This window comes from Mixophyes fleayi, chromosome 8 (genome assembly GCF_038048845.1).
Source record: "Mixophyes fleayi isolate aMixFle1 chromosome 8, aMixFle1.hap1, whole genome shotgun sequence".
NCBI lineage: Eukaryota > Metazoa > Chordata > Amphibia > Anura > Limnodynastidae > Mixophyes > Mixophyes fleayi.
In genome coordinates, this window is record NC_134409.1 from 142,954,149 (window position 1) to 143,076,044 (window position 121,896).

General features: G+C 43.3%; 2 protein-coding genes across 2 annotated transcripts; both read right to left on the reverse strand.

Annotated features, from left to right (window-relative positions):
• Positions 1–325: 325 nt before the first annotated feature.
• On the reverse strand, positions 326–11,118 carry LOC142099951 (galectin-1-like). The gene is made up of 4 exons (XM_075183958.1): positions 11,012–11,118; positions 10,128–10,207; positions 1,272–1,443; positions 326–759 (listed from the first exon to the last, which is right to left on the reverse strand). The coding sequence occupies exons 1-4, from the start codon at positions 11,021–11,023 to the stop codon at positions 616–618; spliced, it is 408 nt and encodes a 135-aa protein (XP_075040059.1). The 5' UTR covers positions 11,024–11,118; the 3' UTR covers positions 326–615.
• Positions 11,119–52,583: 41,465 nt separating this feature from the next.
• Positions 52,584–121,033, reverse strand: SH3BP1 (SH3 domain binding protein 1). Its single transcript, XM_075183959.1, has 18 exons — positions 120,682–121,033; positions 107,044–107,086; positions 101,135–101,239; positions 100,957–101,033; positions 95,895–96,006; positions 94,069–94,145; positions 91,430–91,553; positions 88,079–88,147; positions 87,821–87,911; positions 71,548–71,687; positions 70,124–70,235; positions 69,812–69,893; positions 69,649–69,729; positions 60,619–60,732; positions 60,436–60,533; positions 57,464–57,587; positions 57,134–57,255; positions 52,584–53,040 (listed from the first exon to the last, which is right to left on the reverse strand). The coding sequence occupies exons 1-18, from the start codon at positions 120,735–120,737 to the stop codon at positions 52,775–52,777; spliced, it is 1,893 nt and encodes a 630-aa protein (XP_075040060.1). The 5' UTR covers positions 120,738–121,033; the 3' UTR covers positions 52,584–52,774.
• Between the last annotated feature and the right edge of the window lie 863 nt (positions 121,034–121,896).

Below are 121,896 nucleotides of genomic sequence, written 5' to 3' on the forward strand. Positions count from 1 at the left end.
CAGGGAGGATAAAGTCCTTAAGCATATTCACTACTCCCTTCATAGATGCACAGATAGGTCACTAATGGCAACAGCTTGAACCATCAATGCTCTCATCTTTGCTAGCACAGCCCCAGTCCGATGTCTCAGGTGAACTGCATGTACTTGGACTTACACCAGAGTCCAGGTCAGGAGATCTGTTCAATTCCTATGGTCTTAGGGACCCTTCCTCACCCTCTAAAACCTTCTAAAAGGGTTAATCTGGCAAGATATTTATTTACATCCCACCCCAACCCCAGAGGAGCACGTTACATGTTCTCAGGAATAAACATGCTTCCACAACACATTTTGCAAGATTAAAAATAAGCGATTTTATTTTTCAACACCCAACACAAACAATAAATCACAATGCAGACCAAGGCACAAGACTGCTGGACATCCTGTAAATGTTAGTAACATGAGGAATTTATTCTCCATCAAATCAGCCAATGAGAAGACATTTTGAATATTAAAGGCAACATCACAACCTCATTTGGCAGCATTTTGTTGTAAAACAAATGAAGAATGTCCTTTTTCTGTAATTAGCATTTCAGTAATCTTTGGTGTAGGGGTCTGAGAAATACTGTGGCAGAGGAATTACTCCATTGTAATAGACTTCATCTGAATACCTTCCAAGGAGAGGAAAGAGATTGAATCCAGGGTCATACGCACAGGAAAAGAGAACTGCTCTCCGGAAGACAACTTCACAGTTAACTTGTCTGCCTGGTATTCGAAGCAGACCTGGAACACAAGAGAAAAGTCAATACATTGATTAATAGCTTGTAGTACAAGGATATTTATTTCCCATACAGATGGTGCACATCCACATTAAAGATGTAGACAGGGGAGAGCTGGTAAATTTTAGCCCAGGGGGCAAGACTCTACTCAGCAGAGTATTGGGAACATTTTAAAGAAAAAAACATGCAGGTGGCCCAGTGGTTCAGCCCAAGGTAGCCCACGATGGGATCGGCCCAAGGGCAGATGCCCCCCTGCCCCTGGACGTAGATATAGGTTAATCTGGTCATATCAAGCCCAGGACAAACTTTAGCAGGCATTACATATAGCGTTTGATGTGCTGTTGATTAAATCTTCACTTTAAAGCAGAATGTACAGTCCGATCTCTTGCACCAATCTATGATTAATATGGACTGAATCACACAAGCAGATCAGAGATGAAGCTTGAAGCAGATATGGACATTCTACTGGCTGCAGAATTAAAGCTTTCAACATCTACCATCCAAAGCCGCGCTTACCATGGTCTCTGCCCCCTGCTGGAAGGGAAATACATCTTCTCTCTGTTCTGTTCCCCAGGCATCAGCCTCCTTCGAGTTGCAGACTATTTTCTGGGTATCTCCATGAAGGAGAAAGCGAGCGTTGAAATGCAACAGAAAGTTTGAAGCATCTTTGCCCAAGTTTATGGCAAAACTAAAAATAGAAGTGACAGGATATGTTAGTTTAATTCATCAGCAGCTATTTATATAGAGCTACTATTTCTGCAGCGCTATATAGAGAACTCACATCATACATCTGTTAATTAAGTGGAGTCTGTATAACAGTGCATAATGTATTTACATGTCACAAGTGAAAGAATTCTGTCATTGTAAAATATACACATGCATAAGGGACAGAAAGGGTAACCGCAGAATGATTAGTTACAGCGATGCATGATTTTGTACATAAAATTTGACTGTGAAACTGAAGGGCATACCTGCGGGTCGGGGGTCCGATGGGTTCCTCCGATCCCATGGCTCCGCTTTCTTCTTGGCCGGGGTGGTGAGCCAGTCATGGCCCACCTCCTGGCCGTTTAAACGTTTGGCGCCTCTGCAGGATGTTGGTGCGCAACCGGCTATTTTCAGTTCGACGGCGGAGAGAAGCAGAAGGACAGCAGAAGAGGAAGGTGCCGGACAGAAGACTGCATGGACAAGCACAGAAGGAGGAAGACTGTGCGGAAGAGGAAACTGAATCAGAGCCCTTGTCAGGGCTAAGAGCTACTCTGCTTTCTGAAGACCCAGCGGTATCAAGACCCAAGGACGGCAGCAGAGCATTGAGGTGGCAGCAGATGGGGAAATCCCTGGAGAAGATCTTCGAAGACTTGGGAGCCAGACAGGGCCCTTCTGGGCACCATTATCCTCCCAGGCCCACGCCCGCACTCCTCACATCAAAGGGCACAAGGCCCTGCTGCAATTCGACATTAGGCCTGTGAGCCAGATAGGGGGGTACAAGGCCCTTTAGTTAGGAAGTTGAGGCACAAGGTCTAGTAGTGATCGGTATATAAGTCCCCAGATAGGTGGGCACCAGGCCCATGGTGTAGAGAGGTGCTAGGCACACTTCAGAGTTGAGGGGGCCTTAGCACTAGGCTCTGAGTAAAATAGCAGGGTGTTCGGTTCTATGTAGTTAAGGATTAAGGGAAGAGTGTCATAAATCCCTTTTGTCTAAAAGGGCAACTGAGCCCCAAGACAAGACGGGCTTAATAGCCGGGGTTCAGGCCGCGGGCGGAGGCCTATGGAGTGGCTGAGTTTCAGCAGACCTGGGTGACCTAGAAGGTGTGAAGAGGTGTGAGGGGTGGTTCCTGTTCATGGAAGAGAAGGGATGGTGTGTTGCATAGTGGTCCCTCTGAATTGGGTGATCGTAAAGGGGTGTTGGTAAAGGAATTGCAGTTTGTGTGACTGTCTTTCTTAGCACCAGTTACATTTTGGCATCGTCGGCAGGATACAGCGTACGACGATGGACCCCAACAGCAGTACGCCCCTCTCCCCGAGTGCTCGACCTATGGTGATGGCCGTGGGAGCTGTGTTGACCCATCTACCCAAGCTAGATAAAAGAAATCTCATTAGGTGACTGGCAGGAACAGTTACATCGCACAGCCCATTTATTCCAGATTACCAGCACCATGAAAGTGGATCTCGCTCTGAATACCCTAGAAGGTGATGCCAGGAGGACTTTTCCTCTGGCCGGAGAGAAACAGGGATACTCTGGAGGCAATCTTCAAGATCCTGGGTGAATTGTATGGCGATACCTCATTGATAGCGGTGCTGAGAAAAAAAGTTCTTTGCTCGAGTACAGAGAAGATGAAAGTTTGACAACACCCTCCTGGAACTGGTGAGCGAACTATGGAAGAAAGATCCACGGGGATTGGGTGCCCTGGGGGATGCTAATCACCTGATCAGGGATCCGTTTACTATGGGACTCCGGAACGTGTCCTTCCGACACATCCTACTGGATAAGGTGTGGGATAATGAAGACATGACCTTTCATGAAGTACAGGTGGAGGCAGTGTCCCAGGATCAGAACAGTCATTATGGAAATTATGCTGTAGCCCCTCAGCAAGTTCTTCCAGTTGGTAACCTGTCTGGATCAGAGGCACACCCGCTGGAGAGCTGCGTAATAGCTGAAAGAAACCCTGCTGTCGAACTAGTCTTGCAGTAACGGCAGAAAGTCTACCGGCCCCGGGACCATCGGTGGAGGCTGGAGGAGCGCCACCTGGGTCACAAAGAGGGCCAAGGCCAAGTGTCCGCTGCTGTAGATATCAATGTTTGGGGCATTATGCACGTAGTTCTCAAGCCAACTGTTCCAGATCTGTTAAACTAGAGTCCTTTGCGGTGATGGGGCCTCCCGTGGGAGAAGAGGGAGAGAATTCTCGGATTACCATCTCTGCTGACTTGATTGGCGAGTGCCCCACGGTGGTGGCTACATTTGGGGGAAAGAAACAGCAGTGTCTGCTGGACACCAGATCTCAGGTGACTACCATGTCAAAACGATGTTTCCTGGAAAATTAGGCTCACTTGCAGGAGACTCAGGTCCAGACATGGATCAAACTGACAGCAGCCAATAACCTTCCTATCCCTGTTGGAGTGGTCTGGATGGACGAAATCTGTGGGCAAGCATTGGGAAAGAAAGGTATTCTGGTGGTGGGCGGAACAGAGCTCTCACACGGCCCAGTCATATTGGGGATGAATGCCCTCCAGAATCTGGATCTTGCTCACGCATTCTAAAGGCCCTCGATACTGGAGAGAATTGGACGTTCCCAAACCAGTGCAGCAGGCCCTCCAAGGATGGTGCGGCAGTGCGAAGCAGAGGTGTGTGGGTAGGAGGTGGAGATCCCAGGTTACCTATGTACGAATTACCGACAAGTTGTGGAGGTACCTCCTCCCCAGGAGGTACTGAAGTACATGGAGGTACAGACCAAGCGAAGATTAGAAGGGAAGTGGTGTGGGTGGAGCCAGCTAAACATGAGCTCCTGACGGAAAGACCCTTAGTGGCCCACGCCTTGGTGACTATGGAAAGAGTACCAGTGCGACTGTGTAACATACAAGACTGTATCCAGAAGATTGGCCCAGGCACCACCGTTGCCCAGGTCGTCCCATTGAAGCAGACATCTGAGGGATTCGACAAATACTTCTCAAGCCAGAACCGAAACAGCCGGGGGTCATGGTGGTCCAGGTGGAGATGGACGATCGCCCTTCTTGGAAACTAAGTGGGCATGCCATTCTAAAACAAATGGATGCCCCCTTGGAAGGAATTGCATCCCAAGATGTTGTCCATTTAGAACAAATGCTATGGGCCAGACAAAAGTTTTTTTTATGCAATGAGGAAGACAACACATACTGATCAGATGGAACATGAGATCCATACAGGAGACAATGCGCTCATGCAAGAGAGCTACTGGCCAATCCCCCCAAAGTTATATCAAGAGGTTAAGCCGTTATGCTAATATGTTGAAGCAGCTGCTGAATAATCAGCTGCTTCAACACCCATTGTGTTGGAACAAAAAAAAAAAAAAAGTACCATTTTTTTCTGTGTGGATTATTGGTGGCTCAACAGCTGCACTGTCCGCGATGCTTATCCTGTGCCGCGGATTGAAGAATCGCTGGCTGCACTGGGAAAGGCGAAATACTTCTCTATGCTGGACTTAGCCAGTGGATATTGGCAAGTAACAGTGGTGGAAGAGGATCGACAGAAGACGGCCTTCATTACACCAGTGGGCCTATTTGAGTTTTGCCAGATGCCTTTCGGGTATCACGCATCTTACTGTCCCATTCTGATCCTTGTGTACGTGGGTTTCCCGTGGTTACTCCTATCTGTTGTACAGGCTGGCGTTCCTCTATTTTCAGACGCCAACGTGCCTAGTATTCCGCACACGAGCAACCTGGGAACCTTTTAAAACTTCTGCTCCACGGTGATAGGACAATCACTAGCCAGTTCCCTTTTAAAAGGGTCCTCATCCTTTCGATAAGTGTCAGATCTTCTGACTCCTATTTGAGCTCATACTTACCCTGCTCCAGTCTTCGCAAGATAGGCCGTTCATTCTTCGGCTGCAGCTTCATTCATCGGTCCTGTTCCAGAGTTATAACACCTGTGTGGATCTCAGTGCTTTTGCTCCCCACAGTTCATCACTCACAGCAATACCTGTTCAGATTACTCCGCAGCAAAGTCATGTGACTATAGTGCTTTGCTCAGTATCAGTCTTGTTCCTGAATTACTGCACTAGCGTATACCTCAGTCCTTCCGAGTCCTGCAGCTCATCGCGTCACAGCATCATCGTCATTTTATTCTGCTGTTAATACCAGTGAATACCCTTCATTGCACAGCATCCATCTTGTTCTTGAATGCCCATACACCGGAGGCTACATTTCATTCTGCCTTGGTTACTTTGTGGTTCTCTGAATTATCTGCTCTGCGCCCCCTGGAGGACTGCGACCTGGGGGGAATCCCTGTTGAATACCTCTTCCATTAGACTCTGCATCTCTGGGGGTAAGCTGTCACTCAAGCAGAGATCAAGACCATTCCAACTATCTGGTTTTCGTGACATCGGGCTTACCAATGCTCCTACAACTTTCAAAATGCTTATGGAGAGATGTCTGGGAAACCTGAACTTTGACGCTCTCCTGATTTACTTGGCTGACAATCGTTTTCGCCCCCCCAATGTGGAAGAGCATCTGAAATCAACTAGACATGGTACTGCAGCACCTTGAGAAGTTTGGATTCAAACTAAAGCCTCCCAATTGTCATCTCTTGAATCCCAGTCTAGAGTATCTGGGGCATGTGGTGTCCCAAAATAGAGTAAGACACTCAGGATAAAGTGTCCGCTGTGTTGGAGTGGAAAATGCCTTGCAATGCAACAGAGTTGAGAGCTTTCCCGAGTCTGGTCAGATATTACAGAAGGCTTCAGCAAGGATTTGCGAAAGTTGCTGGTCCTCTGCACGAGCTGCGAGGAGTTTCTGCTACTGCCAAGAATCAAGCTGTGGCCTTGGGTGCCGCTCAGGAGACGGCATTTGTATAGCTCAAGGAGGATCTGACCACAGCTCTGGTGTTGGCTTATGCAGACTTTGAGAGGCAGTTCATTTATACTGATGGAAGCTTGAAGGGACTAGGAGCCGTACTATCCCAAGTCCAAGAGGACTGGGAAAAGGTTATCGCTTATAGAAGTTGGAGTCTAAATGACCAAGAGGAACTCCGAGAATTATAGTTCCTTCGAGCTGGAGTTATTGGCTGTCATCTGGGCAGTCACCGAAGATCGGAGTACTTGACCGTTGGTGAGTTTGAGATAGTTACAGACAATAACCCGTTAACCTACCTAGAAACAGCCAAGCTCAGGGCGCTGGAACAGCATGTGATGGCTCAGCTGGCCAAGTTCCACTTCAAGATTTGATATCAGCCTGGTAGGGCCAACGGTAACCCCGATGCCTTATCCTGATAGTAACTGGGTCCTCCAGGTACTTCCAAAGGCTAGCATAGAGAAGGAAAAAAGTGGAGTCCAGATCTGTCCTGGGTTGCTACGAGCCTTATATGTAGCTGGTGGCAGTTGCCGAGAGGTGTGAAGCGTGCGTATGTATTGGGAAAAGGACCAGCAAAATCTGTAACCTTAGAGGAAAAGGAGAGTGTGAGATTTGGGCTGGAATCCTGTGTGTTCCCTTACAGTAAGTCACGAGTGAGCAGAGGGTAGGTTGTGACTGATAAAGGGGTTCAGGAGCAGTTTCCTGACAAAAAGGAAGCAATATATTGTATGACTGTTGAAGTATATAAGATATCTAATCAGGGAGTAGCTAGATAGTCTTATCCCCGACACTCTGGTTGTGCCCACCAGGGATCAAACTGCGGCCACTACTGCCATTGTGGAACACTTCATTTGGAGATATGGGTTCCCGAACAGATTCATTCGGACCAAGGGGCTTGTTTCCATGGTCGTCTCATGGAAGGTTTGTGCCGTACCTATGGGGTTCAGAAGTTCTGTACCACACCCTATCCAGGGCAATGGAGCATGAGAGAGGTTCAATAGAACTCTGCTGCAGATGCTGAGGGCTCTGGAAGAACAGAAGAGCATTGGCTGGAGTTTGTGCAAGACGTGGTATGGGTGTATAAAAACTGGGTACACAGTACTACTGGTTATTCCATATTTCTTGTTGTTTGGGTGACCTGAAAGTGGCGTGATTTAGAGCTCCTGAAGACGAGAAGTGTTGGACCTCCAATGGCTGGGTGACAGAGCAAAGCAGACGACTGAAGGTTGCAGGAGACGTAGCCCGGGGGCAGATACAGTCCAAGATTCATCATGGGCCGACAAACAGTACTGCTACTTCCCTCACTGTGGGACAGAGTATTGGTCAGGGTGAAGCAGCCAGGTAATAACTCACCCTATGTAAAGCAGAGACAAGGGGCTCCTGAGGAAGGAACTCGCCGTACTAGTGTACTGCATCGCAACATGTTGCATCCCTGTGGTTTTTCAGATCAGACCCTGGAGACCCCCATGAGGAACAAATCTTACCTGGTACCAGAGGCATTGGTGGGTACCGGCGTCCCCAGACGCTTTTTTCTGTCCCGGATTCTACTGTGCCTGAAGCAGAAATTCGTCCGCTGGCACTTTTGCCTCAGAGGTCTCAGCAGCAGAACTTGGGTCTCCCGGGAGGGTGCTATACTGACCCCCAACTTTGTGTGGACCCATTCTTTTGGCGAGGCACAAGGTCTCAGTAGTGATCAGGATATAAGTCCCCAGATAGATGGGCACCAGGCCCATGGTGTATAAAGGTGCTAGGCACACCTCAGTTGTTTAGGATAGACATTAGGTCCTGATGGTTAGTAGGACCTTATCAAAAATAGCAGGGTGCTAGGCTCTGGGTAGAATAGCAGTGCGTTAGGTCATGTGTAGTTAAGGGTTAAGGGATGGGGGGGGGGAGGAGAGTGGCATATAAAGCCCTTCTTTTGTCTGGAAAGGCAACTGAGCCCCAAGACAAGGCAGGCTTAATAGCCAGGGTTCAGGCTGTGGGCGGAGGCCTGCGGAGCGACTGAGTTCCAGTGGACCCTGGGTGACCTAGAATGTGTGAGCAGGCATGAGGGGTGGGTTCTGTTCATGGAAGAGAAGGGACGATGTGTTGCATAGTGGTCCCACCGAATCAGGCGAGTACCTGTGGTGTTGGGAAGGGGATTGCAATTTGTGTGTGCCCGAGTAATTAAGAACAAAGCATAAGAAAAGGAATTAATTGGAGGGGAAGGTAAATTTAAAATGTGGGGACAGATTTATAGCTGGGATAGGGCATGTCCTAGATCAACTTTACATTTCAGTATAAAAATAAAGCTCTCAAGTATTTGTGTGCTAGATGAAAAGACAGCCAGTATTTAGCTTGTGTGCAAAATAAACTAATTTGTACCCCTCGTATTGTAACATTGTTCTTCCCAAAGAACATTTACTCCTTTTTTGCTTTACTTTCCTTAATGACTCAGGCCGTCTGTATATAATTAGTGACCCCCAGCTGAATGCAGCCCTCTAAAGCTTTAGCATCTCTAAGATAACCCCATTTATGGACTAGTGTTCAGCCACATAGAAATTAATGGACAGCTCTTATAGAACATTATCCTGGGGTATGTATATTACTAGGATCAACAACATAAAGACAGATTAACTGATGTGAGTTTTCTGTACATCACTGCGGAATTAGTAGCGCTATATAAATAGCCGACGATGATAAGGGGGTGTGATTACCGCCATTATAAATAGCAGAGCTCAAAGTTTTTCACATTAATGTTTTTTATTCTGGAAAACCAGCAGTATGATATGTGAAGATAGAATGATGCTTTGTGCTCACTCTACCCTGTCTCGTGAGTCGCAGTCCTGTGATACCCTGGCACATTGCCCATCACAGTGAGGGTAGGATGCCAGCATTAAGCATAAAACAATGACAAGACATTTTAAAAGGATTACATTTCTTTAAAGAATATTCTAGGAGTGGTCTGCAAGCATCATTAGGTTATTAAATTGTTTTCTGCAAATATAATTTCTTGAAGCACAGCATCTTAAATGTTTACAATTGCCTTGTTGATAAACTAATCATGGGAATAAGGTTTTCACATGACAGCTTTAAAAAAAAAAAAAAAAATGAATAAAATTGATACAATCTGAGTTTTTGGGGAAACAAATACTATTAACCAATCTAGTCACTTGTTAAGAGTAGAAAAACTAGCCACAATAATGTGTTCCTATGTGGCAAATCGATCATACATTGACAGGTATTTTAGGTATTGTGTTTAACTTGAGGAAGATCAATACTTCAGTTTAATAAAATTAAACAGCCTTATTTCTAAATATTTTATTATTTCCACTTTTAATCATGGGCAGTTTTTCATTACAGCAGAATAGTACTGTTATAAATGCCTCATTGTCCACCACATTATACTAAACCCCACTCAGAGGTTCTCCACTTTAAGAATTTTACCAAATCCCCTCCCTCACCAGTGAGGCTACATGAGACCCACCCATCTGCTCATTTCAGCAGCTGCTTCTACCCATCACCCTCAAGACTGCTCTGTTCTCTGAAGCAGGAACAATCCCATGCAGCAGTTACAGCTGCTGTATCAGACTTTTTCTGTAATCTGGAAGCTGTACAATCCCAACAGTGTTAAAGGAGACTTCGATAGATCTTCAGTCTCCTGGATCAACTATTTATTGGACTGTAATTGTTATACAGAACACAGTATAAGAGACCTGCACATGGACTTTACTATCTGAAGTGATTTGATGCTTCAGATTCACTCCATAGAACCCTCTTAAGTCACTTGAATAGAATACATCTATATGACAGCGAGAACGGCTTTATTTTCCATAATAACCCATCATAGTTTACCCGTTACAGTCTGCAGGAATAAATGCCTTGACTTCCACACAGTGGCCAGGTTGCAGATTGAGATTGGTCAAGACCACACCCTGTATATGGGCAGAAAGAACACATATGAGAAGTCACATAATGTGGCTAAATATAGAACAAGTCATGTACACTTAGAGCTCAAACACCACTGGACAAATGAAACCAGTGCAGATCTCACTCAACCAAAAGCCAGCAGAGTTACATCATTTCTTTTGTCTGTTCCACTCAGCCCATTAACCCTAGAAACAATCTTTTCACAATTTAGAAATACCACCTAACATTGTGGTTTGTTTAACAGGATAGAGTGAGTGTCAGTTTATGGAGATAAAGTTCCTACCAAATACCACATGATTCACAGAAACCATGCCAGATATCTTTATACAGGACATTGATCAGATCTAATAAAGGGACAACAGCTTTAATGATGTAAAAGGGTTAATCACTGCCAATAAACAAGCAGCTAAAGTATATTAACTCCTGATTGTCACATTATATAAATATCAGCCTCAGGTGACAATTCCCTGTCCGGAACACAACATGGGACCAGTAAGACATAATGACCTAGAAGTGCATTTAACCCATTGCAGACTCAGATCTCCTGGGTGTGGCATCTCCCAGGAACCAGGGAGAACGGTTAGAATATTACACCACCAAATATGGTTTCTCCAACTATCTATTTATATAGAATGGAAAATATGAGTCAGAGAATCACAGATGGAAGAGAACAGAGAACAAGGGGAAACAGTTGAAAAACTGAGCAGACACAGATGAAGATTAGTAGACAAATACTGCACTGCAGGTACTGCCATAAACCCACTGTCCACATCCAGCCCCAATGTCATAAATCCACTACCCACACTTACATCAGCTGCCATTGTTCTTCTATCCCAGAACCAAATGTCAGAGCAGCTGCTGTACCTCCAAAGCTTTATATATATAATAAGTGGTTCTCGCACAGGCCAATCAAAATAGAGGGGCGTGGCTAACCACACCCAAAACTTACTGATCTTGGAGAAGAAATTGAATTTGAAGATAATATATTCCAGATGTGATTTTCAGAAGAATAGCTAAAAAAAAGGAAAATAATGTAAAGACACAAATTACAGAAGCGTTAGACAGAGAAGCAAAATAACAGCATGAAGTCATTCCAGTCCACGGATTGCTATTTATATAAACAAATTAATGAAGGTGACTGATAATTAAATACTGCTCATATTTTGTCTCATTTACAGATTATATGCCTCTTCTGGGTAGGAGTTAACTCCTGAAATCAATATAAATTAGCCCTGTTTTTTGCAACCTATAATACGGTTTACCCAATATAAATCAAGAAAAGTCTTTGTATGTTCCATTGTAAACTTCTTTGCATTAATGTTTTTCTTTTCGGTTTGTTTTTTGTTAAGTGAAGGATTTAAGTTTTGCTAAATTATAGTCTGTTTAATCTAATATTGTATACTTTAAGAATGGATAACAAGCTGCTTAATCTGTTTAGGACACAGTTTATCATTAATAAAAATACCATTTGTTCAGAGTGCAATCACATGTATAACATGCTCTCAATTTTGTTATCAACAACAAATACAGACTTTTTTGTTATGTATTGAAAAAAATAATAAATTATATATATTGTTTGTTGTGCCAACTGTGTCTCTGCTATCTCCACATAGAAGTCCCATCACTACCTAAAGCTAAGCATGTCCAAAACAGATCTTCCTCCCAGAGTCACCACCTCCCCTCAATCCTCCCTCACCATCATTAACACTACAATTTCCTCCCAACACCGCTGCCTTGGTTTCACCCAATATTGCAATAATGAAAAATTGCTAGAATACATCCTTTTATTACCCAAGATGCAGCCAAAACTCTTATCTTATTTTCTCATCATCATTATCTTCTGTCCTGACTACCGCCACCTCCTCCTGTCTAGTATCCTCTCTCATCTGTTCATACTTCAATGTGTCCTAAAGGCAGCAACAAGACTGATCGCTGCTCTATATACGCTGTAGTATTCTGCAAATTTAAATTATGCATCTTCTCCAACAAAGCCCTCAATAACACCACCCTTTCATAGGTCTCAAACCTTATCTAGAAATATGTTCTCTCATGCCCTCTTAGATCTGTCTCTGACCTGTGCCTTGCCTCCTTTTAAATCACCCCTCACTTCTGCCTCGAAGACTTCTCCCGTGCTGCTCCCCTCCACCCCACCTGATCAGACTCTCACCCACCCTTTAAGTTCAAATGACCTCTTCAGTGTAACCTATCCTACTGCCTCTGGTCACTTCAAGCTCCCATCCTGTCCTATCCCTATCTCAGCATTACCCTCTCCCTCTAGAGTGTAAGCTCTCTTGACCAAAACCCTCTCTGCAGAGTTTTTGAATTTATAAGTAAACAATCATGATCAGTGGTCGAAGTGGGAATTTAGTGATTTGCTGGTATGAAAACTTGAAGTAAATGGCTGGTGCCTGGGGACCAGCTAGTCCACCCTAAGCTTTAGGAATTTTGAGTGTAAAAATAATTTTAAGTGCATTTTAACCCTATATAGTAAAATATAAAACATATTACATGATGCCATGCACCACTATTCTTGTGTAACAGTCCAGAGACCGAATTAGAGTCCAGTGGCAAGAAGGACAACAGGCCACTAGAGGATAGTATAATAAAGAATGGTCAACACCGGCTGGATTCGGTACATAGGCAACAGGTTCAGGAGGAGGCGTAGTTGAGGACAATCCGAGGTCGGTACACGAATAGTGGATGACTGGAGGCAGGATGCAGCAGCTGGAACTAGATTACTGGCAGGAGCACAATAATCTGGCAAGGAGACAGAAACAGGCAAGGTTTTTATAGTAAGTCAGGGGGTGGAGCTAGAACATGCTGGAACATCAGGAGAATAGTAAAATTGTGCTAGAACACAGAGTAAAGGCAGGAAGCTGTTCTGCAGCCAATATAGCTCAGTCACCAGAGCAGCAGACTCCAGAGGCAGAAGTTCCAAACTGAAATGCCATCAGGTGTCCAATTACCTCCCTGCATCCCTCCGGCTCATACCCCATGTCTCCTGCGTTACCTCAACTTCCCCTCATGTCTTGTATGTGTCCTTTCCCTTATCTGTCTACTCTCCCCATGTGCTCCCATCTTCATTGTAGGTAACCCCTTTCTCCTTACCCACGAGCTCTCACCTGAGGTGTTCCCTGGGCCCCCGGCCCTTTACTTCACATTTCCATACCAGCACTATATAAAAAAATATGACAGAAACGCTGGCAAAGTCATTTATTTCTGACCTATGGGTTTTAAACTCCAGAGAAAATGGTTAAGTTTTGTATTGACAGTTTTCCAAAAGCTTTGGGCTTAAGCAAAGGCAGATCAAAGGATTCCCTGTAGTCAATGGAGAGTGAGGGAGGGCCTCCATTTAATAGGTCCATTTCGGGTCTTCTGACATGCCAGTCAGACAGTAGGCTAATTCATAGTTACACCTACAAGGTGTAGTGTAAAAGACTGTCAGTCTCTCTCATCACCTGGAGAAGGCTGGACACACTTAGACAGGGATTGAATAAAGCAGGGGTTAGCAGCTCCCTGCATTCCGGCACGCCGGCCGGCTGTCAAAATAACCTATCTCTCCGACAACGAAGTTCAGTTCATCGCGGCAACACTGAATTTCCACACAGTTCCTGCCAAGCTCTATTGCGGAACGGATCCATGCTGTTACTGTTACATTTTTCTACTGTTACATGAAATTAATTGTGTGCATTTATGTGTGGGGCTTATGTGTGGCTTATCAATAATTGGGGCAAATATGTGTGGCATATTGTGAACTGGGGGCACTTATATGTGGTATAATGTGAATTGGGGTATTACTGTGGCATAATGTGAACAGGAGGCACAACTATTTGGCATAATATTAACTATGGTTCTACTATGAGGCATAAGATTAACTCAGGGCTCTACTAACTGGCATAATATGAACTGGGTGCACTACTATGGCATAATTTGAATTCAGGGTACTGCTGTGTGCCATGATTTGAATGTTTATTTGTTGGTCACATGTACATATGCATGTATGTGTGTGTGTGTGTGTGTGTGTGTGTATATATATATATATATACACACACACACACACACACACACACATAACTGGCACACCTGGGCTTGACTAGATTTTTTCCGGCACACCGATAGAAAAAGGTTGCCAACCCCTGGTCTAAAGTATTAGAGCTGGGCAAGCTAGAATTTCTTTTGTTGTGTTATATTTTTCCATCTTTGATAAAAGTAACTGAGGTTAGTTGTGACTTTTTATGGTTGCTATGTGAAAAACTGCCTGTATACTCCAGGAGACAGCGAATGTACCCTGATCTCATGAAATATACAGTCAAGTCATAAATATTGGGACATCGACAAGATTCTCATATTTTGGTCTCTATACACCACCCCAATGGATCTGAAATGAAACAAACAAGATGTGCTTTAACTGCAGACTTTCAGCTTTAATTTGAGGGTATTTACATCCAAATCAGGGGAACGGTGTAGGAATTACAACGGTTTCTATATGTGCCCCCCATTTTTTAAGGGACCAAAAGTAATGGGACAAACTAAACAATCCTACATCAATCTTTAATTTTTTAATACTTTGTTGCAAATCCTTTGCAGTCAATTACAGCCTGAAGTCTGCAAGGCATAGACATCACCAGACGCTGGATTTCATCCCTGGTGATGCTCTGCCAGGCCTCTACTGTAAATGTCTTCAGTTCCTGCTTGTTCTTGGGGCATTTTCCCTTCAGTTTTGTCTTCAACAAGTGAAATGCAGCTCAATCGGATTCAGGTCAGGTGATTGACTTGGCCATTGCATAACATTCCACTTGTTAGCCTTAAAAAACTCTTTGGTTGCTTTTGCAGTATGCTTCGGGTCATTGTCCATCTGCACTGTGAAGCGCCGTCCAATAAGTTCTGAAGCATTTGACTGAATATGAGCAGATAATATTGCCCGAAACACTTCAGAAATCATCCTGCTGCTTTTGTCAGCAGTCACATCATCAATAAATACAAGGGAACCAGTACCATTGGCAGCCATACATGCCCACGCCATGACACTACCACCACCATGCTTCACTGATGAGGTGTTATGTTTTGGATCATGAGCAGTTCCTTTCCTTCTCCACACTCTTCTCTTCCCATCACTCTGGTACAAGTTGATCTTTGTCTCATCTGTCCATAGGATGTTGTTCCAGAACTGTAATGGCTTTTTTAGATGTTGTTTGCCAAACTCTAATCTGGTCTTCCTGTTTTTATGGCTCACAAATGGTTTACATCTTGTGGTGAACCCTCTATATTCACTCTTGTGAAGTCTTTTATTGATTGTTGACTTTGGCACATATACACCTACCTCCTGGAGAGTGTTCTTGATGTGGCTAACTGTTGTGAAGGGGTTTTTCTTTACCAGGGAAAAAATTATTCTGTCATCCACCACAGTTGTTTTCCGTGGTCTTCTGGGTCTTTTGGTGTTGCTGAGCTCTCCAGTGTGTTCTTTCTTTTTAAGAATGTTCCAAACAGTTGATTTGGCCACACCTAATGTTTTTGCTATCTCTCTGATGGGTTTGTTTTGATTTTTCAGCCTAATGGTGGCTTGCTTCACTGATAGTGACAACTCTTTTGATCTCATATTGAGAATCGACAGCAACAGATTCCAAATGCAAATGTCACACCTAGAATCAACTCCAGACCTTTTACCTGCTTAATTGATGATGAAATAACGAGGGAATAGCCCACACATGTCCATGAAATAGGTTTTAAATCATTTGTCCCATTACTTTTGATCCCTTAAAAAGTGGAAGGCACATATAGAAATTGTTGTAATTCCTACACCGTTCACCTGATTTGGATGTAAATTCCCTCAAATTAAAGCTGATAGTCTGCAGTTAAAGCACATCTTGTTAGTTTTATTTCAAATCCATTGTGGTGTTGAGCCCAAAATATGAGAATTGTGTCGATGTTCCAATATTTATGGACTTGACTGTATATATATATATATATATATTAATTTCTGTTTAAGGAAATATTTTTTCTGGGTTTTATTATTTCTAAGACTGACTTTCACATGGATCCTGTCCATTATGTCTATTATTAACTGGGATTAACCCATAAATTTCAAGGCCATAGAAAGATTTTAGGGGTTTGTCAGTTAAATAGGTGATGTATTAAGGGATTTTCCACCATCGTAGTCCTCCTTATAGCCTTGACTAAGAAAGGTTCTATGAGGCCTTTCTGCATTTGTGACTCTGAAGATAGTCACTTTACATCCTCGACAATTTATTACAGTAGATTGTGAAAAGAAAGTGGAAAATTTCCAGGACATGAAATTTATGGATGATTTTCTCTGCAAAATGATAGTTGGGAGTGGGCGTAGCCTGGTTATCTAAGATAACAGTCGCACGAGGGAGCACTGTCTGAAAACGAACTCAATGCCTCCCCATTTCACCCATACCCCTCTCCCCTACTTTCAAACTCTTACTATTGGATCCCTCAAACCTCACCTAAGGCCCCTCACAGAGCTGATCAAGTGGCCATCGACTGTTCTCCCCTATCAGCAGGAACTCTGTCTCTGAACCAGCAGCATGTTCTGGGCCTCTGTGACACCGAAGACATCGGACCTGCCTATTATTGGACTCTCGCTTCTGCTACTGTGGATCCTACAGCCTCAAGACACTCTCCCTGAGCGATCCCGTCACCCCCAGGTTCCCCTGCACCTATCTGCTCATTGGGGAGAACGAACACCGCTTTGGCCCTGAAAAGAACATCCTCCGGTGCTCGGAACTCAGGTGCACAGAATATGGCCTTACTGCTCATCAACTGTGCTTTCAGACATCTTAGGCTACACTAGCTGTGTTTCGTTTTCCACCACGGTCATCTTAAAACCAGCCATCTTGGACTCGCGAGTACTTCCATCACTCACCCGTAAGGAGCAACCCAGCAGCACCACCCTCCGGATCCCTGGTCGCTACATATCCTGTCTGGGTGAGTCCCTTATTATTGCATCCAGACACCTCACCTGCTGTAGCGCTGCACTCGCAAACCCCACCCCTGATTCCAATACAGCAGTCCTCACATTGATCCCCCCCAAGGCTAGTCTCACTCAGGGGTCCCTACCAGCACATCAGTGTATCAGGCACCCTCACCACAATCCTAATTCTGAGACAGCAGCCATAGGATTTATTCAGAAGCCTAAATTGGATTTGCAGGAGCAACTCCTCTGCTTCCAAATATCACAGTGGAGACCTTTACACCGAAATTTAATCAGGATCAAACTTCCCTTTACAGTCATTCAAACAGCCGTATTATTCAGTTGCTCTGTTTTACCAAGGCTTATACAACAATACAACCATTGCCCTCTAGTGTCATCCATTTTAATTCTTTTTATTTTCCACAACAATAATAAAAATGAGAGTACAAAACAGAAAAAGGGATTAATTACATTACATTGCATTTGAGGTTTTATATACATACAGTAACAGAGTATCAACCGATCAAGTATATAACTATAAGAGTACAGACAGAAGCAAAAAAGATATTATTAATCAAAATTTGTAAAATTTGTAACTTGTACGTTCCAAGAATATCCATGACAACGTGGGAAATCCCCATAGACTATAAATAGACCTTGCGGCAGGATTCTATTCAGTAGCGTCGGTCTGATTGTACAATGCAAGCAGGGCCATCTTAACAAGATTATGGACCCCCGGGCAAAGCAGTGCATCGGGGCCCCTTGATATAGATATAGATATATAGAGATAGAGATAGATAGATGTATTTGCTCAGTGACCCTTGTAGGTTTTTTTTTGCAGAATTTTTCCTTTTGCAGAATTATTTATTCTCATTAAGAGCCCTGCCTATGGGGCCTCCTTGCCCGTGGGGCCCCCGGGCAGCTGCCCATCCTGCCCAATGGAAAAGATGGCCCTGAATACAAGCAGAAGTTGCTTCGTCTGTAAACTGGGTTTATTATTGTTCTCAAGCATGTTCCGGATTTGGATTACAAATATGGGCCCCTCCTGGGTTGAAGAAAAGAAAACTGAAAGCAACAAGGGGGCTTTTTTGGCCAAGAAGCACAGAAGATATTTACAAGCAGGGACTTTGGAATTACAAATTATTTGGACTTGGTTTTCAAGCATTTTTGGATTAAAAGCTGCTGACGAAAGAAAAACAATGCTGATTGGTAAGTATTTTGGGGTTTTCTTATTTTTAATAAATATATGTGGTATTAATGAGGGTGTGTATTGTTTTTATTGTGATTTTATTATTTTTATTAAAATGTTGTGGTTTAAAACAGGGTGTGGTGGTTTTTGAACATTTTTTTATTGTGGAACTACAGGTCTCAGCCAGCCCTGGGTGACAGGGCATGTTGGCACTTTTGGTTCTCCAAGTGCTAGCATGCCCTGGCTGCCATGGGTATGCTGGTGCTTGTAGTTACTGTTTATGGCAGCCTGGGCTGCCTGAGACTTCTAGTTCCACAAAACTAAATGGCGTACGTTTATTTTTTACATTATTTTCGGTGTTATTACTCTACTACCCACAGCCCACGGGGGTAGGAAGAGCCCTAGTGCTTTCAGCACTGGGTTGGTTATTCCTAGAGGGGGGCCCAGCGCTGAGCCTGTGGTTGGTTTGTCATTATGGTGGGAGGACCCCACGCTTTTTTTTTTTTTTAAGTTTTATCTATTTTTAAACTTTTGACAGCTGCCAGGACCTCCGGCTGTATAGACAGACAGTGTAACAGTGATGTGTTTAGTAATCATGCTGCTAGTAAGCAGCATGTTGTATCTGGCGATTTTTAAAGCAAGCTCAGGAGAGTTTGCTTAATCGAAGCTTCATACATTTGAGACTTGTATAGCTAGAGTGGCAAACAGTCAGGACTTTGATCACTATCGAGTTTGGAAATAGCGATTTTGACAGAAACACATCTCTGGTGATTTTACATGAAATCTCAGCATCATATATCAGCGAGTTTCAACTCTCCCAAGAAAATCGCTGGATTTTCAAAATCGGAGCTTGATATATTTACCCCCAGGTGGGTTTTGTTCCGGGACGGCAATGTTTGGCCAATACTAGACGAACGATAGATGTAATATTGTATATAAATAAACATAAACTTCCCTCTGTAATCTTAGCATTAGATGCTGAGAAAGCTTTTCACAGGCTGTCCTGGCCTTTTTTGTTTAGCACTCTCCACCACTTCGGGTTTAATGGGTCCTTTCTCACAGGTATCCAGGAGTTATATCATCGCCCCTCCTTGTCGGTGCTCTCAAACGGGATGACATCCTCTAGTTTTTACTTGAATAATGGAACGGGACAATGCTGCCCTTTGTCGGCACTATTGTATCAAACCCCTTGCTGCAGCTATTCGGTGTCATACTGATATAAATGGGATCCGGATTGGCCCACGGCATTTTAAGATATCGCTATTCGCGGATGATGTCCTATTATTAACTCTCTCTAATCCCTTAATTTCACCCCTCAGCCTACTTAGAGAATTGGCGGATTGTGGAAAGGTCTCAGACTACAAAATCAATAACACCAAATCAGAGGCCCTGGCCCTCCAGGTCACTGTTTCCATAAAACGCCACTCTTGAATGCCAATTTCCCTTTCAATGGCACCCAAAGTCCCTGCAGTACCTGAGGGTCCACATAACTAAGGCATATAAGCATCTCTTCCAGGCAAATTACACTCCCCTCATTGACTCAATCAAACAAGACCTCATCAAATGGGTCCCACTCTTTATCTCATGTTATGGGAGGGTTAGTGTGCTCAAGATGAATGTACTGCCTTGGGTCTTATACTTATTTCAAACACTCCCCATAGCGGGGCCGTTCTTAGCCTCTCTCCATACAATATGTGGCAGATTTATTTGGCAAGGGAAGAAGTCACGCCTAAAAAGATCTTTTTTAGCTAAACCCACTATGCCAGGGGCATTTGGTCTCCCATTGTTTGAACGTTATTAACAGGCGGTAAACCTCAGTCATATTATTTTTGGGAAACCGCCCCCGGACTGAAGCGGTGGGTAGATCTTGAAAACGCACTAACCCCTCAACACAATTTGCCATATCTTCCATGGCTCCCAAGAAATCAAAGACCAGCCTCGGTTTACTCTCATTCCACTTTGCAACTCACATTGGACATATGGGACAAACGCCTCTGTACCAGTGTCATCCATTTTAAGCAACAGCACTCTTCTCTTCCATTAATTTCCAGTTGTGTAGCATGAGATAGCCCTCCCTGTTATGCGTACTCACCACTAATATACTTCAGTGCCCAGATCCAGATGCAGACTTTACTCTATCCCAACAGAAGGACCTGGCTCTTCTCGTTCCTCACATACTCCAGATTCTGACACTGATGAGGTACCTACCCCAGGGGTTATTTCCTCCTGAACCTACAAAACTTATCCAAACTACATTACCATCAAAAATACATGCTGTTATACAAGACCTCAAAATGGAACTTTTATCTCTGGAAACCCACACAGACGGCCTTCAGTAAATGGGAGACAACATATGTAACTACCAGGACTTGGTAGACTGAGCAGTCTGTCTGGAACTTAAGAGCATGGAAGAGCACCTGGAGAACGTCAAAAACTACACAAGAAGAAATAACATGCGTTTTAGGAACATCGCAGAGTAAGTCGATTTGAACACTCTTCTGAAATATTTATAAGGCTTTTTTCAACAGTGTCCCCCAGATATGCCAACTGAGGACTTTCACTTAGAGCTCATAATGTTCGGAGATCTAAATCCTCTCCTGACCAACCACCAAGACGTAGTGGTCCAGTTTCATTACATGAGGGTAAAAGAACAATTGCTAGCCTCAGTCCATAATACTCAAGCAGTCCCTTAATGTGGACATAAGCTGCAAATATACCAAGACATTGCACCCTCTACTCTGCAGAAATGGAGAAACCTGGTGAACATAACTAAAACAATATGGAATCAAAACACCGGAGGACAGCCTTTCTGTATTTGTAGACCTTGTAATCCTGCTGACCCCTCATCACCAGTAACTCTTTGCCATGAAGCCCCCATGGCAGAATGGTTCAAATCCTGAAGACCTCTTCACCAGTTTCTCCAGTCATCCACAATGCACATTTATCTCTCTTTCTTCTCTCCTTCCACAGGTATCACAGGATCTCACGTTGATTCAAGCAACTCCTCAGACTGAATTGTTGAACCTCATCTCTCAGGTTTTTCCTTGTGGTTAATGTCAGTAAATGTTTTCCTTCAGCACCTCCTCTTTCCCTTCACCTGGCCTCCATAGCTAACCACTACGCTTTCACTTTATTGGAGGTGGGATGTGGCATTGGTGATGCTGGGAGTTCCTATCTAACCCTGTTTTGAACTGTCCCTGTATTGATGACAATAAATGTTTTTCCTCTCATAGCTATCCCTGTTGCACTTAATAGTATACTTTCCTGTTTCCTGTTGATATTAGAGACCCTAAGTACTGCTACAACTTTCATGTACAGATATCGTTCTTGTCTCTGTTTGATATGTTAAACGTTAAGAGCTGTTTTTGCTATTTGTCTCTCTACATGTAGAGTAAATGATTATGCAATGTGTTTTCCAATCTTCCATCCCATCCCCAGAGTAACCCCTAGAACACAATAATGTCCTCTTGCTCCCCCTGGCCACACATGCCTCCTCCTGCTACTCAGTGCCTCTCTCCTTCCCCGCTCACTGCTACCTAGGACTCACCCCTCAGAATCTCTCCCTCCTGCTGCCATCTCATTCTAATCTGGGCAATAGTCCTATGGTCCCCATCAGCCCCCCCCCCTCGACACACAGGATATGCCACCGAGTTCAACACAAAGCTGGTTCCTGCTTCTCCCTCCTCCCTTGCCCTCAATTCCTCCCCCGCCCCCCACCCTCCAGCACCTTTCCCTTCAGACTGGACTCAATGTTCTATACTTTGGAGATATAGCCAAAGCTTCCTATTATTTATTACTTACTATGGCTCTTCAGATAATTTTGATAAATGTTAATGGGCTGAACCAACCACAAAAGTGGACCATGACGATCCAACACTCTAAGCGCCTTAAAGCCCAAATAGTACTCCTCCAGGAAACACATGTCACTCACTCCCACTCTAATCTCAGTAGCAGACACTGCGTGGTAATCATATTTCCTATGCACAAAATACCGACACAACGAATACTGACTCTAAAATGCTGACACTTAAAATACTGACAAGTAGGAAATATCTAATGTTGTAAACACTGACAAGCAAGAAATGCCGACAGCCTAAATATGTCATATCCAAATCTTCCCTAGTCTGTGCACCTTCAAACGGGCACTGAAAACTCACCTATTCTTAAAATCCTACCAACTATATGTCTAACCATCTCTCTATGCTTTCTCAACTCACCCTCTCTCATCCCCAGTCCCTCCTATGCGCTCCCTCTGCCCTTGATCCCCTCCACTGATTCCCACTTGTGTGTGTTGTCTGTTTTCCCTCCTTTTAGGTTGTAAGCTTTTACAAGCAGGGCCCGCTGTTCCTTCATCGATCCGGCGCCATCTTGGTCCCGCTCTGTGCATGCGCAGTAAAACCTTTTGACAGCTCCCATTCACTTCCTTTGGTAGACGCCCTCTATTGGTCACACTATATAAAACACCTCTTTTTTTTCTATTTATTTCCAGTTCTTTAAGTCTCTCCTAGTGTGTGGATGTTAATCTTGGCTCCTGTCTACTTAGACAACTGCTTCCGTGTTTCCATCCAGTTGTATTTGGAGAATTTACCTGTGCTGCTCCACGCTGTACCACACCTGATCCAGCCTCAGTGCTCAATATGCAAATCCATAATCATCGCCAGTACTTGTACTGCTATACTTATTCTGTGAATTCCTGTTGCAAACTCTGTACCTCTCCTGGTCCAGCTTCCTTGCCTCTAAGCAGGCCTGGACCTAGTATCCACTTGATCAAGATTCCAGACCTCTTTTCTCCTACTCTCAGCAACTGTAACAATCCTGACCAGGTTTTGTTACTTTCCCTGTCTGCTCTGTTTTTCTGTGCATCACATGACTCACCCTCAGGGCGTGGTCACTTTACCTGCTCTATTTAAACTCAGCACTGACATCTGCTCACTGTCAGTGCAACTTGTTGCTAGCCTGATTCCTTGGACTCCTGTTTATCCTGTGTCTTCCTGTGTATGCGTTTCAGTTCTCTACCTAGTGCTGGAGCACTTTTACTGGGATTTCCCTGCTGCAATTATCATCTTGTGCATATTACCAAGACTTTGTTTTCTCTCTATTGTGCCTCTACTGATTCACAGCCTGCTGCAAGTCTGTATATGTGCATATAACAAGACTGTTATTGTGTTTATCCTTGTCATGCTCCGCCGTGGCTATTGGACACCTGCATATTATCATCTGTGCTGTGAATAGACTGCTATTGTGGTTATCACCTTGTCACACTCCGCCGTGGCTATTGGACACCTGCATATTATCATCTGTGCTGTGAATAGACTGCTATTGTGGTTACCACCTTGTCACGCTCTGCCGTGGCTAATTGACATCTGCATATCATCATCTGCATATTTATATATATATGTTTTTCATTGAAGTATTGAAGAACTACATTGTGTCTTGCCTCCTTATTCTGAACCTAGTAGACTCAGCATCTGGTCGTGTACAGGCCTGCTCTGACTATCAGACCTGTAACTACCAGCACCATAACAGCAACAAATTATTGTCTACCTTTTAAGGTCTCCACTAGATCTTGCCTGACACCAACCAGGGGGGCTGCGACCTGGGGCTCAAAAGCAGCCAAGCCCATATTCCTTTGTGGGGGTCACTGGTGAAAACCTTTCGAGTCGTTAGACTCCGCTCCTCCTGGGTGGTAAAGCTAAGTGAGGCAGATCTCAAGGGTCCTAATCTATTCCAAAACTGTGACAGTCTGACACCACAGGAGTGTCAGAGTGGAATTTATATAGAGAACCCTGTTTGAATGAGCCGCCCTGAATTGCGGTCAGATGATACCCGGAAGTGTCATGGCTGCATTGAGGAGACACAACGCTAGAGCCGAGACAGGTAATAATCGGGAAAAAAGGCTTGGCAAAACAAGAAACCAATAACAAACAAATGGACTTTGATCTTATATGGAAGAACATGTGACACTGAATGTGAAATAAACAGATGCAAGGTCTATTTTTACTGTAGGGGGTTTCCCATAACAGTGTGGTAAATCGGGGGGACCCTATGCTTCCCCCACCCCCCCCATTTCACGGAAACCGGCGGTAGGCTGGCAGCACTAGGGTTAATAGTGTTTGTAGGGGTGGCCCATGCTTTTTTAATTGTTCTATTTTTAACAGTATACAGCCGGCATATCCGGCGACTGTATAATCGGTGGACCTGCTTGCATTGCCGTCGCAAAACCAATGGCACAGCTTGCACAATTCTGCCCCTTTCACTGTAAACAAATCTTTCTCAGATGACTAGTGCAGATATATAATTCTCACAGGGACTATTTGTCAATTGCTACTTACCATAGCATTAGTGTACATCCCCAACACGGGATAGGGTACCTTCTTTGACGAGTTCTTTCTAAAACTCTCACAAATCTCTGTAGGGCATGTCATAATAGAAGGTGACTTTAATGCAAATTCTTGACCAGAAGCAAGACCATTCTCCCCCTCTGTGCATGTCGCATACCCGCCAGAGAGTCTTGCAAACTTGAAGCATTATTGAGGTTGCATAACCCCTATGATTCGTGGCGAGTTCTCTGCTCCTCAGACAAAACCTTCACTCATTTTTCAGCCCTTCACCAAAATTATTCACTGATAGATTTGTTACTTGTAGACCGTTCCTCTACTGAGCTACTCCAATCTTCAGACACTATCCCAGTTTCCTGGTCAGGTCACTGAGTAATGATTCTGGAGGTGGACTTTCAGGATCCTTACCCTATGTGATCCCACTGGAGATTGCAAGAATACTTTCTCTACAAGAGGTACAAGAGAGATTGTGGAGTTTACTGAACAGAACTTCACTATGGAGGTTTCTCCTCCCATAGGAAGCCCACAAGGTCACCATTAGGGGTACCCTCATAAGCCTGCCTGCGATAAGAAAAAAACCCGATTGCGAGTTGCCGAACTTGAAAATTCAATTGCTTTGCTCACAGTAAAACATCAACATTTCACAAAACAAAAAAACATAGCTTTGTTACGAGCCGCGGCGCTAAGCCGCATCCTGGCGTGAGGTAGCAGCCGAGCACGTGCATTAGTTTCAATGCACTGTTATATTTGTAGAGGTTGTAGGGACATCCTCCAACTCCAGGGGGAGCTTTTGCATGATTATATTGTCATTCATACATGTTCCTGGTTGTAATATGTCCTATGCTAGTTCCCAGGTAATAATTAATCAGTAGCCTCCTGAGGCTGATTATCAGCCTGTGCTCCTCCTTTCTGATTTGCCCATCATAGTATTTAAGGCAGTGAGGACTGGGCCTCACTGCCGGTTATAGTTCCTGCTCCAGTGCTGCAGCCTGCTCCCTCTCTGTACCTGCTTATCCTTGATCCTGTTTACCGTTGCCGAACCTTGCTTGAATATTTGACTACGCTTGTCTGCCTGTGCCCCTTGATTTATTGCCTGGACTCTGATGCTGCCATTTCGCCTGTGACCTCTGACCTCAGCTAGTCTACTGGATACTCTGTTTGCTGCCGTCCCTCGACCCTTGCTTGGACTTCACTCTGCTGGTTACTCCTATACTCTATCGCTGGGTTCTCCCCAGTCAGTGCACAACTCACGATCCTCTGCTGTCTGCGGCCAAGTCTGTCCCCACCACTAGGGGCTCCAGCGAACACCAGACTTCAGAGAAGACTCCGGGTGTTGATGTACTGGCTGGAGGGGTTCCTAACATTATAACCGGCCTAAAAAAATAAAAAAAAATAAAAAAATACTGATGGAGCCTAGTCCAGCCCAAGTCCTTGCAAGGCCGATCCAGACTATTTCGCAGGTAGTCCAAGACCTCTCAATCAGATTGGCTGCCCAAGAGGAAGCCGCCAAGGCCTCTCAAGCAAACCTGTCACCTGCCATAGAACCTAAACTGAATCTTCCGGATCGGTTCTCCGGAGACAGAATCCAATTCTGGAACTTTAAAGAAAGCTGTAAGCTTTATTTCCGCCTAAGGCCCTGCTCCTCAGGTTCGGAGCAGCAGAGGGTGGGCATAATAATTTCCCTGCTCCAAGGTGATCCACAGTCCTGGGCCTTTAGCCTGGCCCCAGTCAGCCCTGCACTGCAGTCCGTGGATGTCTTTCAACGCCCTTGGTCTCCTCTATGACGACCCAGACCGAGTGGCTTCAGCAGAGTCGCACCTAAGGGCACTTAGACAAGGGCGGCGTACCGCCGAAGAATACTGTGCCGAATTTAGGCGCTGGTCCGTTGATAGTCAGTGGAACGACCCTGCGCTGAAAAGTCAATTCCGCATGGGCCTCTCGGAGCACATAAAGGACTCCTTAGTCCAGTACCCCTCATCTCCAACCTTGGAGACACTTATGCAACTTGCTATCAAAATTGACCGCAGAATAAAGGAAAGGAAAGCAGAGAAAGACACGCCTGTACCATCATGCCCTCCTCCGGTCTTTTTCCCTGTTTCTCAAGACCCATCTGAACCCATGCAGCTAGGAGCCTATCGCCTTTCTCCAGAAGAAAGATCTAGGCGGCGTTCCTTGGGGCTTTGCCTGTATTGTGGAAACAAGGGACATCTTCTGCGCACCTGCCCTAACAAGACGGGAAAAGATCTGGCCTAGGTGTATGTGAAGAGGTATGCCTAGGCCTCCAAATGGTCTCTTCTAAGAATTTGGTCCTGATTCCTGCCCGGGTTGCCTTTGAGAATAACTCTGTTTCAGTGTCTGCCTTTCTGGATAGCGGTGCTGCAGGTAATTTCCTTGACGTGGAATTTGCCAAGTCCCTCAGCATTCCTGCAGTGAAACTGGAATCTAGCATCACCGTCTGTGGATTAGACGGAAGACCCTTGATCGGAGGCAGGATCCACTCCAGAACCCCACTGTTGCAACTCAGTGTGGGAGCCCTTCACTCCGAAGTTCTTTCATTTTTTCTTATTCCTTGTTCCTCCGTGCCTTTGATCCTAGGGCATCCCTGGCTCCAACATCACAACCCTCATATTGATTGGAATAAGGGGGAGATCTTACGTTGGGGTACAGCCTGCTCTTCAACCTGCCTGACTCTTCCTCTCCGGGTTGTTCAGCCCTGTTCCGAAAAGCTTCCTTCAGCCTACAGGGAGTTCCAGGATGTGTTCTCCAAGAAGGAAGCAGACTCTCTTCCCCCTCATCGGGACTATGATTGCTCTATTGAACTTATATCTGGTTCTAAGTTCCCCAAGGGGAGATTGTATGCCTTATCCATTCCTGAGACCAAGGCTATGGAGGAATACATAGAAGAAAACCTTCGGAGGGGATTCATCTGGCCTTCTAAATCACCGGTGGGAGCCGGTTTCTTTTTTGTGTCTAAAAAGGACGAAAGTCTTAGGCCATGCATAGATTACCGTGGCCTAAATCAAATAATGGTAAAAAACACTTACCCTTTACCACTCATCTCTGTTTTTTTTGATCAGCTTAAACAAGCTGCTGTTTACTCCAAAATTGATCTGCGAGGAGCATATAACCTGGTTCGGATCAAACAGGGGGACGAGTGGAAGACGGCCTTCAACACCCATTCAGGTCATTACGAGTATCTGGTCATGCCCTTCGGCCTATGTAATGCCCCTGCCGTGTTCCAAGATTTTATTAATGATTTGCTGTGAGATTTTCTGGGCAAGTTCGTTGTGGTCTACCTCGATGACATTCTAATCTACTCCAATTCTCTGGAACTTCACCGATTACACGTCAGGGAGGTACTTCTCAAATTACGTCAGCACCATCTCTTCGCTAAATTGGAGAAATGTGAGTTCGAGGTTACCCAAGTCACATTCCTGGGATATGTCATCTCCCCTGATGGCTTTTCGATGGACCCCAGTAAGGTCCAAGCAATCCTTGACTGGGTACAGCCTACCAATCTGAAGGCCATTCAGAGATTCTTAGGGTTCGCCAACTACTACAGGCGATTCATTTGTTCCTTCTCGGTATTGGTGGCTCCCATTACAGCCCTTACTCGCAAAGGGGCCGACGCCACTAAGTGGTCTCCCTCAGCATTGGATTCCTTCCAGACACTCAAGAATGCATTCATTTCTGCACCGGTCCTTCGACATCCAAATCCAGAACTGCCGTTCATAGTTGAAGTTGACGCCTCCGATATTGGAGCTGGCGCTATCCTTTCGCAAAAGGATCCCTGCGACCATAAATTGCACCCTTGTGCATTTCTCTCTCGAAAATTTTCTTCTGCCGAAACCCACTATGATGTCGGTAATCGGGAGTTATTGGCAGTAAAGTGAGCATTTGAAGAATGGCGCCACTGGCTTGAGGGAGCAGCTCATGTGATTACGGTATATACTGACCACAAGAATCTTCAGTTCATTCAATCCGCTAAGGTCATAAATTCCAGACAAGCCCGGTGGGTCCTGTTTTTCTCTCGTTTCAAGTTCTTCATCACGTTCCGACCAGGATCCAAAAACACCAAGGCTGATGCCTTGTCTCGCAGCTTTATCTCCACACATCTTCCTCCCACTGAACCATCTTCTATCATCCCTGCCTCTGACATTGTTCTAGGTCTGACCCAGGATTTAGGCACGATCCTTCAGGACTTCCAGCATTTGGCACCACCAGCAACTCCCACAGGTAGATTATTTGTACCTGACCACCTGAGGAAGACTGTCCTCACCGAATGTCATGACAACAAGACCTCGGGTCATTCTGGAGTGTCTAAGACCATTGAACAGCTATCCCGTTCGGTGTGGTGGCCTTTCATATCCGCTGATACCAGAGAATTTGTGCTCTCCTGTGAAAGTTGTGCTAGGAATAAGTCCTCTTGCAGTCTTCCTACTGGTCCTCTCATGCCGCTATCTGTTCCAGCTAAACCATGGACACATATATCTATGGACTTTATTGTGGAATTACCTCGCTCATCTGGCTTTAACACAATCTGGGTAGTCGTTGACCGTTTTAGTAAGATGACTCACTTCATTCCACTTACAGGGTTGCCATGTGCCAGAACACTGGCTTCCTTGTTCATCCAACACATCTTCCGACGCCATGGACTCCCTGTCAATATTGTCTCGGACCGTGGCTCTCAATTTATCGCCACCTTTTGGAAAGCCTTTTGTACACGGCTGGGAATCAAACTCTGTTTTTCTTCAGGATATCACCCACAGTCCAACGGACAAACCGAGAGGGTCAACCAATCCCTTGAGCAATTTCTTCGTTTATATGTATCCAAATGCCATAACGACTGGTTCTCACTGCTTCCATGGGTGGAGTTTGCTTACAACAATGCATGCCACTCTTCTACTCAGGTGTCTCCATTCTTCTGTAACCTGGGATTCCATCTATGGTCAAACTCCTTGTCCATTCTGGCATCCTCCAATATCCCGGATTCTCATCGCTCTGCTGGCCGTCTCTCACGGATATGGAAAAAAGTCCATATGGCCCTTAAACAAGCCTCTTTTAAGTCCAAACTTTATGCAGACTGTCATGTGCAAGCTAATGTTTAGGCATAAATCTGCAAATATATGTTTGTGTATTACTTCCTAGAAATAGTGTGACCTGGTTCTCTTAGAAGCTGTTAGATCAATGGGTTTTGTGGATGTTAAACCACCCAGGGGGGCTGGTAGATAAGGATAGCACCTTATACCATTTATGGCAGGATGGCAAAGGTGAATGCCTTTGAGGAGATCTCTTGCAAGACAATGAAATCTCACACATGTTTGGGAGGCCCCAGACAGGCCGACTGCAGAGACTGGGTTGTATGTTAATGACAGATTCAAGCTGAATAAGGGCACAGGAAAAGATCATATCATTTTCTCCAATATCATACATACCAGAGGCATGTGTGGTATGCAGATGAAGGGAAACTTAGGACCTGTTGTGTGAAGGTAAAATCATGTTCGTAAACCATACTGTTGAAAAGTTAGGACGGTGTAAAGAAAACTTGACTTAGAGGTATTCAAACAGCAAAGTCATAAGACCCTAATTTGCATTCTCCCCTCCTGTTGGTTCTGACCTCACAGGGAAGGGGGGCTGGGGGGCCCTGTAGCTTGACTTTAAAACTGTATTGAAAATGTAACCCTGGGTTCTTCTTCTGAGGGAGTTTAATTGAAGAGGTTCCATTTTTTCCTGCTCCTCCCGGCACCACAAACTTGATTCTAAGTGAGGTATCAATTCTGTGTTTTATCCTTTTTATTTTATAAGAAACAATTGCACTCTATTTGTATGTCATTTTATTATCTTTTTATCTTAAGCATTGTGGATGTATTTTCCATATTAAATTACACTTAATAAGTTCTAGTCTCTGTGTTCTTATGAATTCACGCGACAGTTTGGTCCAGACGCTACCTAATTGAAACTGTGCAAACCTTGTGGTTTAAGTGAACTCTGATTAAAGTAAATTGTGTTGGATTAATGCTAGGGAGAACCGAAGGCTTCCTAAATAAGAGTGTCAGCTCTTATCCGAAACAACCTTGGTGGTGGTAATTAGTATCGCAAAGCTAGTGTGTGGCATAGATAGGGAAGGATTTAATCATTTTAGACAGACCAGGTGGTTGTCTTTGTGGTTGACCCTGTGTCACGTAAGCGTCACGCAGACTCAGGTGAGTGCTGTTCGTGACAAATTGGTGGCAAGCTTGTGGGATATATTTTTAATTTTTTTTTAAGAACTTAAGTGAATTAGGGTTGTGTGATCCCTGAGAGAGGAAATACAGACTAATTCACCAGAGACTGAACTCAATGCTTAAAACATTATAAGACATACAGCAATTGTTTCTTTCCCTCCCCTTCTTTTTTTTTCTTATCTTTTTTTATTTGGCATTAAGCGGAGGAGATGGCGGCTGCATATAAACGCTTGACAAAGGAGGCGCTGATTTCAGACTGTGAGGATGGAGGAATTCCCACCAGTGGCAAAAGCAAGGAGCAATTGATTGAAGCTCTTGTGCAGAGGGATCAGCAACTCACAGCTGTGTCCGAGGAAGAGAATAGCCAGAACTCAGAAGTGGACCTGACTGTGGGTATTCCTCAAAACCAGGGACTGTTAATTTCGGATGATTCTAATGGTTCATGGGTGGACACTGCTATGGATGTTTATTTGCAAACTGCCCTAAAATATTTGGGCCCAGCGGACATTACAACTAAAATGCAACTCATACAGCAGTTCCAGGAGAAGGAAGCTGCTGACCGTCAGGAGAGGCGTGCTGCTATGGAGGCAGCAGAGAGGCGCGCTGCTATGGAGGCAGCGGAGCGCCAAGCAGAGCGACAGGCAGAAAGAGAATCTGCCGAGCGAGAGGCAGAGAGGAGATATGAGCTGGAGCTTGCGAAGCTCAAACGCCAGCCAGAGACCAGAGATGCTGGTATTAGCAGACCCCGTCCTGAGAATTTCCCTGTATTGGAAAAAGATGGGGATTTGGATACTTTTTTGCGAGGTTTTGAAAAGACATGCAGACAGTATGGACTGGCCAAAGATCAGTGGGCACAATATTTAACCCCTGGTTTGCGAGGTAAAGCATTAGAAGCCTTTGCAGATCTTCCACCTGAGATGGACGGAAATTATGAGGCAATCAAAAGTGCCCTGTTGCAACGCTTTAACATCACCCCAGAGGCGCATAGGCAGAAATTCAGAGATTTAAAACGCAGTGCCTCTGACACATATTCAGGACTTGTGGCCCAGCTGTGTGCTTCATTCAAACAGTGGGTTGGAGGGCTACAGATCACCACCTTTGATGCTCTGCAAGATTTGATGATCCAGGAGCAGTTTCTGACTTTGTGCCCAGCTGATGTGAAGGAATGGGTAGTGGATCGTGATCCTACATCATCTGCGGAAGCAGCTAGACTGGCTGACAAGTACACTGTCACCCGGGCACCTGCAGCTAAAAGAGGAACTTTTGTGCCAGGGCAGTCGGCCTGGAAAGGGGGCCGGCCAGGAGGATCAACGCCACCCCCCTCAACGCCATCACCCACTGTTTCTTCATCTTTTGGGAGGGTTGGGGCAAAGCCTGCTGTGGGAGACACCCGCAGGTGTTTTGTGTGCAACCAGGTGGGGCACATTAGTACCGCTTGTCCAGAGAAGAAGACCAGTTCACCCTCCGCTGGGGGGGTACCTTCCCTGCAATCTTCACCAGCTGTCCTGTGTGTTGCGGGACCAGAAGGGGGCCGGAAGGACAACATACAAACAGTCACTGTGGGTGACAAGGTAACTGTGGGGTTAAGAGACACTGGTGCGGATGTTACATTAGTTCATTCAGAACTGGTAGGGTTAGATGACTTCATTCCAGGAAAATGTATTTCTGTGAAAGGGGTTGGTGGAATTCACCTAACTGTACCTGTAGCCAAAGTTTACCTTGATTGGGGTGCTGGAAGAGGTATAAGGGATGTCGGGGTCTCAGATAATATGCCTATAGATGTGTTACTGGGGACAGATTTAGGAAGAATGTTGTCTCAGTATGTCTGTAATGACGATGTCAATGCCACCCCTGTTACTGTGTCAGAATCAACTGAAAGTACCAAAGTTTGTTCCCAGGTAGCAGGAGGTGACAAGGAAAAGGTCTGTTCAATTGCACCTGAAATGTGTAAACCAGGATGTGACAGGGACAGGGAATGTCTTATTATATCTGATGTAGGTAATGATGCTAAGGTCACTGTGTTAGAATCAGCTGAGAATACCAACGTTTGTTCCCAGGCAGCAGGGTGTGACAGGGAACGGAAATGCCATATTATACCTGAAGTGTGTAATGATTTTAATGCCGCCCATGTTACAGTACCAGAACCTGCTGAGAGTAACCATGTTTTGTCCCAGGCACCAGGAGGTGACAAGGAAAGAGAATGTATTATTGTACCTAATGCGAATAATGAGGATAATGCCAATAACAGTATTGGGTTAGAATCCAAACCTGTCTTCACACTGACATCTTGTCATGGGATAGGGACAGCGGACATTGTTATTGCAGATATTGGCATTAATACTGGTGTAAATATTATGCTTACTAGAAATGGGACCGATGCCCATGTGATTACTTCTGTTGTGCTAGAGAAAGACAATGTTTCTACCCAGGTAATATGCCCAGAGGATGCTGTACAAGGTAACTGGGAGGGCGGGCAGGGTGAAGATGTATATTCTGTGCCTGAACCAGCTGCACACAGAGCTGGTGAGCATGGGGGGGAGACACCTAGTCCTGACCAACGGGAAATAGCGAGTGACAGCAATCCTTACCTTGCTGCTGGGACCTGTAGTTCGAATGTTCACCACTCAGATCTACATCTGAGTTCTGACCATTCACTTGAGTTTTCTATAGAGACAGGGGGGTCAGTGGCTAGCCCACTCTCACTTAGCCAGCCGTCTAACAGCTTAGAGGAGGTAGATGAGGGGCCCAAACTCCCTGTTACTCTACACCCCCAGATAGATGAGTCCAAGAGGGAGGGGAGCATCCTGTTCCGTAGCCCCCAAGATAAGAATTGCATAGTGTGTCCCCACCTAGAAGTGCAGTGTCAGGAATCCCAGGCCATTGTTCCCTTAGGCTTTAACTTAGAGGACATGAGAATTAGAGACAAAGTGCACACTGCAACAGGGTTGGTACATGAGAACATGACGCAGGCCCAGACAAGCCAGAAGCAGTGGTATGATCCCCCTGCCAGGATGATAGAGAGAAATTTTCATGATAATCTGTTGAAGGCTCCTAATGACAGTGATGCGTGTGCCCTGACAGTCTGTAGATTGCCAGATGAGGGGAAGAAGGACTTGCCATTGGATCTAGTAGCTGCAGCGCAAGGGATAGGACCCTTTAAGAATACAGAGGTTAGCCCACAGATATTGCCAGACCAGAAGTCCCAGCTGTCTGAGATATGTAACCCCTTTTTAACCCTTCTCCCCAGAGAACCTATTGAGACCCGGCTAACAGCTATTCCATTTGAACCAGGTGGGATCTGTGGGAGATGGCTTGGGCAATGACCTGTCAGTCAATCCCCATGCCATCTCTTAAAAAGGGAAGGTGTCATGTGCAAGCTAATGTTTAGGCATAAATCTGCAAATATATGTTTGTGTATTACTTCCTAGAAATAGTGTGACCTGGTTCTCTTAGAAGCTGTTAGATCAATGGGTTTTGTGGATGTTAAACCACCCAGGGGGGCTGGTAGATAAGGATAGCACCTTATACCATTTATGGCAGGATGGCAAAGGTGAATGCCTTTGAGGAGATCTCTTGCAAGACAATGAAATCTCACACATGTTTGGGAGGCCCCAGACAGGCCGACTGCAGAGACTGGGTTGTATGTTAATGACAGATTCAAGCTGAATAAGGGCACAGGAAAAGATCATATCATTTTCTCCAATATCATACATACCAGAGGCATGTGTGGTATGCAGATGAAGGGAAACTTAGGACCTGTTGTGTGAAGGTAAAATCATGTTCGTAAACCATACTGTTGAAAAGTTAGGACGGTGTAAAGAAAACTTGACTTAGAGGTATTCAAACAGCAAAGTCATAAGACCCTAATTTGCATTCTCCCCTCCTGTTGGTTCTGACCTCACAGGGAAGGGGGGCTGGGGGGCCCTGTAGCTTGACTTTAAAACTGTATTGAAAATGTAACCCTGGGTTCTTCTTCTGAGGGAGTTTAATTGAAGAGGTTCCATTTTTTCCTGCTCCTCCCGGCACCACAAACTTGATTCTAAGTGAGGTATCAATTCTGTGTTTTATCCTTTTTATTTTATAAGAAACAATTGCACTCTATTTGTATGTCATTTTATTATCTTTTTATCTTAAGCATTGTGGATGTATTTTCCATATTAAATTACACTTAATAAGTTCTAGTCTCTGTGTTCTTATGAATTCACGCGACAGTTTGGTCCAGACGCTACCTAATTGAAACTGTGCAAACCTTGTGGTTTAAGTGAACTCTGATTAAAGTAAATTGTGTTGGATTAATGCTAGGGAGAACCGAAGGCTTCCTAAATAAGAGTGTCAGCTCTTATCCGAAACAACCTTGGTGGTGGTAATTAGTATCGCAAAGCTAGTGTGTGGCATAGATAGGGAAGGATTTAATCATTTTAGACAGACCAGGTGGTTGTCTTTGTGGTTGACCCTGTGTCACGTAAGCGTCACGCAGACTCAGGTGAGTGCTGTTCGTGACACAGACCTACATCGCAGACCATGTTTTTTCAAAGTTGGTGATAAGGTCTGGCTGTCTACACGCAACCTCAGACTCAAGCAGCCCTGCAAAAAGTTAGGTCCCAGATTCATTGGACTCTTTGTTATTACTAAGCAGATTAATCCAGTGGCTTTTAGACTGAATCTTCCTTCTTCTCTCAGGATTCCCAGGACATTTAATTGTTCGTTACTCAAACCCGTTACTTGGTCTCAAAAATTTAAGCCGCATCAAGCCCACAAGCCTCATTCTGTTACAGTCAGGGGACACCAGGAATTCATAATCGAAAAAATTCTCGACTCCAAAAAGGTCCAAGGACAAATTCACTTTCTGGTCCATTGGAAGGGCTATGGCCCAGAGGAACGTTCTTGGGTGCCACAAAGACATCTACATGCTGACAAATTACTCAAGGAATTTTTCAAACGGTTCCCTGGGAAACCAGGTTGTCGGGGCTCCTTGACCCCTCCTCAAGGGGGGGGTACTGTTACGAGCCGCGGCGCTAAGCCGCATCCTGGCGTGAGGTAGCAGCCGAGCACGTGCATTAGTTTCAATGCACTGTTATATTTGTAGAGGTTGTAGGGACATCCTCCAACTCCAGGGGGAGCATAATTATTGGCAGCACCAACAGTGACACTTAGCAGCTAGTCCTAGTGTGGTACAAAATATTATCTGCAATTTCTGCTATAATCAGGGCCTGATTAAGGGTCACAGCCGCCCCAGGCTACTACACTAGTTCCCCCCCCCCCCCCCCAATGTGTGTGTAAATAAAATTTTTGTATATATAGATATATATCTGTAATTAAAATTGTAAAACATTAATACATTAAACACACTTCATTATGCACTTCCTCTCTTACCTGATCTTGCAGTGTAGACTACCTGGTGTTCTCTTTTGCTTGTTCTTGGAGTGTTGTCCGTTGGCTTCTGGAAACTTGGGAGTCCTCTATTTAAAAAAAATTGCATAAAATATTGCAAAAATTGTATTATAGTGCAAAATTTTAACAGACCCTTAATGATACAAAACAACCCCCTAGTACAGACAGACAATAAAATATATGAAAATTATTTACACTCCTATAGTAACATCTACCAGCCCTGTCTACCTAGTATTTAGTATTCTAGTGACCGCTGAAACCACAGTCAGCATCAACATCACCGCAACACAATACAGAGATCCTGCCCCCCGCAAGCTATTTCATCACCTCCCCCACCAATTCATCCCCCCTGTCATTATTATCAACCCGCACCAGACAGTTTATGACCCCCCCCCTATCCAATTCACTAACCCCCCCCCCCCTAGCCAGTTCATTACCTCCCCATTTTCACTTCATTAATCCCCCCTATCCAATCCATACTAGCAGATCAATAATCCCCCCCATATCCAATTTATAAGATCCCCCCCCCCCACAGTCATCTCCCCCCCCCCCCCTCCACATCCGATGTGTCACCCCACTGACATTTAACAAGCACTTACCTTGCTGTCTTCTGTTCTCCTCTGACCAGACGCCGGCGCTTCTGTCATCTTCACACGCAGCTAACAGCATCCAACGCTGTTAGCTGCAGGCGCGCTCTGTGTGATTAGTGTGGTCACGTGAGATCTCACGTGACCACACTAAGCAATACACTGATAGGGCAGCTAACAGCGTTGGATGCTGTTAGCTGCGTGATTGGGCACAGGAACATGCGGGACCGCCCCCTTGAGGCCAGGGGCGGCCCCATTAGAGGCACTTGAAGAAAAAAAAAAACCAACAGCTTGTCAGTGTTCCGCGCTGCGCCCCCCCCAGGACTCAGCACTCCAGGCTGCAACCTGATCAGCCTAGTGGTTGATCAGGCCCTGGCTATAATCTCACACTATCCTACAGATGTTGGAGACTGAAATTGATGGTCTCTATCCCACAACCTCATCCATTAGTGTAACCGTTAACAATTCAACAATATTGATAATGGATAAATATGTGAATGCACCTTCTTCTGCTAAATCGCAGCAATCTGAGAAACCAGCACTCCATAGCCAACTCAATCAAATCTTATCAGGTAAAGCAGTCAAAACCTCTGCAATGGCTCTGCCAACGTTATTACTAATGGGGAGATAAAGCAGACTCAATCCTAGCTCAAAAACTTAAAGCCAAGAAAATTAGAAACAGGATATTTTCCATCAAAAACACAAAGGACAATTTGCTCTACGACCCCCCAAAAATAGCGGAACCCCTTTTACTCTGCTCTATATGATCTTCTGGCCGGAGAGCCCCCCTCAACACTTTTCAATGATAGAGTCAAATGTCACCTTTCTCGAACACATATATTAACTGCTCTTAATGAGGAAATATCCACAGGAGAACTCACAGAAACAAGCAAAACGCTCAAGAACTCCTCTCCTCCAGGCCCCAATGGTTACACAGCTGTCTGCTACATTACTCATCTTCTTCTATGCTTATTCAACTCCATTCTCCATGGCAGAAAATTTGATTGGGACCACCACCTGAGTGGCTATTGTAGTTGTGACAGACCCATGTCTTTCATTGGGAATATCACGCCATGGCTGGCGGAACGTGGTAAGCTGGATAAGCAAGGCGGGAAGCAACAGCGCCATCCAAGAGAGGTGCTCCCCCCGCCTGCCATCCCCACTGTCCACAGGCCCTACTACAAATTGTTTTTTTGTTTCTTTAAATTCCCTTGCTGCAGCGCCCGGCATCCTCCTCTGTGCTCCCTGGTCACTGACAAGTGTCGGGAGTGACATCATCACGCATCACTGTCAGTGAGGAGCTGCAAAGAGGAGGGTGCCGAAGATAAGAAGACAGCAGAGGAAAAGAAAAAGACCATAAAGGTAAGTAAAAACAGAGGGGACAGTGTGAAAATGCAGGGGGGGGTGCAGCAGGGGAGAAACAGTGAGGAGGGGGGGATGCAGCAGGGGAGATGAAGCAGGGGAGAAACAGTGAGGAGGGGGGGATGCAGCAGGGGAGAAACAGTGAGGAGGGGGGGATGCTGCAGGGGAGAAACAGGGAGGAGAGGAGGGATGCAGCAGGGGAGAAACAGTGAGGAGGGGGGGATGCAGCAGGGGAGAAACAGTGAGGTTGGGGGGATGCAGCAGGGGGGAAACAGTGAGGGGGGTGATGCAGCAGGGGAGAAACAGTGAGGGGGGTGATGCTACAGGGGTAAAAAAAAAAAAAGGGGGAACATGATAGAAATTTTCAAGTATGTCAAGGGTTATAACAAGGTACATGAGGGAAACATTCTACAAAGGAAGAGAAGTATTAGAACACGAGGACATGTACTGACACTGGGAGGAAGAGAAGTATTAGAACACGAGGACATGTACTGACACTGGGGGGAAGAGAAGTATTAGAACACGAGGACATGTACTGACACTGGGGGGAAGAGAAGTATTAGAACACGAGGACATGCACTGACACTGGGAGGAAGAGAAGTATTAGAACACGAGGACATGCACTGACACTGGGGGGAAGGAGGTTCAGAGAAAATTTGAGGAAAAACTGTTTCACAGAAACGGTAGTGGATAAGTGGAATAGCCTCCCATCAGAGGTGGTAGAGGCTAACACAGTAGAGGAGTTTAAACATGCTTGGGATAGACATAAGAATATCCTTATAAAGAAAACGGGATCAAATAAGGTTTAAAGTTACCATAGGTTAATAAAACAATGGGCAGACTAGATGGGCCAAGCGGTAGTTATCTGCCATCAAATTCTATGTTTTTATGTTTCCACTCTGCTAACAAGAAAGCCATTCCTGCTCTGGTGTTAGCTCTGCTGAAAAGGCTTGGCCTATTTTGTGCAACACTCTATGGTAGATGGGCTTCACTTGCTGCTTCCTTAGAGGTATTTCTGCGCTGTACTATAACCCAATGGCATAGGTCCTTGCAAATAGATGTTCCTTACCCCCCTGAAAATTAAAAATGGTACCAGACAAGGTTGCCCCTTTATCACCACTCTTTTGTGTCCTGTATATGGAACCCTTTGCAGGGTTCCATATACAGGACACTTGAGGGTTTCCCTCAAGAAACAACCCCAATATCATGGATATTAAGGTTTTGGTACAAAAAGTCACAAGTTGGATCTATATACAGATGACACATTACTTACCCTGCCCTTTGTCATGGATGACATTAAGGAATATGGCAGAATCCCTAACTCTTAATGTCCCCCAACATATGTTACAATTACTCTAAAGTAATTTCATATTTAGATGGAAACCACACAAGTTGAAATACCTAGGAGTACATATAAGTGTTATAACCAACAATTCACAGCCAAATTCCTGCCCTTACTTGAAGCCCCTAAGAGTTACATTCTTGGAAGTCTCAGTGTTTTTCTTGCATAGGTAAAGTAACAGTGGTCGAGATGAATATCTTCCCAAGGCTCCCTTTACCTTTCAAAACCCTGCCTGCTAGAGTTCCCACTAGTTTCTTCAAAGCAGTGTTACGTGCTTTGACTGGGACACCAGAAGACCCAGAGTTCACCTCAAAGTCCTTCTTACACACTCAAGGGACGGAGGCTTAGGCCTTCTTCGCTTCTACATGTATTATACTGTTGCCTATCTCGCACAGATTGTGCTAACACATGCAAATGCTCAGACCAGGCTTTGGGTAAACATAGAAGGTCAGTTACTCCACATGCTTTCGCCTTGCACCCTCCTTTCATTGCACCTTGCTCTGATGCTTCATTGTTCAATTTCAACCATGAGCTATTGTATCTACACCTTCGACCTCGTAGATAATCACCGCAGGATGACTCACCTTTGGAACAATCCAGAATTCTCCCTGGGACTAGATCCTAATGCTTTCAAACATTGGACAAAGCATAACATCAAATTTTTACACTACGTAGCACCTCTGAATTTCTTCCCTGAATGTTCTGAACTCTGTGATCGCTTCTGTTTACCAACAAATGTTTTTCTACTAATACATGCAACTCTGCCACTTCTATAATAGCAAAGTTAAGCAGTGGTCACTTTATCTCCCCTCCGCACTAGAAGTCTTTTGCCTTAACATGTCTGCCTCCAGAGGCCTAATATCTACCTTCTATTCTTTTTTCACTAAACATGGCCACCACCCAAAGAGCTGCATGAGTTACATTGGGAGAGAGACATAAATGAACCCAGAAGACTGATCACGAATTTGTGTGGAAGTCGCTGAAAGCTCAATTTGCATACGTGTAAGTGAAAATTCATACAAATTGCTGTTCCACTTGTACCTAGTGCCTTCCAGAGTTGATGCCATTTACCCCTTGGTACTCAGTGCAGATGTGGAGAGGAGGGCACCCTGTCCCATTTGTGGTGTAACACTCTATGTCAGATGGGCTTCTCTAGCTTGTAAATCAGTAACTTAATGGATTCCATCACACAAGTTCACCTCTTCCACAACCTCTCTTATCATCTACTCCCATGTCCAATCCCTGACATGCTGAAACATACACAAAACTTATTAGGCCACATTCTCACGGCAGCTAGGTGCCTCATAATCCTTAACTGGAAAAGAGAAGCCCCCCTTCTATTCAAGCTCTTAATAATAAAACCTGGCAAATATATAAACTGGAGCACATCACTAGTATAATACACCATCATTCAATATTCCAGTACTTGGCTTGTCTAGACCACACACTATGATGACCACCCATCTCACACCAAGTAAAGAGTTGTGCTCTTCTCTCATCCTTGCTCCAGTCGGCTCCCTACACTTTTCCATTACTAACATTTTCCTGCTTCACACCCTCCCCTCTAGTCTCCATTCCTCAGTTTGAATTCTCCTTCACATTGTTCTAATTGTTCTTTCTTCGTCTGATAACTTATTGTCAAAGTCGAATAATTTGATTAATATTGTTTTACTGTGCGATTGCGTCATGACACGTGGCGTACTGAATGAATCGCACGATAAAACAATACAATAAAACGATAAATAATGCACGCACACACTTATATATAGTTCATATTTATTAAGGTTCCAATCCACATTTATTTATTAGTAAAATGTATTAGATTGTTTATTCATGCATAGATAATACTGTAGTAATTGTATTTATGGTTCAGGTGTTTTAAAAGGTAAAGAGTTTGGTCTCATATTAAAGCTTATTTCACCAGCACTAACCCGTGTGGACACAGTGGCGATCGCATCTAGTGATTGTAAGATACAAGCAATATGAGATTAATACTCAAAAGTACTTTTGTGTGGGTCAGTTTGAACTAGAGATGCTCACTGACCCCCGTGTTTTGGTTTTGGATCTGGTTTACCGTCGTGTTTTGGTTTTGGTTTGGTTTTGCTATTTTTGAAAAAAATACCATTTTTTTGGTCTAAAATAACCTAATTTAGTGCTCCACCAGTTTCTTGGATAAGTAAGGTAATTCTAAAGCTAATAAATTATGAAAAAAAAACAGTTTAATCCCTGGTAGACCGTCCTTAATTCTAATACTTGCCTGCAAATTATACATTAGATATTATATAATTAGACAAACCTGGTTGTCTTCCTCCTCCATCTTTGACTATTGGCAATGTAGCCATCGTCTTTGGGTGTATATTACACCCTCCACCTGTAGTTAAAAAGGAAAAAAATCAGCCTGCATTGACTGTACGTTAAATAGAAATGGCCAAAGGCAGTTTGGTGTCAGTCTTTATAGCCCCCCCCCCCCCCCCATCACTTGTAGTTAAATAGGAAAAAAAAGCAGCCTGCATAGACTGAACAATATTAAAAATAAATGGACCAAGATAGTTTGGTGGCTGTCTATAACCCCTCCCCCCTCCACTTGTAGTTATATAGAAAAATAGCAGCCTGCATAGACTGAACAATATAACAAATAAATGGACCAAGGTAGTTTTTGTGGCTGTCTATGACCCCCCTCCCCCTCCACTTGTAGTTAAATAGAAAAAAAGCAGCATGCATAGACTGTAGAATTAGAATATTAAAAGAAATGGACAAAGGCAATTTTGTATCTGTCTGCATCATCCTCATCAACATCCTCATTAGCGCCCTCGTCGCCTACACAAGTCTCCCCCTCATCCTCTTCTAATTCCAAAGTGGCATCCTCAATTGGTGTATCACCGGCTACACTCGGCCTGTTAAGGCACACATCAGCTGCTGAAAGGGCCCTTCTTTATGGGTACACTAACAGAATGCTCACGATTAGACATCCCACTGTTGGATGGACTCTCCACAGGGATTGGTATCATTTCTGATTCTGAGCATACATTATCCTCTAAAGCCTTACTGTTTTCTTGCAGCTCGCCTTTCATGCGTAACAGTAGTTGTGCACCACTTTTAGACTCCAAATTACTTGGTCTTGCTTGGTCACAAGTGACCGTACAAGAAGAAGGCTCAGTAACATTTTTTTATCTGCCACTAATAGAGAAAGGCGAAGGCCTCATTCTTTCTTTGCCACTGCGTGTGTAGAATGGCATGTTGGCAATTTTTTTTTATCGCCACTTAACTTTTCCTCACTTACACTTATTTTTCACTTCAACACGGTAAAAATTTTTTGGGTGTGTGTTTTTTTCCCCCTGATTTAAAGACTATGTACTCTTACATACGCTTTACCAGTTGACGGACTGGGAACACTACCATCAGGACTGGTGCCAACACCTGCTTGCTGATTCTGCTCATATGTGGACTGCTTTGAATCCATTTTAATGAGCCCAAAGTACTTGTAGTGCAAAAAAATTTATAGCTACTGCTGATAAATATGACTTTTGACAGCCAGAAAAATTAGTGTTTCACACTAGGGAATATGGGACACCCCAAAGCACTTCTAGTGCAAAATATTGAAAAATATGCCTCCTCTATCCTCCTCTCTTCCTGCTCTAACAATTGCTAATAGAGTTGGTAATAACAATAGAATTGAATAGAATTGAAATAATAATAGAAAGAATAAGGTGTACAATTATTGCTCTGTCCCTGCTCTAATACAGCCTGTGACCTAACCCTGCTCTCTCCCTCTGTCAAATGGCGCTGGATTGCTGTAGAGGTGAGTATTCATGCATTTCAAATATCGCAAGAACCGAGCTCCGAGATCCGACTACGTCACAATGACGTTTTGCCTCGATTTCGATTCCGAATGGGTGGAGCTCGGTACTCGGATAGGCAAAGTTCGGGTGGGTTCGGATCTCGGGGAACCGAGCCCGCTCATCTCTAGTTTGAACTGGTCATTCAGAGTGAAAACATGTCAACAATGGTTGGGGGAGGTTGCCCCTTACCCCTTTGAAAGGATCAAATGAACTGACCTATAACCTGCAAGTAACTGGAATATCATTAACCCTGGACCAATGAAGATCTCTCTAAGTGTTATCTGTATACTATATACAAGCATGCTGGCCTTTGTTCTAGCTATTTTTGATCCTGGCAACATGAGAGCATGGATGTATTCACTGAACCTGGATGAACACGATAAGGAAGATGTAATGTATTTGGTGCATTTATACTTTCCTGCTTTATTGTAACATCTTTAATGTGTAATAATGGCGTGCTGTAAAATCCTGCTATATTTTGCAATTAAATATTTTTGTGCTTTGGAGCCACAACAATCGCATTGGACAATGTTTTATTAGTAAGTGATAAAATTACTTTAATATTTTATACTGTACAGTTCACCCTTTTTGTTTTTATGTCTCCTTAAGCCTCATGTATTCTTTATTCAATTGAGACTCTATCCCAGGGGTAGGCAACCTGCGGCTCTCCAGGTGTTGTGAAACTACAAATCCCAGCATGCCTTGCCACCTAACTGCTGGTTATCTACTGGCAAAGCATGCTGGGATTTGTAGTTTCACAACACCTGGAAAGCCGCAGGTTGCCTACCCCTGCTCTATCCCATTCCCCTACCCTTCTTCTCTCTTCTGTACCCCATTCCCCATCTTATTGTTGTTATTGAAAGACCTAATAAAATCGACTTTTTTAAGAAATGATAGCTGGGAGAGATATTGCACTGTGACCTCTGGTTCATGTATATTCCTGAATGGTATTTTCTACATTCTGCAGCTGAATCGCTTAAATGAAAGGTTAGGGCTTGTGGTTGATGTTTGCTTGTGTGGAGATAAAGGCTCTGCTCAGAGCTGATGTCATGTGACAGAATGAATCAGGGCCCTCTTAAGAACCTCTTGGGCCCCCGGGTACAGCAGTGCACCGGGGCCCCTATATATACAAAAAAAATAAAAAATGATTATATATATGGGCCCTGCAGCCCAGGGGGGCCCTCCGGAGGCAGGAAAAAAAAAGACCTTGCAAAAAAAGAAGAAAATACTTACTGTGCTGTCAGCTGGCGATCCGGCTCCCTCCCTGGTCTCCTCCTCCGTCGTGCTCCGCAATGGATGTCGGGCGGGTGTGATGACGTCTCGCCCGACATGCACTGCCCAGCGTGCCCAATGGGAAAGACGGCCCTGGAATGAATGTGGTTTGAGGGAGATGGGAGTTCCTCTCTGTCAATGGTGAGTGAACGGAATACTGCTGATCCCAACACAGAATGAGAGACTCCAGCGGAGACAAGAGTTCAGTGGCAATAAACCACACCTGAATATTTAACCTTTTATAATCTTAATAGCAAAATACAGCAAGCAGAATTGCTGCACTCACACTGGTTTTACGCATCACCAGAAAGCTTACCTTCTATGCTCCGTTTTCTGGATCCACAAATGGTCTAACAGCCCCATACAAGGAGAGTTGTTGTCACCCTGTGCACTTCCAATGTGTGAAAATGCTGAACTATACAATAAGTATTATTATTATGTGGCTGTTATTTAGATTTAGAAGTATGTAAGATGTAAGTAATTTCAGACACAGACATCTAAGAATTGTATTTTACGGAAACTTCTCTCCTCATCTGAAATTTTCCTCTATTTTCCATAAATTGATTATTTTCCTAAAGGAACCATCTATTGTTCCGTTATCTACTTCAATCTTCCATAACACCTTGACTGCCTGATTATTACCAATCTAACACATTAACTGCCCAGCCTAAATGCTGAGCCCTGTATACCACTTCTTCTCTGGTGGTAGGACGTCTAGGAAACTGAAAATAAAAATATCTGAACACATGAGAAACATAAAGAATGGAGTACTGAATCATAGGGGTATATTTACTAAACTGTGGGGATGTTGCCTACAGCAACCAATAAGAATCTAGCTGTCATTTTGTAGAATGTACTAAATAAATTATAACTAGAATCTGATTGGTTTCTTGTCACGTTTGAAATAGCTGAGTAGCCACTGACTGGTCTTGACACAACTAGACAGCGGCGCGAAGTTTATCGCACCCCCGGTGTTCACCAGGGACCCCTTCAAGGGGTTATGTACTTGGCTGCGTGAGATGCGCAGGTCGCAATTCTCCCAGTTAGTCACCAGTGCAATGGAGTTTACACAAGAATAGTAGAACAACTGGATACAAATCAGCAATGGCGAGGTACAAAAGGGCTGATACCAGGGTCGTCTCTTCCATTGGGCACAATGGGCAGGTGCCTGGGGGCTCTGCGGGCAAGGGTTCCCGTCCGAGGCAGCGCTGCATAATACCCCTCACAAGGTCTGGGGTTTGCAATTACCAGGAGGGAAGCCCACTCCAGCTGCAGGGTTTGCCCAGTTTCTGTGTACGGATGGCTGGGGGGCATCGCGGCGTGGCGTGCCTGTGTAAGGCCCTTAATAATGAAAAAAAAAAGTAAATACTTACCTTGCGGTCACGCGGTCACGTCAGCTGGCGATCCGGTCGCTCCCTGATCTCGGTGCGGCGCTCGCAGTGAATGGCGAGCGTGACGTCATCACGCCCGACATCCATTGCAGAGCGCAGAACGGAGGAGTCCCCAGCGCGAGAAGAACTATAATCAGCACGCAGCAGCATTGACTTGGAGAAAAGAAAAGAGGATCGCATCGGAGAACAAGCCAATTAAAAGGTAAGTTAAGGGGGATTTTTTTTATTATTATTTCAACGGCTGACCAGTGTATAAAAATCCCTGTTACATACTTCTAGGTAATACTAATAGGGCATTGGCATCATCATCATCATTTATTTATATAGCGCCAACATATTCCGTAGCGCTTTACAATTGGGGACAGACATAATAAACAAACTGGGTAAAACAGACAAAGAGGTGATTATTATTCTCTTTGGCCCATTAGAAGTTATTATAACTTATAACAACTTCTAATGGGCCTTATAACAACTTATAATGGGCCAAAGAGAATAATATGTAATGCCATTGCCCCCATTAGTTTAATTAATTAATAAATTAATCGATAATTACATTTTTTATTCCTGTGAGTGGTTGTGTATAGTAGGGGCCCCAGTGCGCTGCTTTGCCCGGATGATGGCCCTGGCTGATACAGGAGAGTGGTCTGGGATAGCTGAAGTCAGGAGCTTTGCAGACAATGCATTGCTCCTTTGGTCACAAAAGAAGCCGGAGGTTAGAATCCAAACAGCAAAAAACACAGGAAGAGGGAACAGGACACTGGAACACTGGAGATTGGTGAACCAATACTCTGGCGAGGTACAAGTGGAAGTGAGGTCCTTAAATAGGAAGAAGTAATCCCTGATAGGAGAAGAGTGATTTTGACGGACAGCTGCGCTCTGACTGCCGATGGAGCCCAGAACAAGTGTCCCGCTGCCTAGCGACGGGACATGGCTGAAATGCGCATGTGCACGCTGCTGGAGGCAGAATCTGAAGGAGCGTCCCGCTGCTAGGCAACGGGCAGGTGACCGTTCCCTGGTACCTAGGAGATGTGCGGCGACGGCTCCTGACATTGCTATAGTCAACATCTCCACTTTTTCAAACCCGCAGTTTAGTAAATCCAAACCATAGTGTTTCAGCACACTTTCAGAAGATTAATAACAGAGACTCACAGCTCCTCAGATTCACAGGGATTAAAAAACATGTAAAAAGTCTGGAGAGGAGGCTATTTTAGCATATCTCACGCTGCTTATTTATTGGAATTTAGGTATATAGTAGAGATGTTCACTGACCCCCGTGTTTTGGTTTTGGTTTTGGGTCTAGATTAACTTCGGTTTTGGTTTTGGCAAAACTGCCCTCGGGTGTTTTGGTTTTGGATCCCTATTTTTTTTCTAAAATCACATAATTTGGCTCTTTTTCCCTACATTATTATTAACCTCAATAAAATTAATTTTCAGTCAATTTTTGTCAAGTGACAAGAACACTGCTACCCCCCCCTGCTTCTGTATGAGCAACGGCACTGAGCAATGGCACTGGAGAATGGAGAGTAACAAGAACACTGCTACCCCTCCTGCTTCTGTATGAGCAACGGCACTGAGCAATGTCACTGGAGAGTGACAAGAACACTGTTACCCCTGTTTCTGCGTGAGCAATGGCGCTGGATCTCCTGGAGAGGGAGGTACTTATGGAATCCAAAACCCGCGAGATCCAACAACACAATGATGGCATTTTGCCTCGATTCAGATCCGAGGACGTGTAAAGTACCGAGCCAGCTCGTGAGTCTACTCTGATCCCTTAAGTTCGGGTGGGTGCAGTTTTCAGAAAACCGAGCCCGAGCATCTCTAGTGTATAGTGCTGACTCTACTTCAGGTTTTTTAAACATTTTTTTTAAAACATTAGAATGGAATTGAATAGGACATTTTTTTTATATAAGAAGAATAGGAATTTGGTTTCAGAATTGTACTTCGTGAACTCTGTGAAAGAGAAGTGATTAAGAAGGTAATGAAGTCTATTTGATAGATCTGATTGGAAACGTTTCTTTCTATACATATATTGTGAGGAAATTGGTATTTACACAACATTTCACTTCAGGATAGCTGATTTAAGTGTCCAATTGTATTGTCAGGATGGTAAGGACAGCAGTTTGTTCAGCATATAATGACACCTGTAGCCATTGTGACCCTGTCTCTGTCTAGACCAGGGGTCGGCAACCCTCGGCACGCATTGCAGACGTGGCATGCATACAATTTCTGGCTGGCACACTGGCACTGCAGCTGTCTCACTAAAGCAGCGGCAGAAACTGAGCTTCTGCGCATGCAGAAGCTCCGTCATCAGCTCCTGGATTTCAGAAGAGAAAGATGCATATCTCCAAAGGTAAGTAAGCGCGGCACTAATAATTGAGGGGCACATCCATGTGGCATACTATCAATAGGGGGCACATCTACCTGGCATACTAGCAATAGGGGGGACAACCGTGGCATTCTATAAATAGGGGGGGGGGGACAACTGTGTCATACTATCATCATCATCACCATTTATTTATATAGCGCCACTGATTCTGCAGCGCTGTACAGAGAGAGAGGGAGAAAGAGAGAGAGAGAGACTAGGGTCAATTTTGATAGCAGCCAATTAACCTACCAGTATGTTTTTGGAGTGTGGGAAGAAACCGGAGCACCTGGAGGAAACCCACGCAAACACGGGGAGAATATACAAACTCCACACAGATAAGGCCATGGCCGGGAATTGAACTCATGACCCCAGCACTGTGAGGTAGAAGTGCTAACCACTTAGCCACCATACTAATTCAATTCAATTCCCCCAAAGTACCGCCACGCTAAAACTATTACTGTCACTACGGTAGTTTTAACCCGGATTTCTGCTCGCAGCTCAGGGTGCTGTGAGCAAAAATCCAGCGTTAGAACTACCGTAATAACGGTAAATCCGCGCACTATTACTGTAATAGCGGTAAATACGCGTTCTATTACTGTAATAACGGTAATAATGCGCAGGCCGCGTTACTTTTAACAGTAATGCGGCCAATTGAATTTGAATTCCCGAGTATGACTAGGGGGGACAACAGTTGTTTATCCTCCCAAGCACTAATTAACCAGCAAAGGAAGTACAAAATGAATTACACCCATGTAGTGCACCTGTGTGTCTGTGCCATATGATTTAACCCTGTCTGCAGCCTGTACCTGCAGACTCTCTGGGATTTCACCCGTCCCTATGCAGGAAAGGTGTGGAAAATAACCCTCTTTGTCACAATATATTTAGATATTATTTTTTATGGGATTTAAGAGATGTATGCCCCCTTATACACTTTCACTTAAAGGCTGCATATATCCATCCAAAAACTAATTACACCCATGTGATTCACCTATGTGTCTGTGTGCTGTATGAAAACATGAATCATCATCATCATTTATTTATATAGCGCCACTAATTCCGCAGCGCTGTACAGAGAACTCATTCACATCAGTCCCTGCCCCATTGGGGCTTACACTCTAAATTCCCTAACATACACACACACTCACACAGAGAGGGAGAGACTAGTGTCAATTTTGATAGCAGCCAATTAACCTACCAGTATGTTTTGGGGAATTTAACCCAGTCTGCAACATGTAACTGCAAATTCCTTACTATTTCACCTGCCCCAATGCAGGAGAGGTGAGGCAAATATGCACCTTTGTCACACTATAGTCAGCACCGTGTCCCGGCATGAAGGGGCAGCAGGGCACGTGCCCAAATATAATATAAATAATTACAAGTCGCTTCTGTGCTAATTTGTGCACCAGTGCTTCTGATTTCCCTTTGGTCCAGACCAGTATTTATGGCAGGGAGGACTTGGACTCCCTGTCAGTTATAATGATGTGTTTCACACTAGCTGACCTGCTCTCCCTGTCCTTTGGAGACATTGCCCATTTGGTGATTGATTCTTGTTGTGACCCCTGGCTTGTTTCTGGACCCTGCTTGTACTTTCCCTGACCTTTGGCTTTGTTATTTGGATATCCCTGCTTGCTTCCAGTCCTGAGCCTTTAGCCTGTCCCTGATTAACCCTATATTTGTATTTCAATTGCTGTATTGTGATTACGCGTGGAGTGGATCCCTGGAGCAAAAGGCTGAATGTGTGCTACGGACCCCTGATTGCACCTGACCATCCGCTTCTGACTTATCCACAACCTCCTATCCTTCTGCTGCAGTATTGTATATACGCTTCCACTACACTAAGAGTTAAGACCTGGGGGCATCCAAATACCTGTGAGCGCAACAAGGTGTACGGGAAAGGCGGCTGCTATAAGCAAAGACCTCTGTCACCTGTTCTGAAAGCTCATATTAATAGCCATTAGCTGTAACAGATAGGACCTCATGTTTTGGTCAGGAAGGGACATTTTATGTTTCAATGGTATGTAAGTAATAGTTATACAATCAATGTAAATGCCAAGATAACCATCCCTCTGCATAAGGGTGTAAGATTACTGCTTATAACACATTCAGCTAGAACCCGACCATTGCTATATAAGCTTCCTCTATACCGGACATCTGCCCTGAACATGACTGCTGCCATCTCTTCCTCTATACCGGACTTCTGCCCTGAACATGACTGCTGCCATCTCTTCCTCTATACCGGACTTCTGCTGTGAAACTGACTGCTGCCATCTCTTCCTCTATACCGGACTTCTGCTGCCCCTTGCTCACTGGCTATTCCTCCTCTATGCCTCAGATTGTGTATCTGGAATATTACTGCTGTCAGTCGTTACTGCTTGTCTGGTTCTTGTGACTCTGATTCTGATTCTGCCCTGTTAACTGTCTGCAGCTGTGTCATTAGCAATGCATTGGATCTGGATGCTAATCTCTCTGCTGTTACAATGTTATGAGCATATCAGGCTCTGGCCTTCGTTTTAACATTGTTCAACAGGTTACACCAATTCCCACGGTCTATTATCATAATTTCTGCATGAATTCCGCTGTTGCAGAGCACTGGACTGTAGAATTGATTGTTGTTTGCAGGTCTGCCTTTACTACTTATTCTTTATATTTTATATTATATTTTTACCACTAATGGGAACATCCTCTTTGTTATCTCTACACATTGTAGCTGTGGTCATCAGACTATGCATCTCGCTAGGCATTATCAGTGCTCTAATTTGTTTCAAACACTTATCAAATTAAACACAAATGGAGGGGCAGAAATAGGGCTTATGATAAACGGATATAAAGAAGATATGCTTGAAAAATAATATTTATATAAATGACACTCAGTACAAATAAATATTATGGAAAAAATATAAATCAAATGAATGTGTCCACATATAAAAATATGAGAAGTCTTTCCAAAGAATTGATATTTTTATATGTGGATACATTTGTTTGGTTGAGATATTTTTCCTACTATTTATTTGTACTAAGAATGTCATATTTATATAAGTATTATTTATCAAGCATATGATCTCTATATCTATTTATCATAAGTGCCATTTCTGCCCCTATATTTGTTTCAGTTGCTGTATTGCGATGGATCGGATCCCAGGAGCAAAAGGCTGCATATGATTGCACTGATTTAGCTCAAAGTTGTGGATTTGAACAGACACTTATTTGCCATGTGTCATATTCCCACATTATTTTAGATTGTAAGCCAGCAGGACTATACATAGCCTCCGGTTATAATGTACATTGTAGTATCGTTGCTCCCTGATTGTACATTACAGAGGAACTTGTGGTGATGTTTTCAGTTTCAGCTTTCCAGCTCTGTTTTACAGTTTATCCCATGCATGAAAAGTGCTGGCTGACAACTGGTCTAAATCGTACTTTACTATTGAATGGAAGCATTATTTACAGCAAACCTTTTTCCAAACTCCGTGACCAAATATATTTCCACCAAAGCTACTTTTCTGCCTGTACTCTGTGCCAGATTGCCTTCATTACACTACTTCTTCTTTGTGGAGAGACCAATTAGATTTGCTCATTTTTAGATGTTTATTTAAAGCTACTTGATGTTTCCCTTCATCCTTTCTACTTATTTCCCCAAAAAATAAGATTTAACAGCACTTGATTCACTAGTGAGCTCTGCTTTCAAATCACCAAAAAAGACATTTGAGGTGATTTAGGCAATCCCGCAAGACCTCACAGAGCCAATCAGAATAGATAGAAAAAGGAGCTTGTGGGGAAAATCTCATATTCCTGTTATGTACATAGTAGTTTCTGTACCAACTAATGTGATGACCTTGAGTACAGTGACTGACTCCCTGGACTACTGCCATCATTTCTGATACTTTCCTCACTGCCTGATACAAGTACTTGCTTACAGTACATGGGGTTGTACAGTTATTGACACTTTTAATGGAGTTGCTTATCATGTACACCCACAAAATATTAATCCTTTGCCTTGAAGCTCTTGACTACAGACATTTGCACCTAAAGTTAAGCCTCCCTGGTAATCCCAACACCATGGGGATGATCCAGACCCCTTCCAAATGTCAACATGAAAACCATGACATTCAAACACTTTATTTCAATAAACACTAGCGCCAGGCCCATGTTTCAGAAAGAACATATTTTAATAATATTATATACTAAATAAATGTAGATCTTGTCAGTGCAGCCATGGACATGTGTTTAACACTTTGCTTGTTCTGTAACCACCAGTGATATTCCATTGGAAGTTGAGGCATTCCGGCAAACTATTCAGCAGCTCTGGTCCTGAATGAATGGCTGGAACCATTGCTCACTTCAGTTGTCTGTAGACTGAATCCGATTTCTTGGCAGTGGTCTGGGAGGTGTTTTTTTTGATGACTCTGTATCACCTCCATCAGGTTTTACATTAGAACCCTGTGGTGGATTAGGTGGGGGCATGTTCGGTACTTTGAGGCTGCCACCAACATTTCTTCTAGGAATGGGTCTGGGGCTCTGGAAGTCGTCAGAAGTGTCACTATTGGTGGCTCCACGAGGCTGCATAGGTGGAGGGACACTAGGACGTAAAGGAGCCGGTCTCTTCACTACAGCAGAAAGAATTCTTGTTTAGAAGGAGGATCTTATACAGTCATCTCATATACCTGACAGAAATACAGACTATTGGCCTGATTCAGACTGGAATGTAATGATAAGCGTAAGTCTCAATTGAAAAAGTCATACGCAGATTGGAAGGGTGCGTTCAGGTCTGAATGAGTAGCCGATGTGTCCACTTGACAAGACACTCCTCATCGGCATGTCCAGCTTTATTTTATGTTACCAACGTAAGTGCTATGAAGCATCATTTAACCTTGAATAACCTAGAAAATAACGGAACAACTTCCTGATATGTGTCCAAAAAAACCAAACTGATTTTATTTGTCTTTACTCACTCAGCAAATCCTAATCTATGGGCGAATATCTGCAAAGTCTCAATAAGCATCAGCGAATCATTTCTAAACCGCCTAATTACAAGCGGTTCGAGTGTTATAATACACTACTTACACCTGCCCCTGACTGCCATCACATAAAAGCGTTTTTTCAGCTGTATCAAAAAATACCTCCCAGTCTGAATCCATACACAATTGCCCAAACGCGCCTTCACAGTACATTGCCTACTTTAGAACATCCCTTCCCTGCCCCGCCATGACTCTTCGGGCGTAGGGATTCCACAGTTCCACAAATAGATACAACAAAATCACAAGATTACATAAGTACATACCAATAAGAACAATGGCTACAGATAAACAGAATAATCAATTCATGGATGCAATTAACAGAACAAATCACATGGCATACAAACATAATTCAGCATAAGACAAAATAAGGACAAAGACAAAGAGTGGTCAGACACGAGACACAGGGCGCTGACATTCTAAAAGGAGGGGGTAATATTTGTAAAAAGATGGGGTACTAGGAGCCAATGCAAATAATAAGCACAATGGGGTTCACTATGGTGCATAGATCTGCAAGATACTGAGGCCATGATGGTGTCTGGTTCTATGTACCACGCGACCAATTGGGGGTGTATCTTTAGCCATACAGACCATGTGACCAGGGTGTAACTATAGCCATACAGACTATGTGATCAATGGGGGTGTAACTACAGCCATACAGACCATGTGAACAATGGGGGTGTATTTTTAGCAATACAGTCCATGTGTCCAGGGGTGTAACTATAGCCATACAGACCATGTGACCACAGGGTGTAACTATAGCCATACAGACCATGTGACCACGGGGTAACTACAGCCATACAGACCATGTGACCAGGGGTGTAACTATAGCCATACAGACCATGTGACCAGGGGTGTAACTATAGCCATACAGACTATGTGATCAATGGGGGTGTAACTATAGCCATACAGACCATGTGACCGGGGATGTAACTATAGCCATACAGACCATGTGAACAATGGGGGTGTATTTTTAGCAATACAGTCCATGTGTCCAGGGGTGTAACTATAGCCATACAGTCCATGTGAACAATGGGGGTGTATCTTTAGCCATACAGTCCATGTGTCCAGGGGTGTAACTATAGCCATACAGACCATGTGACCAGGGGTGTAACTGTAGCCATACAGACCATGTGACCAATGGGGGTGTAACTATAGCCATAAAGACCATATGACCAATGGGGGTGTATCTTTAGCCATACAGTCCATGTGACCGGGGGTATAACTATAGCCATACAGACCATGTGACCAGGGGTGTAACTGTAGCCATACAGACCATGTGACCAATGGGGGTGTAACTGTAGCCATAAAGACCATATGACCAATGGGGGTGTATCTTTAGCCATACAGTCCATGTGACCAGGGTGTAACTGTAGCCAACATATCCAGCCAGCTATATGATTTGTAAATAAATGGGTATAAAATGAGTCTGGGCTGTAACAAGGGTGGTGTGGTCAGTGTGGCTGCCCAGAGTGCAAGGCTGAGGGCGAGCAACACCTGCCTGTTTATTCCCAATCACCCGGCGCATGCTGGGCAGGTGGGCATCTGGGCCAGTCCCATAGTGGGCTACCTTGGGCTGGGTCATCTGCATTTTTTTCCTTCCTTTAAAATGTTCCTAATAGGCTGCTAAGTTGAGTCTTGCCCCCTGGGCTAAAATTAGCCAGCCGTACTCTGCCAATCACCAGCTCCCCAGGTAAACATTACTGTATGTGCCATAGGGTGCCAGCACAGAGCTACAGCTGCACAGTGTCAGAGAGCTGGTAGAACGAGGAAGGCGCGGGCTCCCTGATCACGCAGCGTTGCAGTTGGGGCTGGTGGGGAAAATAGGGCTTTCTAGTAAAAGTGAATGGTATTAATTTAATGTTGGGGTTGGTGAGGGGGGATACGTCTGGTTATTAAACGGTAATGCTACTAATTTAATGTTGGGAGTAAGAAGGTGCTAGTAATTTAATTCAGTGCTAGCACAATATGGGAAAATAAGCATATTTATTCAATGTGAATGCTATCAATTACATTTTTGGGCTGATTTGAGTGAAAACTATTGATTTAATGTCCGGCAGGTTGGGGGGATTTATATTGTTCACTAACTGCTTCTATTTTCCAGGGGGTGAATAATAATTCTTTTTTCCAAACAGGAGCCCAGCATTTCAGGATATGGCCTAGCAGCAACTGAGCTTAAGACACCGACGGCAGCACCAAGAACAGGTCGGAGGCGCAGTGTTGGAGAACGGCATTGTTGCGTTAAGGCAGGAGTGGGGTTGCAAGAGCGATGGGGGCACCAGTTTTCTGTCTTGCCCAGGGCACTACAATGTCTAGTTAAGGCTCTGAAATTAATGTATATATAATTCAGGCAAAGATGCCAGAAATCTACGATTTAGACCTCTGTATACTGACGGGGGACAGATCAGATATTGTGGCTATGAAATGATTAGAGATGTTCACTAACCCCCGTGTTTTGGTTTTGGATCTGAATTAACTTTGTGTTTTGGTTTTGGCAAAACCACCCTCGCTTGTTTTGGATCCCTATTTTTTTTCTTCTAAAATCCCTATTTTTTTTTTCTAAAATCACATAATTTGGCTCTTTTTTTGTTCCTACATTATTATTATTAATCTCAATTACTTAATTTCCAGTCATTTCCAGTCAATTTTTGTCAAGTGACAAGAACACTGCTACCCCTCCTGTTTCTGTGTGAGTAATAGCACTGAGCAATGGCCCTGGAGACTGGAGAGTGACAAGAACACTGCTACCTCTCCTGTTTCTGTGTGAGCAATGGCACTGAGCAATGTGACTGGAGACTGAAGAGTGGCAGGAACACTGCTACCCCTGTTTCTGTGTGAGCAATGGCACTGAGCAATGTCACTGGAGACTGGAGAGTAACAGGAACACTGCTACCCCTGTTTCTGTGTGAGCAATGGCACTGAGCAATGTCACTGGAGACTGGAGAGTAACAGGAACACTGCTACCCCTGTTTCTGTGTGAGCAATGGTGCTGGATCTCCAGGGGACGGAGGTACTTATGGAATCCAAAACCTGCCAGATCCGACAACGCAACAATGACATTTTGCCTCAATTCAGATCCGAGGACGCGCAAAAGCACCGAGCCAGCTCGCGAGCCTACTTGGATCCCCCTAAGTTCCGGTGGGTTCTGTTTTCTGAAAACCGAGCCCGAGCATCTCTAGATGTGATATGACTTCATGATGCTGAGTAGAGGACCCCATAACTATATTGGTCGGGAGTAATAGAAAGAGAAGCCACTTTATGTCTTATGTTCAGAATGGTAGCAGCAGTTTGAACAATCTCTCCACTCACAACCACCTCATTTCATTTTGGCCATTTGGATGGCGGTTTTGCAGCAGGTTTGAAAACCCCAGCTTAGTAAATCTGGTGGTTTGTATGTTCATCATTGTTAAAATCAGGAAGACAATTTGTAAAGTGGTGGTTTTGAATATTGTAAATTCTGTCTGTTTTAACGGCAGGTTGTGCTTCCGTAAATCCGGCGGTTTCAAAACCGCCCTTTAGTAAATCTAGCCCTAAATGTTGTTTCATTTGTCATATGCTCTGAAGTGTTTTCCAACATTACCATTATTGCCCTTTGTTTTAGTGAAGTTCTAGATACGGACAATACTTTGTTGAAACGTTGCGATTCTGATACATATGACTGTATACGTCACGGCTCTCTTCTCACCTTTACGTGCTGTTGCTGGACTCAATTCCACTGGTGCGAGTGTATTACTGCCCTCTTCAGTTGGGGTCACTGGCTTTATGGGATTTGATATGATAGAAACTTGTTCTTCAATTTCAGCATCTCTGAGAATGACAAATATCAAAATGGGAATTTTATCAAAGATAAAGGTTAAAAGGATCTATAAAAGGATCTATAACTCCAAATGGGGGCACAACCTTCCATAAGTTTGACAGAATGTAATTAGCTTTATGACTACTATTATACAGATGAAGAATGTGAGGGCAGAATGGTTAAATGGGGCCTCTGTGATCATAAACTGCGACCACTCACTTTTCCAAGTTGTCTGGTGGTGGGGAAACAGATTTCTGGAGATTTTCAGGTTTCAATCGAACCTGGTTCTGTGGTGGACGTGCAATTGCAATCAAAGAGTCTTCTGGAACCCCAAAATCTACGTCTGTAAAATGAAAAACATTTGAATGGTAAAATTTGAATAAAGACTGAAATGACCCCCGGAATCTGGAAGTAAAATATTCTGTACTCAGGGCAGAAAATTATATACAGAAACAGAGATCCACAAAGCAAAGAAGGGAACAAAGACCCTTGTCTGTACTCAGGGCAGAAAATTATATACAGAAACAGAGATCCACAAAGCAAAGAAGGGAACAAAGACCCTTGTCTGTACTCAGGGCAGAAAATTATACACAGAAACAGAGATCCACAAAGCAAAGAAGGGAACAAAGACGTCCTTGCATAGGAACTGGACAGAAACCACACATTATAACACTTTGTTTGTGCTTAGGATTCAATTTGTGTGGTAACAACTCAGGATGATGTACAATTATATTTTACAGGTTAGATAGCACTAACAAAAGGTGATGGTTCATATCAATATAGAACTGTGATTATTGCATAAACCTATTGGTTAAGCTCTGTGTTTCCACCTCTTAGCTAGCAGTCCAGTACTAAGAGAGTTATATAAACTTCATGGGGCTGATCATTCTTCGCGACTATGGGAATAGACCCAGGTTTCCATACAGCGCTCTTACCTCTAATACACAGTAATGTGCTATATGTGATAGTGCTGGGCTCCTCTATACTGTCCTGTCACATATAGACCTGTGTTACATACAGCTCTCCTCCCTCTAATACACAGTAATGTGTTATATGTGATAGTGCTGGGTTCCTCTATACTGTCCTGTCACATATAGACCTGTGTTACATACAGCTCTCCTGCCTCTAATACACAGTAATGTGCTATATGTGATAGTGCTGGGCTCCTCTATACTGTCCTGTCACATAAAGACCTGTGTTTCCATTAGAGATGCTCACTGACCCCCATGTTTTGGTTTTGGTTTTTGATCTGGATTACCTATGGGTTTTGGCAAAACCACCCTTGCGTGTTTTGGTTTTGGTTTTGTTTTGCAATTTTGTTTAAAAATCATTTTTTTGGCGTAAAATAACCGAATTTAGTGTTTCACCAGTTTCTTGGATAAGTAATGTAATTGTAAAGCTAATAAATTATGAAAAATAATTCTACACACAAACCATATTGTCTTCCTCTCCATCTATGCCTATTGGCAATGCAGCCATCGTCTTTGGGTGTATATTACACCCTACACTTATAGTTAAATATATAAAGAAATGGAAAAAGGCTGTTTGGTTTCTGTCTCTATAGGCCCCCCTACACTTGTAGAAAATAGTAAAAAATTCAACTGAATAGACTGTACAATATAAATTGAAATGGACAAAGCCAGTTTGGGATCAATCTGTGTATGACACCCTACCCTTATTGAGAAATTGCCAAAACAGCAGCCTTTCAAGACTGTACGTGATATAGAAATGCCCCAAGTCACTTTCCTATTTGAAGGTAGATTGCACCCTATACTTTTACTTATACTGATACTTATATTTTTTTGGGTGTGTTTTTTTCCCTGATTTAAAAAGACTATGTACTTTTACATAGTCTTTACCAGATGGCGTACAAGGAAGACTACCATCAGGACTGGTGCCAGCACCTGCTTGCTGATCCTGCTCTATTGTGGACTGCTTTGAATCCATTTTAATGAGCCAAAAGCACTTGTAGTACAAAATATTCAATAGACAGTGCTGCTAGATATGGATTTTTGCAGCCAGAAAAATTATTGTTTCACACTGGGGAATATGGAAAACCCCAAAGCACTTGTAGTGCAAAATATTGTATAGATACTGCTGCTAAATATGACTTTTGGCAGCCAGAAACATTATTGTTTCACACTGGGAAATATGGGACACCCCAAAGCACTTGTAGTGCAAAATATTGAAAAAAAAGCCTCCTCTATCCTCCTCTCTTCCTGCTCTAACAATTGCTAATAGAATTGGTATCAGAATTGCAATAATAATTGAAAGAATAAGGTATACAATTATTGCTTTGTCTCTGCTCTAATACAGCCTGTGACCTAACCCTGCTCTCTCCCTCTGTCAAATGGCGATGGATTGGTGTGGAGGCGGGTATTATGCATTTCAAATATCGCGAGAACCGAGCCCTGAGATACAATGACGTTTTGGCTCGATTTAGATTCCGAACGGGCGGGAGAGTCCTGAGCGGCTCGGTACTCGGATAGGCAAAGTTCGGGCGGGTTCGGATCTCGGAGAACCGAGCCCGCCCATCTCTAGTTTCCTTACAGCTCTCCTCCCTCTAATACACAGTAATGTGCTATATGTGATAGTGCTGGGTTCCTCTATACTGTCCTGTCACATATAGACCTGTGTTACATACAGCTCTCCTCCCTCTAATACACAGTAATGTGCTATATGTGATAGTGCTGGGTTCCTCTATACCGTCCTGTCACATATAGACCCGTGTTACATACAGCTCTCCTCCCTCTAATACACAGTAATGTACTATATGTGATAGTGCTGGGTTCCTCTATACCGTCCTGACCCGTGTTTACATACAGCTCTCCTTCCTCTGGTCGGTGGTAATCGTCTTAACGGTGACGAGAACCCCGACATGCTTGACACCTACACCAAAATTCCGATTTGAGCAAAAAACTAATCTAATATAAACAGACTTATCTGAAAACCGAAGAACCAGCTTTTCCGACGGCAGCGCATGCTGACAGGCAGTCATTCCGAAGAGCCAGCTGTCCGGCACTTCAGTTTCACGTCAGTGCGCCCTACATTAATGTTAATTTAAAGCAGCCATGTGTGGTTAAGTGTTTAAACACTTAGCCTGCGGGGTCCAGACATTGTTAAGAGGTACCCAACCCCCTCTATAATGTCCTGTCACATATAGACCAGTTTGCTGTCATCAGTCCACCTACCTCCTGGGAAGACTTCTGAAGCACAATTTATCAAACCTTCAACCACGCTCACCACCAGGATTGGAAAAGCAGAAGCTATATCCAGCATAGATGGATCCCTGCAATAAGGTAAGGATGAGGATGATATAAGGAGAGAGGAGTCACACTGAGGATTAAACTACTGATCTAGTTATACACACTTACCCTTCATTTCTGGCCCATAGGAGGTTTGGACCCAGCACAATTGCTATATTGCTTGGTGTCATTTTGTTTACTTCTTGGTGTTCAGCCAGCGTTGCCAAAAACTTTATTAGGTATCTAAGTAGTAACATAACAGTTACATGACATTGTAAAACTATGTAAGTGGTTTCATGATACAAATTTATGGGCAATAATGGAGAAACAGTATGATATGTCGCTCCAGACTCCACATACCACTGTGCCAGCGATGATCGTCAATCACTGTCATAGCTCCAGAGGTCAGAGAAGTTACATGCAGCAGGACAAAGGGGTGAAAAGTGGCTAATTCAGGATCATTTAGAAACCACAAAAAGCACAAACCTGCAATGGTTCTTTTTGTGTACAAGTGTGCCTATTTGTCCATTACTCAGATTTGCTCAGGATTTTTCAGGAACACAAATATACAGAGGCTTCATCAGGAGTTTTCTGTAACATTTGGGGGTATATTTACTAAACTGCAGGTTTGAAAAAGTGGAGATGTTGCCTATAGCAACCAATCATATTCTAGCTGTCATTTTGTAGCATGCACTAAATAAATGAAAGCTAGAATTTGATTGGTTGCTATAGGCAACATCTCCACTTTTCCAAACCGCAGTTTAGTAAATCTAGCGCTTGGTGACTCATGGGGCCGCTTTATGTATTTTCATAACATTTAATATCTGATTTATGTATATATTCTAACTTAGGGCCAGCCTGGCTTATTAGTGGCCAGTCCTGACATTGGTTTGCTTCCTTCCCTAACTCCCTGCCACAGGTGTTTCTCTGTATTGTATGACGGTCAATAGGATGCACTCTGTATTAAATATCTGCAACTTGTAGTCTGTATTCTGTGCGGTCACTATAATGTTCTCTGTATTGTATGCCGGTCACTAGGATACTCTCTGCACTCCAAAAACATACTAGGAGGTTAAATGGCTGATATCAAAATTGAACCTAGTCTCTCTCTGTTTGTCTGTGTGTGTCTGTGTAAGGGAATTTAGACTGTAAGCTCCAATGGGGCAGGGACTGATGTGAATGAGTTCTTTGTACAGCGCTGCAGAATCAGTGGCGCTATATAAATAAATGATGATGATGATTGTATGGCAATCACTGGGAAGCTCTCTGCATTGTATGACGGTCAATAGGATGCTCTCTGTATTAAAAATTTGCCACTTGATTGCTCTCTGTATTCTATGCGTTCACTTAGATGCTCAATGTATTGTATATGTATTGTATTGTAGGATGTATTGAATATATTGCTAGGATGCTCTCTGTATTGACTATCTGCCACTTGGATGCTCTCTGCATTATATGGCAGTCAATATGATGCTCTCTGTATTAAATATGTTACTAGGATTCACTATGTATTCAATATCTGCAACTTGGATACTCTCTGTATTGTATGGCAGACACTAGGATGCTCTCTTTATTGTATATAGGTTACTAGGATCCTCTCTGTATTGTATAGTGGTCACTAGGATGCTCTCTATATTGCATGGCAATCACTGGGATGCTTTCTGTATTGTATGGCAGACACTAGGATGCTCTCTTTATTGTATATAGGTTACTAGGATCCTCTCTGTATTGTATGGTGTCATGATGACGGCATAAATCTGATATGATGAAATAGAATATTAAATGTCAGGGCCCAAATAAAATATTGCATTGATACATAAAAGTGAACATGATTTTCCCCTCAGATAAATGTTTTTTTCCCTTTTTAAAACATTTGGTTAATAAGTCCAGTAGGAGGTAATTAGATTGAGCAGACTCTTTGGGAGGAGACCAGCTTAATATATGCAGATCCTAGACATCCATTGTTTTGATCATGTATTCCACTTCCTAATTGACTTCCTTTCAATAGGTATTGTTAACACAAAAGAACCACTAAGTGTAATTAGGGAGAGTCATATGCCTAGGTGAGAATCTTGGAGACCAAGGTAAAACCTGCAGGCTCATTATGCAGGTATATAGAAATATGAACTTCAAAGAAAATGCCTTCATATTTCATATTTTGGAAAAAAAAAAAGTGAGGAGCACACTGAGGGGCAAAAACCACACCTGGGTTGTGAATTATACTTACTAGTGGTACCAGGGAACAGCTATAATCACATGTCTTTGGGAAAGTATGTCAGATTGTTAAATTCCCATCATATTTGGAATTTAAATGTGCGGTAAGTTATGACCGGTTTATTGAAGGGGAAGTTATGTCTCTGGGATATATCTGAGAAAAGTTTCCCAAAGGTCAAAACTTCAGAAATTATTTTGAACAAACAGTAGGTGACACCCAAGGTACGTTTCTGCCCCCCATATTAGCATCCAGGGCCATCTTAACAACATTATGGGCCCCCGGGCAAAGCAGTGCACCCGGTCCCATATATATATATATATATATATATATATATATATATATATATATATATATATATATATATATATATATATATATATTATATTATATATATATATATATAATATATATAGAGAGAGAGATAGAGATAGAGAGATATACTTGCTCAGTGACCCTTGTAGTTTTTTTTTTGCAGGTTTTTTCTTTTGCAGGATTATTTATTCTACTTAAGAGCCCTGCCTATGGGGCCCCCTTGCCCGTGGGGCCCCCGGGCACCTGCCCATCATGCCCAAAAAGGTGGCCCTGTTAGCATCCACATTGCCCTGTGAATGCCGTCCCATTTCATTTTGCTTAAAAACCTGTGTTTGTGAAGGGATAAATTGTTAGTCTTTTGGGAAATCAATCATTCGTTGATAAGCTGTCCATCTTCAAGCCAATTTCCCTTGGCTCAGAATATACCACTTCTATGTAAATTATACTCTGAATTGAATCCCTTTTTATTTTAAACTGTTTTGCTTGTGTATGTTATGTCAATTGTTCATTAATTGTCTTTTTATATTAACCTATGAGCATTGTACTTTTTGTTTATTAAATCTAAAAATGTAATAGTCCATGTCCTTATTGTTTTAAACAAATCCATTGCCTTTTTAGAAGAGAGAGATTGCTTGGCTGGGTTAACTCTTTAGAAACAAGAGTGTGAAGTGTTAACTGTTTGGCTACTAGAGCACAGAGTGTGCGCAATTTTATAATTGAGTCATATGTCTGCTACTGCCTTATACGTAACTGGTGGCAGTTGACCAAGAGGTGTGGAAGCGGGTGTCTGTGTTGGGAAAGGGACCAGTAAATCTGTAGCCTTAGAGAAAGAGGTGAGTGTGAGATTTGGTCTGAAATCCTGTGTGTTCCCTTACAGTAAGCTTCCAAGTCACAAGTGCGCATAGGGAGGTTTGTGACAGATAAAGGTGTTCAGGAGAAGGTTCCTGACAAAATAGAGGTGATATATTGTATAACTGTTGGAATATATGATAAGATGTCTAATCAGGGAGTAGCCAGAGGGGGCTTATCTCTGAGATATGGAAATAACGTATATTCTCTCTGTATTGCATGGCTGTCACTAGGATGCTCTCTGTATTAAATATATATATATATCACTAAATGCTCTCTGTGTTGAATATCTGCTCTTTGTATTTTATGTGGTCACTAGGGTGCCTTATATATTGTATAGTAGTAACTAGGTTGTACTCTATTTTGACTATCTCTGACTTGGATGCTCTCTGCATTGTATGGTAGCCACTAGAATGCTCGCTATATTGCATGGTGGGAAATAAGATGCTGTCCTTATTGTTTGGCGGTCACTGGGATGCTCTCTGTATTATATGGTACTATATTAGCACTAGGAACTTCTCTATTTTGAATGTCACTAGGAATCTCTCCGTGTTGTATACCTTGTAGGACAGGGCATATTATTATGCAAAACAGTATAAATTCTGCTTTGTCTTATTTGCAATACATTTTGCATGGCATATTCATGGGAGTGTTTCTGTTTAAAAACAATAAAAAGCATCTGTTGAATTGTTCATACTAGTGTTTACAAGTAATAACAGTTCTATTTAAAAGTATGTGTTTTTTATGTTTGAAAGTGACCCTTGCCCTCATGAAGTGGTACAGGGGGCATTAGGATGTTGGAACCTCTTCTTGGGGGCAGGGCATTCCTAACACCATGGCTGGACACACTAAAATCTGGGTTGGAGGAGGCAGGCAATGCAATCTGTGTTTTATACTACAAGGGAAAATTTGGACTCCAGTAAGATGATTCTGTATGTCTAAGTGGCAAGACTCAGGGAAGACTCAGATGGCATTAATAGGAGGTGCAATTGTAAACTCAAGTGTGAGCAGAGGAAACTAAATCTCCCACTTTAGTGTAGTTTCTGACATGCTACGTTTGTCTTTAAAACATTGAATGTTCGCATTTGTTGGAATTCTTGATGCTAGCGTCTATAGCTAGTTAATTATAGTTATTGTGACAACAACACTGGAATAATGTTTTGGAGCAGATCTGTTTGTCCTAGGTTTGTGACCTAATTGTTTTGCATAGGAAGGGACTTCCCAAAGAGTGTGTTCAGCTTTAGGTAAAAACTAGTAAGCATCCCTGGGGTGTAAATAAAGAGAGTAGGGTGGGCTCCATTTACAAAGCCCAGTCCAGGACTTCTTTTTTGACAGTCTGACAGCAGACTGGTAATAGTTGCACCTGAGAGAGGTGTTTAAAAGAATTCCAGTCTCAGTCTGAGTTGCTGCTCTGCCTTTGGGAAGGAACTGCCGAGTCTCTAAAAAAGAAAGCTGGAAATTCTTATGTTTTGTTTAGGTTTTTATAGTCAGGAATGACATATGTTTAGTTAGTGCCAGATAGGCAAGGTGTTTATTTTGAAGTTTTCTTTGTTTGTTTCTGCTTAATATAACTGGTTGAGACCATTTGTACCCAAACTGTCACACATCAGACCCGCGGACCTAACAGATGTCCCCCGGGCCGGACCCAAAAACACTATTTTGGGCCGGCCCTAACTTCACTTAGTTGGTGGCTGGCCCCTTCTCCAGGACCAGCCACTTTCTCATTGGCTGCTGCCGAAAGGCCATCCTCCCTCCCAATAGGCCGGCTTCTGTTGTGATATTGGACGCGCACCGCGTGATAGGTGCCATCCCATGTCAGAAGACTGCAGAGCGCGCGGCGCGGATAGAACAAGGTAAGGGCGGGGTGTGTGTCTGCAAGCAGCATCTTGTAGGTATGAGTGTCAGTAGCATTGTGTATGTGTGGCAGCATATTGTATGTGTGTGTGTGTGTGTATATATATATATATATATGTATGGCCAGTTTGGTGTGTGTGTGTGTGTGTGTGTGTGTGTGTGAGAGAGTGAGAGAAGGGCCAGTAAATGAATGCAAAGTGCATGGGGGCCAATAAATGAATGCTGTGTGTGTGTGGGGGGAGGGGCAATAAATGAAAGTAGTGTGGAAGGGAGGGGGGTCTTAATATAATGTGGGAGGTAGGCTATTAATTTAATTGTGGAGTGCAGGTGTGGGCTACTTATTGGGTGCTATTTTATTTGTGGGGTGATGGTGGTGCAATTTCATTTAATAGTGGGGCCTATGAATTTATAATGGGGTAATTAGACCTTTAATTTAATGCTGGGGTGGTTTAGGAGCTATTTATTAATTGTGGGCTGGTTGTGGAAAATGAGATCTATTTATTAAATATGATTATTAATTATTTAATGCTGTGATTGTTGTGGGAAATAGTAATATTTATTAAATTGCTATTTAAATTATTGCTGGGGCTGTTTGGAGGGAGGGAAATAGGTTTATATATTAAATGTGCTTGCTATCTAATGTCAGGGTTGGTTGGAGAGAAAGAGATATATTTAACAAATGTGAATATTATTTTAATATTGTGGCTGGAGAGAGGCCTAATTATAAAACGTGAGTGCTATTGATTTAACATCGGGACTGGTTGGAGTTTTCTAAATTTCATGTACCCATTTTTTCCCCCAAATAGGGCCTCCAACATTCCAGGATCCAGACAACCAGCAAATGAGCTAAAGTAACCAGCAGCCACAAGTGGTGACAGTGACAAGACAGGTAGGAGGGAGCAGGACAGTCTGCCAACTGTCCTGAATCTGGTGGGGCAGTCCCGAATTTGGGTGACTGTTTCTCTTATGTAACGGACTTACCTGTCCCCGCCTTCCGGCAGCCGCACTTCCGCATCCAGCGATCACGTGACCACAACTCGGAGGCAGTCACGTGACAGCAACCTAGAGGCGGGGATTTTGAATCCCCGTCAGTATTTAAAGATCACTCTGACACTCGCTGAGTGTCAGAGCAACACTTACCTGTTCCTGGCTCCTGTGCTTCGTGGATTGCTTTGCCTTCCAGTCTCCTGTGTCTGCCTGTGTTGTGACCTCTGTCTGTTTGACTATTCTGGCTCTCCAACTCCTGTGTACCCACCCGGCTTGCTGACTATCCCTCTATTCTTGTGACCCGTGTACCGACCCCGGCCTGATTGACTCCGTGTTTGCCTCCTGTTTCTGCCTGCCTCCATTCCTGTGTAGCGAACCAGCTTGATTGACTCCGCATCTTCCGCTCCACTCCGCTGCACTATATCTTGGGGCGAACCTGAGGACCGCGACCTGCGACTCCTGGCAGCGAAGCCCACCCTGCCTTGCGGCGGTTCTTGGTGAACACCGGGGAGATCGTTAGACTCCGCACCTCAGGTAAACCAGCGCTAATCAAGATTAGTAGTAGTAATCCAGTAATCTGTTACAGCTTAAGACAGTTGGGAGGTATGTGCCACTTCAACGTGTACTGCTCGTGAAGGCAGAACTGTGAGCACCTAACAGTAGCGCACACAGTATTGCCTGTGTATTTGTCTAAAATGATAACCATGTTACATCATAGGGGGTTATCCTGTCTAAAGTGCCCAGGCCCCCCAGAGCCTTAATCCAGCTCTGGGCCTGGGCATAAAAATATATATATGGATTAAGCAACACTACAATAGCCTCTTTTTATATAGATAAACATATATTGTACCAAAAACCATGCTTTAAGGATGGGCCGCTGCTGTGTGCTTGCCCCCCCAGGCTGAAATCTGCTAGTCCTCCCCTGGTGGTCTCCATATCTGCTGCAGATTATCGCTCCTTGTCTCCAGCAACTCTGCAGCTAACCACTGTGGTTTGCATACCTCCCACAGACTATCACTCCCTGTGTTCCAGCAGACTCTGCAGTCATTCCCAAGTGGTCCCTCCTTCTGCTGCCCTCCTGTGCTCCTAATTTCCAGCAGCCTTCAGACCATCAGGCCTCTTTCAGTCTCCATTGGATCATCACTTTTCCCAGTCTCTGGGTTCTCTCTACTGGTCTCGTCTGGCACTCACTCAGAGGAACGCCACCTGCGGGGCAGAAGCCGCAAAGTCTACACCTCCTTGCAGGGGTCCCTTGCAAAAACCATCTGCCTCTTTAGACTCCGCACCTCTGGACTGAGTAGCACCAAGCCAGACAGGCTACAAGGATCTGACTTGTGTGACTTCTCTGCTGTTGTACACTACCCCTGGAGATGGCACCTGTCCCCCTAAGCCGGTTACAGTATATTTACAAGTGTACTGTATTTTATCTGTGAAAGTCACTCAAGCCCCCAAGAAGTGATACAGTGGGCACTTGGAGGGTAGAACCTCCTTTATGCCCACCACCATGGTTGAGTTTTGAGTACAGTTAGGCAGAGGATTCTACTTTTATACTGCTAGGGAGAATTTAAAACCAGTGAGAGATTTACACTGTATGTGACAGTGATATGTCTTACAGTGATCAGATTTCATGCAACAGCACGGGCTTCCCAGGGTATTATAGCTTCAGTGCTAACCCTGGGAACTGCCTGCTGCTGGATAAAGCTACACCACAAACATAACCATGTACGCCCCCCACTGTGCTGACTCTACCTACTTCTATTTGCCCTACCTACGAGTGCAATGCTTCGCCTACATGTGTGTTAGGTTCACCTACTGTCATTGCTGAAACTCTGCGTAACAGTGCGTGTTGCATTGGTCTCGTCTACCACTGATGTGGCTTAGGATAATGGCATGCTAACCCTGCCTACAGTTGATTTAGTTCCACCTACATGAGGCCACTTTCTGAGTTTTTTACAGGGCCATTATGATTTGCCAATCCGCCCCTGTAAATATATATGTTGGGGGCGCTGCATGCTGCAGTCTCCTGTCCTTAGGGTTGGCAGGACATTGTTAAGGTAGGCTACACTCTAGTCCAGCGGTTCCCAAAGTGTGCGCCGCGGCTCCCAGGGGTGCCGCGGCGCTGTCACAGGGGTGCCCCGAGCCAGCCATAGATAAAAAAAAAAGTACACAAAAACTTACCAATCCATGCGGCGCCGGTACCCAGCATCCTCCTCTCTCACGCAGCTTGTCATCAGTGTCATCAGTGACAGCTGCGTGAGAGAGGAGGATGCTGGGTCCAGGCGCCACATGGATTGGTAAGTTTTTGTGTTCTTTTTTTTATCTACGGCTGGAGAGCGGCAGAGGGGGCAGAGTGAGAGGGATCGTGACAGCGTGGCAGAGGAGGGGGACAGCGTGGCAGAGGAGCGGACAGAGGAGGGGGACAGCGTGGCAGAGGAGGGGGACAGTGTGACAAGGCAGAGGGACTGGTGGCAGCGTGAGAGAGGGCAGAGGGACTGGTGGCAGCGTGAGAGAGGGGAGAGGGACTGTTGGCAGCGTGATAGAGGGCAGAGGGACAGGGGGCAGAGTGTCTGGATGCAGGGGGGGGGGGGGCAGAGTGCCTGGATGCAAGGGGGCATTTTTGCATACAACTAAATAAGTATTTCTGTCCTCACCTAAATACTTATTACAATTTTTTGACCCAATTACTTTTAAAACAGGACTGCTCAGTAATTATTTTGTAGGGGTGCCTTGAAAAAATTATGGAGACTCTAAGGGTGCCACGAACTCCAAAAGTTTGGGAACCACTGCTCTAGTCAATTCAGAGATATTGTCCCTCTAACCCAGTGAGAAAACTGTACATAACTCAATTACTATTCTAATTATTATTCATTTTCAAGTTACAACAAGTGAGCATGGTCATTTATCTTAGTGTTCACCTATTAGGTAATATTTGAGCTTCATACCGGAGGTTGTTGTAGTTTTCGGGCGGTAGCTTCTTGCAGACCTCTCTGTAACTCTCCCGATGTATTTCTGGATCTTTGATGCTGAAAGAGAAAGCAGATATGACAGTATATGGTGTCTGACAGAAAATGTATCCACAGTATATAGAGTAATAGTATTCTCTACCTGGCAGCTTTCATCCAATCATCAAAGAGTTCAGATGTCATCAATGGTTCTGGAAGCTCCCTGAGATATGACTTTAGTGCACCTAGAGACAAGTTTAGAACAGTGAGTTTTGAGCGAGCAATTAACAGAAGAGATGTCATCATAAGGGCGAGGGGAAGACATTAAGATAGAGAAGGAGAGCTGTATATAAAATGAGCCAATAGAAGATGAAAAGTCAGAATATCACCTGTTGTCCAGAAGAGAAGGAGAATCGGAACACAAACTGTAACAAAGGGTCCAGCAGAAAGTCTTCCAAGAATATAATTTATCTACCTGCCACTGCATGAGGTTCGGACACAAATTCAGCCAAGTCACTGTCACCTGCACCGAGACTGGCCTTAAGTTTCTTCAGAACGGAGGCCCCTGCAGCCAATCGAAACAGACCCTGGCAAAAGAAGATGAACATATGACTACAACTAAACCTGGCATCCCTGCTGGAGTCCTGACCTAGGAGGGAGTGGTGACCCCTCTGATCATGGACAGGCTACCTTGGTCCTCTGGCCAGAACCAAGGTAGCTGAGAAAGCTCAGGATCTATGTGCCCACAAGGTGGCAACCCGAGGGTGCTGGAAACTCACTGCGGGAGCTTCACGTGACAGAGTAGAGCACAATGCAGATTTTCCTACCTTTTCTTTGCTACACATCACATAATTTGCTCTGGCCTTATGGCTGGGCAGGATAAATTTTAGAATAGCTCAGCCTTGAGACTTGGCTGTAACCACTAATTTCTTGATTTCACCTCCTGTTTCGTCACCTGGACTTTTATTTTTGTGTGTTTTTTTTTCACTTGGGTCTGAGGGTGCAATAGTTCCTTATGGGTTCCCCGTTCACTGACAATCTAGGTGCAGGGGGCGCGGGGGACGGGGGATGGGGGGAGTTCAGATCCTGGGGTAAAGGTACCCCCACCCTAGCCTTACTGGGGAGAGGAATTCTGAAGATTCTTGCCCCCTAAGGTACGTTATGACTCTGCCTTATGACCTCTGTCTGTCTCTGGGCTGTGGTTACTGGATATGATGGCTCATAGCATGCTGATTGATGGATGGCACTGGGATGGACCCGGCACAACCAAGCTTATTTTCAGCGTGTCAAGAGACAGCATGGCACTGTAGGAGAGGTAAGTAATTAATTTGGTTCACCACCAGCAATCAGGGGACTGCATTTTGTGACCAACAGATATTAGGGGGGATGTGCATTTACTACAGAGAAGCCAGAAATCTGGGTCTCTATAATATGCACTGTGTTTTCACTAGTAGTCAGATCACTAGAATGCTCTGTATATTGTATAGAGGTCACTAGAATGCTCTCTGTTTACTAAGATGCTCTTTGTATTATATACAGATCACTAGAATGCTCTGAATATTGTATAGAGGTCACTAGAATGCTCTCTGTTTACTAAGATGCTCTTTGTATTATATACAGATCACTAGAATGCTCTGTGGATTGTATAACAGTCACTAGAATGCTCTCTGTCTTCATAATAGTCTAGGTATTGGATATTATTGAGATGCAGCTGGTGGGTGTTTCATTTGATTGACTATATAAAACCACATCCACATCAGACAAACCACACCCACGTGTTTTTCCTCACGCTCATGTATTGCTTGTAACCAATAGTTGCCAGCCGTCCTGTCCACAGCATAGAGTGCCCCCACAAATATACACACATTTCAGAAGGGTACCTTCTTTATCTACACGAACCTCTTCCTGCATTCCATATGTCAGTAACATCCTCACACAGGCAGATATAGGCAAAGCAATCTCACACTCAAATCGAGAGAGGTGTGTTGCCAAAGGTACGCCATACACCTCGGCAATGGGCTGCTTCCCTGGTACTTGACCTGGAAATAAAATTGGGTTTAAGGTGTGGATGGGGCAAAGTGAAATAATGTAGGTTACACAAACTGGAAGGAGTTAGAAATGGTTATTTATGAATCATTATAAATGCAGAATTGCACTGGTTTCTCATTGGAACAAATGTGCCAACCACAATTCATGGTGTCTGCCCTCTTTCCAGTCTAAAATAAATCTGCAGCAACATTTGGAGGGTTGGGGATACAGTACCGACATTACTACAATGTCTAACCTATTTCACTTTAGAACCAGACCCCTTACTTAATTTAAAGTTTTTAGTTTTTATCCCAAAATACAACTTGGATTAGCCTCATTTATCTCTTAAATTATTCATGAGAGTGAGGGGACACCGGGACTGTCTGTATTACATATGTCCTGAGAGTGAGGGGACACCGGGACTGTCTGTATTACATGTGTCCTGAGAATCAGGGGACACCAGGACTGTCTGTATTACATATGTCCTGAGAGTGAGGGGACACCGGGACTGTCTGTATTACATATGTCCTGAGAGTGAGGGGACACCGGGACTGTCTGTATTACATGTGTCCTGAGAGTGAGGGGACACCGGGACTGTCTGTATTACATATGTCCTGAGAGTGAGGGGACACCGGGACTGTCTGTATTACATATGTCCTGAGAGTGAGGGGACACCGGGACTGTCTGTATTACATATGTCCTGAGAGTGAGGGGACACAGGGACTGTCTGTATTACATATGTCCTGAGAATCAGGGGACACAGGGACTGTCTGTATAACATGTGTCCTGAGAGTGAGGGGACACCGGGACTGTCTGTATTACATGTGTCCTGAGAGTGAGGGGACACCGGGACTGTCTGTATTACATGTGTCCTGAGAGTGAGGGGACACCGGGACTGTCTGTATTACATGTGTCCTGAGAGTGAGGGGACACCGGGACTGTCTGTATTACATGTGTCCTGAGAGTGAGGGGACACCGGGACTGTCTGTATTACATGTGTCCTGAGAGTGAGGGGACACCGGGACTGTCTGTATTACATATGTCCTGAGAGTGAGAGGATACAGGGACTGTCTGTATTACATGTGTCCTGAGAGTTAGGGGACACCGGGACTGTCTGTATTACATATGTCCTGAGAGTGAGGGGACACCGGGACTGTCTGTATTACATATGTCCTGAGAGTGAGGGGACACCGGGACTGTCTGTATTACATGTGTCCTGAGAGTGAGGGGACACCGGGACTGTCTGTATTACATATGTCCTGAGAGTGAGGGGACACCGGGACTGTCTGTATTACATGTGTCTTGAGAGTGAGGGGACACCGGGACTGTCTGTATTACATATGTCCTGAGAGTGAGGGGACACCGGGACTGTCTGTATTACATATGTCCTGAGAGTGAGGGGACACCGGGACTGTCTGTATTACATGTGTCCTGAGAATCAGGGGACACCGGGACTGTCTGTATTACATGTGTCCTGAGAATCAGGGGACACCGGGACTGTCTGTATTACATATGTCCTGAGAGTGAGGGGACACCGGGACTGTCTGTATTACATGTGTCCTGAGAGTGAGGGGACACCGGGACTGTCTGTATTACATATGTCCTGAGAGTGAGGGGACACCGGGACTGTCTGTATTACATATGTCCTGAGAGTGAGGGGACACCGGGACTGTCTGTATTACATATGTCCTGAGAGTGAGGGGACACCGGGACTGTCTGTATTACATATGTCCTGAGAGTGAGGGGACACCGGGACTGTCTGTATTACATATGTCCTGAGAGTGAGGGGATACAGGGACTGTCTGTATTACATGTGTCCTGAGAGTGAGGGGACACCGGGACTGTCTGTATTACATATGTCCTGAGAGTGAGGGGACTCCGGGACTGTCTGTATTACATATGTCCTGAGAGTGAGGGGACTCCGGGACTGTCTGTATTACACGTGTCCTGAGAGTGAGGGGACACCGGGACTGTCTGTATTACATATGTCCTGAGAGTGAGGGGACACCGGGACTGTCTGTATTACATATGTCCTGAGAGTGAGGGGATACAGGGACTGTCTGTATTACATGTGTCCTGAGAGTCAGGGATGTTGCATTTGCTAGGTGATTCAGCTTTCAGACTGCGACCCTGTGTATAATCTCTGCACAGTATTGCTAAGCACTGTGGGCATGATGCAGACTTGGACACAAAATGGGTGTAAATTACTCAATCAAAACAAATGCATAAAAAATAGCGCGTTTCCGCTAGAGATGGGCGGGCTCGGTTCCCCGAGAACCAAACCCACCCGAACATAGTACTTTCCCGCCTGCTCGGATTCCAAAACGAGGCCGAACGTCATCATGACGTCGCCGGATCTCGGGGCTCAGTTCTCGTGATACTTGAAAATTATAAATATCCGCCTCCACAGCAATCCATCGCCATTTGACAGAGGGAGTGAGCAGGGTGTAATCACAGGCTGATTAGAACAGGGACAGACAATACAATTCTGATTCCAATTCTGCTAACAATCGATAGAGAACAGAGGAGGATAGAGGATTTGCATTAATATTTCAGGCTGTCAAAAGTCATATTTGTCAGAAGTATCTAAAACATTTTGTAGCATTACAAGTGCGTTGGTCTCATAATGGATTCTAAGCAGTCCACATATGAGCAGAATCAGCAACCAGGTTCTGTCACCAGTCCTGATGGTAGTGTTCCCAGTACGTCATCTGGGAAAGGCAATGTCAAACTACACAGTCTTTTGAAATCAGTCAAAAAAACACACACCAAAAAAAAAAATGAATGCGTTGAAGCGCAAAAGAAGTGTAACTGAGGAAAAGTTAACTGCCGATAAAAAAAAAATTGCCAACATGCCATTCTACACACGCAGTTGCAAAGAAAGAATGAAGCCTTGGCCTTTCTCTATTAGTGCCAGATCAAAAAATGTTACTGAGCCTTTTTCTTGTACGGACACTCGTGACAAAGCAAAACCAAGTAATTTGGAGTCTAAAAGTGGTGCACAAGTACTGTTACGCGTGAAAGCCGAGCTGCAAGAAAACAGTAAGGCATTAGAGGATAATGTATGCTCTGAATCAGAAATGACACCAATCCCTGGGGAGAGTCCATCCACCAGTGGTATATCTAATTGTGAGCATTCTGTTAGTGACAGTGTACCCATAAAGAAGGGCCGTTTCAGCAGTTCTGATGTGTGCCTGAACAGTCCGAGTGTAGTCGGTGATACACCAATTGAGGATGCCACTTTTGAATTAGAAGAGGATGAGGGGGAGATTTGTATAGGCGACGAGGGCACTAATGAGGATGTTGATGATTATGATGCAGACAGATACCAAATTGCCTTTCTCAATTTCTATTTATATTCTAGACTCTATAACGGCTGAAAACTTTACTATTTTACTCCTAGTGGAGAGGGGGATCTGATGCAGACAGATACCAAACTACCTTGGTCCATTTATTTTTACTTTCTAATTCCACAGTCTCTGCAGGCTACTTTTTTTCTATTCAACTACAAGTGGAGGGGGGGGGGGCATAGATAGCCACCAAACTACTGTGGTTCATTTATTTTTACTTTCTAATTCCACAGTCTATGCAGGCTGCTTTTTTTCTATTCAACTACAAGTGGAGACCCAAAGACGATGGCTGAATTGCCAATAGGCAAAGATGAAGAGGAAGACAACCAGTTTTGTGTGGAGAATTAAGGACGGCCTACCAGGGATTAAACTGTTTTCTTCCTAATTTATTAGCTTTAGAATTACCTTACTTATCCAAGAAACAGGTGGAGCACTAAATTAGGTTATTTTATGTCCAAAAACATTGATTTTTAATCAAAATAGCAAACCCAAAACCAAAACACGAAGGTAATCCAGATCCAAAACCAAAACACGGGGGTCAGTGAGCATCTCTAGTTTCCGCCCATGTGCAGAGCTGTACACATATACATACACATTAGAGATGGGCGGGCTCGGTTCCCCGAGAACCGAACCCATCCGAATTTCGCCTATCCGAGTACCAAGCCGAGCAGGCTCGGTACTCTCCCGCCCGTTCGGAATCGAAATCGAGGCAAAACATCATCGTGACGTAGTCGGATCTCAGAGCTCGGTTCTCGCAATATTTGAAATGCATAAATACCCGCCTCCACAGCAATCCATCGCTATTTGACAGAGGGAGAGAGCAGGGTTAGGTCACAGGCTGTATTAGAGCAGGGACAGAGCAATAATTGTACACCTTATTCTTTCTATTAGTATTTCAATTCTATTCAATTCTATTATTATTTATTACCAACTCTATTAGCAATTGTTAGAGCAGGAAGAGAGGAGGATAGAGGAGGCATTTTTTTCAATATTTTGGACTACAAGTGCTTTGGGGTGTCCCATATTCCCCAGTGTGAAACAATAATTTTTCTGGCTGCCAAAAGTCATATTTAGCAGCAGTATTTATACAATATTTTGCACTACTAGTGCTTTGGGCTCATTAAAATGGATTCAAAGCAGTCCACAATAGAGCAGGATCAGCAAGCAGGTGCAGGCACCAGTCCTGATGGTAGTCTTCCCTGTACGTCATCTGGTAAAGCCTATGTAAAAGTACATAGTCTTTTTAAGTAAGGGAAAAAAACACACCCCCCAAAAAATAAGTATAAGTGTAGGGTGCAATCTACCCCCAAATAGGAAAAGGACTTTGGGGCATTTCTATATCACGTACAGTCTTGAAAGGCTGCTGTTTTGGCAATTTCTCAATAAGGGTAGGGTGTCATACACAGACTGACCCCAAACTGTCTTTGTCCATTTCAATTTATATTGTACAGTCTATAACGACTGAATTTTTTACTATTTTCTACAAGTGGAGGGGGGCCTATAGAGACAGAAACCAAACAGCCTTTGTCCATTTCTTTATATAATTAACTATAAGTGTAGGGTGTAATATACACCCAAAGACGATGGCTGCATTGCCAATAGGCATAGATGGAGAGGAAGACAATATGGTTTGTGTGTAGAATTATTTTTCATAATTTATTAGCTTTACAATTACATTACTTATCCAAGAAACTGGTGAAGCACTAAATTCGGTTATTTTATGCCCAAAAATATTGATTTTTAAACAAAATTGCAAAACCAACCAAAACCAAAACACGGGGATCAGTGAGCATCTCCAATACACATACACACATACACACACACATACGCCTGGCTTACACCAAGTCATCATCAGCATGTATGTGTACATGCCCTGTAGCCTCCTAACTGGCACATATGCGTGTTTCTGTAGGTCTGTACACGGCCCACCCACCTGTTCCTACTCTCCAGTATTAAGGTGCAAGTGCCAGACAGATGCTTTCTCTATGGGCAATTTATATCACAGCAGCTGGCATCAGGGCCTGTGCCACTCACTTTATGTATTTCATGTACTTTATATATCTATACCTTCAAGATCCACTGATGGGAAAAAAAAAATGTGTTTCTTTTCCAGTGGTCTTGGCAGGAGAGAGATATAAAAGTGCAGAACATGTAACTGGATGTGAGCCAGAGAATGTCATGTAAATGGTCACATCCAGTTACTGGTCAAACTCCTTGAAATAGTTAGACATTAAAATAATTCTACAATCATTGCACATATTTAACACTCTGACAAGTCTGACATTGCTCTTTCATAAAATTGAATCCAGTATATTATTTATTACTGTTTATTTATAGGACACCACAAAACTTCCACTGTGCCATACGTGGTAGCACAACAGGGTAAACATAATACGAATAACAATACCTAACAAGGGTAAAACATAACATAGCAGCATAACGCAACGAGAGACAAGATTCCTATGAGCGGAACAGTAACATTACAGTGACAAAATACAAAAACCAACGTATCGCGCTCAATTACCTAAGGTGCACTAATAGTTAAATGAATGTTGGAGTATCAATGGTGGATATAAAGATATGGTATGATACAATGGTGCAAGACAACCTGAATCCCTTCTTGTATGACCAGGGATAAACCTATAACCACTATACCAGGGGTCGGCAACCCCCGGCACACGTGCCAGACCTGGCACGCTGGAGCAGCTTTCAGAAACACAGGAGTTTGCCGAAATTGAAAAGCTGCAGTTCCACCTGGCACCAAAACTTTTTCTGCTCATAGACGAGACACTGTAGCTGGCTCTCATTACAGTCTCTCATCCTGCCCAGGAGTGCCGAGAGGGGGGCGGAGGACCGGATACTAATTATTGCAGAGAGTAAGCTTATTTCCCCCTCCCATTCACCAGCCGGGAGGGGGCGGGGCTAATCGGGACTTCAAATCTCAGTGACAGGCTGTCACTGAACTAATGGAGACAGGCAACAAGGCAACAAATCAGACTGCTGCCAGGCTGCCTGTCATTTCAGAGCACAGCTGAGGAGCTATCATCCTCTGAGATGAGGTGAGTACAAGGGACTGGGGGGATGGGGGTGGCTTTGAGTATATATGTGGAATTGTGTATGTATGTGTATGGCAGTATGTATGTGTATGGAATTATGTATGTGTGACATTTTGTATGTGTATATAGCATTATGTATGTATGGCATTCTGCCCGTGTGTGATGTGTCTGGCGGGTGACGTGGTGTGTCTGTGGGGTGACGTGATGGGTGATGTGGCAGTGGGTGGCATGATGGGTATTGTAACTGAGGGATGGTGTGATGTGTCTGGGGGGTGACGTGGTGGGTGATGTGACAGGGGTTGGTGTGATGCGTGATGTAGCAGAGGGGTGGCGTGATGTGCCTGGGGGATGGCGTGGTGTGTCTGGGGGGTGGCCTGATGGGTGATGTGGCAGTGGGTGGCGTGATGTAGCTGAGGGGTGGCGTGATGTAGTTGAGGGGTGGCGTGATGTAGCTGAGGGGTGGCGTGATGTAGCTGAGGGGTGGCGTGATGTAGCTGAGGGGTGGCGTGATGGGTGATGTAGCTGAGGGGTGGCGTGATGTAGCTGAGGGGTGGCGTGATGGGTGATGTAGTTGAGGGGATGGCATAATGGGTGATGTAGCTGAGGGGTGGCGTGATGTAGCTGAGGGGTGGCGTGATGTAGTTGAGGGGTGGCGTGATGTAGCTGAGGGGTGGCGTGATGGGTGATGTAGCTGAGGGGTGGCGTGATGTAGCTGAGGGGTGGCGTGATGGGTGATGTAGCTGAGGGGTGGCGTGATGTAGCTGAGGGGTGGCGTGATGTAGCTGAGGGGTGGCGTGATGTAGTTGAGGGGTGGCGTGATGTAGCTGAGGGGTGGCGTGATGTAGCTGAGGGGTGGCGTGATGTAGCTGAGGGGTGGCGTGATGTAGTTGAGGGGTGGCGTGATGTAGCTGAGGGGTGGCGTGATGTAGCTGAGGGGTGGCGTGATGTAGCTGAGGGGTGGCGTGATGTAGCTGAGGGGTGGCGTGATGTAGCTGAGGGGTGGCGTGATGTAGTTGAGGGGTGGAGTGATGTGCCTGGGGAGGGTGTGATAAATGTAATATTTTATTATAATGAATGTAGTATATACTGCATGATCTGTGTTATGTACGGTGTTCACTTATTGCTTGCTTTTCCATATTTACCTTTTCCAACAGCTCCGAACATTCCAGGATCTATGTAAGAATCCAGTACCAGGTTGTGATAGCTGCAATCACAGGTAGGTGAGAGTAACACAATTTTAATACATAATGGGGGAGTTCAATTAGCCATGAAGTGTCTCCGGGACGTCCGCGAGACACTTTGGAGCTGAGATTTGACAGAAATCTCCTCCCATTTTTCCTCTCACCTCTATGGGGAGTGAGGGAAAATGAGTGGAGATTTCTACCGTAATTGCCGGCAATGTCCGCTGCGCGATGTCTGCGTGTCACATCGCCGGCTTCCACCAATATGTCATGTCTAACAAAGTCCAGCCATGCCCATGTTGACCACGCCTCTTTGGATGCGCCGCGGCGGCATACAGCACCCTTGCTGCTCACCTGTGCGGGGGCCGGCCCAAAAAATTTGGTGTACCGGGGCCCAAAATTTCTCTTGGCGGCCCTGATCCTGTCCTACAGCCGCAATAACATGCCAGCATAACCCCCAGTAGAACGTGCCACGTAACGTTTCTTATCACATCAGTTCATGCAACGTAACACCCTGCGCCCATGAGACGGCGGGCACATAACATTTATCAGTGATAAGTAGCAATGCCACATCTCACCCAGGGTTATAAATCACCTTTCAGTCAACCTGTCATTTTATACAGAACAAGATGGAATGTATCCACTGTCTACAAGAGGTGAGTCGCAGTGATTACTCCTATTCTAAAAAAACAAAACTCCGACCCAAACTCTCTCTCAAATTACCGTCCCATCTCTCAGCTCCCTTGCCCCTCCAAGCTTCTAGAGAGACTTGCCTACACTCGCCTCACACGCTTTCTTTCCGCAAACAACCTGTTGGATCCTCTTCAGTCAGGCTTTCGTTCTCAACACTCCACAGAGACTGCGCTGACCAAGGTTGTTAATGATCTGATCACTGCTAAGACTGAACGCCATTACTCTCTCCTAATTCTCCTTGATCTCTCGGCTGCATTTGACACAGTTGACCACTCTCTTCTCATACAAACGCTGCAATCCCTAGGTCTTCAAGACACAGTTCTATCCTGGTTCTCATCTTACCTCTCTAATCGCTCTTTCACTGTTAATTTCTCTGGAGCCACATCTGCTCCGCTTCCCCTATCAGTTGGAGTACCACAAGGCTCGGTGCTAGGTCCTCTGCTGTTCTCTATCTATACCGCTTCTCTTGGAAATCTAATAAGTTCCTTTGGCTTTCAGTATCATCTCTATGCGGATGATACCCAAATCTATCTATCCTCTCCTGATATCTCGACATCTGTGTTGTCCCGTGTAACTGACTGTCTTTCTGCCATTTCATCTTGGATGTCCTCTCGTCAACTCAAACTTAATCTTTCTAAAACAGAGTTAATAATATTCCCACCCGCCAACAAGAGCATACCTGACATTTCTATCTCTGTTGATAACATGACCATAAATCCCACCCCACAAGCTCGCTGCCTAGGTGTAATCCTTGATTCACGCCTATCCTTTGTTCCCCACATTGACTCTATATCTAAATCATGTTACATACATCTAAAGAACATTTCCAGAATCCGCACATATCTCACACAAGACACTGCTAAAACCTTAATTCATGCACTAATCATCTCCCGCATTGACTATTGCAATTCCCTCCTTACTGGTCTTCCCAAAAACAGACTCAAACCCCTAAAATCTATTTTGCATGCTTCGGCAAGACTGATTTTTCTTGCAAATAGCTATTCCTCTGTTGAATCACTCTGTATGTCTCTACACTGGCTGCCTGTCTTCTACCGAATCCAATATAAAATACTTTTACTAACCTACAAGGCCATCAACAAGGCTGCACCAACATACATCTCCTCTCTTGTCTCAAAATATCTCCCAACTCGGCAACTCCGTTCTGCAAAAGATCTGCGTCTCTCATCCACCCTCATTACATCCTCCCATTCCCGGTTACAGGACTTTTTTCGGGCTGCACCCACTTTATGGAACTCTCTCCCTCGCACAATAAGACTCTCCTCTGTTCTACAAACTTTCAAGCGTTCTCTGAAAACCTACCTATTCAGACAAGCGTATAATATTCCTCAACCACCATCTTAACCTCACTACCTTTAGCCTGTTACACAATTTCACACAAGACAACTACCCCCGGACCAACATTATTGTGTGACAGGATCATTTAGCTTATGAGTCACCCTACCTTTGCAGTCTGGCTGGGCCAAGATGCAAAATGTATACTTAACCTCATGTGTCAATCTCCCATTGTCCCATAGATTGTAAGCTTGCGAGCAGGGTCCTCTCACCTCTTTGTCTGTTTTACCCAGTTTGTTTATTAGTTTATTACGTTTGTCCCCAATTGTAAAGCGCTACGGAATATGTTGGCGCTATATAAATAACTGATGATGATGATGATGATGATACACTGTCAGGTATACTAATAATTGGGGGCACTTATGTATGACATAACATAAACTGGGGGCACTATTGTGTGGCTTAACATGAATGTTTATTTGTTCCCATTACCATTAATATTATAATTTTAACGTGATGAAATTATATATATATATAATTATACACACACACACACACACACACACACACACTACTGGCACACCTGGGCTTGAAAAGATTTTTGCCGGCGCACTGATAGAAGAAGGTTGCCTACCCCTGCACGAGTAGCTAAAGTGCATTAATCAGTAATTGATTGTTGACTTAACAGCTTTGAGTATAATAGTGTGTATCATTGGACAATATTGGCAATCATGCAGAAAAAATTCTTGTATATAAGATTTAATAGCTAGAACAAAAAACAATAACAAAACACCTAAAAACAGCAAAGCAGTAGAATTAAAACATCATAAATACTAAAATGTCTCCACAATAAAAGAGGCTATCACAGACAATCCTCAATGGCGAGGATAAATGTCCATGTGAAATCCTTGGTGTCACAATTCACACAGTGATTGTCAGTCACAATCGTTAGTAATTAGGCACAGTTGATTGATGCCACACTACTCGCTGCGAATCCAGCCTGGATATAGATGTAAAGTCAAATACCTGATACAAGCAATGTTATCCAGGGCGGGTCGCAGTTGTAGACAAAGCAGTGGCTAGGGATGGAGCTCGTATAGCTGGATGTAAGCTGGTTCCTAACGATGGTGAAGCAAGGAGAGAGCACGGGGATGGCGTGCGTTCCACAGTGGAACGCAAACCGGATGTCTTGTGTGACGTAGCAGAAGTGGGTGTGTCCCAACACGTTTCATCTGCGGGGCAGATTTCCTCAGGGGTTGTAGATTGACAGCGTAACATAATGCTATTTATGGGGGATTCCTTAAATTGAATAATTGCCCAATACAGTGTTGACATAAAGCCATAAGTAGTTATTACTGGTCATAATAGTAGTGTAACCCTATATTCATGCATAAAGGGCCATGTAACACAAATACCATAATAAAATGGCTAATGATAAGTGTCAAAACAGGTAAGTAGGTGGACAGAGGAACACATACCATACACTAATAGTGACCAATTAGAGACTCAAATGATTGATGATCAGTATAACAGTAGATGTTCAATCAGTCTGACAATAAAATTGATATTTACACCATACCCATGTGGTTAATACAGATCTTTATCACTAATCTAACAATAAATTCGTTGTTGGGGATGAATTCGATGATAAACACATATATATACATATATATATATATATATATATATATATATATATATATATATATATATATATATATATATATATATATACACACACATACACATGCATGCACACACACACATATATATATATATACACACACATACACACGCATGCACACACACACATATATATATATATATATACACACACATACACATGCATGCACACACACACATATATATATATATACACACACATACACACGCATGCACACACACACATATATATATATATATATACACATACACATGCAAACAGACACATGCCCTAATCAGGGGTAAACCTGAACATTTATTATCAAAGAGCTCATGGCTGATAGTAAATAGTACTCAATCTCGAATTTACTGATTTATGAAAGTATAGAGACACTCTGATTTATTAAGATACACTATGACTATGTAGGTATAACTAGGACTCTAAATACCAGAAATGAGGAGTGAGTGAAGTTAACATAATTGATTGATTGTACACAAATTATATATGGAACATTGAATCATGGTATGCTAGAGATGACAGGTCCTGCCACTAAAATCACCGTATTGGGATGGATCTACAACATGTCTACTACTGTACCAATGTTCCCGGGAGGTCACCCATCCCGGTACTAGACCAGCTCCACTCTGCTTGGCTTCCAAGGTCGGTGGGGGTTGGGCATCACCAGGGTGGTATGACCGTAGTTCGCATGGAGATACTTTACCCAAAGGGACAATAGGGCACGGACACTTAGATGTCACTATCTGGCTGCCAATGTAGATAAAATGTTTCCAATTAACCTATATATCCTATCTTATAATGAGACATCATACTCTATATTTAGTCCTTGTGGTGTTAGAGTGTTAAAGTAGAGGATCAATTTGGATTCTTCTCTATTGATGTTTTTGATTGGATCCCCTCCTCGCCAGTTATTATGTACAATTTTAATGCCTAAAAATTTTAGTCCTATAGGATCACAATTATACATAGTCTTAAAATGTTTAGGGAGATGCTGTTTATCAAAGCCATTCTTTATGTTCCTAATATGTTCACCAATTCTGACCTTCAGGGGTCTGATTGTTCGGCCAATGTATTGCTTGCCACATGGGCATTGTATAAGATAAATGACGTTCTTGGTGTTACATGTAATGAACTCCTTGATCGTATATTTCCTATTGTCATATGCCGAAAAAACCTCAGATGTTCCTTTCGTGTTGTTATGTTGAGTGGTTTGACAATTGCCACAATTGCCACAGTGGTAGAAACCTCGTTTTTGTCCATTGTTGGTTAACCAATTAGTGTGAATGATATTATCTTTGATATGATTCTTAACTAGAACTTTCTTGAGGTCCGGAGCTTTCCTAAAAACTACTTTGGGTTTGGCTGGAATCAAGGGGCATAGGATTTCATCCTTCTGTACGATATGCCAATCTTTATTAATAATATGTTTCAAATGACGGGCTTCACTGGAGTAGTTGGAAACTAAGTAAATCTGATTGTTGACAGTGACTTCCTTTTCGGAAGAATCTGCTTGTGTTGATGAGTGGTAATTCAATAATTGGTTTCGGTCAGTGTTTAGAAGTTTATTGAATGCTGTGTCAATTATATGGTTATTATAATCTTTCTCCTGAAATTGGGACTTAAGTTCGGTACCTTGAATAATGTAATCCTGCATGTTGGTGCAGTTCCGTCTAATCCTTGTAAATTGGCTAAATGGGATACTCTTAAGCCACTGTGGATGGTGATGACTAGATGATAGAATATAGCTGTTAACGTCCACTTGTTTCCTATATGTTTTGGTGGCTATGCTTTGTTCTGTATAAAAATTTCTAAATCGAGAAATTCTATAGAAGATTGACTATAGTTAGCGGTAATTTGTAAACCGTAACTATTGGTGTTAATATGATTCAAAAATTGTAGAAGTGAGGATTCTGGCCCATCCCATATGATGAGGACATCATCAATGTACCTTCTCCAGAGCACTAGATTTGCCCCCCAGCTATTGTTAGACCAGATGTTATGGTCTTCCCAAAAGCTCATGCAGAGATTGACATAGCTGGGGGCAAACCTAGTGCCCATTGCAGTCCCTTGTATTTGCAGACAGAATTTGTCTTGGAACCAGAAATAATTGTGTCTGAGAATGAAATCAATATTTGTCAATATGAATTCTGTCTGACTTGCATCCAATGTGTGGTCTTGCTCTAAAAAATAACGTGTACTGTTGATACCTAAATCGTGCCTAATCACAGTATAAAGCGAAGTCACATCACATGTGACCAACCAATATTTGGGATTCCAGGTGATCTCTTGTAGGATCTGTAGAACGTGTGTGGTGTTCTTCAGGTAAGCTTTTTGAGCCTTAACGAATAGTTGTAAATAAGTGTCCAAATAATGTGAAAGATTTGCTGTTATGGACCCAATGCCGGAAATAATTGGTCTCCCTGGTGGTTGTTTGATGTTTTTATGAATTTTGGGAAGGTAATATATGACAGGAATGATAGGATGAGAATTGTAGATGTAGTTGTATTCATTATTGGATAATATTCCCAAATCTCTGCCTTGATTGAGAATTGTTTTGAGTTGGTCAGAAAAGTCCATGGTTTGATTTGTATCTAGAAGCTGATAGGTGGATGAGTCAGATAATAATCTCTAGATCGCTTTAATGTAGTCACTCGTGTTCAGGAGCACTATACCACCACCTTTATCTGCCGGTTTTATAGTGATATTTCTAAGATCCTGTAATTGTTTAAGTGCTTTCATTTCCAATTGGGTTAAAAAATTAACATTCCTATTGTTATATTTATGTGGAGCTAAGGCATCAATGTCTGCCAGAACCATAGTCTCAAAGGCATCTATCAAACTACCTTTTATTTGTCGAGGGTAGAATTTCGAATCCGGTTTTAAATTGGTGTGTTTATATGTGTCATGAGGTGTTGTGACTTTCTGTTCCAATGGGGTTTTAGCATAATATTTTTTAAGGGTTAGTTTTCTGATGAATCGCTGAACATCCCTATAGGTGTCAAACTTATTAAGAGACCTAGTGGGGGCATATTTTAAGCCTTTATTTAAGACATTAATTTCTGGTTTGGAAAGGACGTGATCGCTCAGATTAAAGATACCTATGGGTTTCAGAGGGCTATTGGTTGTTTCTATTGTTTTGTTTTTTTGACCTCCTCTCCTACCTCGTCTAAGGTGTTTAGTTTTCTTTTTGTCGATTGGGATTGGCTGGGTCTTAAGTGTGTGCTCATGAATTTCGGACCCAGTCCTAAAAAATGGCCTATTTGTGAAAGGGTGTCTTGCTGGATCAGGCCTGTATTGGAATCTGAATTTTCTAAAGCTACTGTTGGTGTAGAGTATAGTGTGTTGTCCTTATTAATGAAGAAAGAAACATCAGAACCTGGGGGTAAAGTTTCCTGATTATGAGGAATGTTGCCAACTATTGATATACATTTCTTTGGAGTCCGGTGTTTCCAACCTTTTTCAAAGGATTGGATAGCCAGATGGTCGTAATTGAGGCTAAGATCATCATGCACAGAAAAGGAGGCCGAGTCAGAGCATGAACTAACAGTAATATCAGGAGTCAATGTAGTATGGAGGGACCGGATTTTGACTGATTTTTGATGTATAAAAGCCATGTATTGCTGGTACGTCGTTCCCATTTTTTTATATGGTAATTTGGAGGCGGTTATCCGGTATGGATTATTCCTGGTATTGTTGGTGTTAGTATCTACTTTAGATTGTGTCTGATCTTTGGTGTGCAGTATTTTGGGAGGTTTGTTCTTTTTATGTTTAATACCAAACTTATCCCTCATGTACTTGGACCTTTTAGTTTCAATAATTGAATGTTCCTTGCGTACTAATCTATCCTTGATTAGTTTGGATAATTCCTGGTACGCAGGTTCATTTTTGATGGGTAAAATTTCTTTATCTAATTGGTTAATCTGGGTCTCTAATGATCCTAAATCTTCTTTTTGTTGGTGAATCAGTAAATCCATTAGATTATGGGAGCATTGATCTAGAATACCCTGCCAACGGAGCATAAATTTGGGATTGTTCAGATAGTGGGTCGGGACCTTCTTTATCCTTAAACCCTTCGGGATTATATTGTCCTTAAAATAATGTTTTAAAGTGGAGATACTCCACCAAATTTGCATCTCCGTTTATAATAATTTTTCAAGATTTAAAAGGAAATGACATTGGTCGGTGATGTGAGAGGGTACGATACCCTCTTGATTATCTGGAAATAGGTTCCTGGATGTGTGTATCCTATTAGATCTGAGACAAAAGGGATATGTATATTCCATATGGCTGAATGTATGTTAAGGGGGGCGCAAGGTCCAAGGATAAATACAATATAAAAAGAGAAAAGAGAAAAGGAACTGCGCTCAACCCCAATTCGGCAAGAGCAGCAATACTCAGGAATCCCTTCCTTTGTAGAAACCAAATACAAAAACCAACGTATCGCGCTCAATTACCTAAGGTGCACTAATAGTTAAATGAATGTTGGAGTATCAATGGTGACAGCAGGATTTAGTGCACACAAGTTGGGGGGAGGAGGAGGAGAGGAAGGATGGACCTGCTCGTAGGCGCTTACATTCTAGGGGGAGGTATTGAAACATGAGAGGGAGACACAGAGGGGTAGCTTAGGAGGGAAGTTGGCCAGGGGAGGGGTTAGGTGGTGGACTGGTAGTTTTGATGAGCAGGTGAGTTTTGAAGCATTGGAGGAGAGTGTCATAGAAACTCTTGCTTTTACTGGGACAATCAGGGGGGTTCCTAGTGCTTTAGGTACATATTCTAATGGTTTAGAGGTGTAGCAAAGCAGAGGGTGGTTTCCCGTGTGGCTCTGGGATGTGTATCTATTATTTATCGTATTTATGGATGACTTCCTGAGCACTGATGCTGGACACTAACCGCTCTCCTTCAAGGTGTCTCTCAGCTCTCCAAGCGCCTCTGTCAGGTGAGCCAGTGACTTCTTGTGATATTCTGCCTGGAGCTCCAGCAGCTGGGGACAGAATGATACAAAAGTCGTCACAGGATATTCTACTTACTGTACAGGATGAGTGACATTCTTACTAAGGACCTCACACAACTTCTATGAACATGTACAGGTAAACAAATACTATAGGTACAGATATAAGTACATTTCTATATATTGTCAGAGAGACTCACCCGTATGAAGTAATTTTCATACTCTGCCTCCTTGGCACTGAAGTAACAGAGATCAGATAAATAATCATCCTGTATCAGAGGAAGAGAGTTATTATAAATCATGTAATCAGATTTAACAAGGATCAAATCTCCTGTTTGTCATGTTGTGCATGTTACAACTTTATCTTTATACCAGTGTTTTATCTGTAATATGAAGCCTATGTCATACTTGCCAACTAGCTGAAGTTGGCTTTCGGGAGCGTGCCGGGGGAGGTGGGCGTGATGGGGACGGGGCTCCAAAATTTGCGTCATTTTTGCCCCACCCCGTGACATAATGATGCAAACGCGTCATTTGACAGCAGGTAGTAGGCAGGTTTATTGGGGCACGTAGCCACGTTAGTTGCGGTGGGCCCAAAGCCCTTTAGTTTATTGGGAGGGTACAAGGCCCTGACAGATTAGAAGGGCATTAGAAACTGGATGTTAGAAGGGTGCTAGGCTCTAAATAGTTAGAAGGGCGTAAGGCCCTTAATCTTCGGGGATGTTTGATCCCTTGTGAGCAGTTAATTTTAGGCTGTTGAGAATGGCATACAGGACCCCTTAACACGGTGCGGAAGGGTACCACAAAGTCCTGAGTTCCTAAAGTACATGTTTAAAGACCAAGTTTCCGGGCGGCTGGCAGAGGTTTGCGGTATAGGTCGGTGCTGGCGGATACTGGTGACCATTAGTGAGGTGGTCACTGGCAAGTAACACACAGAACTGTTTATTATTTTGTATGTAAATTGTCTCTTTTCTGTATCTTCCCCTGTAGAAACCAAAGGCTCCAGCAACAGCAAATGCGCTAGGGTGAGCGGACGTCAGGTGCGGTTCCCGGATTGCTGTTGAGAAGGGCACGATGTGTCTCATAGTTGTCCACCAGGATCGGGTGAGTATGTGGGGTGTCGGGAAGGGGATTGCGGTTTGTGTGACCTTGTCCCCCTAATCACCCATTACACTAAGCATTAGGGTGGCAATAAAAGTGTTTGGAACTCTGCTTTTAATATCTCTCTGTCTATATGTATATATATTATATATATATATATTAGCTATCTATATCTGCAAAAGTTTAAGGCAGGTGTGGACAAAATGCTGTAATTAGCAGAAGAGAAATCTAAATCACAACAATATTTATTGAAGCCACCCTTTTCCTTCAAAACAGCATCATTTCTTCTAGGTACACTTGCACAAAGTCAGGGATTTTGTAGGATCATAGTCAGGTGTATGATTAACCAATCATACCAAACAATTGATAATGATCATCACTTTCAAATGTAGGTTGAAATGCAGTCATTAACTGAAACAGAAACAGTTGTATAGGAGGCTTAAAACTGGGTGAGGCACAACCAAACTCTGCGGCAAAGATGAGGTTGTGCAAGACAGTTTCATGTCACAGGCCATACACCATGGCAAGACTAAGCATAGCAACAAGACACAAGGTTACTGCATCAGCAATATCTCTCCCGGGCTAAGATTTCAAAGCAGTCTGAAGATGTGCTGTTCAAGCTCTTTTAAAGAAGCACAAACAAACAGGCAACGTTGGTCGGCCAAGGAAACTTAGTGCATCAAGTGAAAGACACATCATGCTTACTTCCCTTCCAAATCGGAAGATGTCTAGCAGTGCCATCAGCTTAGAACTGGAAAAAACAGTGGGAGCCAGGTACACCCATCTACTGTTCGGAAAAGTCTGTCCAGAAATGGTCTTCATGGAAGTATTGCGGCTAAAAGGTCAACTTTCAGCATGGGAATAAAGCCCAGTGAATCAAATATGCAGAATAATATAAGAACTGGGGTGCAGAAAAATGGCAGCAGGTGCTCTGGACTGAGGAATCAAAATAGGAAATAATTGGCTATAACAGAAGGTAGTTTGTTCGGCGAAGGGTTGGAGACCGGTACAATGATGAGTGTCTGCAGGAAACAGTGAAGAATGGTGGAGGTTCCTTGCAAGTTTGGGGTTACATCTTAGAAAATGGACTTGGGGATTTGGTCAGGATTATTGTGTCCTCAATTGTGAGAAATACAGGCAGGTACATATCTATCATGCACTACTATCAGCGAGGCATCTGATTGGCTCCAAATTTATTCTACAGCAGGACAACGACCCCAAACATACAGCCAATGTCATTAAGAACTATCTTCAGCATAAAGGAGTCATGGAAGAGATGATATGGCCCCCACAGAGCCCTGATCTCAGCATCATCAATCATCAATCTGGGATTACATGAAGAGACAGAAAGATTTGAGCCAGCCTACATCCACAGAAGATCTGTGGTTAGTTCTCCAAGATGTTTGGAACAACCTCCCTGCTGAGTTCCTTCAAAACTGTGTGCAAGTGTACCTAGAAGAATTGATGCTGTTTTGAAGACAAATGGTGGTCATTGCCATTTGTATTTTAAACCACCAGGGAGATTGTTTAGGTGCGTGGGAAAAGCTTCCCAGTGCAGGTTTCACAGCAGACTAATCAGGAGCCAGGAGTGGCGATTGGCTTAACATACATTTGCAAATGTATGCAGCTGAGACTTTTGCATTTTTATGTACAAGTAGAAATGGCAGCTCCTTTGAGCAACTTCCACTTCTGTATTAATCAGGAGCTGCACCTGTGTGGTGCCTGTAAAACGCTGCAGCTCTGATCACTCTTTTTCTGTCTGGGGCAGGAGGTCAGATGGCTCCTGAGAGGAACTGAAACTTTGATCTGCGAGTTCCATTCTTTGTTTTAAGTGAGGGACACTAGGCCCCTCACTCTAGAGCATACTTGCCAACTCTCCCGGAATGTGTGGGAGATTCCCGAAATTCGGGTCGGTCTCATGGACTCCCGGGAGAGCTGGCAAATCTCCCACATCCTGCTACTGTCTTCCCAAAATGACGCGATTTGCGGTGAATCGTGTCATTTTGGCCCCACCCCCTGCAACAAAACGTCATTCCCATTGCGAGGGCGGGGCCAAAATGACGCGATTGGCCACCCCTGCCCCCTCCAGTCACGGCCATCTCCCGGAAAGAATTTCACAAAAGTAGGTAAGTATGCTCTAGCGAGGGAATTCCTCTGTATTGGTTAGTAGCCAGACTATTTGCAAACTGGTGAATAAAACTAGCTGAGGCTATTGAAATACTGGATTTGTGTGATTTATCTGGCTATATATATAATTATAATCGGAATGAACACTGAGGTCCTGTGAGAAATGTTATTATGGGGACAGTTCTTCATCAGGAAGTAAGAGGCAATATTAAGGTTAGGTCTGTGCATCTCACAGCTGCTTTATATGGTAATAGAATCCCTTGGTGACTTATGATATCCTTCCATCTTACATTATTCTCTATATAATGATTTAGCCACAAAAAAACCTTGCTCTGCTCCAGTCTCCTCTTTAGCTCCTCTTCCTCCTCCTTCAGGCTTTCCAGTTTGGCCGGCATCCCTGCACTGACACCACCCTGCCCTGCTGAGATATTTTTTTGGGCCTGGGTTAGTCTGCAGAAAAGGATAAAAAAAATATATCCCTATATCATGCCACATTACATATACATGTCACATAACACAGCACTGTGTATATAATGATCTATATGTGTATCATGCCACATTACATATACATGTCACATAACACAGCACTGTGTATATAATGATCTATATGTGTATCATGCCACATTACATATACATGTCACATAACACAGCACTGTGTATACAATGATCTATATGTGTATCATGCCACATTACATATACATGTCACATAACACAGCACTGTGTATATAATGATCTATATGTGTATCATGCCACATTACATATACATGTCACATAACACAGCACTGTGTATACAATGATCTATATGTGTATCATGCCACATTACATATACATGTCACATAACACAGCACTGTGTATACAATGATCTATATGTGTATCATGCCACATTACATATACATGTCACATAACACAGCACTGTGTATATAATGATCTATATGTGTATCATGCCACATTACATATACATGTCACATAACACAGCACTGTGTATATAATGATCTATATGTGTATCATGCCACATTACATATACATGTCACATAACACAGCACTGTGTATATAATGATCTATATGTGTATCATGCCACATTACATATACATGTCACATAACACAGCACTGTGTATATAATGATCTATATGTGTATCATGCCACATTACATATACATGTCACATAACACAGCACTGTGTATATAATGATCTATATGTGTATCATGCCACATTACATATACATGTCACATAACACAGCACTGTGTATATAATGATCTATATGTGTATCATGCCACATTACATATACATGTCACATAACACAGCACTGTGTATATAATGATCTATATGTGTATCATGCCACATTACATATACATGTCACATAACACAGCACTGTGTATATAATGATCTATATGTGTATCATGCCACATTACATATACATGTCACATAACACAGCACTGTGTATATAATGATCTATATGTGTATCATGCCACATTACATATACATGTCACATAACACAGCACTGTGTATATAATGATCTATATGTGTATCATGCCACATTACATATACATGTCACATAACACAGCACTGTGTATATAATGATCTATATGTGTATCATGCCACATTACATATACATGTCACATAACACAGCACTGTGTATATAATGATCTATATGTGTATCATGCCACATTACATATACATGTCACATAACACAGCACTGTGTATATAATGATCTATATGTGTATCATGCCACATTACATATACATGTCACATAACACAGCACTGTGTATATAATGATCTATATGTGTATCATGCCACATTACATATACATGTCACATAACACAGCACTGTGTATATAATGATCTATATGTGTATCATGCCACATTACATATACATGTCACATAACACAGCACTGTGTATATAATGATCTATATGTGTATCATGCCACATTACATATACATGTCACATAACACAGCACTGTGTATATAATGATCTATATGTGTATCATGCCACATTACATATACATGTCACATAACACAGCACTGTGTATATAATGATCTATATGTGTATCATGCCACATTACATATACATGTCACATAACACAGCACTGTGTATATAATGATCTATATGTGTATCATGCCACATTACATATACATGTCACATAACACAGCACTGTGTATATAATGATCTATATGTGTATCATGCCACATTACATATACATGTCACATAACACAGCACTGTGTATATAATGATCTATATGTGTATCATGCCACATTACATATACATGTCACATAACACAGCACTGTGTATATAATGATCTATATGTGTATCATGCCACATTACATATACATGTCACATAACACAGCACTGTGTATATAATGATCTATATGTGTATCATGCCACATTACATATACATGTCACATAACACAGCACTGTGTATATAATGATCTATATGTGTATCATGCCACATTACATATACATGTCACATAACACAGCACTGTGCATATAATGATCTATATGTGTATCATGCCACATTACATATACATGTCACATAACACAGCACTGTGTATATAATGATCTATATGCGTATCATGCCACATTACATATACATGTCACATAACACAGCACTGTGTATATAATGATCTATATGTGTATCATGCCACATTACATATATATGTCACATAACACAGCACTGTGTATATACCAATCTACATCCCTGACCATGACCTTATCTGTGAGGAGTTTGTATGTTCTCCCCGTGTTTCAGTGGGTTTCCTCCGGGTGCTCCGGTTTCCTCCCACACTCCAAAAACATACTGGTAGGTTAATTGGCTGCTATCAAATTGGTGATGATGATGACATAATACACTGAATATAGCACCTGATATAGGATACCTAACACCAGGCAAATAACACCATTAAAATGAAATACTACTGAGATGTAGCAGCAAGGGCCACAAAATGATTTGCTCTAACCACTATACATATCACCTGCTCTTTGCGCTGTTCCAGTCAGTAAGTAGTTTCTGCAGCTGTTTCCTGTGTTTTAGAATTGTGGGTAGTTCGTCCTGAGGGTAAGAGATTGAATTGTACTTGGCAGTAATAGAGGACAAAGGAGGGATTGAAGCACACTCATGTAGTATAGTAAGACAGATATGTGAGCGTATGGTAGTGGTCATAAGGTGGTAATAATGGAAAACAAGATGATGGAAGAAGGACAGAAGTCTGCTGCACAGTACTCGGGAAACGTGTTTGTAGCTCTATGGATGAGGAGTAACAGACAGGCACAGAGGATGACTGGAAGCTTTGTTAAGGGAAATAGTGGATATTCCAGTAGTGATAAAGCCATAGCTTGAATAAGAGGGGACGATATGACAGACATGAAGGGGGGTGACGGATGAAATAGGCCCTCTCTAGGAATCGCAGAATTGACATGGGACATTGTGAAGTAATAATAGAAGTATTAATAGAAGTATTGGCATGTGACAGGGGTAGTAGTAATTAAAGTATTGTCATGTGACAGGGGTAGGGAGTAATAGAAGTATTGTCATGTGACAGGGGTAGGGAGTAATAGAAGTATTGTCATGTGACAGGAGTAGTAGTAATAGAAGTATTGTCATGTGACAGGGGTAGGGAGTAATAGAAGTATTGTCATGTGACAGGAGTAGTAGTAATAGAAGTATTGGCATGTGACAGGGGTAGTAGTAATAGAAGTATTGTCATGTGACAGGGTAGGGAGTAATAGAAGTATTGTCATGTGACAGGGGTAGTAGTAACAGAAGTATTGGCATGTGACAGGGGTAGTAGTAATAGAAGTATTGTCATGTGACAGGGGTAGTAGTAATAGCAGGATTGTCATGTGACAGGGGTAGTAGTAATAGAAGTATTGTCATGTGACAGGGTAGGGAGTAATAGAAGTAGTAATAAAAGTATTGTCATGTGACAGAGGTAGTAGTAATAACAGGATTGTCATGTGACAGGGGTAGTAGTAATAGAAGTAGTAATAGAAGTATTGTCATGTGACAGGGGTAGTAGTAATAACAGGATTGTCATGTGACAGGGGTAGGGAGTAATAGAAGTATTGTCATGTGACAGGGGTAGTAGTAATAGAAGTAGTAATAGAAGTATTGTCATGTGACAGGGGTAGTAGTAATAACAGGATTGTCATGTGACAGGGGTAGTAGTAATAGAAGTATTGTCATGTGACAGGGGTAGTAGTAATAACAGGATTGTCATGTGACAGGGGTAGTAGTAATAGAAGTATTGTCATGTGACAGGGGTAGTAGTAATAGAAGTAGTAATAGAAGTATTGTCATGTGACAGGGGTAGTAGTAATAGAAGTATTGTCATGTGACAGGGGTAGTAGTAATAGAAGTATTGTCATGTGACAGGGGTAGTAGTAATAGAAGTAGTAATAGAAGTATTGTCATGTGACAGGGGTAGTAGTAATAACAGGATTGTCATGTGACAGGGGTAGTAGTAATAACAGGATTGTCATGTGACAGGGGTAGTAGTAATTGAAGTATTGTCATGTGACAGGGGTAGTAGTAATAGAAGTATTTTCATGTGACAGGGGTAGTAGTAATAACAGGATTGTCATGTGACAGGGGTAGTAGTAATAGAAGTAGTAATAGAAGTATTGTCATGTGACAGGGGTAGTAGTAATAGAAGTATTGTCATGTGACAGGGGTAGGGAGTAATAGAAGTATTGTCATGTGACAGGGGTAGTAGTAATAGAAGTAGTAATAGAAGTATTGTCATGTGACAGGGGTAGGGAGTAACAAGAATAAACTTTAGTTAGTATGGGGTGAGATTACCTCACTTAACTTGTTCAGAGGTTGCAGAACATCTTTTTCCATATTCATTTCAAACTCTGCCAGAGACTGGGCCAGAGATCCCTCCACACAGCAGCCCATCTCCAGAGTCTTCCTGGATAAGGCAACAGAAGATTTTGTTAGATACCACATAGATATAATACAATGGACACATTAGTGACCTAGGATAAGAGAACTGTGGTTTAATTAATGAAATAAGTGGTACAGTCTTTCACGATACCCTACCTTGAGTGGACCCCTCCTTAATAAAATATGCTCCCACTTACAGTAAATGGGAGACAACCCCTATTACCTGCTGTTACACCTACAGTACTTCAATACAGCTGTACTGATGAGCTATGGACAGTTTTTCAGTATAAATTAGTATTGTAATATAGTTGGAGAACTAACTCTGCTAGAAAGTTTACCAACACCAAACTATTCCCCTTCCGGGGACTGTAGGAGTGGCCAGGCTTTGGGTGAGTTGGTCAGCTTGACATGTATTGAAATATGTGGCAGTAACATTTCCTGCGTTTAATACAGCTTGAAGTAGATAGAACAGCATTCATGGGTGGGGGGGAATTCAATATCCCGCGATGTTGGGCCGCGCTCAATTACTGCTACTGCGATAGTTTTAACCCAAAAGCAAATATCAGCATTGAAATAGTGCATGGCCCGAGTTGGTTTAAAGAACAACGCAGGGAATTGAAATCCACCCATGGTGAATGTGGTGAGTACAGAGCATAAGGTTTTTGTTTATACAATGTGGGTACACCCCTTTTGCACCCCAGTTTGTGTATATAAAATATACACAAACACACACACACAGTGGTCGTAGTGGGAGGTATACGAGGTGTGTCATACCACCACTTATCCTACTGCTACAATGTAACATTATCACATTCCAGTCACTTACAGTATATAAACATATTTTGGGGGGTATTCAATTGACGACGTGATCGCCGAAAGTCGAGCGCTCAAAAAATATTACCGTTAATACGCTAATTACTCGCTGAATTTCAGCTCACAGCTCCCTGAGCTGCGAGCTGAAATCCAGCGAGTAAATTACCGTTTTAACGGTTTTTACGCGCAGATTACTGTATTAACGGTAATATTTTTCGAGCGCTCGATTTTCGGTGATCACGCCGTCAATTGAATACCCCCCTTTGTATTACAGAGCAGGTGACTTTTTACATGAGGTCGATGTGTTCCCAGTTTTGTGGGTGAGGATACCTGTGTCCATTTAGTGGAATACTAATATTAACACAGAGTATTGTATGAGATGGGTGTGCTGATCTTGTGGAAGTCTGTGACCTATGAAAACTAGAGATGAGCGCACTCGGATTTCTGAAATCCGAGCCCATCCGAACGTTGCGGATCCGAGCCGGATCCGAGACAGATCCGGGTATTCCCGCCAATTGCAAAACTGAAAGCGAGGCTCTGAGTCATAATCCCGCTGTCGGATCTCGAGATACTCGGATCCTATAAATTCCCCGCTAGTCGCCGCCATCTTCACTCGGGTATTGATCAGGGTAGAGGGAGGGTGTGTTAGGTGGTCGTCTGTCCTGCTATATCTCGTGCTGTTCAGTTCTGTTCTGTGCTGTGCTCTGTGTCCTGTTCAGTCCAGTGGTGCTGTGTCCTGTGCTCTGTCCTTCTGAGTTCAGTGGTGCTGCTGGGTCCTGTGCTGTGTCCTGTTCAGTCCAGTGGTGCTGTGTCCTGTGCTCTGTCCTTCTGAGTTTAGTGGTGCTGCTGGGTCCTGTGCTGTGTCCTGTTCAGTCCAGTGGTGCTGTGTCCTGTTCAGTCCAGTGGTGCTGTGTCCTGTGCTCTGTCCTTCTAAGGGCATTGTTATTTCCCCATTATTCCCAAATTATAAAAAATGTCAAAAATAGTTATAAAAAAAATTACCAAAAAAGTAATTATAAAAAAATAAAAATAAATATCCCAAAACAATCCTGCAGTATAAGTCCATTGGTACTGCTGTATAACTCCAGTCCAGTGGTACTCTCCTGTGCCGCATATAATTTTTAAAGGCTTTGCCGAGTGTGTGTGGCTTAGGGGTACACTCTCTTGTGCTACATATAATGCAGAACAAAAATTTGGAGGATAAAGTAGGGAAAGATCAAGACCCACTTCCTCCTAATGCTGAAGCTGCTGCCACTAGTCATGACATAGACGATGAAATGCCATCAACGTCGTCTGGCAAGCCCAATGCCCAATCTTCTAGTACAGGGCATGTAAAATCCAAAAAGCCCAAGTTCAGTAAAAGTAGCAAAAAGAGAAACTTAAAATCAGCTGAGGAGAGACGTAAAGTTGCCAATATGCCATTTACGACACGGAGTGGCAAGGAACGGCTTAGGCCCTGGCCCGTATTCATGACTAGTGATTCAGCTTCACCCAAGGATCTTAGCCCTCCTCCTCCTCCTCCCACTACAAAAAATTGAAGAGAGTTATGCTGTCAGCAACAAAACAGCAAACAACTCTGCCTTCTAAAGAGAAATTATCACAAATCCCCAAGGCGAGTCCAAGGGTGTTGGTGGTTGTCAAGCCTGACCTTCCCATCACTGTACGGGAAGAGGTGGCTTGGGAGGAGGCTATTGATGTAGCTGGCGATGTGGAGGAACTTGATGATGAGGATGCTGATGTGGTTATTGTAAATGAGGCACCAGGGGGGGAAACAGCTGATGTCCATGGGATTAAAAAGCCCATTGTCATGCCTGGTCAGAAGACCAAAAAATGCACCTCTTCGGTCTGGAGTTATTTTTATCCAAATCCAGCCAACCAATGTATGGCCATATGTAGCTTATGTAAAGCTCAAATAAGCAGGGGTAAGGATCTTGCCCACCTAGGGATATCCTCCCTTATACGTCACCTGAATAACCTTCATAGTTCAGTGGTTAGTTCAGGAACTGGGGCTAGGACCGTCATCAGTACAGTGACACCTAAATCCCTTGGTCCTGTTGGATACACACCAGCAACACCCTCCTCGTCAACTTCCTCCACGATCTCCATCAGATTCAGTCCTGCAGCCAAAGTCACCAGCCAGACTGAGTCCTCTTCAATAAGGGATTCATCCGAGGAATCCTGCAGCGGTACGCCTACTACTGCCACTGCTGCTGTTGCTGCTGGTAGTCGGTCATCTTCCAAGAGGGGAAGTCGTAAGACCGCTAAATCTTTCACAAAACAATTGACCATCCAACAGTCGTTTGCCATGAGCACAAAGTAAAACAAAATTAAAACCAATTAAACAAATTAAACCAAAAGTTAAATGCCCTGTCATAATAAAAAAAAAAAGAGATATTGACGTCCTCGAACTACTGTACTGTTTATAACTTAGAAACACTACACTGGAAAGCTTGAGCCTTTAAATGAAAAAGTCACTCTTCATTGCACAAATATTTGCAACAGGGACAGTTTTTTGTTTAACAAAGTCAACAAATAACACTTCGACCCTGTCTGTCTTTCACATACTTGATGGGATCTCAATGATGAATGCTCAGTACCATGGTCGTCTAAAACAAGAGGTATTGACGTGCTCGAACTACTATAGGGTTTATAACTTAGAAACACTACACTTGAAAGTTGGAGGAGGTATTGTGGCCCCGGTACCAAATTGGGTACCGGGACCACTCCACTATGCAGTCCAGAAAGCTACCTCGGTGAAACGTTTTGGACTAAAAACAATATTGTGAGGTGTTCAGAATAGACTGGAAATTAGTGGAAATGATTGTTATTGAATGTTATTGAGGTTAATAATAGCATAGGAATGAAAATAAACCAAAAAAACTTGATTTTTTATGTTTTTTTCAAAATAAATCCGAACCAAAACCTTTCGTCAGGTGTTTTGTGAAACAAATCCGAACCCAAAAACTCAAGCAAATCCGAACCCAAAACACAAAACACGAGACACCAAAAGTGGCCGGTGCACATCCCTAATGAAAACATGTGATAGTGAGGACAGGGCTGCATGTGACAGGGGCAGTGACATGATGTGAGGAGGGGAATGGAGGCAGCAGGCAGCAGACTGAAGTTATATAGTGGAAGGAGCAGGGTCCCCAGCAGCACAGAGTATATCAGGAGATGAGTTATGTGTTAGTGAGGACAGGGCTGCATGTGACAGGGGCAGTGACATGATGTGAGGAGGGGAACGGAGGCAGCAGGAAGACACAGACTGAGAGTTATATAGTGGAAGGAGCAGAGTCCCCAGCAGCACAGAGTATATCAGGAGATGAGTGATGTGTTAGTAAGGACAGGGCTGCATGTGACCGGGGCAGTGACATGATGTGAGGAGGGGAACGGAGGCAGCAGGAAGACACAGACTGAGAGTTATATAGTGGAAGGAGCAGAGTCCCCAGCAGCACAGAGTATATCAGGAGATGAGTGATGTGTTAGTGAGGACAGGGCTGCATGTGACAGGGGCAGTGACATGATGTGAGGAGGGGAACGGAGGCAGCAGGAAGACACAGACTGAGAGTTATATAGTGGAAGGAGCAGGGTCCTCCAGCAGCACAGAGTATATCAGGAGATGAGTGATGTGTTAGTGAGGACAGGGCTGCATGTGACAGGGGCAGTGACATGATGTGAGGAGGGGAATGGAGGCAGCAGGAAGACACAGACTGAGAGTTATATAGTGGAAGGAGCAGGGTCTTCCAGCAGCACAGAGTATATCAGGAGGTTAGTGAAGTGTTAGTGAGGACAGGGCTGTATGTGACAGGGGCAGTGACATGATGTGAGGAGGGGAATGGAGGCAGCAGGAAGACACAGACTGACAGAAAGTGGAAGGAGCATCATCCCGGCGATGAGCATGTAATGAGGCTATAACAGGCGAGTTTCTGACTACCATGGTAAAGGTTAATTTTTGCATGGAATAGATTCATTTTAAATAGTTTTCGGTTTACATAACTTTCAACTGTTTAGTAAGAATAACATTGGTTTGTGAGGTCATAGATGGCTAAACACAGATCTTTGTGAGATGTGTATCTTGGTTTGTATAGGAAACGGGTGGAACAATTTATCTTCCATTAAAATTAGATTATTTTATAGCAAGTTGTAAATCCAATTCTCTCACCTCAGACTTGACTCACTCTCTATTTCCTTCATACAGTCAGCCATGGCTAAGGACAGAGACATCAAGGCTAGTTTCTTCTGTAAAAACAAAGATCTGTCATGTACAAATTGGACACTTGTTATGTTCTGAACGACAAAATCATTGTCATTTTAGAAGATGCTCCTGAGAACCAACTCACCACCCTCTTTTCCATATCCGAGCTTGCCTGACCCTGCATGCAGCTTGCCAGGCGTTTCCCGACGAGATGAGCCACCTTCTTCACAATCTCTACCTGCTGGTCTGCCTTCAAGGAACAAATGAGACAGTAATTCAGCTAAAGCATTAAAATGTATTTATTCCTGGTACATGTGATGTAAAGTTTTCATATTCCCAGAGCCATTGCTTTCACAAAACGTGACAAGTAGAGTGCAGACAATTAAACAGGCTCATTAAAAACTAAAATCATTTGCACTTTTTTTACAAAGGATGCAATGTGTTAAGTCATCACACGTCACAAGAAACTTTTATCTACATGTTTTCTATCTGTGCATATAAAAGGAGGTTTACTAAAGTTCCTCTCTCTGTATTTTAGGAACATACATATACACAGATCCTCATTGTCATTAATGTACAGCAAGGGTATATTAATACAAAATAAATACATGCAGTAATTGTACAATAATATCTAAACCAGATAAAACCTAGGCGCTACTTAGCATAAAACTAACACAGTAAGTAGCGCAGTACAGCATGCTATACTTGGGGCAGGACGGTAGCTTGACTGCTGTGTCCCGCTCAGTGTCCCAGTAACTCCTCTGATAATTCTAGGGGGGCAAACCTGATCTAGGCAGTGTTGTTGTAAATTAAATACTTCTGCTTCTGGGTACACACTACAGGTTTTTACCCAATTATCGGGTCAATTAACGATAAATAACGGCCCGATATCACATTAGTGTGTCCATTCCCATGATTAACGATTATTGTTCCAAAGCACTTTGTATGGTTTAATTTGATTTTAAAAGTCGACTAAAAAGCTCTATAAACGATGGAATGATGTCGGGCAAATTCTGCAGTGAGTAGTCACTCACGACCAGCAGTGTCCATATATCTCTATGGAGTTTACAGAGTCACCATCTTTTCAGCCGATGGTTATGACAGATGAAGATCACAGATCTGAAGGTAAATCATGTAAAACGTGTACAGTGTCTACACATGAATCAGCTGATGATCTGGACTTTCAGTCGTTGGTAAAATTGTTATCGATATCGTTTTCTGTAGTGTGTACTGAGCCTAACACTGGGCTACGGGGGATGGTCTATACCATTACAATGCTCTTGTACCTTTCCCCAGATTTCTAAATCTCTATAATCATATCTTTGAGTTGCATGGAATGCACTTTCTTTTTTAATCTGTGCCACACTGTAAAGCTGGGTACACACTACACTGTTTTCGTCCAATAATCGGCTGAAACAGCCGACATACGACCGCTCGTTCAAAAGTCGGGTCAGTGTGTGCAGTGACACGATGGTCGAAAGTCTGCCCAAATGGACGATTATCGCCTCATTTGGTTGGTCGTACCGTTTAATATTTTCGTTCCAATCTCGTTTCCGCTGTGTAGTGTGTATAAACTTCCGACCGATTCACAACAGTAAGTACGAAATCACAGTCATTGCTCACAACAACATAGCTGTAAAAAGTCGCTAAAGGGAGGTTCGCTCTTCCCTTTATCGTCCTAAACAAGGCTGTGTGTATGCAGTCCATGGACCGAGCGATCGGACCATTGATCGCATGTAAAATCGTTTGGCATAAAAAGTTGGTCGAAATTTCTGTAGTGTGTACCCAGCTTTAGACTCGCAGACAGAGGATTTACATTTCTTACACTAATGGAGTCAATGAGTCAAAAAATGTATTGCACTTGCGCAAATTTGATAATGCAATTACAAAGGATACTTATTTATATTATTGCAATGTACTGATTTTACTATATCGTGTGGCATTTTGTACAGGAAATGCATACATTTCTGAGGTTTTGATTTCTGATCCAATAAGCATTTGTTGAGGAAGTCTGTTGTGTAGCTTCAAGAAGTCCTCATTAAGGCTAATTAAGTCTATTCATGTGAGTAACCAACATGTCCTTTCCAGTCTAAATGCACCAAAGGAGGTTGTTACTAAAGTTCCTGAGTGGCCTTTTGTCCAGTGTGTTAGAACCTGTCTGAACATTGTAAACAGCACGTGATGAAGGATATCACAGATAAGTGTAAATTTTGTAAAGTATAAATTGCATAGATGTTTTTGGGAGCATATTGCATCCTGATACTGAAAATAACACTTCTTGGAGCCAGCAAAGAGTTCAGGGGGCTGGCTTTCCCCCTACTAGGCTGTGTCCAAAAATTTATAAAACAGCACTGGTTTGTACTGAAATGTATCATTAGTGTTCCATCTGACTTGCTGATCACTGGTACCTTCAACCAGTGTGAACTGTCCTTGTCAGGACACTTGAGATAAATAAACATCACTTGCTTCATGACCTGCTTGACAACTTCTTCCCTGCTGTAATTTCCTGTGACCTACAGATTAGACCCAACTCTAATCCTATGGACTATGCGAGTGGTTCAATGGCACTCTGAAGCACATGCTATGGGCGTTTGTAATTTCAAGGGGGGGGGGGGGACTCTACCTTCCGCATCTCCTGTTTGCTTATTGGGAGGTGCCACAAGAGTCTACCGGTTTCTTGTCCTCTGAACTACTGCTGGCAGAGTCCATGGACCTCTTGACCTGTTCCGGGAGTCTTGGGGAGGGAAGCTACCGACCTAGAATATCTATGTGGTGAAGTATGTGTTGAAGCTCAGAGATCGGTTACAGAATCTCATGGGGCTTGCACAGGCTAACCTAGAGGAAGCGCAGGTGAAACTGAAGACTTGGTATGATCAGGGGGCGCATGCCAGAGTATTTGAGGTAGGGCAGAAGGTCCTTGTTCTGATGCCCACGCGCCAGAACAAGCTCTAGGCTGCCTGGCTGGGCTGTACACTGTCTCAAAATGCCTGAGTGCCATCTCTTACGTGGTGTCATTTGTTAGCGACGATAGGCGGAAGCGGACCTACTACACGGGACATCCGGCGCACAATGACCTTGAGGTGGCGGATGATTCAGGGGCGTCTTGTGCAATGTATCTTTTAGCACTTGATCAGTCGAAGGCCTTTGACAGGGTGATCATGAGTACCTATGGGCTCTACTTCTGCGGGTGGTGAATTGACTGTACTATTTACAAACAGGCCCGAGAGCTTCACTCTTGTGAATGGTTGGGTGGGTCCGTCCTTTGTGGTCAACTCTGACCCCTGAGCCCCCTCTTGTATGTGTTGGCAATTTTTTTTCTTTTATTCGAATGATTCAAGGCGACTCGATAGGAGGGGCGCTGTTGGATCAGAGTGTCCTTTGAAGGTGGTGGCCTACGCGGATGATGTCACTTTCGTCTTGTCGAGTCCTGCAGAAGCAATGGAGGTAGCAACTCTGGTCTGCAGGTACACAGAGGCCAGTGGCTTGAAAGTAAACCAGGAAAAGAGTGAAGTTTTCTGGATGGGGGAGGAAGGTTGTCAGTTCAACCTTCTGGACAGCCTTCCCCGGGCCAATAGCAAGATAAAAATTTTAGGAATTCAATTCGGACCTGCCAATTATACCAAGCAAAATTGGGAGATAAGACTGGAGGAAAGGTTAGGGTAAGTGGAGAGCTGGATGAAGTGTTTCTCTTAGGGAAAGAGTGGACCTTGGGAAGACCTACCTGATCCCAGAGTTACTGTACATTAGCTATATGTGCCTTTTACCTCTGTCTTTATGGTCTAGGGCAGGGGTCGGCATCCACCAGCACGCGTGCCAGACGTGGCACGCTGACCACTTTTGTCTGGCACACTAGTGCTGAAGCTGCTTCAGTAAAGCAGCCGATGACGGCCGAAACAGCTGTTTTATTGAAGCAGCTCCCGGGTTTCTGGAGGAAGACGAGTCTCCAAAGGTAAGTAAGAGCAGCAAATTGAGGAGCACATATACTTGGTATACTATGTATTTCTGGGGGCAACTGTGTGGCACACCATGTATTTCTGGGGGCAACTGTGGCATACTATGAATTTCTGGGGGCAACTGTGGCATACTAGGTATGATGTGAACTGGTGCTGGGCAAAGGGGGTCAAGTGTGATTAAAGCATGTGGGCAGAGGGGACATATGTGAGCAAAGCTGCTGGGGCAAGGCGGCATGTCTGAGTAATGCATTTTTCTGTAAGGGAGTGGCCTAGTGCTTCTCACCTGCTAGACACGCCACAATAATGCACTGTCATGCCCCCAATTGTATGACCACTTGCAGTTTTGCGCCATGGAGCGGCGGCGCAACATTTATTTACCATGCTCAACTATAAGGGGGGGCCCCATGACGTTGCTGTACTGGGGCTCTGAATTTCTCTAGGCAGCCCTGTGTGTATGTGTATATATATATATATACATACACACCCAACTGGCACACTTGCACCTGACTAGATTTTAGCCAGCACTCGGATAGAAAAAGGTTGCCAACCCCTGGTCCTGGGTTTATGCAGTTTTCTTCCTTTTGCTTTGGGAGAATAGAATGAACCTGATCAAGCGAACTGTGACCTACAGATCGAGGTGGGATGGTGGCCTAGGTATGGTTAACCCAGTGCTGTTCTTTTTAAGTCTTTCTTTAATGTTGCACCTTTTAGTAATCTTTTTCTTGAGACCCCTCCTCAATGTCTAGGTGGCTTCAGGATTTTGATGCAACACACCTTAATGTTTGGATGGAAAGTGGAAGGGTATGGAGCTTCTGGGTCTGACATGGATACCTCCCGACCTATGTGTCTTTGGGATTGAAAGTGACAAGACGTTAGGGCCTGGAGGCAGGGGTAGTCAGTAACTCCTCTAGAAGGAAGTTGGAGAGGAGAATCCTGTACGCTCAGTTCTGGGTTCAGCTGTCACTAAGGGACTGTCCAGGTGATGTGTGTTGTCCACAGGAGGAGTGTCAGGGGAAGGAGGAGACCATGGACCACTTCTTGCTTGAGCGCCCCTTTTAACATAGAAAATAACAGGTGACTTTTTAGGTCCCTGGGCACTCCTTGCCTTTCGGGGCTCAGTTACCCTGATTAGGTCTACTAGAAGAAATAAGGAGCACAAAATATATTGATGCAATTCCGTGATAGGAAAATAAATAAATAATGCTACAACATAGAATTGAGAATGTATATATGCACTGTATGATGTTTATAGCCTTCTGCAGAGAATTTATCTGAAGCTCACAGAAATCCCTGATTTACTATCAGCTCGATATATATATTGTGATTTATGCTTGCTGTCTATGTCATTTCACAACAAGTTTTATTATACACCACTGCTGTATTTGTGATTAATGTACAGCGGTCTATACAGAGTTGCAACTTGATTATTTCGATAAATGTTTATTTTACATGCTACTTTTGTTTATGCGCCCAGGGACCATCATCTATTTTCACCCAGACTTCTTGGAGCCAGCAAAGAGTTCAGGGGGCTGGCTTATCCCCTGTTAGGCTGTGTCCAAAACTGTATAAAACTAAACAATAAATAAACATCACTTGCTTCAAGACCTGCCTGATAACTTCTTTCCTGCTGTAATTTCCTGTGACCTACAGATTAGACCCAACTCTAATCCGTTTCCAGCTGTTCTGAAGTTTGGTCCCAGCACCTAGTACCAACGCTCTGCCAGCTACCCAGCAGCTCTGGCCAGTGTGATAGGCCAAGGGGGATCCATCCACAACAATCTTGATCTATACCAAGAGGTCAGGGGTACCAGCCCAGGTGCACCAACAAGGGAGTACACTAGCAGCGACCGTTACCCAGAAGGAACACGGTTCTGGATGTTGTTACGGAGTCCAGTGGTGGCAGCATTGTAAGCCCCTCCTACTATGGCGAGGGGGCAATTGGGATAAAGAAAGGGAACGGTGGAAAATTAAGTCCAGCCGGGTCCTAGCAACAACAAACAGTGTGGCATAGGCGGTCCATCCTGTCACAGTAATAATGTTACTTATTTTATAAATATACAATATATATAATAATAATAATATAGAGTTCATAAGTTCATACCGGCAGTAAATCTTCTGTCAAAAGGTCTGTAACATCTTGCGATCTGAAAGGAGAATTCAAATTAAATTAAGGTAAAATAGAGGAGCCGGGGTCAGGACAAGAATCTCAGTAACAGAAAATAACTAGAAATTAAGAATGTAATCAGTGATATGAAGAGAAGGAAGATGGTATTCAGCAGATTTATCCTTCTAATGATTGACAGTAAAGTTACAAGCTCCAAATATAAATCGCTAAAACTCAAATTCCATATCTATACATGAAAAATGTATCCATTTAAAATTAACATCAATTTTCAGGGTTTGGAGCAAGAGACTGGTTTGTGCTCTGTACAATTCTCTCTCCTTCATGCACAGTGTCAGTAGACAGGTCACACAGCAGGGATCTCTCACCACTTACTACACACTAATGTCAGGGGTTAGAACAGAACACTGGATTGTGCTAGAGATGCTGAGTCTCGGTTCCCCAAGAACCGAACACACTCGAACTTAGCAGATCCGAGTACTTTCACGCACACTCGGTATTGAAAACGAGGCAAACTGTCATCGTTACGTCGTCGGATCTCGCAAGTTTTGGATTCTATAAGTACCGCCTTCAACGACGATCCAGCACCATTTTACAGAGGGACACACAAGGGGCAGCACAGTTCTTGGCAGTCTCTAGAGCAGTTGGGCAGTGCCATAGGTAGAAAGCAAAGAGATGGGGTAGCAGTGTTCTTCAATGTCTCTAGTGACATTCAGGAGATTTCCATTGCTCCATTGCTATTTGTCATTGCTGAAATACAAATAATAGGTCTGGCAGGCTTGGTCTTCTAAATCTGCAGTCACATTGTACTATGTTATATAGGTAACGTACAAAGAGGAGAGCTCCATTGCTAATTGTCATTGCTTAAATACAAATAATAGGTCTGGCAGGCTTGGTTTTCTTAATCTGCAGTCACATTGTACTATGTTATATAGGTAACATACAAAATATAGGTAACATACAAAGAGGAGAGCTCCGTTGCTCCATTGCTAATTGTCATTGCTGAAATACAAATAATAGGTCTGGCAGGCTTGGTCTTCTAAATCTGCAGTCACATTGTACTGTGTTATATAAGTAAAACACAAAGAGGAGAGATCCACTGCTCCATTGCTAATTGTCATTACTGAAATAGAAATAATAGGGCTGGCAGTGTTGTTCTTAATCTGCAGTCACATTGTATAGTGTTATCAAAATGGATTCACAGCAGTACACATCACCAGTCATGATGCTAATAATTCCACTACGTCACCTGTTAAAGCCTATGTTAAAGTGCATAGTGTTTTTAATTCAGGGAAACAAAAATGTAAAAAAACACCTTTTACCTTGGTCAAGAAAAAAAGACCTGTACTCCAAAAAAGTAATCATAAAAAACATAAAATTGCCAACATGCCATTCTACACACGCAGTGACAAAGAAAGAATGAGGCCTTCGCCTTTTTTATGAGTGCTAGTTCTGCAACTGTCACTGAGGCATCTTCTTGTAAGGTCAGTCATGACCAAGCAAGACCTTGTCATTCAGACTCCAAAAGTGGTGTCTAAATACTTTTACGTGTATAAGCCGAGCTGCAAGAAAACATTAAGACATTAGAGGAAAATGTATGTTCAGATTCATAAATTACACAAATCCCTGAGGAGAGTCTATCCACGAGTGCTATGTGTAATCGTGACCTGTCTGATATTGAACCCATAAAGAAGGTCCCTTTCAGCGTTTCTGCAAATATGTGCATGAACAGCCCAAGGATATTTGTGTAGCTGACAAGGGCGCTAATGAGGATGTTGATGAGGATTATGTTGTTTGTGTAAGTCCTGCACCAGTGGAAGCAGTGCTTGCACATGATAAGAAGAAGACCATTGTCATGACTGGGCATAAGACCAAAAAATCCACCTCTTATGTGTGGAATTATTTTTACCCAAATCCTGACAACAGTTGTCTAGCCATTTGTAGTGTTTGTAAAGCCACAGTAATGCAAGCATGGATGTCTAAATGGATGTGTATATGTATTACCTTCTACTTTGCTGCTGTTTCATCAGTATTGCACAAAGTGTTTGTAATTTGCGCTTTATGTCAAAGGTACCTAACTATATTAAAATTTTGTGAGAATTGGGGCTGATTTGAAGCTCAGTGATGAACTTGCTTTTGCTGTGAATTACAAGGACTATTTTTTAGTGCATTGTCTGGCACCCTGGATTGGTCTGGGTCTGATAAAAGCATGCATCCAATTGACCCTAGTCTCTCCCTCTCTGTCTGTCTGTCTGTTTGTGTGAGTGTGTGTCTATAGTAGGGAATTTAGACTGTAAGCTCCAATGGGGCAGGGACTGATGTGAATGAGTTCTCTGTACAGCGCTGCGGAAATAGTGGCGCTATATAAATAAATGATGATGATGATGATGATGATGATGATGCATCCCGGGAAAGTCAGCGCTCATTGCCATGTATTAGCTGTAGAATTACCACAGCTAAGAAATGGGTGGAGCGATCGGATGAACTGTAACAGATTTCATGATCCAAGGACAATTCCATCTTGCACCACTTTTCTTTTCTGCCACTGCTGTGTGGCAATGTTTCCTAGATGTGCTATGAACTGCAGTGTGTTTGAGTCATTGCTCTGTCGCTTAGCATCCAGCCAGGTCATTGCAGTCTTTGTTTGAAAGTGTATGAAAATAATATTGTAACCTGTGAGAAGCTCAAAATTGACTGCAAATGACTTGAAATTGAAATTAATGTTATTGAGGTTAATAATAATGTAGGGGAAACAAAAAGCAAAATTACGTGATTTTAGCAAAAAAAATAGGGATTTTAGAAAAAAAAATAGGGATCCAAAACCAAAACACGCAAGTGCGCTTTTGCCAAAACCAACACCAAAACACTAAGTTAATCCAGATCCAAAACCAAAACCAGAACAAGGGGGTCAGTGGACATCTCTAGTTTGTGCTATGTACAGTTCTTTCTCCTTCCTGTACTGTGTCAGAAGACAGGTCACACAGCAGCAAGGATCTCACACCACTTACTACACACTAATGTTAGGGGTTAGAGCAGGAGACTGGTTTGTGTTATGTACAGTTCTTTTTCCTGCCTGGTTTGTGCTCTGTACAGTTCTCTCTCCTGCCTGGTTTGTGCTCTGTACAGTTCTCTCTCCTCCCTGCACTGTGTCAGTAGACAGGTCACACAGCAGCAGGGATCTTACACCACTAAGTAGACACACTAAAGTTCAGGGACACCAACGCAAGGAAACCCCACAATAATAATTGCAGTAAACTCATGGCTGGATGACATACTGATTTTTACTCTGAAGGCTGTTTCACACATATGCCCTGAGAAAAAGGGTAAAAATGCATGAGACGTGAGATACACTTTAGATACGTTATAGCAGTGGTTCCCAAACTGGGTGCCGCGGCTCCCTGGGGTGCCATGGCAGTCTCACTGGGGTGCCGTGGCTAGGGCTGATGGTAAGCAAGGCGGGGGCAACTTGGTACTTATTTTGACTTGGGGGTGCCTTGAAAAAAATATGGATACCCTAAGGGTGCCTCGAACTGAGAAAGTTTGGGATCCACTGCGTTATAGTGATGTATATACCATCTTCTTCTAAAATTTGAGACACGGTGTATTTGATCTATTTTTAATTTGCTTTTAATGCAGTTAACTTTTTATAACAAAACAGTTGTGAACAATTGTGAACGGTTACAGGTCAGAAGTGGATTTATATTAAAAAAATTGTGTTACAAAGTTTCCATTTGCAATGCAAACAATTTAATACTCTTAAAACAATTTAACAGATTATACTTATTAAACAATGTAATAAGTCTGCATAAATTTTAAGGCCACTACAGTAAAATTACAAAAATAGATATCATAAATTGAAGTTTTGTGAATGTGGTATTATGTACATCAGATTTCAGAATGCCAACATTAAATACTAAAAAAATAATATTTATTTTGAATTTGAATTACAATCTGAAAATGGCAGGGGAGGCTTAATTGACCACTTGTAGAATATAACTATACAGCTATAAATACGTTAGTGGTACCAGAACTCATTAGTGAACCTCCATACCGCTTGCCAAAACATGGGTTGGATTAACACAAACTTGCCAACTCTCCCGGGAGTCCGGAATACCTACCCGGAGATTTCGGGAGTCTCCCGGGCATTCCGGGAGAGTTGGCAAGTTTGTGTTAATCCAACAGACAAGTATCCCGCATACGGCAACTTACTCGTCAAAATGACGCGATTCGCTGTGAATTGTGTCATTTTCGGCCCGCCCCCCCGCAACAAAATTATGTTTTTATCGCGGGGTGGGGGCAAAATGACGCGATTGACCGCGCCTCGCCCCCTCCCACCCTCAGACCATGCTCCCTGCCCAGGATCTCCCGGAATTCACTTTTCCAAGGTTGGCAAGTATGGATTATCATTTCAGCTACTGTTATGTCTAATGTTAAATCAGAGCGAGGTTCAGGCACACCCTAATGCACAGCCGCATTAAAGTGGGGGCATAGGTGCGGTCTATTTACAACAGCTCTATAGCTGATTCTCTTAAGCAGACGCTAAACATACAAGATGGCCGAAACAGAGCTACTGCGCATGCAAAGCTTCTCCCACCTCTCCACTCTTCTTTTGTGGAACTGAAGAGCTCTGGACTTGATCTGCTGATACCAGAGGTGAGTCGCACATAGGAAAGAGTTGCATACTGCCTACATGTTTTATTACTATATATGTTTGTTTTTTGTTTTTTTTGTAAATCTTTTTTTATTGTACAAAGAAATAGGCAAGTTTACATCATGTCAAATAATTGCAATATAATTTCTCAATGTACAAATAACATTTTTTTTTTTCTATCACAAACATAAATGAGAGAGGAAAATAAAAAATAAAAATAAATAAAAGAAGGGGACAGAGATAGAATGGAAAAGAGAAAAGGGCAAGAAAGGAGACAGAGGAGGGGAAGAGAGAGGAGACTGAGACTAACCGAGTCACTGAATAGTGTGTTTTCCTGGTGTTTCCCATGAACCATACTACGACTTCCTATTAATACCAGTTTAGCTGAGCATTTGCCAATCATTCACATTTTGGATAAAACTTAACCTCATCCACCATCCTCAAAGATTTCTCAGTAAAGACCACCTAGTATCCTCAAAGACCCGCATGATATGGAGCCGAGTCGATTCTTTCAATGTGTCTATGTATGCACCCCATTTAGCATGGAAGCGCTCCACCCCTTTCTCTAAATCATTGAAGGTGGCTCGTCTGTCGAAATATAATGTTTCCATCAACTCCGATGTGACCTCCAATATCGATGGGGTCCTTTTGGATGTCCAGTTGCCTAGAATGGCTTTTTTTGCCAAGGTGACCACAATTGTGAGTAGCGGTATAATCTGCGAACCTTCTATCTGATCTTTCCAAGAATCAAAGACTGGGAACAATAGTACTTCATAGTGAGCCGATACTTGTATTTTAAAGGTAAAGTTTATATATGTTACCAGTTTATTCCAAAACTTAGCAATCTTCGGACATGACCACATGTTGTGTAACAGAGAGGCCTGAGCTTTCTGACATTTCGGGCATATACCTGTTTCTGTTGTTACCATAAATCGCCTCTGCGATTGTGATATATATGCCCTGTTAATTGTTTTGATGTGAACTTCCTGGAGTCTGGCAGAACTAAGAGCTTTCACAGTATGCTTCATATAACCTAACATCTCTCCTGGGGGTCGTAGATTCGGTAGGTCTTGCTTCCAAGACTCCCATGTTTTGGCCCACACCTTATCAAGTTCACCATCAACTAGGTCGGCGTACAGATATTTGATCTTAAACCTGTTTATTTTAGCAAAGACTAAAGTCGCTTCTAAATCACCTGTGCCTTCCACATCGTCACTTAATAACCATTCTCGTTGTTTGCTCAGAACATAGTGCCGGATCTGTAGATACATATAAAACTGATTATGTGGGAAGACAAGCTGTTCTCGTAGCTGCTGAAAGGAGTATATCGTGCCCCCTGGGTCAAAGATATCTCTCACCGCCATAATTCCTTTCTCTCTCCAAGCTCTGAACATCTCATTTTCGAGCGAGGGTGAGAACTCTGGGTTACCCCAAAGTGATAGGTATTTTGAAAATCTCGGGCTACTTTTAAACTTTTTATTTATGGCTATCCACGCTGTGTATGTGTCTCTGAATAGAATGTTGTGCAATTTTACAGATGGTATTTTTGCCCTGGGTAAATGAAGTAAGGCGGCCGGTGCATATGGATAGAAACATTCTTCCTCCAGAGATTTGTTGGTAAAATGTTCAATCCCCAATAATCTTTATCCGTTTGATTGGAGAGTTTATCCCATGGACATTCCACAAACATATTTTTATCATGCTCTGCATTTTAACCTATGGTTATACATGCATCCCGAACCTCTATGCATACCATTTATAAAAAAGAGTGTACTGACCAGTGTAGATCACCTCTTGGTTCTCTTTGTTGATTTTTCAGTCTTCGCAATTGGGAATGAGGGGGGGGGGAGGGGGAAGAAAGAAATAGAAAGAAGAAGAAGAAAGCATACAAATAATAAAAATACAATAAACCTTTCCGGTTGGTGGATACACATAGGGAGAAAGTGTAATCCACACCCCCGTATTTTACCACAATTTGAGAATATCTTCATCCTCATTTCCTTTAAAACAGTAAACTACTTATCAAAATAGGTGGTGGTCTCTGCCACCCCACAACTTGTACCTATTTGCCAATAATCTTGGCATATTCTTAGCTTAAACGTTTCACATTTTAACAGTGCTTAACAACTTAAAGACAACTTATAACTTCCTGACTCCATCAGTTTTTTGTTTTTTTTGTTTTTATTTAAGTACTCCAGTATTTCGATTGACAACCTTTGGATTCACATATTTCTGCGCTCATAACCATTATAACATTCTGAGTATTCCATACTCTAACGAGTGCTGACACTCTAATCTTTCAAGAGTTCAATTTCAGACTATTTAGAGATTACTATATATGTTTAATGATAATGTGTATATATGATCTGGGGGCATTAGTGGGTGGCATAATATGATCTGGGGGCGCTAGTGGGTGGCATAATATGATCTGGGGGCACTAGTGGGTGGCATAATATTATCTGGGGGCACTAGTGGGTGGCATATTATCTGGGGGCACTAGTGGGTGGCATAATATTATCTGGGGGCACTAGTGGGTGGCATAATATGATCTGGGGGCACTAGTGGGTGGCATAATATGATCTGGGGGCACTAGTGGGTGGTATAATATGATCTGGGGGCATTAGTGTGTGGTATAATATGATCTGGGGGCACTAGTGGGTGGCATATTATCTGGGGGCACTAGTGGGTGGCATAATATTATCTGGGGGCACTAGTGGGTGGCATAATATTATCTGGGGGCACTAGTGGGTGGCATAATATGATCTGGGGGCACTAGTGGGTGGCATAATATGATCTGGGGGCACTAGTGGGTGGCATAATATGATCTGGGGGCATTAGTGGGTGGTATAATATGAACTGGGGGCATTAGTGGGTGGTATAATATGATTTGGGGGCATTAGTGGGTGGTATAATATGATTTGGGGGCATTAGTGGGTGGTATAATATGATCTGGGGGCACTAGTGGGTGGTATAATATGATCTGGGGGCATTAGTGGGTGGCATAATATGATCTGGGGGCATTAGTGGGTGGCATAATATGAACTGGGAGCACTAGTGGGTGGTATAATATGATCTGGGGGCATTAGTGGGTGGTATAATATGATCTGGGTGCATTAGTGGGTGGCATAATATGAACTGGGGGCACTAGTGGGTGGCATAATATGATCTGGGGGCATTAGTGGGTGGTATAATATGATCTGCGGGCATTAGTGGGTGGCATAATATGATCTGCGGGCATTAGTGGGTGGCATAATATGATCTGCGGGCATTAGTGGGTGGCATAATATGACCTGCGGGCATTAGTGGGTGGCATAATATGAACTGGGGGCACTAGTGGGTGGCATAATATGATCTGGGGGCACTAGTGGGTGGCATAATATGAACTGGGGGCACTAGTGGCTGGCATAATATGATCTGCGGGCATTAGTGGGTGGCATAATATGATCTGGGAGCATTAGTGGGTGGCATAATATGAACTGGGGGCACTAGTAGGTGGCATAATATGATCTGGGGGCATTAGTGGGTGGCATAATATGATCTGCGGGCACTAGTGGGTGGCATAATATGATCTGCGGGCACTAGTGGGTGGCATAATATGATCTGCGGGCACTAGTGGGTGGCATAATATGATCTGCGGGCATTAGTGGGTGGCATAATATGATCTGGGAGCATTAGTGGGTGGCATAATATGAACTGGGGGCATTAGTGGGTGGCATAATATGATCTGCGGGCATTAGTGGGTGGCATAATATGAACTGGGGGCATTAGTGGGTGGCATAATATGAACTGGGGGCACTAGTGGGTGGCATAATATGAACTGGGGGCACTAGTGGGTGGCATAATATGATCTGCGGGCATTAGTGGGTGGCATAATATGATCTGCGGGCATTAGTGGGTGGCATTATATGATCTGCGGGCATTAGTGGGTGGCATATTATGAACTGGGGGCATTAGTGGGTGGCATATTATGAACTGGGGGCACTAGTGGGTGGCATAATATGATCTGCGGGCATTAGTGGGTGGCATAATATGATCTGCGGGCATTAGTGGGTGGCATTATATGATCTGCGGGCATTAGTGGGTGGCATTATATGATCTGCGGGCATTAGTGGGTGGCATAATATGAACTGGGGGCACTAGTGGGTGGCATAATATGATCTGGGGGCACTAGTGGCTGGCATAATATGATCTGCAGGCATTAGTGGGTGGCATAATATGAACTGGGGGCATTAGTGGGTGGCATAATATGATCTGGGGGCACTAGTGGGTGGTATAATATGATCTGGGGGCATTAGTGGGTGGCATAATATGAATTGGGGGCACTAGTGGGTGGCATAATATGATCTGGGGGCATTAGTGGGTGGCATAATATGAACTGGGGGCATTAGTGGGTGGCATAATATGAACTGGGGGCATTAGTGGGTGGCATAATATGATCTGCGGGCATTAGTGGGTGGCATAATATGACCTGCGGGCATTAGTGGGTGGCATAATATGAACTGGGGGCATTAGTGGGTGGCATAATATGAACTGGGGGCACTAGTGGGTGGCATAATATGAACTGGGGGCACTAGTGGCTGGCATAATATGATCTGCAGGCATTAGTGGGTGGCATAATATGATCTGGGAGCATTAGTGGGTGGCATAATATGATCTGCAGGCATTAGTGGGTGGCATAATATGATCTGGGAGCATTAGTGGGTGGCATAATATGATCTGCGGGCACTAGTGGGTGGCATAATATGATCTGGGGGCATTAGTGGGTGGCATAATATGATCTGCGGGCACTAGTGGGTGGCATAATATGATCTGCGGGCACTAGTGGGTGGCATAATATGATCTGCGGGCACTAGTGGGTGGCATAATATGATCTGCGGGCATTAGTGGGTGGCATAATATGATCTGGGAGCATTAGTGGGTGGCATAATATGAACTGGGGGCATTAGTGGGTGGCATAATATGATCTGCGGGCATTAGTGGGTGGCATAATATGAACTGGGGGCATTAGTGGGTGGCATAATATGAACTGGGGGCACTAGTGGGTGGCATAATATGAACTGGGGGCACTAGTGGGTGGCATAATATGATCTGCGGGCATTAGTGGGTGGCATAATATGATCTGCGGGCATTAGTGGGTGGCATTATATGATCTGCGGGCATTAGTGGGTGGCATATTATGAACTGGGGGCATTAGTGGGTGGCATATTATGAACTGGGGGCACTAGTGGGTGGCATAATATGATCTGCGGGCATTAGTGGGTGGCATAATATGATCTGCGGGCATTAGTGGGTGGCATTATATGATCTGCGGGCATTAGTGGGTGGCATAATATGAACTGGGGGCACTAGTGGGTGGCATAATATGATCTGGGGGCATTAGTGGGTGGCATAATATGAACTGGGGGCACTAGTGGGTGGCATAATATGAACTGGGGGCATTAGTGGGTGGCATAATATGATCTGCGGGCATTAGTGGGTGGCATAATATGAACTGGGGGCACTAGTGGGTGGCATAATATGATCTGCGGGCATTAGTGGGTGGCATAATATGATCTGGGGCATTAGTGGGTGGCATAATATGAACTGGGGGCACTAGTGGGTGGCATAATATGAACTGGGGGCACTAGTGGGTGGCATAATATGATCTGCGGGCATTAGTGGGTGGCATAATATGAACTGGGGGCATTAGTGGGTGGCATCATATGATCTGCGGGCATTAGTGGGTGGCATAATATGAACTGGGGGCATTAGTGGGTGGCATTATATGATCTGTGGGCATTAGTGGGTGGCATAATATGATCTGCGGGCATTAGTGGGTGGCATAATATGATCTGGGGGCATTAGTGGGTGGCATAATATGAACTGGTAACCCTTTCTATGTTTCCCTGGGTACACACACTAATGAAATATGCTGCGCACCCCTATGGTTAGAGTCACAATTAAGATGAAACGTACAAGGATGACAGTGACTGTTTCCACTTGGCCCCATTTTTTGAGGTACAGACACCAGATTCATATACGTTGTTTGCAGAGATTGTGAAGTTGACTATACAGCAGTAATTTTTACACCAAGCTAATGATTATTTACTGGCTTTACTCAAAGGATAGCACCCCCGCAAATTTAAGCAGTTAGTTACTAGTGAATACACTAATTTATTCATTGATACATCTTTGTATACTTCCCTGGTAATAAAATCTTACTGTGCGTTGCTACAAGGAACTGATAAGAGCAAGAAAACTGCACTGCCTGGGCCTATCTAAGGGGATAGACTCGTACCTGCAATGACTTTATTGGAGGTTTGGTGGAAGCGCCCTTAAGTTCAAAAACTAATATTTATAAGCCGTGGTTTCATTCTGCCCATAGAAATATGTTAGTTATTAGATAAATTTTTATTAAATCGAATTATGTTTTTTTACATAATTCGATTACTTTAAGTGTATGGTGCAGACTATTAGCCGGGCACTTGGGTATCATGCTACCTTCTCCCAACATTAATGCATCACCATTAACATTTATATATCACCAGTAATTTCCATAATGCTTCACATTTGGGAACAAATACAGTAATAAAACAATACTGGGTAATGTAAACAGAGAGATAAGGGGGCGCTGCTCACAGCTTATAATTCATACATGCAAAATCAGTATAAAATAAGCTCCGCCTCCAATCAATCCCAACCAGAAACTCCCTACAAATGTCCACTATATGTTGAAACTCCAAACATTTTTTTCCCTTTCATGGTCCACGATTGCTAAATGGACGACAGTTGGGAGCGATCATACTATGGGTTAGTGCAATGCAGGCTACATGTACTTGGTGCATGTTTCTAAAATGTTGTTTTGTGACATAACGGTTTGAGATGAGGCATTTACTGGCTAGATGATGGCTGCACAGGAGGACCGGACACCTAATGTATAAATACCATATAATAAAAACAGTCAAACACACAAAATTGCCACATGTAATATAACTTGATGCCCCCTCGCTATTATGATTCATTTAAGACACAAATTTAATTAAGCAGTGATTTTGGAAATTAAAATGAATGAAGGGGGTGATCCTAAATGGGAAGTATGAGGTTGGGCTTTGAAGTGATGTTTTTTCCCGGGATAGTTCCTGAAAAGTAGAATGTGAGTGTTGCATGTATGTAACACTTGCATTCCCTCATACGAAATTTATGGTGCACTCTCATTGACTTTACCTATATGGAAACATAAGAATTTATTATTTATAATTTTGCTTTCCAGTCTCCCAGGACAAACTATCAGCATGTTCCTGCATGGGGTACATTGTCAATCCTTGTGTATCATCCACACACCCATTAAAGAGAATATATTCTGCTTCTTGGGCAAGACTGCAAGTTCTGACAATTCTCTGGGTGTGATACTCCTCCAGTAATGAACTTAATGCAAGACTTGGGACGTTCATGGAGTGCACACAAATACAAACAGATAAGGAGTGCTTCTAGTATATTCTAGAGGTGGAAGGGATACGAAGAGCAAGTAATGCCAGCACTGGACATTGCTCTATAAAGCTTGTGTGCTACTGAGCTGAATAATTTACATGAAATAACTGGATTGTTTACTAAATATGTCCATTCTGCTTCATTCACTCTTCTGCACCAGGCTGCCATGTTAGGAGGAGGTGAAGCAGGCAGCGTTTGAGTTGTGATGCCTACCCTTTATATGACGTGACCCGCCCCTGGTAACAGCCCGGTGAGGTCATCAGTGGTGATGTTTTAGGAAAGTGCCTAATGCCTTGGAGGGCAACAGTGTCACCAGAGGCAGACCCATGCCATGATGTGGGTGACCATGTCATCCATGGGGCGAATGCGCCAGCACTGGTATAGGAAGCTCACATGGGGATCAGAGTTTATAAAGACTCTTGTTTCCCCGCAAATAGGGAGCATTCCCCATTAAGGGGGTAGGGGCCACAATCATCTAATGGCCCCAGGAAAAAGGTGCTTGGAGAGCTGCACAAGAACAAGTAAAGAGAGGAGAGCTTTTGGAGGAAAATTGCCTTGAGGAGTTTACCTGGATAGGAGGCATGGATTAGCTGACCGAGACCCTAGAAGGGGTGAGTGTGTGTTTGGTTGGAAGACACTGGGTATGAGACTGGATCCTATATACAGTCCCCTTGGAAAATGCCCCCATACTGTAAGGGGAGGCAGGGTATTGCTGCACCCAGGCAGAGTGGTTACTCTAGAGGGAAGGAGTCCCCATAGTGAGTAAGAGAAAGAGCCTGCATGATAGAGATGTGAGAGGAGCTGCAGCTGTCTATAGCGGAGGTGGGAGATGAGTGTTATGTAAAAGTAACACTGAACAAAGGGAGTTTACCTTCAAGGATTATATTGGGAAATGTCAATTGTGTGGTTTAGTGGTTAGATTGTATATAACATATCAGCTTATTTGTATGTAAACAAGCCTCACACAGGTATTTCTGGCCGTGTGTTTATGTCTGAATGTTTCAGTGTGTATACATACCACAGCATATGTATTATTTGTATGACATAAATATTTGTGTCATTGTGTCACAGTGTATGTAAGAACACATATCAAGCTAAAATGTGCAGATCTGTACTTTAGCCTCTGCATCGGGGGTAAAGGTTGTGTAGGTACTTGATAGAACTTGTGAGACAGTCTGATGTCTGGGACAAGTTGAGCTGGTTATGTGGAGTAAAATGAGAAGTATTAGTAGGAGGAGTTCAACGTTAAATTGTGACAGAAGGTGCTGGTTATAAAAAGGGAAGATGGTCGACTTATAAGTTATAACATTTTATAGATAGTTACTCTTTCGTCCAAGCAGGCAACTCCTGCATTGAAAGGGTTAAAATTACATGGCAGAACCCCATCCCAGAGTTACAATCTACAGAATATATATATATATATATATATATATATATCTATACAGAACACTCATCAAGGCACTGGTCTTATGATCCAGATCCTGGAGGCAGACACTCACCTGCCTGGACCATGGTTGGCCCGCTGTCTCATTCTGTTGAGCTGTCTCTGAATCATGTTGCAGGTGTTTCTGTCCTTGTGCTCTAATGTCTTCCTCTCAGTCTCTCTGTTTCTGGGTGAGGCTGTCTCCTCCTCCTCTCTCAGGTCAGCGGAAGGACTACTCTCTGTCTTTTGAAAAGTTAATCTCTCACTTTGTACAGTGTCTTTCTAGCGGTCTCAACACAAGTAGTTTGGAGGTGACTGGTTCATGCTGTCTCTTCTGTGCAGGATGTCTGAAGTTATGTATTGTGTCAGTCTCTTTCTCACTCTGCAGTCTCAGGAAGTGTTACCGTCTGACTCTTATATATTTTCTCTTCCTGAAATGCTACCTACGAAGAGGAAACACAGATTCTGCATTTGCACCAAATACTAGAGAGACTTCTTGTCTGGTGCTATAAACAGTCACCTCAATGTATACATCAGACAACCAGACCTCTTATCTCTCCCTTATTGGGTCTTATGTATAGATCTGTACATTTCCACAATGCAGTCTTTTTAACTCTCGGTGGTGCTTGCAGCTGTGTACAGTGAAGTCTATTAAAGTCCACCTAAAAACTTAAAGCATTGTCTTAGGCTATGTAACCCTAAAGGCACGCTACCACTACTTTTTTAGGCACCTCAGTGTTAATTAAGCTTCCTTCTATTCTGTATTTTTAGCACAACGTACTTTCAGCCTCCCAATGGTGTCTGGTTATCTGCTCTTCGCTCACTTTCTTGCACAAAACATTATACCACCTCCTGCCCCTCTTAAATGAAAAGCCAAATTCTGGTGGAGAAATATCTGCCCATTTTGCAACGTATACTCATTGGCAAGGATCAGACATTCACCACCAAGCCAGAGTAGGAATGGATGGTGGAGGTTCGGTCCCACAACAACATAGTATAGAATGCATTTGATATATGTGATCTATGGCAACAGTTAGACGAGCTCTACCAAGGTGACTAGAGGATTGGTGGAGTAGGGGGCAACATTTACTGTAGAGAGGGCATTCAGAATAACATCTGACCCTGGCTCTTTCCCATCTAGAAACATCTATAGCAAAGCTCCTGAACTACAATAACCTGTTTCAGACATCCATATTTATAATGTTCTACTTATATGGAAGGATGAGTGAATAACATTTATTACATATTTGAATAATAACCCTTTTTACCTTACCTTTGCGCATACAGACAA

What these genes read in the sequence shown, in the direction of transcription:
- SH3BP1 (XM_075183959.1), bottom strand. Translation starts at nt 120,737, where the DNA reads ATGATTCAGAGACAGCTCAACAGAATGAGACAGCGGGCCAACCATGGT. An exon ending in GGAGACTGGAGCAGAGCAAG is followed by an intron (nt 88,148 to 91,429) that starts GTTTTTTTGTGG and finishes CCTCTGATACAG; the next exon opens with GATGATTATTTATCTGATCT. An exon ending in ATGAAAATTACTTCATACGG is followed by an intron (nt 87,912 to 88,078) that starts GTGAGTCTCTCT and finishes TTCTGTCCCCAG; the next exon opens with CTGCTGGAGCTCCAGGCAGA.
- LOC142099951 (XM_075183958.1), bottom strand. An exon ending in ATTCCTGCAGACTGTAACGG is followed by an intron (nt 1,444 to 10,127) that starts GTAAACTATGAT and finishes TTCTATTTTTAG; the next exon opens with TTTTGCCATAAACTTGGGCA. An exon ending in AGCAGGGGGCAGAGACCATG is followed by an intron (nt 760 to 1,271) that starts GTAAGCGCGGCT and finishes CTTGTGTTCCAG; the next exon opens with GTCTGCTTCGAATACCAGGC.